Consider the following 143,094-nt stretch of genomic DNA (forward strand, 5'->3'; position numbering starts at 1 on the left):
GTAACCAAGTACATTTACTGTAAGTACTTTGCTTGAATATGACCATTTTATGATACTTTATACCTCCACTACCACTATATTTCAGGAGGGTAATATTGTACTTTTTAGTGCACTACATTTATCTGACAGATACTTGTTACTATTCAGGTTAAGATTTTACATAAAATAACATATGATAAGCTTAAAAAAACAAAACAAAACATTGGTTTAACATAAAAATTAAACCAGTGCTTCCTCACCGTCACGCGAGCCCCACCAAAAAGTGATTTCCCATCAGATGGTTTCATTTAAAAACTGTTCGAGGCCCAAAGAGGTAAAATTAGACAATATTTCAAGAAGATTAGAGTAAAGTCCAAAAAATGAATAAACACGTGTAGCAGAACTTTGTTTTTCCTTCCTCTCTAATTCACTAATCATCTCACAACCCCTGTGGCCCTTTGGAAGGACCAAACCCCTAGTTTGAGAACCACTGGACAAAACTAACTTTATATAAAGTAGTTCAAACTAACTCAATTTTAATATACATTTAATATGCTATATGTACTTTAACACAATCCACTTAAAATATGTATTGTGTTCATAAAAAAAATGGCCAAATAACATCTTATTAGCAACAGGAAGCAGGGTATTTATAATAAAATACATTTACAACACATTGTCCAAACATAAATAACTTTTTACACAATGAAATGAGCACGTAAAAATATATACTGTAGATATACACATAAAAAAAAGAAATCAGTACAAAAAGATGTCACTATGTTCCTTCACTCTGTGTCTTCAGTATTTTTGTCTCGTTCTCTTTGGTTCCCCTGGGAACGTCTTTAGTCCCGAACTGAGTGCTGCAGCTGCAGCGCCAAAACAGTCCTGAACCTTCAACTACTGTAAATAATATGGCTTCATATCTGGAATCAGCCGACCCAGCTCTGACTGAGAACAGCCCTGCCTTTGATCAGCTTCTGCATAGCTTCAACACTGTACAAACAAACAAAAAAAACCACTTTTTTAATACGTCATAAGTTTTGTGCAAGCAGCTGTAAACACACAGCTTTGCTCATAAAAAAAAAAACCCCATCAAACTATAAAACACATTCAACAGCATGTCAAACAGAAGGCAAGAGGAACAAAATAAATACAGACTTCAGAAACAGGTGAGAACAGAAGGCCTTAAAACTCAGTTTATGCAGATTTGGGGTACCATGTTGTGTCCATATCTTACTGCAGCTTTATAATGAAATAAAAGGTCAGAGGTCAGGGTCAGCCTCATCCCTGGAGCTGGTGGGATCTTCAGCATCTTACTCGAGGACCCTTCAGCTGGCCTGACACAAACCAGGCAGCTTTGGTTGAAACTACTTGTCCTTTGACTTGTTATATCCCAAACAGTTCTCAACTTCCCAGCTCACCACCTCCCTGTTCTGCTACGAAACAGTTTTTGGACAAAGTGCAGCTGAGTGGTTTCAAATTTGCAGTGCCTAAACAGACAAACACAGACATTACAAATAACGGCTGAAGATAATTCTTAGCATTCCTTCAATACACCACCATATTATCCAACACATAGTTTAAGAACTGTATGAAAATGAGTGAGGTAGTGAGGGGGGGGTGAACCTTACATTTCACTTTGTCAGAAAGCAAGGCCCTCCCTGGGGTTATCAATGTTTTCTTTAAACCTTTAAAAAGTTGTCTTTTAATTCAAACTATTTATCTATCTACATTGCAAAGTAAGGTCGACATAAAATATTAATTTAAGACGGCAAAAAAGACCCTCTCATTTGTCGGACTACCCTACCTTCAGCCAAAATAAAAATGACTATACCCACCCCCTTTTCTGGCCCCCTCTCCCCCCTTAACAATTTTCATACAGTCCCATAGATAAATAAACATTTTCCCTTTTTGCTGAAGAACTGTTGAAGCACATTTGAAGTTAATTTTCTACAGAATTAAGGTCTAGGAGTGGTTAAAATACGCAGTGCCTGACGAAATAAGTACATATGTGTACGGTAACAAATCAGGATATATATCAATCAGTGTTCCAGCTCTCATGTTACTGTCATATCTAGTGAATCCCCCTCATCATCTACCCTCATCATCTACTTAAGTAGGCTAAAACAAAGCATTTAAATATTATTACTTGACCCAGATCCCGAGCAGAGTGATGCTGCCTTCTGTATATGGTCTTAATCTCAGGTGCAGTAAATATACATCAAATCAGTGTAACTTGGATTATCTGTTGACCGACTCTTAAACTTCAATTTATAGGCTGTCTAGCTATGACATTGACCTTGTTAACTTTAACATATTTGGCTGTACTCGTTACAAAATGGTGGAAATCAATAGACACCATATTGCTAACAGATATTAAAGGGAGCTAAATGGCAGCTACTTATCAGGTTAAAATGAAATAATGAACCTACTTAATCAAATTATTGAATCGATAAGGTGGGGAAACTTTGTAGCTTTGGATAATAAATTATCACGCTGTCTAAACGCAATACACTAAATGTGTCATGCCAAGTCGCTCCCTTAGACTTCTACTCAATCTTTGGTAAAATAGGATTATGATTGTTACAAGCATTCGTGTACATTACAAATATAAAAATACAGTTTCAATATTTTATAAAAAAAAATACCTTCATAAAAAAAGAGCTGCTTCAACTTTGTAACTAATAATCAATCTAACAGTGCTCTTATAATAAAATTTTAAAAAAGTCAAGTAAATAAATTTCAGGTGCAAATTCAAAAGACAGACCAACTCCATGCCGGAGACAGTTTAGTCTAAGTGCTCACTGCTAATGCGTCTTCATCCGGTGGATTTATGAAGCGAGGAAAACGTTGAGGTCGGCGATGACAGCTGCCTGTCTTCTGGCAACAGTGCTCAACAGTCGGTGGGGAAAAGACGGAGTTCCCAGGTCCACCTGGTGAAGAACAAAATGGGTTTGTACGGACGGATCCAAGTCGAATTACTGTGGTGGTATCTCACTTGTGAGTCCGCACAGTAACATTGTGATGTATGTAAAATATTTTACGTTTTAATCAAAATGCCACTAAAATAAAGGTTATAATCTAAAAAACTAAAAATGTAGTGTAGTTTTTATAGACATCTTTTAACCTGCATATCAGTCGTCCTGCTATAGATGTGCTCTCGCTGCACGTTTCCTGGCAGAAATTCCACTTTTACAAATGTGCATCAGATATGTGTCAAAGGTTGTATTTAATCTGATTATAATACAAGAAATTGTGGATTGCAAGTTTGTAGTTCTGGGTTTAACTCCTAAACACCACTTTCACATCTACACTGTGGAGGTCGGACAGATGCGGCTTTCCCAAAGCGTGTCAGAAGCATTTTCACAAAGTGTTTTGAGACTTTCACACAGACTACCTTTATCTGTCTGCCATCTATAATCAACCCAAACATTTATGCTTTTACTGGAAGTTAAAATGAGGCAGTGTTAGTGACAACACTTACCACAACATATACCAAACGGCGGATGAGTTTATAGCAATCATATCTCACCTGCAGCAGGTAGACGACCCTGGTGACTTCCTGTCCATTACGTCTAATTGGCTGCAGGACCCAGCAACTGGGCATCATCTCCCCTCGGACGGCATCAACGCTAGGACGAGGCAGAGACTCCTCGAACACAGACTGCATTGCCAGCGTGCAGAGGCCAGCCTGAGGCGTAAATAAATAAATAAATAAATAAAAACCATCTATAAAACAGGCAGTGTAGCTTTTTGATCAGCCAAGAGGCAACTGCACACTGACACTGATAACCAGCGGCTGACAAGGTGTCTTACACACCCATTGCCTCTGGGTCAGTGTTGTTTACGTGTTGTCTCTGTGAGCATGGGTTGTGTCTAAATAGCACGCTCTATATTTTGCGGATGGAAAAACTCCATATCATAAAATTGGTCTTAATTACAAAAGACATCACTGTCCAATCCTGGTTTCTTTCCACACTAATATGACAGTAAATTGAATTTCCTCCTTCAATCTAAAGCGTGATTTTGTGTACAACTTTGCTGCAAATGCTCAGTGGACCTTACACAAGGGCGACTAGAGGTAATCATCAGGACCGGCTGGTTGATTTTGCAGCTGTGCTTACCTGTTTGGACTCAGTGCTGATGCAGCAGAAGTCCCGCGGCTGGATGAGGTGGCAGGTGGACGGATCTGTTAGTATGTAAACTAAACAGAAATACAGAGATAATCTGTCAGATACGGAAAAAAAACGCTTGGAAAAAGGAGAAAAAGTGAAAGAGCCAGAACAGAACTTCTAAACCTACAGGAAAAAATGGGTAACTTTAACATGTCTATATCAAGATATGATGATCAATTATAATAAACTCTACATCAGTGTGTGACACAAAAGGACAAAACAGAACTTGTACTCAGAGCATAGTAGATGAAGCAAGAGAGACCCAATGATGTTGCAAAGGGATTAATTGCAACATACTGCAGGTGTGAGAATGCAGTTGGTCATGCAATACAATAAGCTAGTCAGTGATGAATGGGACTGTGCATTGTACTGTGCTATACATAGCTAATGGATGCAGATGCTTTATTTGAAGCGAACACATTTGCAGGGTCCATAAACGCCTTGCAAAAATATAAACAGTCCTGCAGCAAAGACAAAAATATAAAGATTTTTCTATATTTATATTCTTGCAAAAATACAAAGAATATTTGCAAGGTAAACTCTTTCATCACATGAAGCTCACGTTGCAAATAACAAGGATTTATCAGCATTTTATAAACTGCTACTTTCCCTAGATGAGTACCTTATCTTAATGTTTCAGGTCAACTGCTGGCTGACTGTAACTATCAACTGGGATTTCAGAACATTTGCTTACAACATTTTTAACCAGTGGTGGAGAAAGTATTCAGATCCTTTGACTAAGTAAAAGTAGTTATACCACAATGTAAAAATTCTCTGTTTCAAGTAAAGTACTGCATTGAAAATGTTACCTAGATAAAAGTACATAAGTAAAACCAGCAAAATGTACTAAAAGTATCAAAAGTGAAAGTGCTCAAAGCAGAAAACTGAATAATTCCTGATCAATTAAATTAAAAAAGTAGCATTTGACTTTTGTAGTTGGTTGAAATTGAGCCAATTTGAACAATTTTATACATTAATCCTTAAATATCCATTACATTGTTAACGTAAAATTATTTAATTATTTTTAATTTAGAAAGTAACTATAACTATCAGATACAGAAGTATAGTAGTAGAAGTATTGAGTGGCATAAAATGGAAAGTACATCTACCTCAAATCTGCACTTAAGTATAGCTCTTGACTAAATGTACTTTGTTGAATTCCACCACTGGTATCTTAATGTATACAAACCATGTGAGGATATAGAATACGCAGACGTGTTGGCTCACCCAGCTGAGTGCTGTCATCTAGTGGTCGTGTCCAGACAGAACGGACTGACTGATTATACAAGTGGCTCTTGGACAGCTGGCAGATTATGTTCCACAGAATGTCCAGGGGTCTGTCCAGCTCCCCAGCCCCGAGGAAACCATGGACAGATGGGCTGGAGGAGGGCTTGTAGTAAGCCTGGATACCTCGTTCTTCTCCCTGGTGCCTACATACAGATACAAAATTAAAGATATTTGTGATTTTAAGGGACTGAAGTTAAGCCAGACAGAGAGGAAAGTCCTGATCATACGAGCAGGTAGATGATTTTTGGATGAGTTTATGAAAGGGAATGACTGAGCTCACCTCCAGCCTGCTGTGGCCTTGCCCATTAGCAGGTTGCTCAAATCCCCAGAAGAAGCTAGACGCACCTGTGGATGTACAGTCAATAATGTTTAGTCAATAACAGTGGCATTTAATGGCTGGATGTCGGATGTTTGTACTGAAATACAAAAGCAGTCTTTTTCTTTAAATCAGATCTATACTCAGGTCTGTTGTTACCTCAGCCAGAGCTCGACCAAGGAGACTTGATGTGATGTCCTGATAGGTTGTGGATATGGAAGAGGAGGAGCCAAAGGAGGCAGTGCGTTGACGTGTACATGTTGGGGGTGATGGCGATGAAGTCATCAGGGGCTCAAACGTGGTGACAGGAGGCTCAAGGCGGACATCTAACAAAACACATGGAATTTCAATACAGAGATTGTCGAGGGGGATGAAGTGCCACACCAGTGACAGACATGGACAAAACTACTCTGGAAACTATTATTATCATATACTGTATATTCGTTTCTAAATTTAAAAAGATGTCTATGATTCTTTGTATTTTAATGTTTTTATCAAAGAAAATTTGAGTGCACTTTTGATGACTGTTGTGCCCACGCCTGTTATTGTGTTTTGTGAATCACAGTCCAGTTCTCACCATGGGCAGACAGCCAGGCTCTCTGTGTCTTCACACTTTGAGGACCACATATTGGAGGACGTGTCCTGACCTTCAGCCCTTCGTCCTGGAACCCTGCGGCCTGAATAAAAACAGTAACAACGACACAATTACCCTCCATGTTGCTCACTCAAGAGCAGTATTTGTAGTATTATTTGTAGTATAACAATAATCCAAAACATCCCATTTACATTCTTTGATTTTCAGGTATAAATTCTTAAATCTCAGTAATTAAAATCGGCTGTAATGTGTAACATTAGCGTACTAACCTGTCCAGTCAAAAGCGGTCTGCTGCCATGCTGTAGCTGGGCAGTGTTGCCGCTGTTGTACCCTGATGTTGGTCCAGAGGAAAGGCTCAGACTGGATCCGGTGCACAAGGTGCTGTTACTGATTCTTGTCCGATGCCTCAGGTCATCCTGCCCCAGGGAGATGGGAGATACCAGTGAAATTATTTGCAATACTGCGGTGTCATAAATAGTCCCTAAAAATCCACTTCTAATATCTTGTATTAACCATATTTATTTATTTTAACCAAATTTACTGGCAAATGAGTTGGAATCTTTTATAATCAGAAGAAAATATGTATAAATACAAATCAAATGCTGTAATTGCTAACTTAAGAAATCCATCTAATGTAGAGCCCAAACTATCTATCAATTAGTCAATCGACAGAAAATCCACAATTTTGATAATTAACTGTTTTAAGTCATCAATCAAGAAAGAATTACAAATATTTGCTGCTTCAAACATAAAAAAAAAATCAATCATAATCATCAATCACTTATGAGGAAATTAGTTATGATAAACTGACCTTGACTTCCTGAGACAGAGCCTGCTGCTGAAGCCTCCTCTTCTCCTGCTCAGTCCGTTCTCGCAGTCGTTCTCGTGCCCTCGCAATCTCCGTCCTGGCCTCCTCCCGGGCTCGGCCGTAGTCGCGCAACAGCTGCTCGATGTCAGACGGACACTGGCCTTCTCCTCGTGGAGGATCTGGTATTCTGTCATTTAGATAATTCAGTAAGAAACCTGAAAACGAATATGGGCATTTTGTTTCGATCTCGTGAGAGGACCAGAAGTGTCTTACCTGGTGCTGTCTATCACCTCTTGGCGGAGCTGTTGCAGGTATTCTTTACGCCGACTGGGCAAGGCGGCAGACACCTTGGAGGAGAAAACAGCCTCTTGTGGAGAGGAGCGAGGATGTTTGCTGGGACTCAGACTTCGAGCTCTCCGGTAAGTCTGGAGACGTTCCTCCCTCTCCTGCCTCAAACCCTCAATACTCACACGGTGTCTGAGAGGAAATAGAAAATACACAAATGATGTTTAAAAAAGAAAAAAAAGAGACGGTTTTAGCATATTTTGCAATACATTTTGGTTATTAAGGTCAGGTTACCTCATTTAATCAGTTTTAGGGCTGAGCAACACTCAAAACCTTTTTACTTAGAACTGTCAGGTATTGAAAGCTAGCATCAAATGTGTGATCAGATTTTTCATCTAGTTTACTTAGATTAGGAAATATCAGATTAAAGGTCAAGGCTAACTGATGCATTGAGAAATTTGTCCTATTTTGTTATATCAAAAAAGGGGTTTGTAGGAACTATGTATTTATATTTCTCAAAGTTCTTGAAAAGACTCAAGCATTGTACTAGAGCCAGTACTGACATTTTTGAAACTAAACCTAGCCCTAATCAGTTTAAAACAATGATATGTTTAATTGTCGATTATATCAAAATAAGTATTTTATCCGTACCTATCATACAGCTGCTGTTTGGTTGGTGGCTCCAGCTCGTCTCTGGACCTCGGGGATAGCATCTTTAACAGTGCGTCCGTCTCACCGAGGCCGTAATGTAGCTTGGCCTCCGTCAGCTCCACAGTCAGCGGCGTCGGGTTCATGTTGAGGTTGACCGTCGCCATCACCTGCTCCCTCTCCTGTCTCAGCCTCTCAATCTCTCTCGCCCTTCTCTCGCTCTGTGCCGTGGACTCTACATTTGAGCTGTAACTCTCCATCTCGCCCCACTCAGCACTGTTCCTGCTCTTGTCGTGGTCTTTGGTAAGAAATGTGGCCGGTTTGTTAGAGCGTTTTGATTGCTGATGGCTGATGCCCGACCAGTTGGTGAACTTGTTATGTATGGGCAGGTCCTCTGGGACTATCTGGTGTTCTTGACACGAGGACACGCTGGAGACAGGTTTAATGTTCACGAGGACGTCTGTGTTGCACTCACTGGGTGCCAGTGACACCATGTCGTCCTCTTGAAGTCCTCCAGTCCTGCTGCTGCTGATCGGGGACGGATTGTAGGAATCAACACAAAAATCCACGGAATCAACTGCAGGTCTTATGCAGCTTGTTGTGTCTTCATGTCTGGCTTTGGCCTGCTGTTTGTGCACATCAGCCTGTTTTAATATGGGAGAGATGTGGTTCTGCATAGTTAAACCTTTTGTTGAAGTAGAAGTCTTCCACTGTGGAGACGTGATCTGCCATTTGGAAGCCTTGTCTTCATAGGTAACATTTATCCTGTCAGTGTCTGTATATCTATCCAGTGATGAGCTAAGGCTTATAGAGCACTTATCAGAGCCTTTAGGGCTTGAGCAACTTATATCACTCACCTTCTCAAGTGATACAGATTCTGATTTACAAGAGGAAACATCACAATCCTGTCTGGGCATTTGATCATCCTCTGACAGAGTTGTGGATGCCGATTGTTTGCTAGAAGGCACAGTAAGGCCGTCTTTCTCAGAATTATGGCATTTCATTCTATCCTGATATTTTGGAGGACATCGTACTGATTGGTGTCCTTTCTGCTTCATACGTAATCTTGCTCCCAAAGTCAGTATGGGAGATGATGCTCTGTTTGTGTATGTAGCTTGTTTCTTTACAGAAAGTGATCCGTCATGTCTTAAAGACGGACTGGGATTTTCTTGGTAGCCGTTTTTTGATGATCCGCAGGTGATTTCAGATATTGCAACACTTTTGTGGCACAGTGCCTCAGGCGTGCTTTGCTTTGAGCCTCTAGAAGAAGCAGATCTTACACGTCTTTCACCTGCAGTCTTCAAAGGAGGTGTTTTTAGAGGGCCATTTTCCAATTGTGAAGCAGACCTTTGTGCTGCAGCAGAGGTGTTAAACCTCAGGTCAGGCATGCTCTGTATCTTTTCAGCCTTACTCTTCACCACACAGTGCACATTCTTGTCTTGAGACACACTGACAACCTCAGAACCGATCACTCTGACTATCACGTTGACTTCATGAGATTTGGACCTTTCACTGGGAGTTTGATGAACAGCGACTTCCTTCATTGCTGGTGCTGAAGGCCTTTCTGTCTGGATCCCGACATCTACGGCTGTTTGAGTTGAGCAGTCTCTCTTGGTGCAGTCATTAGACTCACTATAAGAGATGCTGATATTTGACAAGTTCACGCTCCTCCTCGGACTGGACTTGCAGGATTCACCGGTTCTCATTCCCTGGACGTCCCCCAGCAGGTCTGAGGTGCTGTCGATCAGCTTTGAGAGGTGAGCAGACATGCTTTCCATACTGGCCCACGTTGGAGATTCTTTAATGTCCACTTTGGTTTTCTGTGTTGCAGGTACATCAGTGTTACTCCTTTTGTGCCGCTCTTTCCTCTTTGGAGCACTACTACTGTTACCAGTATTTACTGTCTGCAGGCCACGCTCAGTTTGAGTGCCATGTTCACATGTCCTCCTTCTTTGGGCCCGTGTTTTGTTTGCCTGGGAGTCTTGCTCAGACGAGTAAACAAACATAATTTCATCCACCTGACTGGAGTTGTTACCAAAAGCACCAGGAGCATCGTTACTTGAAGAACTTCCAGTCACTGTCAGATTGGCTAGATGATTGTGAATATCCATAGCTGCCTGTTGACAGGGCGTAAGCTGAGATGTTTTGTTCACTAGTTCCTTATAATCCTCCATACTGCTAAGTGTACTGGAGAGCCCCTTGTCGGTGGCGTAAGTGCTCAGATGGGAATTGAAAGGCGAGTTCTGCCCATTCAAACCATTGTCAACACTACAGCATCTTGTCATACGTTTCTCAGCGCTGTTCAGAAGTGGAGATTTACAGGATAGGTCAGCAGCACTTCCAAATGCTGGGTTCTTGTAACAGTGTTGGTTTGAGTCATCGCCTTGCCACTGGTGAACAAAAGGGTTGATGTCACTGGAGACAAAATGCATAGGGGAGTCCTGAGTGTTCAGTGCATGTTGTGGTTCACTTTTCCTTGCATACAGGATGATTTTTTCAACATTTGTCTTTTGTTTAATTGCTTGAGGGGGTAAAGAGTGTCTTTTTTGAGAGTAATCTCTACTAACTTTAACTTCACTTTTACCAGGAGTTCCAGTAGAACAAGTCTTCATTTTAGATTTGCTCACTGACAGAGTGGTAGAAACATCTGCATTGTTGCTTCTATCCTGTCTGACTTCTTCTTTGCCAAGCTTTACCCATTTGGATGAGAGCCGGCTGTGATGGACTCTGGTGGTTTGGTCATCTTCCTCATCTTCATCTGATGACTTAAGAGAGGACTCAGAAGAGTTGGGATGAGTTTGGATCTCAGACCTCCTGATCCTCTTAGACTTGGCCTTTTTAGCAGAATTATCACCAGATGTGTTTTTCCCAATCTGTTTGGACACCACAGATCCATAGTAACACATATTTCTGATGGCATTTCCTGGTGGTATTTTGTGTTGTGGCTGCATAGAACCAGAAATACTTGCTTCATATTTTAACTCTGCGAAGATCTTTGGAACATGCACTTCAGATTGGTGGGTCAATGTCCCTTTGTCTTTTTTCATTACACAATCTTGTTTGCTGTCAATTTGAGTATCCTTATCAACTTTGCACACTGAATTTGATGCATTTTGGCATTTGTTGTTGTAATTCATATTGACCACACAAGTCTGAGCCATGTTTTTTGAATGAGTCTGTGGACAGCTGAACTGATCCTCTGCTGAGATACAAGGTTTACCTCCTGTTGTGTTGTTCGTTTTATCATTTCCATCACGGCCAGGAGTAACAGCAAACCCTTTCATAGAGGCATTCTCATCAGCAGGTGTGTTCTGGTTGCTGTGATGTCCCTGTAGTTTGAACTGAGGACTTCTTCCATCAGATAATAATGTCATGGCTCCAGATGTGTCAGGGCTATTTTGGAAATGTTGTTGAATCATCCTCAGCGAGTTTTGTTTGTACGAATAACCGCCTTTACCTTCAAAACTGAATGTGGCTTCCATACTGACATCCTTTACATGATTACAGCCAAAGTTTTCTTTTGCATCACCCAAGGTGGAACGTGTGTCACAGGGTATTAGTTGAAATTCTGGGCAATCAGGATTCACAGCAGGGGCATCCAAACAGCTCTGGGTGCCAACTTCATCCAAGCATGTATCATTGATGATAGGATTAAGATGAGATGTTGTTTTTTGTTTACCTGAATCATTCATTTCTTGAAATAAAGCATCTTTCTCCACTGGGTTTCCTTGAGAATCTACGCATTTTCTTGCTGTAGAATTGCTCATTGGTTGCAAAGACAGTCTGCCAGAGTGCTCAGACTCCCCATGGCTGTCAAGTCTCAGATTTGATTGAATGTTGTTTTTGGCAGAGGAGTTTTGGAAATCACAATGATCGATTACTGGTTCTGATGTCATGTCAGAAGATTGACCGTGCTCATAACGTTTCTGTGTTACTTCAGTAGATTCAAGCATGTAGCTCTTGTGGCTCATTCTCAATTCATTTGTCATATCTGATGCCAGGTGCTCACTTTTGTCCACTGTGTTTTCACTTGGCATCCTTTTCGGTGAAAGGTGTTCACCAAGGATCACTCCTTGTTTGACTTGATCACTCATTTTATCTCTCAGCTCATTTTCTGTCCATCCATTGTCATCCCTATAACAGCCAAAATGGCATGCAGATGACGACAAGACATTCATGCTTTGACTCCTGCTCTTCTTGTCATCATCGCTGCCAATCAATGACAGTCTCATGTGCTCTTTCACCACTTCTGAGATTCTCAGATCAATGGCGCTACAAATAGCATCTGACTTGCATATGTGTTTTCTATTTTCTTTATGTCCTCTGGGGTTGTCAATTTGGAATTCCCCCACTTTTGTTTCTGGAGCTACTTCCTTTATTGTTACATCTCCCTTTACAACTACTTTCCTCGCCCCCACAGAGGTACCACTCTGAGAACGATTGTCACCACATTCAGAGTCCTCAAAGATCTGACAACTCTGTCCAAGTATCCTACTCATGGGATCAGAAACTGGCGATGCCACTGAAGCCACGGTGTCTTGTCTAATGCTGCCATCAACACAAACAGAATCAAATCCACGGCTGTCAGCTTCCACAGAAGACTGTTCCCCCTTTGAGTCACTGGTGTTATTGTTGTCATCAGGCCAAATATCGTCCTGGCTGCCAACTGGTGCCGAGCACAAAGTTACCAACTCTTTGCTGTTGCTCCTCTTTGGAATTTTCAAGCTGCCCATGAAAGCATCCTGTTGGTCTTTGTTCCTCTTCCTGGAATTTGTACAAGCCGATTTAACGAGCTCCTGCTGTAGTGCAATGTACTGTTCAGTGCCCTTGTTTTCAACCTTGTCTGACGTTTTGTCCCTTGTAAAAGATTTGGTATTCCCAAACTCATATTGCTGTATATTCTTCAACTTTCCTGTTGCACCATCGCGATTGCATAGTACATCATCTTCAGCGGGCGGTTTAAAGGCACTTTCAGCGTCAGACACTTTGTTCAATACTTGACCTTGGTTAGTAAGACTTGTAGAGAAATGCATTACTGACTGACAACCTGATGTACACATTTCAGTGTCAGAAGACACTGTGATGTCAGCGGCCACCATGACAGGTACATCTGTGAACACCTTAAGCAATTTTACTTGTGATGCTTGTTGTTTAGTGTGGTGGATCTCAGTGGGTGACACAAAAGCAGTTTCATCTAAGGTCGGTAGGGATGCTGGACTTGTGTTGCTGCTGTAGCCTAAAGTATCTGTAATTGCTTTCTCCACATTTTCTATTTGTCTCTCTGATTGCTCTACACAACATCCTACATCCTTCAGGGCTTCATCTGGTGTTGTTAGAATCTGAGAGTCTTGAAAATCTAATGTTTCTGATGTTCCCCTTGAAATTGTAACTCTGTGTTCCTGCACTGTCACATTTATACCTTCAGTGCTGGTGGACGTTGAGCTATAGCTTCTAGATCTGCTCTGGGAGTCTGAAAGGTTCATACTGGTTGGACTGGGATTGCTGCTGCTGCTGCTGCTCTCTACATCTATGGACATATTTTTGCTTTGGAAAGGCAGAGAATCCCTGTAAATCCTGGGACTGTCTGCTGCATCAGTGGAGGACCAGGCATCGGTGAGCGCCAGCATGTTCTCTGGCTCCCTCACACTGCAGCTGCTCAGGGAGCGTGGGCTGCTGGTCAAAGTGGTCTGCATGTTCCCAAAGTCCTCAATCAATTTGTGTACTGTGTCTCTCCTGCTAGAATCTGCTACTAATGGGTTGTGGGAAGGAGACTTAATTGTTGCACTGCAGTGTCTTGATTTTGGGGAGCCTTGCTGGCTCCAATATGCCTCTGCTGGGATTACCTGAGGTTTCTGACAGCTGTCCCAGTCTAAACTGATCCCTGCTGTTCTATTGTGCTGCATGGATGAATGGGAGCAATCTGTCACCAATGAGTAAGTTGGCACCACTGTCTGGCTAAGCCTCTCCACTGCTGAGTGTTTCCTACTGTTCTCCACAGCCAATGAATCTTTAGACATCTGACTGTCTTCGCTCTCTGCTTCACTCCGAGCTGCTTCCTCATGTCTCAGCTGCTCTGCTAGTGCTGTCGCATAAGCAGAGGACAGGGAATCAAGAGAGAAAAGGCTCTCACAGTCTGACGGTCCTGCATCCCTGTCTTCTTCTTCTTCCTCCCAACCAATCAATCCCTGTCTCTCCACCCATCTGCTGGTCTTGTTCATCAGAGCCTCGGTACTATGCCACCGCCTCAGTCTAATGTCCTCAAACAGAGTCCTTTGGTCAAGCTCCTCACACGAGACGGCTGTTTTGACAGCACATTTGCTTCGGCTCATCTTGGTATCTTTAAGGTTCCTGTGTCTTTTTTGTCTCCAGTGAAATTTGCTTGCTATCCTCCCCAGAGGTTTGGGGCCTCGTCCTCCATTCGCACCTGATGGTGGTTTCCTGAACACTTTGGACAGAGCTGTTTTTAACCTGGGCCCCACAGAACGAGAGAAAGTCTTCCTGACGGTTTCTAGTCCGTTGTTACATGCGTGGGGCTGAGTTATCTCATTCATGCAAGGGACAATCTGAGAACTAGGTTTGTGTGTTTTGGGTCCTAGTGTATTTTCTTTGCTGACTGGTTGCAAAGTAGTTCCAAGTGGTGACTTCAGAGTAACCGTTGAGTTCTGATCCGATCTGTTCTTAAAAGACAGGTCTCGGTTTGGCAGCAGAGGTTTTCTTTCTGGTCGTTCCCGGCAGGGCTGAGCTTGGGGCTCCTCTTTGGTAGTTTGTGTGATGTTTTCAGAGGAGCTTACTCTTCTCCGGCAGGCTTGACTTTGTCCTGAGAAGAGAGTACCGGAACAACTCTGGGTCCTTTCCCGAGGAAGGCACTCATCTGAAACCCACTTCCTGCTGCCAATGGAATCAGAGGTTGTGGAAGAATTTGACGTCAGTTCAATGGATCTGTTTCTCTTGAGAAAGTGTCTGTCAAGGAGAGAAAATGAAAGACCTACATTTAGGAATATATTCATATATAGGACCTACAAGCAACCACAAACATTTTGGACTGTATTAGCCCCTGTTAGCCCTTGCCCTCCATGCAATTAACTCACAGATTTAGCAACTCTGTGTGCTTACCTGAAGATAGGGGTGTTCTGTGGGTAGAGCCGGGACAGAAGATCTGCTGAAAATGAATGTCTACGAGAAACAAAAGGTCTTCCCCTGAGCTTTGAGGGGGACCCCAGCTCTGGAGACTCTGGGCTGTCAGGTCCTGGAGGCAGGGCCCTTTCCAGCCGCTGCAATTCCCTCTTAGCTTCCAACAGATGCCGCTTGCGGGCAATTCTCTCCAGCTGGTAGTGCAACCTTTTCCGACGGATGCGGCTCTCAGCCCGGCAAAGGGAGTGATGCTTTAGTAGCTCCTCCTGCACAGCCTTCTTCCTGGCCCTTACCACCCGGGACGGACGATCCACTGTGTGACCTTCCTGATCCTCAGACACCCAACTTGTCAGGCGCTCCAGGAGGGGTTCAGGGACAAGGTCTGTTTGAACTCCAGACTCCTGGGTGATTCTCTGCTCTACAGATGTTAGGCGCAGTTTCTCCTGCAAAATCCACTGCTGGACTGTTGAGTAAAGATTTACAGAAGGGAATCATAAGGGGTGGATATCTTACACCTACGCAACATTTATCAATATACTTATAATTTTATGTGGTTATTGCCCATTTGGCAATAAAACTATCTAGAATTTTGGCTTGGATTTTGAAAGTTGACAGGTATCTTCATTACCAATAACTTTTTATGTGTGTGGAAAGAGTACTTACTCTCACTGTGCTGCTGTCGGAGGTGGGCCTGCTCCCTCTCCAGCTCTCTCTCAGCCTTTCTCTGTTCAGCCTGTATCTCCTGTCGCAAACTTTCCACGTAGCGCTGCTGCACCTCCACACGCTGCCTAGCAGTAGGCTCCTCACTGGGGCAGAGACAGGCACCCAGCTGCCCTTGAAGCTTCACTTCTTCGACACTGTAAAACAGACACACAGGTCATACACACAGGGATAAAAAAAACTGATTGAAACTGTGATGGAAAAAAGCAAAGAGACAACCATAAAAAGTAAAGGAAATCATTTAATCTCACCTCAGTAAAATTTAATGTCTAGCATTGCGTAGTTTGTGGTGGCAGGTTTAAAGTAAAAGCTACTGTTGTTGGTTTTCAGTCCTGCGTCCCAGCAGTAACCAAGCAACGGCTGAGCCTGTCCTGTAAACATCTAGCTGGGATTGTTCACAAGGGTGGGGGCTAATGGAAACATATGCCACCTCCACCAACTAAATGGAAACACACATGAAGCATTGTCCTAGTTCTACAGTATGAAAACTGGTGCCCTATGTACAGTGAGTGACATATACTGTGTGTGTGTGTGTGTGTGTGTATATATATATATATATATATATATATATATATATATATATATACACACACAATATTTTTCTTTCTATATATATATATATATATATATATATATATACACACACACACACACACACACACACACACACACATTTTGTGTTGTTCTGTGAATTTCTTTTTGAAGGCAGTATTTACCTGTGGTCAGGGGTCAAGGGGCAAAGGTCAATGTAGGTGCAGGTCATGCCACCTTCACTGGCCTAAGAACAGCATAGAAAATATCAACTTTAATATTTACCGGAAATAAAAAATAAACAATAAACAATCACAACTACCACTATTCTCAGAACAGATATATCAACAGAAAATGATTATTTGAAAATGATTTAGTGTATCACTAGCATTACAGTTTATACGCCACAGCATCCCAGTCATAATAAATGTTATCATGATTGCCATCATAACCAACAGCATCATTTTCATTTTGAGCTGAGCAGCACCTACCCGTCTGCGTTCCCGGAGGACGGCTGCCTCTGCTGGGTGGTTGAAACGGAACTTATGCACTCCTCCCAAGGTGATCACCGTCCCTGGAGACAGAGAGACATGTCCTTCATCACAAGCTGTGCTCAGCCGGTAGCATTGTGTTGATGTAAGCTGAAGACAGTAGGTGTATGTGCTGCGCTGTATGGGGCAGGGTGTATGTGAGTGTGTGTGTATATAATACATATATAATTGTACATCTACCCATATATCTTATCAAATCTTAAGTATGCATCTTTAAGGGAGTGTGTGTATAATTGTATATTAACCTATATGTGATATCCAGCATAATGCAACAATCTCCAGGTCATGTGCTGCTCAGGTCTGATTTTATGTATCACTGAATGTTCGTCTACTCCGATAGCCTACGTGTGATAAACATCAAAATATTTTTCTTTCTACTATTCTTATTCTAACACAAATTTCTTACAGTATGCAGTTTTGATACTTCTTATGTTTGGCATTTAATTTACACTGATCACTTATCACTCTATATATTAGTGTGCATTGTCAGTGGCAGAGTCTGCCATTGCAGCGCAGTGATAAACATGTCATTTTGAATGAAATTCAGGGGCTTGTATTAATAAGACGTTCTTATCTACAGTTCTTAATACAATAGCAAGTAATAATAAATAACAAGTGTCACCAACAACAAGAACTGAAATCTTACGGATCATAACTTTCTCTTTCTTCTCTCACAAGTGTCGTACCTAAGCTAAGCTTCTAAAGGCATGAAAATGACAATAGCTGCCTCAGAATATTAAAATAACAATTAGTATTTATTATCAGTCAAATAAAAGAGACAGTGCCTGCATACTCACGAGGCTCGGATCAGATATTAAAAACATGCTACAACTTGCTGTTCACTTTTGACTACAAAATGTATAATCTCTGCCACATCACGTATGCAAAAAAATGCTGTGGGAACACAGACAGTCTGAACAAACTGTTTTGTTGAGGACAGGAACTGACCTTGAGCCAGTCTACAGGGCTCAGTGACCTCCCTGTCGTTGAGCAGGCAGACGCAACCCGGCAGCGGTCTGAGCGTTACCATACCTCCGTGGTTTTCAATCTCACAGCTGGCACTGCCCTGCAGAACTAGACACAGGATGCAGAAACACAATCGCACATACTGATTTAAAAAGCTGTGCTGATGCAGCTGCTGTACTGCTAAATGTATTCAGCGATCAATGCAGTATTTTATGAAAAGTGAACAGTCAATGTTAGGATATATATAACGTTTTACTATGCATTCTCATATAATAGTCACATTGTACTGTATATCTGTATCTTCTGCCATGTTACATGATTTATGACTTATGTTTTATGTAAAGCTGACAGTTTTCTGTATGTCTACTCTGCGATAGTACATGGTTGTAAGACTGTACAGTTTGAAAAGCAATATTTGCAGCTGGATGAGGAAACATGGAGACCAAATTAATAAATAATACCTATTTGTGGTTCTTCAAACTGTTCCTGAGGTCCAATGCGGGTAACTCCTTCCTGTAAGAAAAAAAACATATATTTAAAATCTACATAAACAAAAACTATTGTGCATACTTGACATTAGCTGGTTGTACTCAAGACAAGCAATAGCAGGTATAATAAGAATTTTACACAATGATCTCAGAACTATTGTCCTTTCACTTTTAATCTTCCACTTAGCTGACAGAAAAAATATCATTGTTTACTTTGAAGTCTTATCTAATGGGATTAAAGGCTTTCTTATATGGTGTCAAGACCACATGTGCTCCCAGGTGGCCTCAGCTCTTCACATGCAGGAAACAGTGTAATTGTCAGGCCTAAGGGTAGGCTTGTCATTGTCAGAATCAGGACAGCTTAAGCTCCCTTGAGTCCTAGCCTCAGAACTAAGAGCCTCTTATCCGACCAAGCTTTATGCATTGCGGAAGACACACACACACACACACACACACACACACACACACACACACACACACACACACACACACACACACACACACACACACACACACAGATGGGAGATCGACAGGACAGTTGGAGGGTAGAGAGAGAAGAAAAGACAGCAGAAACGCACCTTTTCTCAAGAGCTTTTCTAGCAGAACAGAGAAAAAAGGTAGGAGGAGGAGAGGGAAGAATCTAGTAGGAAAAAAAAGATGGTTTCAGTCAAGATAGCTGACAAATCAGTAACTTGAGAGTTGGGAAAAAAGTAGAGCGAATGCAAAGAATTTCAAGTCTGTGGGAGTTTGCATCATGTTGTTCATGCAAATGTGTATTTTTAGTGAAACAGCATGTGTGCAAATGAGTTATGTGCCTCTGGGGACAAAAAGAAACGTACAGAAGAAAGAGGCAGAGTGGAAGTACACGCTTAATAACCTCTAATACAACTGACATGTATAACACTATTCATTCTCCTAACTCCTACACTTAAACTTGTAATTCTGTTAACTAATTAACTAACATGTATGTGGATATTTACACCAAAAAACACTACACAAAATTCATAAAGAAAATACCTCAACAACAGACAGTTAAATAATATCAAAACACAACAATATTACTGTTCATGGACACAGCACATCCATTTTCCTTTTTATCATCATACCCTGAGGTGATAGAAGACGACCCCGGTGCTGAGAACGTCTCTATCGAGAGTAACCAAATGTGGTCGGAGGGAGTTAATGAGGAATCCGGCCAGGTCTCTGTTGATGTCAACACTGTACTGCTCCAGCAGCTCCTTCTTGTCTCTCCAGCTCTCCGACCAGTCCTTCGTCAGCTGCTCCACCTAAGGAGGAGACATGGACGAAGACGATGACGAAAGGTAATCCCAATACAATAGAGATGGATGGAATCTTGTTTTTGGAGCTCAATACACTGAACAATTGCATTTGAAAATATCAACAGAGATGGGGTTTTTTTTTCAAGAAACAATGTCCTAGTTACTCAAGATACTCCACAGACCTCACTGAGAACATTTTTACTATTACCTATTAAAAATGTTCCTCATTAAGTCTCTGCAGAAGTTGATAACAATGTCAAATAATCTAGTGAACAAAAGCTATCTAGATACAACAAGGAGTAAATTGAAAAAATGCTAAACGTAACTTCATGCACATTTACAAATGAATCTGCATATTCTGCACATATTTCGATCTTTCTATCGTTTCTAAAACCTTTTGACCTGACTGGAGTTTAAAATTCAATAACCGTCACTTTGAATAATGCTCGGCCGTACAGCACGCATTTGTGATGATGGACCCATCAATAGGTCAGTGAGGTTAAAGATGTCAAAGGGAGTAGTTTCTGTAAGGCTTTATGTGAGGCGCAAGACCTCCAGCCCTCTGATTATATGTTGTCCTGTATTTCTTAATAGTGAAATTTGTGTCATTAAACATTAAAACATTAGGCAGCACGCTGCCTTGATGTGACAAAGACCACTGTATCTGTCAGATGTAACCATCTGTGCTGACCCTGTGTTACCTTTAGTTCGTTCTGTAGCACGATTTCCGAAAGGTTTCCATCCCTCTCGTCGCTCAGGGATGGACTGGGATTACGCTGCTGTCAGTCAAGAGAGTAAAAAATTATTTGTCAATGTGCTGTGCAAAAGGAAAATGTCACATTGGTTACAATGAAATTCAATCTTTACCACCGAGGGAATTAAAAATGTCACAAAACACAAAGCACGGTATAAAGCCTGTGCTACAAAAACTTGTAATGGGGGAATCTCTTTTATTCAAAGCCTTCCAGTACTAAGAGGGCTTTTTGAGGGGGGTAAACCCAGCAGGGTGTGTCCCTGGGAGAGTTAGCGCTATGCTCCAACGATAAAAGGTCACCATACCATTTCAAAACTGAGCAGCATGCTCTTCAGTCTGTCAATCTCCTCTCTCAGTTCCCGGATCAGCCGAACATTGACATCCTGCACAGAAATCAAAGCACACATTAACCTACTAAAAACATTTTGATCAAACATTAAATCTTGTCATCAGACTCTAAGCAGCCGCTGACCTCATTAACCCGAGGCTTGTTGACAATATTTCTGGCATGGGCAGCATAGCGCAGGGTGCTGAGGGTCTCGTTGTAACTGTTAGCGGAGGGTGAGACCGCTGCAACACAAATACGCACAAAAAACACACAAGCAAAGAGACGCACACACAGCAATTAGCACTCACGTCACAAGAAATAAGTATGCAAGGCATAGACAAAACATTTTTATTTAATTTCCACCCTTCCAGCCAGTCATTAGGTTCATTATTGTTGTCATTTTCCATGTTTGCCTTTAGGGTTTGATGTTGATATAAAGCCGCTCATGATTGCAGCAACCAACTCTAAATATTCGGTTAAAGCTTATATAAGCATCTGCAGTTTGGTCCTTTCACAATACCGCCACCTCTTAGACTTACTTGCAATCATGATGGTCTTTGAGTTTCCGCCCAGGCTGTCTTTGAGCAGCCAGGTTAGGACCGAGTCTCTATAGGGGATGAAGCAGTGCCTCCTCCCACCTCCTCCTCCTCCTCCTCCAGAATGGGAGCTGCTGTGGCTTCCCACCGTGCTGCCGTCGCCCTCAGAGGCCATGCTGTTGATACTCTGACAGCTGCTGGACATCTGGGAGTTTTGGGCTGTGGAGGCAGCGAGAAGAAGAGGTTGAGGGATGTATGGAGAGAGTGTTATGAACAGTAGGGAATACTGTAAAGATGTGGAAGGGAAAAAAAGGAATTTGTGGAGGTCCATGCTAGATTTAATTTCAAACAAAAACTGCTCTCTTAGACTTCGTCACTTGAACTTCAAATTGAATTATCTTCATTTACCAAGAGCAGATATGACGATGCCCAAAGTGACCAGCGACTTGTTGATGTTAGATCCCTCTGTCAGTCTATCCCTGCAGTAGTGGGGGTCTGCTCGCTCACTGTCAGACACAACAAAAACACAAAATGAGGTTCATGATATTCACAATGATTAAAGACACGAATTATGGAATTAAAAAAATGTGGACTTGAGAATTTACTAAAATCTCAGGGCAGTAACCGAGATCCACTAGGGGGCAGTTTTGTCAATGACTTTCACTCAAAAGATGTTGAGAAAAAAAACACACACAAACACACACAACAGAAGGAAATAACAGTTTCACCTCCCAGCCAAGTCCACCAGGTTAATCTTGCTGACAGTTTCTGAAGGGAGGTTATTTTCTAGGATTGCCTGCGGAGAAAAAACAAGAGACAATGATAAATGTTCCACCTGAAAATAGACACTATTAACTGCACATTAGAATCCAAGGAGCAATAATGGGCAAACAATTAGAAAGAGGATCATTAGCAGATTGACTCATTAACAGATAATTGTTTCTGTATATAAAAGCTGATGATGACCTGTGTGTACTGGATGGTGAAGATGGCGTGGGATCTACTGCTGGCATCGTGGTTGTGGGTTGCCGCGGTGATTCGGTTGGCAATTCCTTCCTCCAAAAGGTCCATGGCCTGCTTACAGTCTGAGATCACATGCTGCGACAGGTCTGATTAGAGAGAAACAAACGGAGGAAGAAAATGCTGAAGAAACTGAGCAAACAGTGTGAGAGTATTTAGGTTTTATATGAACCTCAAAATGTTTAGTAATTGACCCAATTCCCACAGTGGAAAGTAACTCATATGAAACTTGGGTGGGAAAGAGTGAGAAGTAAGAGTGAGTGCAGATTGGGTGCATTGTATTGTTGGGTAGGGTTAAAAATAAACATGTTATTTTATCGAATCCTTCAAAAAACACATGTAAACGAATGAAGATCAAAAAGTAAGAAGGATATACATTTACATAGTTTGTATGGCTGCCCTAGGAATAAGGTTACACTGATAAATTGAGTAAAAGTAAAACTACACTGTTTTTGGAGGGCTTAAAATGTTTATGCAACACTGACAGTGACACTAATGACACTGCAGAAAACAAGAAAAAGACATTCTGGCGGAAAAGGAGGGATAGGGATGTGAAAAAGACACAAACAGGAAGTATGTCTCATCAATGCTCACGTTTGACCCGTAATATTTTCCAACAGCATTTAGCAACCAAAAAAAACTCTGACAATGTTCTACCTCCAGGCGTGAATCACATATCTTACATGGATGTAAAACACATGCACACACAGATTACCACAGAGCCTCATGGTGCTAACACATGTTGTTACTTTTTTTTTTTCACCTTATTTTAATATTAACATTTAATACAAATATTGAATAAAGAGTTATTTCAAAAGAGTAAGAGTGACAGTTAAACACTGTTTGATGGAGAAGTAAACGCTGGGAGTCCTAAATGTGCTCTGTGTGTGCGGTGAAGTGTTCTCCCTGGAAGCACGAGGAAATGACTTCACTTCCTCTGGTCAACTGGGATTTCTCCTGATACAGACAATGAGTGGATGTGGGCTTTAAACATAGAGAGGCAGCCGGATGAGAGGGAGAGAAAGAAAGAGGAGGAAAGGATGAGAGAGAGAGAGAGAGAGAGAGAGAGAGAGAGAGAGAGAGAGAGAGAGAGAGAGAGAAAGTAAGACAAGCTAAAAGAGGAGTCTGGATCAGAGCCAGGACGGCCGGTTCTGGACCAGATCAAAAGATTCACAACGGAACAAAATTCCACCACTGACCACGGCAGCTTATAAACTAAACTTACAAGACACGAGCATTACTCAGAATACTGCAGACCATGTTACATATCCAAGCCCATAATTTGACAAATTGATGTGTCTGAGAGTGTTGAGACAGAAGATTTAACCTTTGGTATCCACTCTCATCTTCACTCTCTTAATACCAAGAGTTTCAGATAGATTATTTTACTATGTGACCCACTGTTGAGTGTTTGTATACATTTTACAACATAATCATTGGACTCTTCTTGGAGTTCATAACCTGTGAAAGCACCTAATCATAGAGACCATAAAAGTCCTATTGTATGTCTGAGTCTGAGGTTGCTGCAAGAACGTTTAAAAGAACGTTTTTCCTGTGCAAAGATTTTAACCATGGTGAAATTATCTCAATAGGGTAATGAGAATTTGCTGCCTCTAGACCTCTAGTTAAGCATTTAATCAGTAAGACAGACAGAAAAAGAAAAAAAGCGGAAATGATTTGTTGATCTTTGAGCTCAACATTTTGTGCAATTACACCTGGAACTGTGGGGTCGTGTTGGAATATTGAATTTAAATTATAATTCATTTAATTTGTTTTACTTGCTTTGTGTTTTTAGGACTGTTTTTTGCACAAACCCTCAGCTGTAAACCTTTCCTGCACAGGTTTAGTTCATGTCTATGTGTATGTGCGTATAGGTAGGTGTATAAATATGATTGTCTCCATGTATTTATTATTTCTTTTACATTGCAAATGAAAAAAGTAAGTAAAAATAAATAAAATATAACTTAGTTTTTGAGGCAGCAAGTTGAGAATCAACATCTTATGTATTCTATTCTTGCTGAAAGAAAAAGCCTTTCAAATTTGAACTGAGTTTAGCTCTGGTAACTATACATTATATGTCTTTGCTGTCTACCACTTACAGTATAGATGCAGGTGCCCCGGACACTCACCTTGTACATAGGGTCCTTTCTCAGGGTGCTCTCTAACTCTCAGGGAGGCTCTCTTCTTCTGCTCTCCTCCTCTCAGCAGGTCTCGCACACGCTCGTTATAGATCTCCAGGAAGCTGCAGGGACAGAGGGATAAGACAACACTCTGCTATGAAGACACACACTTGATATAATGTCAGGACCGGATCACTTAATGTCAGTTTTATCCATACCATCACTGAGATGCACACCACAGGCCTACATACAGTCTATTACACATTATGCGAGTTGTTTTATGTCAGTTCATCTTCCATAACATGTTTAGCCTAACTCTAACCCCAAATATTTAAGTTTACTTTTCTGACATTTTGCCTTTATTGTAAAGTTGACAGTACAGCGAAGGAGGGGGGTGACATGTGACATTGGCTGTATTTGAACCGGGTCGTAGTCATGGTAACATGGTCTGCATTTAGACTGCTCGTCCAACCAACAGCCCAGAAACAAAGTTCACACTATGGAAATTATAATCTTTGAATCATAAAATCGCTACATCTTTGCTTGTTAATGAATGTCAGGGAGAACCCAGAAAGCATAATATCCGCTTTGTCAAGTTAACATTACCTTCAAGAAGTTGTGGAAGTTGAGGATGCCTCCAACACAGACAAGAAAATCCAGTGATTGTGATTTGCATTGTGTTGCCTGCAGCTTTGCAGCATACTTGTTTCATAGATAGAGTCAGACAATAACACAGTACCTGATCTCCACTCTGCTTGAGTTTTGCCCAAATGTGTCTTCGGACCTAAAGAGACCCTGTAAGGAACAGAGAAATGTATTTCACTTCACACTACAACACCGGATACATTATCAGTGTGCTCACTTCACTGAATTTATGTTGCATAAATTATAATCCACTGACGTACCTGACAGATCCGAGGAGTCAAGCCAATGGAGTCCTGACATCATACAGAAGAAAACAAAAAAAAACAAAAAACAGATGTGAGTTTTCAGTAGCATTGTTTTGACAGTTGCCATGTAGAATTGGGTCACAACTAAATGCTTTTCATTACAGAATGATTGTTTGCAGTGCAGCATGGTTTGGGTTTATTCTTTGTGCAACAGTTGCATTGCCTCCAATGTGCCTGGTGAGACCAGCTGAGGCCTGTAAAATATATATAATGCCATGCAGTGATTCCATTGTCCACCTCACCGGTGTCCCCATCATGGTGTACGTCTTCCCAGATCCTGTTTGGCCGTAAGCAAACAGACACACATTGTAGCCCTCAGAGGCACCGGACAGCACCGACACACCCAGGTCCTGGAACACCTGAGGAGCATTAACACACACACACACACCCTAAATCAAAAATACACAAAGAGAGAGCGACTAAGAGATGACTATAAATAAATGGGTGGAGTCACAGACCTGGTTTTCCTTATCCTATTTTTTCAAAATGTCTAGATAATTAAGAAGGGTGCCGACGAAAATCAGTTCAAATATACAAGTTAACAATGGAAGCAAACACATCTGAAAGCGAGTTTTACTGAAAAAGTAGGTGCTCTTGTGGACTGTTTACAATGTAAGCCAATGTCCTTGAACTTAATCGCATTGTGTTTTTACATGAGTGCAGATTTTCACAATCACAATGCCGTGGCACTGGGCCAGCTGTGGGGAGGTAATGTTGCTTCCTACTGAGGTGTTTGGGTAAGGAGCCGGGAGGTCAGCTAATACTCACTAAACTCACAATACTAAACAACTTTGCAGAAAGTGTATGTGAGAGAAACAAATGTGAGGGTCCAAAAAAACACTGAAAAGTGACGGGGTCAGGAAAATAAACCTCGCCTAAAAAGTGCGGTGGTGAGACGGAGGATCCGGGAGAGTCCCACTCAAAACAATCAACTGAGGCCTCTTGTTTTCCTGGAGTCCAGAGATTATTAGCACGACGCCAAATCACAACCACTTATTTTTATGAGGAGTATAACTGGTACAAAATACATGCTGAACAGTGTATGAAATGTGTGTTTTATGGCCAATCAACACATCCCCTTTGGTAAAGGCATTGTTGTTATGTTGAACTGAAGGTTGTCATAATAACTGCAATATCAGCAGCATAAGAACGAAAATAAATGTATTTGTTCTATGTGTTCTGCAAATTGAAATTTTATTTAAACATTACATTACAGGAGATGCTGTATCTGTGTGCACAGAAACTAAATGACAAACAGATTGAGATTAAAAATTGATATGTCTCCATTAAACACTGTTACAGTAACCATACAATAACCATTTTTATCATCAGAATATCACACAGCAACTCATGATGGTCATTACTTGTGGCAGCAAACATGTTCACAGAGGCATAGTTCCTTATCAGACACTTCTCTTCGTATGGGTGTCAACACATTGTCAATGTGGGTGTTTTCCACTATTAATATCATTTATTACAGGTTATCAGCAGCTCTACTAATTTCTGTGTGTGCATGTTACTGGTTAGATGCAAATGGACAAATGATTGGTCCTCTCTATTGTTATGTTTCCTTTGTTCATTACTGATAAGAAAAAGGAAACCTTATCAGAATGAGTTCCTGAGGACATGTGGCCTCATCAGCAATCCAAAAGCTCCGTCCAAAGGCAACATATGCCTTGGGGGGGGCATGCAGCAACCTGATCTAGACCAGACCTGAGACACAGCACATTCCCCCCAAGAACCATAACACACCCTGAAGATCAGTAAGGGGTACCCTTCCTTGGCCCCCGGGCTCAGGCCTGGACCACAGATACTGGTGGGTAAGTACACAGAGGAGAGAGGAGGAATGCTCACAAAGCTTCCTCGATCTCCAAGGATCAAACACAGGAATCATTTCAACATGCCTCCCATGTGTGCGACTACCAACCACTGTCAGGAGAAGTGAGAACCTGGAGCTAAGCCTGTGTATACTCTAGGCTTACAAAACGGTGGGAATAGGTTTAGGTTGGATGTGGATGAAAGCTCTTGTGAAAAGCCCGGGCCTTGTGAAAGCACCCTGAAAAGGATTCAATGGTCATCTGGTTGTTCTTAGGAGTGTGTGAATCTGTGTGTGTTAATATTCACCAGCCTTGAGTTTTCTCTGAGAAAAGTAAAATGTTCGACACTGATACGGTAGCTCACACAGAGACCAACATCTTATCTAACCACAGTGACCAACAAGTGAGTAAACCAACAGCCAAGGTTAGGACAGAGACTTTTTAAAATAAATAATACATAATACAGAGTACTGACTACCTGCTTAAAATGTTAACCAGCACCGTAAGTCACAAATGTCACGTCAACGTCAACAATTTCCCAAGTCCAGTAACCACCAGTCCAAAACCCAAATGTATTAAATTTGTTGTAATAGAAGAAATTTGATAGTATTCCTAAGCTGGAACCAGTGATTTTTGTTTTGCAGATTTTGCTTAAAAATGATCAATTATTAAAATCATTACAGAAGTTAACCTGCTTTTAACTGAGATGCAAAGTATTAGTTGGAATCATTAATGGAATCATTTTACATTTCATCTGTTCCTTCACAACCCTACCAGTGCTGAAAAAGATAGCCAGCAATTCAGTCAGAAGTTTGATAATAGATTTAGCATTTAAGACATTTTTCAAGTAAAATTATAAAACATTCTCTGGTTCCAGCTTCTCAAACGAGAGGATTTGACGTTTTCCTTTGTTTTATATAATTGAACATCTTTGTCTTGACTGTTAGCTGGACAAAACAAGACATTTGAAGATACAGTTTTGTCTCTGGAAACTTGTGACGGGTATTTTTCACTGTTTTCTGACACTTTATAGACTAAACTTTTTAATCACTAAAGACCTACACAGATAGATCAATAAAGAAAAATAACTGCTTGCTGCAGGCCTAAACTCTACAAACACCATTTTTCATTTTAAAGTATTACCCTGTTGCCTAGCCAACCATGTGCAGACAACAGCCACGTGCAACTAGTAAAAGAGCTGCCACAACGGCCGTCTTACTCAGTGACCTTATAAATCACCCAACAGGCACTGTGGTACAGACATCTAACAGACATGCATAGGAATCCATTTAAAACTTGTGAGTAAAGACGGTGTTTTGAGCCAACTAAGGGCTGTGACTAACAACAATAACATTATGGATTAATCTGCAGATTATTTTATTGCTTATTCAATTATTGTTTTGTCTAAAATACCAACCTATAAACCAACCTGATTTGACATGATATGACCAACAGATTGCTTATTTCATCACACCAACAGTTAAAAATCCAAAGATATTCCATTTATTATTATAGATGACAAAGAAAAGCATACAATCCTCACATTTGGACACGTAAAACAGTGAATGTTTGGTCTTTTTGCTTGAAAAATGACTGAAGCATTAAATCAATTATCAAAATAGTTGTTAATTTTCTGACAACCGACTAATCGTTTATCTAAGCCTAACTAAGGACCTTGAAAAGAAGCAGAAATTGTAACAGAAATGTAAGCAATATATACGGTGCGTAAACCTGAACAGAGGGAAAAAAACACCTGAATTTAAGCCAACAAAATAGAATTTATTTTTTTACCTTTATTTTATGTTAAAAAGAAAATTGAAAAGGTGAGTTCCTTATGTAACTGTTGCCCAACAAATAGTAACGTGACAACAAATGTCAAGGCGTGCAGCCCCCTGGAGTCCGGACCACCAAGTGTTGCCCCCTGCCTCTTAGCTGAATGGAGGCTTAAACATGAAGACAAAAAGCAGCGCCACCCCAGTCTTGTTCTCATTCTACTACTGAAAAACAGACACAGACACCCTCTCCTCCCTCAAACACAGAGAATCAATACAGCCCTTGTTAAAGTTGACCCTTTTAAATTCACTCTATGGGGGCTACGACAAGGCTGAGGGTCCCCCCAGGCTCAGCACAAAGATCAGGAACTTCACTTCAACCGCGAGCTCGGTCTCTCTGAACTTGACTCTCTCTTTTCTCTCTGTACACTATTTCTTTTTTTCCCTCCATTTCTACCATTTATTTTTATTAAACGTCTGCAAAAACACTTTAAATGACCTCTGAACAAAACCACAAGAGGAAGCATGAACTTATTTCAACCTCTTGAGAGAAAATATGAGTTAGTCTAGACTGGCTAGGCAACATTAAAACAATCCTGTTGTTTGTCATCACTGTCACCCCAAATTAAATCAGTAGATTGTTATTTGTGCCATTGTACTCTGCTTAAATGGCCCTCTGCCACAACCTACTTTCACAGTTTGCACCCTGCAGCATTGGGAGGTATTTTTGGATGAACAAAGCAGTGGAGGTAAGAGACAGGTTGCATTGTGGGAATGGAAATGTACTACAGGATCAAATGAAGCAGGAGAAAAACAGCCTGGAGATGAAGTGACTGGGTCAGAGCCACAGTAAGCGTGCAGGCTGGTTGGTCGCCTCAAAACACACAGGGGACAGACTAAACACCTCCATTAACAGGAAGGCGGTTGTCATCAGCAGGCTGCTGCACGTGCGTGTGTGTATGTGCATGTGTGTGCATGTCTGTGACCAGTTTAGAGGAAACAGCATCCACAACAAGGACAAAAGCCCCAGAGTTTGCTTCCCTCTCTGACAAAAAATGAACAAACAATCTAACAATGAAAGAGGAAAAGCAGAATATAGATTTCATTCTTGTATAGGAAATGCAGGACAAATTCATCAAGTCAAAACAGAGAGTTAGGAAGGAAGAATAAAACAAGGCTTTGGGGTTAGAAAAGGGGGCAAAAGGGCTCCAGATATAGCAGATGGCAAAGAAAAGGAGGGCCTGCTTTGGCTATAATTCATCACATATACTGCTGTGTATACATGAATTGCAGGTTATAATCCAAAACTTGACCTTTTGCAAAAGTCACCCACTTTCTCACATCTTTGCCTCTCTCCAATACAAACTATATGATCAAGTAGAAAAGGTAGAAAAACAGCCTCCAGGGAACAGAGGTGTCACTTCATTACATGTTACTGCTATATTTACAGTATCTTTTCATTTAGTTTTTTTGTATCAGCCAGTCACGCAGATGCATCAACTGAGATACTCGGCTGCACAATAGTCTCATCTGCAAACACCACAATCACAACACACCACTATCTCCAAATAAAATGCCTTGCCAAGCACTAGCTAAGATTCATATTTCAAGCAATGCAATGTCAGGAGATGGAAAGAGAGAGCTGGTTAGTGTACGCACAGCTTTAAATTAATACCACCACATGACACACTTGACGGCCATTTTCAAGTGGTGACATACAGAGAGATGTTATCTTGTAAAACCCTACTTTGGCAACATGTCACATGTGTCTAACTAAGTTGGACCAGACTTCCCTGAGGAAAATGAGGTCTCCTGAAAAACAAGGAACCAGCTGGGTTCCATGCCAGAGATCTGCACCATGATAAAAACTTTGTTCCATGTTGGTTTTGAAACATGGTAAACACTTTTTTTCCCAAAGAGGCAGCCTAGTTTGTGGCCTGGTAACATAGAAAAAAAGTGGAAAGGCAGCGAAGTGGGTGAGAAATGTTGACAAAGAGTGGCAATAGTGAAAGAGAAAGACAAGGTGATATAGACTGGCTGACAAGAGTGAAAAAGTAATGGTGTAATGCTTCTGTAATGAGTTAAGTCCTGTAATCACTGGCTGTGGAAAATGCCAATTGCTGGTCTGGTTTTATGTGGCCTGCTCTACACTAAACCCTGGAGAAGTATTTATGTGTTGTGGGCATGTGTGTAAGATGTCGTCAAGGGTGATGGCAAAAGGCCAGACAAGCAAAGTGAAGCACTTTGCCACATTTGAAAACTTCAGCTTCTCGTTGCTTTTGCCAGATTTGCCGCAACCAAGAAGACCAAGATTAATTTTCCCTCCACAGCTGCTCTCACTGGGAGGACGTCTCTGGGCTCAACGCAAAGACATGAGACTGCAAGTGAAAAAATAAGTGCAAAAAGAGATGCAACTTTCTCCCAAGCTCTCCATGTCCACGAATGGACAGCTGTGGAGGAGGTGAGGGTCCCTTGGATCCAGTCCCACACTTTCCAACTGGGTTACACAAACACAACAGCTGGGCCCTGAGCAAAAGCTAAAGACACAGGGGAAAAAAAGGAAACGTCACTTGTCCTGACTTCCTGCTGGGAATATGAGGGAGACAATCGGAGGTGAAAGAGGGAGAAATGTGAGGAGAGGACCACAGTGAGGGAGGGATGGAGGACACAGACAGGGAGACAGAATCACACAGAGCGAAAAAAGACAGAGAGGAAGCTGTTTGGCCGGAGTTCAACAACGCTCTCGTTTGTCACACTTGGACAGAATTTGTAGGTCAAATTAGCATGGAAGGGAGGAGAGGCTGCAAGAGAGGGAGGAGGGAGAGACAGAGATGTGCAGGCCAAACAGATAGGCTGCTCTTCATTACTCAGGCCTCCCTACACATGGAAAAGAAGGACAGTGGGGAAAAGAGGAACAGAGGACAGGAAAGTGAAAATAAAATGAAGGCAGGGGGCCTTGGGTAGCAAATTCCATTTTTCAGTGTACTCTCTTGTTGCAACTGACACTGGGGCAAAGGCTAGACTTAAAACAAATAAATAAAACCGTATCTGGAGGGTCTGGGGATTTGGTGCTCCTCCCCCAATCCTCGTTAAAGGGGCCAAAGCACAACACTGTAGAATGGAGCTGCATGTCACACTCTTTATGGCAGGCTGGAAATGCCTTCTCCAGCCTTCAGACTGGTGGGAGCCTAGTGTGATATCCATAAGGAGCACTGGTACAGTATAGGTTCCTTCACTGGGGAACAAACTACGGCAATATCACTACAGTTTGGCATGAACTCAACTACTATTCTTACACTATTTGATATAATTTGGGTGCCAGATTTGAGAATCCACACCCATAAATAATAAAACTACATGAGAAACATGTGATGTTTAACACACACATTTCAATCATATGAGATGTGATTAGACAATGACTGCAACAATTCAATGATGGGATACACATACCAAAAGTATGTGCAGCTATGAGGGGAAAATATAAAAAACGTTTTAAAATGCCCCATTGATTAGAAAATCCTTGAAAGCAATTCCAGGATATTCAGCTGATTCCAGATCAGCAGGAAAAGCTAATCACTTGCTTCTTGGCTCACTTTCCACCAATTTCTTCTGAAATCTGTGCTCAGTCATTCTGCTAACTAAGAGACAAAAAACACCAGATAGAGTTACAATGTGCAAGCTCTACTCTTCTTTGTAAGAGTTACCTGCAGCTTTAGTGTACATCCAACCACTTTCAGACTCTCTTATCTTCTGCCTTCACCAACAGAAAGCAGTAAGTCTTTACATAAATCACAGGTGCTTTTCCACTATCCATATGGCGCAGATGTCATATTTCTTTGTTAACAGCATTTTTGTTGTTGTTTGTCTGTTTGTGGTTAATTCAAACCAAGCTGAAATGGACTGGACTGTGTTGAGGGGGAGTAAATGCTTGTGTGTGTGTGTGTGTGTGTGTGTGTGTGTGTTCTTCTCATACACAGAGAAGCTATTCTTTCCCCAGTCTGCAGCACCACTGACACACAGACCTAGAAACACTGCGAGCATAATCAAATCACAAACTGCATCGACAGAGGCAGAGACAGAGAAGAAGAGGAGGAGGAGGAGAGGGAAAAACCCCAGCAAGCCGACTCCTTTTGGCAATAAAAACCAGCATTGTGCTCTGAGACGAATCCTCAGCAGTGACGTCTTTACCCTGAAATTTAACTGCAAAAAATCACTTAGTGAGGCAGCTGTGAGTTTGGCAGGCGATAGCTGGGGGCTGCAGAGGCACAGTGGACCCCTGCCCATTTCCCCTCCTGTCCTCCCCTCCTCCTCCTCCTCCTCTACCCGAGGAATTCACATTCCCACTTTCTCTTCGTCTCTAATCAGTTTCTCTTGCCATTCCCCGTCTCAGTCCTCTGCCTCTTTCACTTTCCTCTCCCATGTTTCTTACTGTCAGAAGCAATAAACAAGCTGAGGGGTTTGTGTTATTAAATGCTGGAAAGAACTATTTATTAGCTCAATATCTAGGCCCAAAACAAAGGCAGCATTTAGACATATAGTCCCAGTTCTCTCCTGCATTAACTCAACAGCTGGCTCCCATTATAGATTACAGTTCTCTTTTAAAAACCTACTACTTCTCACCTTCTCATTCCTCTTTGCTAAACCTTCTTCTAGAAACTTTTTTCACCCAAAGATACAACTTAAAAAAAATGAAAGACAGGCTTTTTTTCTTGTGGCGAGCCCTCTGCGACAAGAATTCAACCACGTCTGCACCCCAACATAAAGTTTAAGATACCACATTCTTCGGTATAACAGTGTATGAGGACGGAAACCCTCACCAGTATCTGGTGTAAACTATCAGTGATGCATGGACATGTACACTAAACGGTACAGTGCAGGAGTGGGGAGGGGGGTGCAGGGGCTGGATGGCGAGTCTCTGAGGGGCGCTGGGTGTGGTGAGATAGTGCTGCGCTGGAAAAGCAAGAGTTAAGATCCACTTTTCCCTTGTCTCATTCCACCACTGGCTCAGATTGTCTCAGTCTCATGGGGACTACAGTGCAAGACGAATTCAGAGCAAGTCCCTCTTCCTGCTCTGAAAAAAAGAAAAGCATGCTAAAATATATTTTGAAAGCAGAAACCATGAGAAAATCCAGTGCTGGCAAATTCAGCCTCAACTCATTACTGTGTAAAAATAGATGTGGTTGGATGCCAGATAAGAGAGCAGTGAATCCATACCCCCACTTGAGAGCAATTACTTAAATGTAATGGCACTAAGTGAAATGAGGCGACACAACAGTGTGTCCTAACATTGTTGTAAAATTTTGGTTGTGGATAACAAATCTGCCTACTCAACAGGCCACTTAGACTCTTCAGTGTTCTAAAAAGCAATTTGTCTGGTAAAATAGTTAAGAGTGGCTCTTGAATTATACAGTCGAGTCCACCTGCCACTGTGCTCCATTAATCTGGCTTGCTGCCCTATAACACAAACACAGCATTTTCTGCTTTTTGCATCAGGCACTGTCTTTAGATCCACCAGAGAAATGCCTCATTCAAATATTTTTCAACTGTGATGTGATCAGTGAACGGCTGACGTGGTCATCTACAAGATTCTTTGTTAAAGAGACAATTCTTCAGATTCTGGTGCAGGAAAAGAGGTCAGATTTAAATCCAGCGGCTCTGTCCTTCACTGGTGTCCTTTCGCCCACCCCGGGTCAATGGAGGAATGTCTTGTGGCAACCAGGCCACTGTGACTGGACACAATTCTGCTGAGGACAGCGGCAGCTAAAGCCAGAGAGAGGAACAAAAAAGGAGAGAGGAAGAAGTGCTGTCTGTTGCACTTCACAGTGTGTAGGCCGTCATCACAGCCACGTCTTTCTCAAACACATACAAAGGCAGCTCAGACAAGAAGAGAGATATGCACTGAGGGAGTGGCAGAGGAGAGAACCCCCGTAGAAAAGGATAGGAAAAGTGACTGTAAAACTAAGGCTGCAGCTATTGTGTTGAACATTGAAAAGTCAATGTTTTCAACAACATGACAATCTAAAAAAAGAACTCTCTATAGCAATAGGTTTTTGAGAGATTTCCTGTAATGAAATTAGGCACCACTTCCTCTTGATCTGGAGCCTGTGTCAGGTTCCAGCAACACCCTCCAATCAAAGCCAAACAAAGATATCTAATCGCCCAATCAAAGCCGGGACATGAAAAGCGAGCTGACTCTAGCCATGCCATCTCTGAGGCAAAGAGACTTCTGGGTAACAGATGGAGCTGATATCATATCCCCAGAGTGGCCATCTGTGTAAAAACATACAACACAACATACACACCCCTCTTGTTGTGGTTTGTCTACAAGGACACACGTTTCCTCTGGGCTCTTTTCTTGTACAGAGGTTGTGTTTGCCCAATGTCAACTTGTGGCCAAAACCTGATCGGCATACACTTGGTCTCCACCCAAAAGAGGACATATAACACGGTACGAAAACAAGAAGAAAAGTCTTTAAGTAGTGCTGCACAAATGGCTACTTGGCTACACTTGGATTACGAAATTGCCACTGAAACAGAACAAATATGGTGATTTTACCACCCAGGAGAACCCCCTTTGTGCTGGTTCTCCTTTCAGAATCTACTCTTGTGTACATCTGTAAGATAATCTGTCAAAATACTATTTATTTTGCAATATTTCCACTAATACAACCGCAGTAACATCAGAGAAAAATTGGGTTTGCGGCTGAATACTGGACTCTTCTACTTATTCAGGCTATGCCCCATATCATGTAAATGGGAAAATTAAGGGAATATTGTAATAGTTTAGTGAACAACCCATGTTTAAAAACCTATCATATGGAATACGGCCTCATTCAGAGTAAGGTCAATAGTTGGACATACCAGTTCATATAAACAAAGTCAGTTAGGGAGTTAGGTCATTACCTCCTCCTGCGAGGCGCAGTGAGGGTCTGTGGGGTCCACCGACCAGTAGCAGTAGTCAAAACAAAACTCCAGAAGCTTCTCCCTCGAATCTACTGCACCATCTGTACGTCCATCCAGCTTCAGGGAGGAAAACACAAGAGTACAGCTCATAAGGATTATTGTTTACACTCATTTTTATTTGATAGGAACCAATAACAGTCAACAGCATATAAGAACAAGGCAAGAAATACAATACAATTACTTAATTTGGTAAGTACAATGAATAAACAAGGATTTGTCTTACAGTACTTTATTAACAGCTAATATAGTATTACATTGCATGCTGAAATTCAAAGTGCTTAAAGTTAATTAAACATTGAGCAAAAAGAACATGAGCTGTATAAAAAACTCCCAGTGATAAAAGCCAGGTACGACGGCTTTTGTTTATGGGACTGCAATGGTGGAATTGTGAGCAGGCTGTTTCCATTCATTAGCGAAGCATTCACTCCTCCTCCAGTTCTTTAGTCGCCTCACTGCATTAACACTAAACACCTTTCTGCTTACTGCGAGTGAATCCTGAACTAAGCAAAGACAGCACAGCAGCGTTTGGACTTGTCCAAGCAGTTGCACTGCAAAAACAGTACAACATTTCTTCAAAATCACTGCATTCAACCTGGAGAAACATATTGTTCTTTTTTTCCTTGTCTTATTGTTAAACAGGGTTGTATCCACTTAACCTAAAACTTACTATTCTATATATATATAATTCTAAGTGTGTGAGTACTGGGAAGTGCATGTGATTGTGGCGAAACACCTTACTGTAAACACAACATGTATTTTCGCTGCATTGAATCTTGGTCTATTGGGGTAAATGTCAGTGGAGAAAGTGGCACCTGTATATTATATAAATTTAATTAATATAATTTATATAATGAAACATCATTCCAGTATTACAGTTACAACTGTTTGGCCGTTTTAGCCAAGTTAAACAGTTACAGTTCAATGAAACTTGGTAAACATCAAATAAGATTATCTGTGTGCACTACTTGTTTAGATGTGTATGTTCTATGTGTACAACATCAAATTATCAATGTCTGCATATAGTATAGTATTGCATATAGTTCTTGTTTAATAATGCCAAGAATTACTACTCTTAAGCCCTCTCTCTTTAATTCTGAAGACGGACAGCAAATCTTGACATTTACCATTAATTTTTGGCATATGAGATTTTGTTTTACAGACCCCATTGTTACAGCACTAGCACCTCAAACATTTTTGAGGTGACATCAGGGTATCATTATTACATTTGGTGAATATTTGGAGGTGCTAAGGGTTAAATGTCTTGCTCAAGGACACTTCAGTAGTGGTAGATTCATGCTGAGGAAAGGGTCCTTTAGTCACTGTTGTAATTCAAACCTAGCAGTCAATTATCCAAATCATTATCCAAAAGATGAATCCACTTAAACATCTATGCAAACAGCCTTTCCTTTCTCTAACTGCAGCATGAGGCAACACTAAGCTCTGACTATCAATTTTGTTCACAGCAATTGGCTCGCCTGAAAGCATGACTGTTTAACCCCTCAGCACTTTTAGGAAATTCAACAATGGCCTTGTAGTGTGAGGGATTAGCCAAGAGCAACATCGACCACAGGCAACTCTCCTGGCCAACGGAGCTTCAACCTCTGATAAAGGCTCATGTTTTATAAGTAATCAAGTGAAGGGAAACTTACGGGTTATAAAACATGACCCATCTTTTTCTTGTTTGACACTTTAATTTAGTTCAGTAAGTCTTTATAGCTTGTATTGCCTGCTGTTTGTTAGTTAGCCTTGCATTTATTGCACTTTAAAATCCACCCTTTCTTCTTTCTGTCTCAGATCCTCCAAAACTGTCCCACTTTCCATAAATAATTATTCCCATGAGACCCACAAGAGCCTTGGAGTCTTGATCCTTTTCCATGGCAGAGGGAGGCCATATGTGGTTTCTCTCTGTCACATTATTTGGAACAGATTCTGTCCTCCCCCACCCAACTACTCTCTATACGTCAGCATTGAAAAAGTCAAAATGTAAACAAAAGGGCCAATTCTGTAACTACATATTTGATCAACAAAGGTCTTCATGTATGTGAATAGGCTGTAGCTAAATGTGAGGTTTGAAATTAGTTCTGAGCTGAATTATTTTTATCTTTTTGTATCATTTCTACACATTGGAGATGGACACATTATTCTCAATAAGGCTTTTGCATCAACAAGCTATTCCTTTCAAATACACAAAGTTTTATCATCTCAACATTAGGTAATGCAATCATACACAAGGAAAAACATGTTGTAAACATGTTCCACACTGAAACTGTAGAAACAGCACCAGACTGTCCGCAGGCAATCCAGCTCAACCAATCAGACAAGTCTACTCAGCCATCTCACACAGCAGGTTTGTAACTTGGTGAAAGTATCAGTTTACGAGAGTGTGTAGCTCGCATTATAAATATTTCCAAATGTGCAGAACCTCCAAACTAATAACTAAAACGAAAGGCAAACCAGAAATTACCTTTTCGGTCAACATACAGTATAAAACAACATTGCTTGTCTTGCAAATAGGACTACTATTAATAAGGCCTGGAGCTTCCTTGTTAAAACGCCTCACTTAACACCAAACCATTTAACCACCATTTTACTTACTATAGTTTATTTTTGGAGAGGTTTTCAAGGTTCAGGTTTTCCATCAAAAAATTACTTAGAACAACTCAGGCTCTTGGAGTATCTGAAGTATGCTGTAGCTGCATTACTGTTGGTATTACAGAATGTGTTTGACAGGAAGGGTCAATCCATATATGTATATATGTGTGACTATGTGTGTATGTGTGAGCCCAACACATATAATAAACAACAGTCACATCAAGCAGGATCCAATGCTGTAAACATCCTGTTGCTGTGATAGATACCCTCTACAAGCTACTCCCAATACAGCCAGTCCTACCAACAGAAAAAACACACAAATTTAGACTCAGTACTGGATGTGCAGCAGATGTTTCCACACCAAAATACTCACCTTTACATTTCGGATCTTCACAAACTTGTCCTCCACCTGAACCGCCAGCCTTCCTCCGTCCGCACTCTCCCTGTGAGCACGAAGACAACGATTGCTTTAGTCAACTCGCTAAACATCCATATTTGGAAGTGTAAAGAAATGTGTAAACATCCATATTTGGAAGTGTAAAGAAATGTGTAAACATCCATATTTGGAAGTGTAAAGAAATGTGTAAACATCCATATTTGGAAGTGTTAAGAAATGTTTATGAGAAGTGAGAGAGATCGGATTGGAGGAAACATTAACACATGCATACAATAGAGAAGAGAAGATCTAAGGGACGCTATCAGCACTGATCAGTGTCTCCTGCTCCAAATGCAAACCGGACAGAGATTTAACAAAGGTTTCACTTTGGATTCAACACCCTACGGACAGATTCTAATAGGTTTAAAATCCTCTTTTTGCTGATGCAGATGTAATTGAGAGGGTGTCCAGATACATTTAGGCTAGTTCCACTTGACTTGAGGCCATCACATGGCAGTTAACACAATGAATCTGTGTGTGTGTGTGTGTGTGTGATCCATGAAATCGCCTCGATTTTCAGATTCAAATGAAAACAGACCCTCACACACAGATACTTCCTCTGATGAGGCAGCTTGGGCTGCCTCCACAAAGTTGAGAGCATGCACAAGTGTGTGTGTGTGTGTGTGTGTGTGTGTGTGTGTGTGTGTGTGTGTGTGTGTGTGTGTGTGTACAATGAGGACCAGTGTGTGTCTTCGCATGTGCGTAAAACAAGGTCAACTCGGCTATGTGTGCTTCAGCAGCTGGACCGAGCACATCTGATGCAACACACGCGAAACTGGAGGCAATCGCAACATGGAGCTGAGAGAAATTCGAACTCCAGGAGCGATAATGACGGCAAGCGCTGCCTGTAGTGCAAACTCTGTGTGGTGGGGTAGGGGCAGACGAGGAGGCTGTTGTAATTGTCAGCTCTCCCTGTGCTTCACCACACGGGACTCATTTTGCCAACCCCAGCAGTGGCCCAACCCAAAACCACCAGCCTTCAATCTCAGGCTCCACAACTAGCACGGAGGACAGGAGGTTGGGGGTGGAAAATGGTAAACCTCAATAAAAATGTGTTTTGATACAAACCTAAGACAAGCATTTCACAATTGGGCTGACATGTTTTTTGCACATGTGAGAGGCTGCTTGCATTGTTAGGGGGACAAATTAAATCAGTTAACTTAAACAAAGAGCAACACACTTCCATGCCCGGCCGAATGCGGAACTCCAGCTGACCAGGCTGGTGTTAATGTTATCTCTGTCACACAGCAGGACCTTATTCAAATATATAAGTAAGGAAATACATCCTTCACTTAAATAAAACAGAAAAGAGAAGAGGACAGAAAGACTGTCAGAACCGACATCAGGAAGCACAGATTTGCATGACAGTGAACATTATGTATAAGAAATCTTTTGTTATGCAAAATACAAGGAAGACTGGTTGAAAGAATCATTGTCCAGCCCTCCACAGCCTGAATAATGCTTTGTTATGGTACTGAAGTGGCCTACAGATTTAGCACCACTGCGAATCATCCTGCAGGAGTTGCAATATAATTCAGTGTACAACTATAGAATTTATATGTGCTATATCCCCTGACACTGAAGACCTATTATTCAGCATGTTGTAGCAATTTGCCTGTTAATGTAAAGGGGTGCTGCAGTGCAGCAAAGCAACTCCCTGTGTTACTTTGCTACTGCAACAGCAGATTTCACAGCACTGTGAAACAGGGAGGAAACTTTTTTTCCATAAATGCCTCTCATTAAAAGAAGGAAATAGCTTAAAGTCAAATGAGCAAATGAGAATAAAGTCTGTTCTATATAGTCAACTTTTATTTTTTACTTATAAAATAGGGCTGGCAGAGATGATTCTTTGATCATGAGAAAATAAATTAGGAAGCACACACAGACCTAAACATCGTTAGTTGACCTAATCTTGTTATGAAATTAACCTCTTAAACCACACTGTTATACCAGTGGGCTAGTCATTACAAACTTATTCTGCACTGGAAAACTTTGTTAAAGCCCAGCAGAAGTTAGTTTTAAATTTTAGTGGAGACCCCAAAAGTTTCCAAAGATACCAATGCCATGTTGAAATTTGGGTAAATGTGTATAAAATGATGCACAAGACATCTATTTCCATTTGATGGAAAGGGGCAGCCATGAAAAACATTAAGTATTTTACTGTAAACACACAGGTTTCTTCCTGAGTTAAAACACTGGTAACAAAGCTTTGGTATTTGCCATGGTTTGTTTCCATCATTTCTGTACATGATCACTTGATTGGTTTAACAACACGAATTAATACGTATTCATCACAGGGGCAGAAATAGACAGCAAATGTGTTTTAAAAACATCCCAATTCATTTCTAATTATACACCATTACCAGCCCAATGGCTGTTGTGTAAAGATAATTGGCTGCAGTTAGACACTTTAAACCTCGCCCCATTCTTTTGAATAGACACAGCAGCACACATGATGCTTAGTCAGACATTACTGACAGCCACAGTTGTCATTTTTCACCATGTGCATCAACACTGCTCAACTTTTTTTCCTAGCTGAGCAGCTAGCTAAAAAAAGAAACGTTCGTTTCTGTTATGACTTCGGTCGTGTCATAAAGCAAAACGGACAACAGTGCTAATACAACATGCAACATGAGAAGCTCAATGTTTTGGATGTAACTAGCATCAAGCAGCAGCCAAACTCTCGTGGCTGGCGACACTGGCAACAACAGTTGTGGCATGAAGTGAGCCATGGGGGCAACTGCAATGAAGTAGCTCAAATAATGTCAATTTATTAAGTCGTTTGATTAGCGTTACATTAGCTAGCAGAGGCGATTAAGCTAACATTCGAACTCACCTTGCGTTGAGAGGACGGACTCGGATGGCAACTTTAACGTTTGCCATGATGCCTTGTGAGGGTTTCACACACAACTCAGCAGTTGACTAACTCGGGAGCTGGTGTGAAATAACGTCTCCCGTGTGAGGATGTTGACTCTTCCTGCATTTTAATCCGATAGAAGTTAGAGCGGGAGGAAACGGTCCTGCCATCCGCTGCCTCAGGTCATCTCTGCCGGCTGGTCTCGGGTTCAACCGCCCGCCGCGTCTCCAAAACTCTCACCAGAAAAACTGAAACTTCCTGCTGGACAGAGAGGGAGGGGAGGGAGGGGAGATGCTGCTGGATACTCCTCCTACTACGCCATATTCAAATCTTTTTTTTTTTTTGCATGTCTGTTATTATTTAAATCCCTCCACTATTTATGGGGATTATACTGTATTATACTAACAATAATCAGATTGTTGTTTTTGTTTTTGTGATAAGTGACCTGGACTTTGTCACACCTTGATTCCAACAGGCCCATGTGTTTTTCTTTATTAAACAATGATGACCAACACACAACGCAACACCTAAATCAGAATACATCTTTATTGTTTTTGTATCATTAACTTTGTGGCAACATAAAAAAAACACTTAAGTTTAAAAGCAGCAGGGAATACAGCAGTCGTTCAACATGAACAAAAGCAATCACAAATGCAGTGTTGCATCCATGAAATAAACACTAGTAGTGGCGGTCAAAGGCAGTGTGTGAAAGTGCAGTACTAAAATTAAGACATTTATTTTCTCTGGAGGGTCTAAAAAAAAAAAAACAACAAAATCAAATTTTTAGTTCATGGCTTGTTTGATGGAACCTTACATTTAAAAATTGGTCTTTAAGATGAAACTGAAGATACTCAGTTTGAGTTCTCGGCTACAAAACCGTACAAATGCCCATTTTGATGCTGACCTCTTTGCCAATTCTCTATGGTCTTGACCGTTAAAAATGCTTGACATTACTATTATTTCCCTTCAGACACGATCATCTACCAGCTTTACTTGCAGGAAGGTTCAACAGACCTAAGGTGTGAGATGGTGCAGTACCTAGATACTTATGACTGGCAGGGCTCTCTGGTTCTCACCAGCGCCTTAGCAAAAGAGCAAAGGGATTCATTAAAGGCTGCTGTCACTTCACATGTGGAGAACAAAAGTCTGAAGCTTGCAAAGCCTGTGCAGAGGTTGACTGTGGAAGAGCTTTGATGGGCTGAACAGTGGCAACTCGAAAAATGGTCAACAAAAAGAAGTCCCCCAGAACTTTCCTTTTCTTGAACAACACACTGGTAGATGTGACATAAAACACAGTGGCGATCACACAAAAGATGCTGTGGGATACTGGGAGATATTATTGTTGTCATGTAGCTCCCTCTACTGTCTGTTGTGAGACCTGCAGCATGTCCATGCGGCTTTGCAACTCCGCCAGAGGCAACCGGGGTTTAATACTCTGTGTCTGCAGCTGGAAATTTTCTATCAGCTCCTGAAATGACACAGAAATGAGACAACAAAGTGAGCGCGAGAGAGAGAAAAACAGCCAAAGAGGTCAAATCAATAAGGAAAACATGATGAAAAGAATGCAGTGTGCCCTCACCGCCGGCAAGGCCAAGTTTGTTAGCTTCTTCCAATGAGATGTGACCTCTTCCTCGCTCAAGACTCCTCTGTCAACCAGCTTTCTAACCAGGAACAGGTAGTTGTTCCACTAAAAAAGACAAATAAATACATTACAGAAAGTTCAAAGAGAGTTAAACTACTTTCAAAGAAAGAAAAAGAGAATGGAGAATTCAGGCTAGACAGAGCTGAGCAGCAAAAAAACAAAAAAGGATGTGAAATACTGGAGCGTGCTGTTGGCTAAATGGTTCATTTCAGGCCAGGGATCTTTGTTGCATGTCATGTTTTTGTCTTTCCTTTCCTGTCTCTCTATACCATCAGCTGTCAAACTGAGGCAAAAAATTTAAAATATCTGCAGGAGAAAATAAACTAAAAATCAAAGAAAAACGAAAATAACTCATCTCAACAATCACAAAGCTCTTTCGAGCGCCATCTCGAAAACACTTGTAATCATAACTCAACGTAAAACAGGGAAAATATACAAATACAGGAGAAGAAAATTGTAAATTAAATCCAGTGCAAACATGCCGTAACTATGTCGAATTCCATATATCATGCTTTGTACACAGACGGTGGAATCATTTTAAGTGTTTTGCGTCGACATTTGCACACCTGTTGCTTTAAATCCTTGTTCTACAAAGTTTACAAGGTCCATAGACTATGCAGTGAGGTGGAATATGCTATAAACATAGAGGTATAAATGACTGTGTCAGTCGTAGCAGCAGTGGTAGACGTACCTCTGTGTCGCTGGCCTTCAGCACAGCAGTGACGGTGAGCGGGGTGAAGAGCAGGTGGAGGGGGGCGGAGGAACAGCAGTTGCCTTCCCACAGCTCAGCAAGCTGCTCCAGCAGCGCTCTGACAGGAGGTTCTGACCCTGAACCAGGACCCACAACAACCCCATCACCTCCGCTGTACCCTGACAGAGGCAGGACCGGCAGCTCTGCAGACACTGAGCGGATACACACAGGAGGCATCAGGTTGGTTACACAGTACATCAACTAGACTTTATGGTGCTTCCATTTCAGCGGTTTAAATAACAAATAGGGATAACCAGTTTATAGTTAACACATTACATGTCATGAAGACATGCTTTCCTGTAATTAACAGCCTGCACTCCCTTACCCAGTTTGCAGGCCAGTAGGACAGTAGAGTTCAGTAGCATCTGCTCCGACACCACAGTTGAGAACTAAGGGAAGAGATAAGACGAACAGAGTGTGATGAATACAGGCAAAAATCAGTAAATCCACCAATAAAACAACCAACTTGTTGTGTATCTCATGTACCTTTCTGCAGGCCAGTGTTTCTCCCACTCTCTGCAGCAGCGTTTTGACCAGAGAGCAGGTCGGCAGCTCCTCCTCGGTCCTGGGGCCGACTGCAATGCTGAGCAACTCCTATATTAAAAACCCAAATCCAATAAAATTCAACCCAAACTCATAAAGAAAAAAACTAAATTTTACCAAAAGGGCTTTATTTGCAGAACTTAACAGTGAAGTTCTGTGCAATTCCCATACATGCATTTGTAGCTCTATATTTCCTCTCATGCAGGCATACCTTCATCTCAATGAGGATGTCAGAGGGCAGTGAAGCACTGTGGCTGCACTGTGGAAGGCAGGATGTCACTCTCTCACTTCCTTGTTTCCTCTTGGGGGTGGTTGATTGCTCCTGGTTGACAAGTTCAACCGCAACCCCCTCTGCATCCCCCGAGTCTGAGGCCACTGGGCTGCCCACAGCCTTCATCACACGATCATACCTGCTCTTCCACTCTCGTCTTATAAGCGCTGATGATGAGGACACAGAAAGAAAATCTCAGATGGATGTCCTTAAATCATAGCACTGCTTTCTTTTTTCTTTTCATCTACAGCGGCAATGATGTTATATAAACCGGCAGCGCTGAGCGCTTTAAGGATCATACCAGTGTTTTTGCATGTTTTAGCACGTTCATTACATACAGTGATATGTATCCTTACATCGTTTTATAGAGACTTTGCACAATTGAATCAGTCCAGTAAAACAGGCCTGCAAGAATAAAAACTAGAAATTTAATATTTTAAGTTTAAAGTTTGGTACCAAGTTACTTGAGATAACTAAATGCTTTTTTCCTGCCTCCATGGAAGCCAGTAGCTACCATTCATTGCGGCATGTTAATCAACTTGCAGCAATTAGAATAGGGATCCTCATTGGCTCCAATATCGACCTTATTAAGCAGATCTGGTATCAGCCATGACATGACCCATTCACATTAAATAGTGGAGTGTTTTTGTCAGTGTTGTCCTAAAATTCAGTGTTTCTACTATCAGTTATATTCATTCAGTCACGGCGTCTCTGCAATCCTTGGCCTCATGTTGCCTTACATATAAATGAGTTCAAATTAAATCTGTGAAAAAGACAATATGTTTGGTTTCAAATTATATGCCAAATATTTGTGGGAAAAAATTGGAATACTAATAACAGGCAACATGGACAATGTCTCATTGGTTGAACATCTCAAGCAACTTTCACTTTCACACTGAAAGGGGTGAGTAAAAAAAACGGCTGAACAGAAGTAGAAGGTAGAGAAAACACATAAAAACTAGACTGTGCCCTGCACTGGAAAATGAAAGAATCAATTTAAAGTGTACAAATAGACCAGCATGGTGCATTAACTAGCTACCTGTGATGTTGGCAGAGAGCCAGCTGCAGGCTTTTTCTGTTGCAAGACGTGTGGTGATGTTTTCAGATGTGGCCAGGACCTGCAGATAGACAGTGAGTAGAAAACACACACACACACACACACACACACACACACACACATTTATAGTGTGTTTTTTTCTTCTCCTTCTCCTTTTTTTCATTCTTTAAAAAAATGCATGTATAGGCTAGGTTTGCTCTATTAAGTCATCTATTAAACTAGAATGTCTGTGAGAAGTGCTTTGAGATTTATTTTTTTTGACATCACATCATCATTTTTGCAAGGCAATATCTACAGGACTTACAGCTGGGGAGGTTTCATCAGGGAGCAGAATTCGTACAGCCTCAGGACTCTTCTCACAGCAAAATCTGCAAAAACAACATAAAACGGAGATTACCAAATAGAAGAAATTACCACACAGAAGGGAAACGCTAATGCTGTGATGGGGAACCAAGAAGGGGACATTTCTTTTACCTCAAAATGAAAAAAAATGTTTTCAGTTAAATCTATGGAAGACAGTTTTGCTGGCTGCTTGTACAAGAAGCTGTTGTACCTGGTGGCTCTTGCCATGGCCTCCAATCCTGCGACACACAGCTGAGCACAGATGGAGTCATTCAGTTTTGAAGGATTTGAGTTTGGCGACTCCAGTCCGTCTCTCAGCATCTTCTCACCTCGCTCCACCAACTCACTCACTAATGTGGCTCTGTTGACGATCCCCAAAGAGAAAAATCCCATACATTATGTATGGTTCCGTTTTGATTATTTTAGAAATAGATTTTTGATATACACATCTATAAAATACATCTACACAGGGTGGTGAATTCAAACCAGCCACCACCTGAGTGCAGGTAAATTTGGACTGTTGCAGTGACTAGCCTCTTAGGAAGGCAACCAACCAAAGTCGCAGGCTGATTGACTGCTATTCTGAAGGTCCTTTTCAATTCTAAAACGTAATTTGGTGGCTGGTGAAAGTAGAATAGAGAAATGTGAAAGATACAGTTGATTTAGAAATTTGTGACTTCAGACATCCATGAATGCTTATGTGCATTTCTTAGACTCTACCTCCGCACCCCCAGCTCTGTGATACTAACTTCATATGCTTGACGGCGTTGGATCCAACTCTCTCAGCTACAAACTCCACAGTGCGACGCAGCGACGGAGGCTGGTTGTGAAAGAAGGCTTGCTCGAGGTCCACCTGTCACATTTAAGTGATTGGTTTAAATACTCACAGGCACACAGGTGATTCAGTGATGTCATTCCACATTTCCCTTGACTACCTCTCCTGTTGACTCACCTGTAGTTTCTGCTGCGACCTGTTTGCAGTTGGCGTATCCCTGAGCTCAGCAGAAGTGGGAGTGATCTTGCGGATAATTCCTCCGCTCTTGGCCGTGCTTCCAGACACAAAGGCGGCTAGGAGCTTACGGAACTCACCTGGACCGATAAAAACAAGGCAGAGCATTGATCAACAGCTTAAACAAATGCATCGACTAAATGTCATCTCCGACTAAATGTCATCTCCTGATTAACAGCCTTTTACCTCTTCTATAGAGAACACTAACTATACTACTACAAAATATACATGTAACTCACCAAGAAAAGGACAGCATGTATAGAGAAGCTGCTGATCCACCAGGGGAATGCAGTCCTACAAAATAAAACCTCAGTATAAATGGAAAAAACAGCAGTGGTGACTTTATAGACAAATAGCTACTTGAATTAATGTTTCACTTACAAGCCCTGCAGCAGTCGTGCTGCTGTCCTCCAGCTTGGCCACCTCAGTTAACTCATTGGTGAAGAAAATGTCCTCAGGAATCACTGGTATCTAAAGTAAAATACACGTTCAACTACATATAATGGTTACATAAAAATAAATATGACATTCAGAAAAACACAAAAGTGTGCGACTCACTATATACAAAGTATACACAGAACACATGATATCCACAGGTCGTGTCTCACCTGGAAAAGCCAACCCAACACAGACACCATTAGTAGCTTGTTCAGGTAACACATTTCTCCACATCTGCCCAGCAGCATTCTCCTACAAGCACACAAAAGTAGTATTTAACATAATTTTCCAAGAAGGGAACAAGAGGTCAAACATCACAAAAAGACTGTTTGAATGAGGTTCTTTAGACACATGTTTCTGATTTTCTATTAGTTTTAGAAATGTTTTCAGGTTAGTATTTTCAGTGTGCAAAGCTATAATTTATATTTTCACATTTCAAGGACAAAAAACAGCCTCAGCAACAACTGGAGCTTATAAGAGAATGGCAAAATACTATTAAAGCAAAGAATATGAATAGAAAAGTATAAGTACCAGTATAAGTATCAGTGGAGTTCTTAATTGACAATGTTTGTCCCAATTTGACTAAAAAAATGTTTATGGAATAAATGAGCAGAGATGGAGACATACCTGTACACGAGGAGCAGTGTTCCCAGTGCAGTTCTATAGCAGAGCAGCAGAGGACCAATACAGTCCAGCATGGAGAGGAACTCCACCAGCCAGGGCACAGTCAGGATGGTGCGCTTCCTCTTCATACTGTTACTCAGCACCGCACACACATCCAGCACTGGAACAGTCTGAGGGACCAAGAGATTTCTTTTATCAAATTAAATGTTTGAAATCAAATATGCATTTATATCTGCACCACTTCTGGTCTGGATAAAAAAATGTTTCCTTAATGAGATACAACTCACCCATCTGGGGGAAAATAATCCTCCACAAGAACTTGTTTATGTATTTTTTTTCCTCACCTTGCTGCGCATGACTAAAGCAGTCTCCTGTATCTCCCTGGATGGTCTCTCAGATGTTTGGTAAGGCAGAAAGGAAATGAATCCCAGAAACTTAGCCAGAAGACGAGCGAGGAGCAGCACTGAGGTGAACCGCTGCTTCTCATCCTGAGGAGGTGGAATGGAGAGACAAAGGTTTATATGATAATTAACAGCATGTCGGTCAGACTAGTCTTTTCTGAATCTGGCATGTTTGTAATTTTACTGACTATCCATGCTGAAATCTGAAATCTGCCTACTGTAAAAAAGCTTGAAAAACAAAAACTGCTAAGAAACTAGCTTGATCCAAACTGACAGGATACTTGAAGCAAAAAACGGCGACACTGACATTTCAACAATATCACTTTGTTTGACTCTGATAGTATACCTGCTGCTCCATGTCTCCATCTCCCTCCTCCTCTCCCTCCCCGATGGAAGCAGGGCTCAGGATGGACACCTCATCCAGCTGGAGGAGCTGCTGACACAGGCTGTCCTGCAGGTGCTGGTTCAACTGGCAGCTGGTACACAACATGTAAGACACATTAGATCACAGAAAGACAACAGACACTGTGTTTTGCCAAGTTGTCGAGGAAAATGTTCAATTTGGTTCAAAGAGGACATCTACCAAATGAAAAACGACTGTTATGAAAGGGACATGATGAGTTATTATCAATGCAATTTTGGATAATTGATAATTAGGGTTTGAAAAAATATCTTACAACATAGCCAGACCTTACCAGCTAGCTGTCTGCAGGAAGTCCCTGAAGAACTCCTGGTGACCAGGGAAGGATGGTGGAGGGCAGGGGCCAACGACTCCATGAGGCTGAATGAGACGCTCCTCAAGACGCTTCAGACGCCCCAAGCTGTCGGCTCCCAGCATGCCAAGCAGGTCGGCATCGGGAGTATCCCCAGGAGAGCTGTTCACACGGGGGCCTTTACACATCTAAAAAAAAAAATGGCAGATTTATTGTGCCAACTGTGTGCAATCTGCCACACTTCTGTGGAGAAATGTTGTGTTGCAGAGGGGGAGACAAAATCATGAAGCTGCTGAAGTCTGTGTTTCAAAATCTTGACACTGTATATAAAAGTCCATTTGACATAAAGAAGAAGTATTTGTGTCAGATCTATAGTCCAAGTGTGAATGAGATGTCAGTCTACCTGAACAAGCTGCTTCAGGAACAGACGGGCAAAATGGGAATGGTTTCCTGCAGAGGTCAGTTGACTCATCATTCCTCTAAAAAAAAAAAAAGAAGATGGAAGAATGAAATGCATAGAGCAAAAGTAGATCAGGTAGCAACATTCTTTTAATTTATAAATTACACCTGGTTCATAAAAAAAAGTGAATTGGACTTGCCTTATCCGACTCCCGAGAGCAGAGTCAAAGTGCCACCGCGGTTCCTTGTGAAAGTCCTCCCATTCTCGTAACACCTCATAAAAAATATCTCTGAGAAAAGGGAAAAAACATCAAGTTCAAAAGTATAATTGAGCAATTTCTTAAAGTGATCAGCCTGTATTTGGCAAGTTTATAATCATGAGCTCTCCAATAAGTTTTACCTCATCTGCTACACATTTCAACTGTCATACAGGTACAGGACCCGAAGTGAGAGGGCAGCTTTACATACCTCTGTTTTTTAAAGGTGTGGAAGGCCTTGTCACTACCGAAGTTGGACCGGTTGTCAGTAGCAGGCTGGAATGAGACCGAGTGGATGAAGGTGGAAACTGAAGGAGAAAGCTGGAACAGATAAGGAGGAATAAAAACATCAATTAAAGATACAGATTATGAACATTTTTAAAGATTAATTAAAGCGAGGATTCTAAGAAATAAAAGAAGCGGCATCAATAACATATTTATCAAACATTAATAGGGCTGCAACTAACGATTATTTCTATGATCTTAATCTAATATTTGCCAATTATTTCTCAATTTATTAATTAATCCTTTGGTCTACAAAGCAAACAGTAAAAACAAAAAATGCTTGTGAATGCAGATGAAAGATTCATCTTTCGCTAATGTAACTCACGGAAAAGTAGTCAACTCTCCCATTTGAGAAGCAGGAGCAGTCAAATATTTAGTATTTTTCACTTGAAAAATTAATTGAATAATTGATTAATTGAAATAATGGCAGATTAATCAAATGTCAATCGACAAATCAACTAACAGATGTTCCAGCTCTAAACATTAATAACACAATCATATTCTATAACACGCATTTATATCTGTACGATACAGTACAAGTGTGTTACCTTGGCCGTGCTTCTGTCCTGAGCCTGAGTCAGACGGTCCCTGAGATCCGGAGAGAAAGACGCCACCCTTTCGTTCTCTGCCAGCAGACGCAAGGTACACTTGTCCAGATGAGCTACCAACCTGACAAGAATACATGGTCAGGAATCAACTCAGGGAGGCTGGAGGAGCAGCGTCATTTAATTAAGAAAACCAGCTGTGTGCTGATATATATAGTCAGTGAAGAAGGAGACAATTAAGGAAAACCGTGACACAAGATATACAACAACTCACTGAAACTGATTCTCCAGAACTTTCACTGCAAAATACACACAGTTGTGTACTTGTCTAAGGTAACATCTCTCCAGAACATCTGAAAATATATTTTAAAAAAAGGGTCTCAATCTCAATTCAAACAAAACTTGAAAAATCATAGTATTTTGATGTTATAGGACTAAAGTGACAAAAAGTAATCACACACCTGAATTCACTGCACACAAACTTTCCTGTTCATCGTCATCATGAGTGTGAGGAGACCGAGACGTTAGCAACTGCATCACAAAGAAAAGCTCCAGGAAAATGTTTGGTACCAGGTTTTCTGCAAGACATCAAGACATAACACAAACAAACTTGTTTTCTTTAAATCATCTTTAAAATCACTTCTGAAAATGATTTTCCAAAATTATTTATTTCCATGTTTTAGGTCTGACTTCTTAATTATTTATTTTGTTTTATTTATTATTTCTTTAATCTCTGAATCTTAAGATGTCATATATAAAAACATTTCTTCCTTCGTCACTGAGGACATTAACGCCACCTTGTGATATCTTACCAGAAATGCAGGTACAGTACAGTTCTGCCAGGAGATCCAGTTCCAAAGAGAAGGTGACTTTGGAAGGTTCAGGACAGGGTGTCTGCAGATCGGGTGTAACTTTAGATCCCGTCCTAAGCCCTGACTTGGTAGGGGTGCAAGGGTCCAGAGAGGACGGCAGAGGAGAGCCGATTTGCTGGGCTCGCTTTGTCCTAAAAACAAGACATTTCTGATTATGAAACAGCAGCAATACACTGAGGCTGCAGTGGAGCCAAAAACAGAAGAGGCTACATACACTAAAGAAATTAGATCTTGTGAAAGATCTGTGAAAGAATATCAGTATCATAATGGGTGTATAGAATATTAATTTTAATAATTAATTAATTTACATTTCTACAAATCCCTGTGGATTACAGCAAGGCATTAGTCATCTATAATGTAGAATGACAAACAGTAGAAGGCATGTCAAAGGTCAAAAATATTATTACCGTACGCATTACTGTCACCTTTTTTCCACTCCTCAAACTGTTACTATAAAACGTCAATTTTCGGGTCAGAATAAGTAGGATCATTCTGCATGTGCTCTTACTTTTCCCTCTTTAGTAGCTCCCTCTCTTCCTGTAGGCTCAGAGGACTGCCCACTGTCACTGACCCCTCAAGCGCCTCTACAACTAATGGGGGAGTAGAAGGTTTGCTGAATGGGGTGGAGGTGAAGCAGGTCTTTGGTTTGGAGTGTGGCCGCTCTACACCAACTGGTGTTGGGTTTATTCTTCTAGAGGGTTTGGATGCCCTGAAGATTAATGGAAACTGTTAGACAAATCTGAAAAATCAATGATGGAGTCAGTGTTGACTTTTGTTTAACTGAGAGTTGTGTGGACTCACGCAGGTGAAATCGGTGACGACCCAACAGGAGGGAAGTCCTCCAAGTTGCTGAAGTTGAGCTGCCCCACAGATGGAGGTGAAACCTGCTCACTTATCCTACTGTGCCCTCCTCCTCCTCCTCCTCCTCTACCTGATCTCCTCCCCCCACTCTCCCACCGTCCAACCTCATCACTGTGATGTCCTCCACGCCCTCCTCCATGTCTCCCTTGTACCCCCATTGACATGTTGCCACTGTTTCTCTTGCGGGCCTTCTGTGACTGGAAGTTCGGGCTGTGCTGAAGGTCAGGAGGAGAAACCATGTAGTCCCCAAGATTGATCCTCTGGCCAGAGCGGCGCTCAGAGCCTGAAGGCCTGGAGGCGGGACTCCAGCCTGTAGTAAAAGAGGGGCTGCTGAAGGCATTGACCCCACTCAGACAGCGGAACCCCGACTGTCCAGAAGCATCGGACTCATTTCCAGGTGACACAGAGGAGGCCGGAGAAAACAGCTGGACCCGGCTGGCACTCCGAGAACCAGCTCCACCACCAGCAGACCTGCAACTCTTTCTGTCATTGAAGCCCTGCGTCTGTGCAGCAGGTCTGGGGCGGCTGGGGGTCTTGGCCGGTGTGGCAGGGCCATGGGTTAGTGCTTGACTGCTCTGCTCTCTCAGGAAGTTTAAAAGAAATGGGACAAATTCCTGTTTGTGAATTGTTGTCACCCCAGGTTCACTGAATGTCAGCCTCTCACAATCCTGTTGAAAAGAGACATAACTGTTGGAAAGTTGGACTGTGACAAATACAGCATTCATAAAGATAAAAGGGCACAGATGATCAACGCTAATTAATCCATGATGGAGCCATGGTAACGAGTAATAAGGTCAATAAATGTTTAGCTGGAGGGATTCTGGACATTTCTGCAGAAAATAGCCTGTTGACCTAGCTAACAATGCGCTCACTAATATACTAATATGCTAAAATGCACAGCCCTCTTCACATAGTAATAATAATAACAGTACCAAGCAGCTATGGTTTAGCTAAGTTATGATCCGTTTTAACAGTAAATTTTCTCTTGACTGGAAGGGAAGTTGACAACGTAGCCCTGAGTCCATCCCATCCAGGCTACAGCTAACCTAGCTCGCTAGCGCTCCAGCTAAAAGTTTTGTTTACAATCAGTTGTGAGCTATGTCATCTCATAAAACACGCTGTACAAGAGCAAGCGCGTATGAGATGCCTCAGTCGTGTGGCTCTTAATCATTTCGGACCAACCTCAACATTCTTTAGCCAGTCCAAGACCGTATTAATATCCGCTTTCTTCAGCAGAAGAGATTCCAAAAGAGCCGCCATTCTGGTCGGGCGCTGCGCGGCTAAAGGACTGAGGGGAAGGGGGCGGGGTCAGCGTGTACGCACACGCGTAAACGTATGACGTATGCCAACCACGTGTGCAGTTGACAGAAAGAAGCTGACAGTTCTTGCCATGATCCTTTGACTGACGTCTTAGAAAGACTTTGAGCAGTGGTCTCAAACTCAAAACATGGGGCCAGGTTGTTTTCTCCTACGGGGGGGGGGGGGTTCTACCTCTTGACTACAAAAATACTAAAAAATAATTGTTTTTTTTTGTCAACAATAAATTTCATCTATGAATCAAACACCTGTCTCTCCCTCTCCTCTCCCTCTTACCTCATGTTGCTTTGCATGTTTAGTAGAGTAATGCCCCTGAGGTTGTATTCTTGAAGAATGGTTGGAAAGGATGAGACAGGCAGCAGTCACATTAAACTCCATGAAAAAATAATAAGCAGGTTCTTTGGTGTCAGGCTCATGGCACTAAATCAGAGTAGTGTTTATATTGAAGAGTTGCAGTTTGGTGCAGCTTGTTTAATATATAAATTAAATTTTGTGCTTGCTTAATGATCTATAAAATAAAAAGTGGGGATAAGAAAGAAATTGATTTGCAGGCCTAACTATGTAATAAATAATGTAATAAAACAATAACATTTGGTGACCTTATGAAATTGTCTCCATCCTCCTCCCTAGGCCGGCAGTTTTGAGACCCCTGATAGGAATAGTTAGGTGATTTAGATTATTGCATGGGATTACGTTGCAAATGTTTTTTACTTTGATTGTAATCTTCCCTCCAAAATTATGATTAATTTGATCAAATTTGGGGGAAAATTGAACATACATTTGTAAATTTTAATATGAATCATCTCATTATGAATCCTTAAAAGTAGAAACAACCAAAAAGGGTCAGGAGAGTCTGAAAGGCATGCAAATTGTACTGGAAAACATCACAAAACGTTTCTGTAGCTTTTTATTTTATTGTATAAATGTACTTTGTTATTATATTTACTTTTATTGTCATGTTTTGTGGTAATTTGGTTTGGTATTTAATTACCTTTTGTTCAATCTGTGATGTCTGATTGTTACAATTTGGCAATCCAGTAAATTAATAAAAAACTCTTGCCTATTATAACCTTTGTGTCCAGTGCCCGAACATTTCCAGATTAAAAACAGAAACCTTTCACAAGATTCTGCATGCCGAATGAGTATTTTATTTATAACCAGTTTATAAAAATAAAATACAAAATAATTTTAAAACAAAAAAGAAAAAAACACTGTACAAGGCATTGATATGATACAAATGATAGAATAAACATAAATAATTACAGTTATATACAATGCAAAACTCCCACTTGTTACATTCTTTCCTTGCGACTGTACAGTTACATTTCAAAACCATGACATACATTACAACACAAAAATATCAACCATTAAAAAATCTCAAGTCAAAATGATGGATGGGCAAATTAGCAAATGTTACAATAAATCATTTCTGTCAAGTATTTATAAGTTACTAACAAGTAATCCGATGTTATGACATGAGAAGTGTACCAGTGCACACCAAAGCTTTCATTAGTTTCCATCTCACTTTTCAAAATAAAATAAAACAGCTGGGTTTGTTCTGTTGGCCTATGGGTATCTGTCACCACAAATACCGGCAAGCTACTATAAATATGACACCTTTCTAAGAGCAGGCCACTTTAAAAAAGTGACAAAGAAAATCTCATCTGGAAGGTATCACTAGTACTACAACTACACACCACTTATGTGCAATAATAATTTAAAAAAACACGAGAAGAAATCTGATTATCCTTTAAAACCAGCAGCACTGTTTAGTGTCTGTTCCTCCCTTCCACTGAAGCCTGTTAGCATATAAGTTATGGTTTTACAATAATTATTTTATTTAAATAATTACTTTGAATATTTTACAGGTATATATTAAAAGTCTGCACAACAGCGTTCTGAATTTTGAAAGCTTGAAATATCTTGAAATCTGTGAGCGTCGAAGGAGGGAGAATTCAGACATTGATTGCTGGCGACGTGTAGAAGATGCACGTCAGTTGTTTGAGAGCATACAGTTATCACACTAACAGACACACCTTGAACACTGCACCCTGAAATTTTTACCACCAGTCAATCAGTAAAAGGCCCACGCACTCTCACAGAAAAACAGGGAGCTCTCCGGTAGAAGCACAGCTTTGTAAGCACAGGAGTCTGACAGCACTGATTTCAGTGGTGATATATTGACCACGCTGACGGGCATGGTAGCACATGCCATTCACAGATGGGAGATAAGTGACGGGAAGGCTCGGCTCGGCCTAATAGTGGAATGATCTCCAACACAGACAAGGCTCAGTCATCCCTCGCTACGCACAGAGGGGCAGAGAAGAGACATTAAGGCGACTGACTGACTGAACGCTGTCTGCCTTCAGGATGAGTCATCATAGCTGCTCTGTGAGGCTAGCGTAGGTTTCTGCAAGATCTGCATGAGTCAAACAGCACATTTCATATCTACAAAGCAATGCGCCCATTCAATCTCTATACACTCCCGTATTTATCAAGTCAAACCACATCTGCAAAATGTATCAAAATATTTGGCAATGTGATTTTTTTGTGCAGTCATCTCCTACAGAGGCTGCCATTAATCCTTCAACTCGTGTTGTTTCCTGTGACACCAGTGCTTAAAATACAGCAAAGTCTATTCTCCTTTTTCTTTATTTTTCTGGTAATTCTTTTGTGCATCACGTCAGCTAGTGGCACTGATAAAAAATACAGTCTATCATATTCCAGCAACACAATCATCCCAAGTCAGTGCAGGAAGCGCAGAAAACTAGTCATACATCGGGCGGGAAGAGGAATAGTGAGAGATGGGTCCGAGAAAATACGCAGAAATTAAAGCTGCTCACCCAACAGGTAATGAAGTCACTGCTGGGTTTAAATCTTCACGACATAGATGCTGTGTGATGGGAAGTGGTATGCAGCTTTTTACTTGGTTGATTCAGATTTTCTTTTCTCTGTTGAGCATGCAAAGAGTAGCACTGGGAGGAAGCTGGAGTTATTTTACAGTATCTTACAAGCAGAGGAGTGGGAGGAGGCTGTGGAGGAGAGTCTCAGTGAGGAATCCTAACTAATTAAACACAAACAAATACTCTGATTCCGTCGCCGTGTTCACAAACATACTGCGTGTCATTATATAAAAAGACAATCTCCGGCGCAGGAGGAACAAACAATAAAAAAAATAAAACAGTGCACATGGAAGCATGGAACATCATTTTGGTGTGAGAAATATATGTACATATGGCCTCCATTTTCAATAACATTTGACAAAATGTTGTTTGAGGTCTGAAATTCACATTTATAACGTTTTATCTCCAACACTGACCTGGTATATATACAGGACAGTTAAGTCGGGTTTCCTTTTTGTCATTACAAATAATAGCTACTCTGTCATCAAGTAAACTGTTGCTCAAATTGTGTTGCTACCTTTTCTACATAAAAGAATACTGGTGAAAAGGGTCGTCTTATAACGGCTGGCACAAGTTTGTTTTTTGGCTCCTTTTTATTCCTAATTACAAATAAACCAAAAGTGAATCCTCGAGCTGCCCAAAGTGCCAAGGCACACGCTGAGACAAACATCTGTGTCTGAACATTACTCATCGGTAATGTACCTTGTGTTGTTTAAGCTTACTACTGCTACTACGACTACCATAACTGGAAACACGTGTTCCATCAACGCCTTTGGATCTAAAAGGAGTTTCACAACTCTCACTTGTAACCCCTTCTTTCAGTGTGACACTTACATTCCCTCTTAGCAACACAGTAGGCACAAAAAGGTGTGTGTCCTCACGCTCTTTACATGATTGATTGTATAAAAGGGTCACTTTGGAGTAATCCCTTTCGATTAAACATTTAACAACTTATGTGAGTGTCACAAAACCATACATCCACTATCACACAGAAGAGGGTAGGAGTCGTAAGCATCGCTAAGCATCAAAATAAATATCTCAATAAATACAACTGTACACAAATTCTGGCTTTATGCATTCACATATAGCATAAAGTAAATATTATACCCTGCCTGCAATCTCCAAATACACAGGAGATAACTGAGTCAACCCCAGGCCAATATTTAATTAAGTTGTGAACAGCTATACTGATATTCCATCAGTATAATCCAAGTGCATCAATACTGGGGATAAATAAGTTACACTATATTGTGGTGCAGGATGGATCAAGATGAATAACCAGGAAGCTGATTTATTTATGTGCCCACTGGTCCAACTAACTATTGATTATGTATTATAGTACTATCTGCATTAGGAAATTGCTGTTTAATTTTGCAGCTGTATTATTTTTACTCTACAACATGATAATATAAATAAAATGAGGACCCTGACATGTCAACATAGCTAGTTTGATAAGTTATCATGAAGGGGCACCCCACCGATTTTACACATTAAGTTCAGTTTATTCGCCCGCAAACTGGAGGTGTGGGGGTTGAAAGAAGTGGGCACTTATGAGACGGAGGGGCTGTGACGAAAGACGCTAGTTTGTTGCCTAATGGGAAATGTAGGAACCAGCATTTTTGGAGGTTAACAGACTAAAAGTCAGGATATCCTGGCTTTTGCTGCACAGATTTTGACCATCGCTTATTAAATCTGTCTCTAACAAGTCCAACATCGTTATGGAAGTGCAATACTAAATGGCTGGAGTACCCCTGTAAAGCCGGGCACATAAATAAATGACAAACCCTGTGTGCAAATAGAAGGAGTGAAGAGAACAGTGGGAGACGACGAGACAAGTGTAAAACAGGGAAACAAGATTATTTTCTAATTATACAGGAAGACTCAGGCTTTTATCCTGACTGCGGTCTACCCTATCATAAACGGAGTCTTCCCATCCTCTGCTGTGGCAGCGCGACCTGGTGGGAAACTATCTGCTCAGCTTGCTGGAGCACTTGCCCTCTCGGCTGCAGCCTTTTCCCCTGGACAGGTGGAATGGGCCCGTGCGGGCCTGACGGCTGCAGCAAGTCTCCTGATGGTGAGGGTAGAAGCGGCGGGGAGGTGGAGAGCCAGAGAAGCTGGGAGGTGAGCGGCTGCGGCCCAGGCAACCCCCTCCCCCGCCGCCACGGTGCTCGTGGCGGGAGGGCGAGGAGCTGACGGAGCGCTGCAGGGAGGAGGAGCTGCGTGGGGATGCGCTAGAGCTGCGGTGGTGGTGCGGAGAGCTCGTCAGGCTGCAGATGCCCATCCTGGAGCCCCCGTGCTGGGTTGAGGAGCGGTGGTGAAGCGGGGAGCCTCGGGAACCATGCATCAGCTGAGCAAGGCATGTCAGAAGGTCTGAGTCACTGTTGCTGCCAGCTCGAATGCGGTAACGCCTAAGCCTATGTGGGTACAAAAAGCATGTAGGTTATGAATAACAGCCAAGTCATATATATATGTATATATGTATATTTCAAAGCACACCAGGAGACAGGGTGATGAACCAAAATTTCTTGAGTTAGATGAGAGGATCAGTATCACTCTCCAATGCTAAGCTAGTCAGCATGGTTAGCTTAGCTTAGCATAAAGACTGGAAGCAAGAGCAAATAGCTAGCCTGGCTGTGTCCAAAGCCCAAAAAATGCCTCTAAACGCTTTAAATGTCTTTTTTTTAATCTGTACACAAACAGGGAAGTTACTGTGTAAGATACAAACCATAAACAAGACGTTTTGATTTAAAGGTGCTGGTAGCCAGATTTCTTTTAGCTTAGGACAGAGCCAGGCTAGCTGTTTCCCACTACTTTCAGTTTGTATGCTAAGCTAAGCTAATCACCTGCTGGCTCTTGCTTCATATTTAGCATACTTTTTTTCCATTCATTCATTTTTGTTCCAGGAAAGTAAAATATGCAGATCAACACATTACCTGCCCTCCACTGTGGGGCGGCAAGGTGGCTTTCCAGGAGGAGGGCGTGGCAGGAATTGGGCAGCCAGCTGCTCAGCGGAAGAAGCTGAATGAACGGGACGAGGGATCCTGCTCTTGCGGGACAGAGGGCTGGAGGAGGAGGAGAGGGAAGGAGCATCATCTGCCTGGCGGTCCGAACGGGAGCCCATAAGAGAGTCCTCGTCCTGAGAGCGGTCAGAGGCGGAGGACAGCGGGTCCCTAGCAAGGGAAGCCGCCATGGGGCCACGCCTATCAGAGAGGGATGGTGAGGCAGTGGGAGAGGGGACCGGGCCCTGGTGGTTAGCTTTCTTCTGCAGGAGTTTCTCCTTAGCAGACCCTGGAGGAGGGAGCTCCAGCAGACTGGAGGGCTCCAGGACTGGGATACGACTTTGCCTCCGGCTGGGGTCCTTACGAGGGGCAGCCGGGGAGGAGGAGACTGGGCCACTGGTCTGATCTGGGGCCTGGTTCACTTCTCTGCTCTCCTCCCGCCTTAGCTGAGGCTCTGTGGCACAGGGAGCGTGGCCATAATCATTCTCGGGGTCTTTCAGCTTGGGAAATGCTCCATTACTTATATCCCTTTGGCCGGTAACAGGAGGGGAGAGGTGGCCATTGGCAAACACAGGGCTGTGAGGGGAGCGTGGAGAGCGTGGGGAGGAAGGCGAACGTGAAGGAGGTGAGTGTGGAGAACGTGTGGAGCGTGGGGAAGACATGCGGCTTGGCACAGGGCTTTGAGCTTTGGTGTGGGTGTTTCCATTGACCAGCATCTCAGCCAGGGGGTCTGTGGGTGTCCCTGGATGGGTGGTTACACGGTCCTGGGGGGAGCTGATGTCTGCTGTGCGCTCCTGGACCTGCTGAGCCTCAGCTTCAGCTTCACCCCGCCTCTCCAGCAGGAGGCACTGCGGGGCACTGTCTGATCCTGACTGGGAGGACAACCCAGAGGGGCGCTGAGCTGTCAACTGGAGGGGAGGGGGAGGTAGAGACATGGGAGGGAAGAGAAAGACACACAGGTGTTATTTAAAAAATAAATCACACTAAAAGTGGGAATAATATTCGAATTGTCAAAGGCCTGTTGCTGATAGACTACAACATGTCGAGTTGTGCTGTAGTTCTGTAGCAAGAGCCTGATGCACATGTGTGAAAAGAGAAGAATTGTGTAATATGGGGTAATAAATGGTGATTAGTTTGGCAACAGCATGCAATACCATAGCTACCATTATCAGACCGAAACACACAAAGTGCTATGGCAGTGTCAGTCAAGCTGTGAGTACTAAACCAGCAAGTAGGACAGGAAACGTTCACGCAACTTCGCAGGGGGCTTCAGCGAAGAGAGGGTGAGGAACAAATACAGGGAGAGAGAGAGAAAGAGAAAGATAGAGAGGACAAAGACGATCTGAAACAAAAGAGACCATGCAACCTGTAGTCATGACTCGACATTCCAAACACACATGCCACAATCAGACAAACACACACCCCTATTCAGATCACAAGAACACATGTCCAGACACAAGGACACATCTGACCCATGCTCTGTCTGGCCTGCACAATGCCCCTCATGGTTTCTGGAGAGAGCTGCCTGACAACAACACAAAAAGCAAGCCAACTGAACAAAGAAGCCAAAATAAGCAACTTAAACAAAAAAAAAAAAAAAAAAGGAAAGAACGAACAGAAATGTTGACAGCCGTTGTATGGCTACTGATGTGGAGGAAGCTGAATGGAGGTCTGCTTTTTCTACGGGATCGTGATGGGCTCATCACCTGCTGAAGCTGGGCACGTGTGATGCGTATGACAGAGGGAAACTTGGTGTTGGCAGCACCCGCCGGGATGGCTGGCAGTTTCCTGCGACTGGGCGAGCGGGTGCCAGGGGCAGGTTTTGGTGGTAGGGAGGCGTGGCAGGAAGAGGAAGAGGAGGGGCGCTCCTGCTGCTGTTGGTCGACGGACTGGCTGCGCCTCATGCCCAGTGGCTGGCGCTGGTGCAGCGGGTCCGACAAGGTGGTGAGAAGGGTGTGAGGGCTGGGAGAACGCAGAGGGATGGGGCTGGATGTCCGGATCGCAACCTCCTCAGGCAGGGACGGAGGAGAGGTGGGGAGCTAAGAGACGGGAAGGAGAGAAGTGGGAGGTGGAGAGAGGAGGGGTTGTGAGATTGGTGAGGGAGTGAGAAGATGGAGGAAGTATGGTGGAAGTACTGTGAGGTAGGACAAGCCGGTTGCACCGGTGGGGAGCACGACGTCGAGTAGTTTTGAATGGGTAAAGCGACGAGGGGATTATAAAGATATGGGGACGATTTTAGGCTAGGGAAGGAAGAAAGAGGCGAGGCAGGTGGATTTTGGGAAGGCAGTGTACATTTGCAACTTGGAGGCAGTTGTTCTGGTTGTAGGAGAGAGTGAGGGGACAGTTATTCCTCTTGTAGAGAAAAAAGCTGCTCTACAATTTGAGCAAAAGCGTTTTATGTTGAACTCGTAGATTGAGCAGGCTGGGCTGGTTGAAGGTTATAAATAGCAAAGTAGCAAAAAAGTAATTTCAACTAAGCAAACAAAAGCATATTTTGGAAATAAATAATTTAATTTGTGAGGTAAATAAAACCAACTGAACAGAGTGCAAATGTCTGAAATTAAGATAAAATTATGCATAAAATCTAACGCAAATCAAAATGCATTTCAAAGCCATAAGCTCTCTTTTTCCCCATGCTGTGATCTGATAAAAAGCTCTGCAGTGGTGACACAAATATCTTTCTAACAAATAAACACAAGCGAAGAAGCAAAGCAGTAACATTTAGCTTCACACTACAGCAAGATGCAGCTGGTGGAACTCTGACTGTTGTATGATATTAGCATTGAGGTTCTATAGCTAGAACACTAGAAAATGCTGACTACAGTCAGTATCATGTATGCCATGTTGGGAGATGGTCTTCAAGTGAAAGCGCTTACCTGAGTGAGAACTCCCTCAGCCAGAGCTTCAGCTGGGCTGGTTGGGGTGATGGGGGGCAGAGCCCCTACAGGGCCCACGCTAAGCTCCAACTTGTCCACTTTTGTACTTCCCTTGGAGGAAGCCATGCTTTCTTGTTTAGCTTTGCCAGAGCTAGGGCTTGGGCTGCCCTTTTCCCATCCAGGAGACTGTTCCCCTGGCTGGAGCACTTCCGGCTCCTCATCCTCCTCTGAGGGGCTGGTGGTAGCCTTGGCTCCTGGAGAGCCACCGGGCCGCTCCACCATTACCCACTCCCTTGAGTCAATGTCCTGCCTGCCAGAGCTCAGATTGAGGGCCACAAAGCCCCCGCTACTGGCTGCCCCCTCTCCCTGCTCCAAAGATCCACAAGATGCTGGCTTAGGAGAACCACCACCAGACCGGAACTCCTCGTCATAGTGCCAGACCCTATCAGGACGCTCCCCAGCAGGTACAGCTTGACCCTGAGTTACTGGGATGATTGCAGGTCTGTCAGCCTCCTTCTCCTGGTGCTGAGTGCCAGGCTGCTGTTTCGGTGAGCTAAAACAGACACAAGACAGACGCAAACAATCAACTCTGTACTCTGTCCTGAAGTCCTTAACATAGATGGATCGGTTCCTTGACAGACATACCAGGCCTCCAGGAAGCGCTCTGAGCTGGGCTTGGACTCTAGGCCAAGCCTCCTCTCCAGCTCAAAACTATGAATGTTGCGGAGCTTCCTCAGCAGAGGGCCATCACGGTCTGAAGCCACCACCTCAGGGTGCAGTTTGACTGGGGATCCCAGGCTTGGCCCAGCATAGGGGCTCTGGTGTCCTTGGTTACCCTGGTTGTTGCTGTGTTCCTCCTCAGTTGCCGCCTATGGAAACCAGTTTTGTCAGTCAGTTTTGTTTAAGTGTAGTGATTAACTAAAAATAGGGGTGGATTTCAACTGAGGTATCAAGAGTGCTTGAGGTGATAAAACTATACTGTAGTTTACCTTCCAGACTGCCGTCCTGATGCGGTTACGGTTGCGATCCAGCTCCTCCCAGACGTCAGCCTCCTGGTTGCGGTGTGGGTGGAGGGGAGAGCCCGGCAGGCGCTCCGGAGCAGGGTTGTTCTCCACGTCACTGAGCTGCTCGTCCTGCAGAACCTCGTCTGTGTTTTCCCTCTGCAGGTCACCAGGGATCAGGGAGGCATTCGCCATACTGGGGCAACAAAAGGTACAAGCATTACTTCATGTTTGAGGCTATAAAAAGACAGTACAGGTAACCAGTGTACAATATAAACTATAAAAAACATCTATGGTGTTTAATAAAAAAGAACTCCTGAATGAACTGAAAATGTATTTATTTGAATCAAACGTACCCCATGTGTGCCGGAGTGAGGCGGGTGTGATGTTGCGGTGTTGTGGCAGTGGCACTGATTGTCAAAGTGCCATCTGTACCGGTCCGCTCCCAGTCATAAGGGTCATTCTCCACGACATTGTAGGTTTTCATGCTGTTGTCAAACACCGACATCAGCAGCTATAACAACACAAAAATGCAAAATAAACCTTTTTGTGAGTTTTTAATTCAGTGAGAAAATGAACACTTGTGGTGCTTAAAGACACAAAGGCACATAACATTAAAACTTGAGCAGACCATGCATCAGTAAAACCATCACTCTTTATTAAATCGAAATTAGACCCCCGTGTCACCTGGTAGTCAGGCTTAGTGAAGTAGTCAAGGGTGGAGATGTGTTCCAAGAAAACACCAAACTCTGCCGGCAGGTGTTTGAGCATCAGGCGATGGTCATAAGTGTCCTTCAGCTTCCCCACATGTTCCTAGAAATGAACAAACACACACACACACACACACCTGTCACATCTCATCACTTACAGCTACCTGGACAGGGCTGTTTAGTTTCCAGGAAGGACAATAATTATTGGTCGCCCTTACTTTGTCCTTGATCTTCCTCCATGGCAGCTGACCGACCAGAAACTCCACCAGCATGTAGAAGAGAGACCACAGGTCATCATGACGGCCCATCTCCTGCAGATTTACACCACGGTCGAGTTAACATTAAGATGTACATGAATACACACGTGTGGGACAGCATCACAGATTACAGAAACAGCTCTAGCGCAGGGTAGATAGATACTGACCTTATTCTTGTGTGCATTGACAGACGCATAGCGGACTGTGCCCCTGAACCCTGCCACTGGACGGGGCTGACAAACAAAGACAGAAACAGCTATTAAATGCTAATATAAATGTAATCTAATGCTAATATAAAAGTATGGATTTTCAGACAAAAACACAAAAAATGAAAATAAATTACTTATATTTTCACAAATATTTTTAATCTAAACATTATTCAGTCACATTAAACCTGCATTCATTCACTTATTGGCCACTTGCTGACAGCTCAACAAATACCACCACTTTTTACATTACACATACTAAATTTGATCCATTGTTAATATAGAAATATTGTTAAGTGCAGCTTTAAGCTCAGTGTGTACTCAGTAACAGAGGAGGGCACTTACAGGTCGGACCTCCTGGCAAGAGTTGGTGAACTGGCGAGCTAAACCAAAGTCCAGCATGTAGCAGGTTCGACAGGTACTCGGAAAGCGGCCCATCGCGAAATTGGACTGAAGCAGAAAAACAGGAGGCAATGGTTAAAAGAATAATAAAATCAATTGTGTGTGAATGCAATCATATTAAAATTTAACGTCTATTTATATTCATGTAGCCTCGGGGGAATAAATACGTTCCTGTGGTGGAATATAATTAATACAGCAGCTTAAAAGACAGAAGATATTTACATTCTGCTGCATTTTGCTCATAGTGAGCCAACTTACTGTAATTGCAACAGTCAAAAGAGCAAAATACTGAATCAGCAACAATGCTGGCAGCCAACAATAAAAAGTGCAAGAGTCACAAACACTACCCAGACAATAGAAATAAAAATATTCTCCTATGTCGGGAATATATAGAAGGAATATAGTGCGGGGAAATGAAATGAGAACCAGGCAGAAAATGTCCTCTGCTGCACCCGGTGACTCACCGGTTTGATGTCACGATGCAGGAAGCCGACAGAGTGGATGCTCTCTATGGCCTCCAGGATCTGGCGCCCCAGACGCAGGGTGGTGCTGATGCTGAAGGTTCCCCGGGTCATACTCCTCCTCAGGTCAGCCAGGTTACGACCCTGAGGGAGCACATGTACGAGATCAGTTAGCGCAGAGGGAAACTGAAGTCTGATAAATTCCCCCTTCAACAACACAGCAGGGCCTCTGTCTGTCATAACAAAACAAATGTTTGACAGCGGTGACGGCCAAATATATTGCGGACAGAAAACAAGCCAACAGTGAGAAAAATATAAATTCAGCTGCACCGATCATCTATAACTAAACACATGGTGTGGTTGGGAGTCAGCGGAGTACACAACACACGCTAGCGCCACCATGAGTGAAATCTCTCAACAACTATTGGATGGATTTCCATGAAATTTGGCACAGACAGCTTGTTTTGTGCAAAGTCCCAGAAATATTCCATTTCCAATTATATAAAGCAGAGAAAAGCAGGACATCTTCAGTATAGAAACCAGAAAATGTATTTTTGCTTAATAAATTCCTTAAACAATTAATGGATTATCAAATTTGTTGATTTTTTTAATTTATTTGTCAATCTACTAATTGACTAATTGCTTCAGCACAATTTTGATGCGTCACCCTGGGCGGACAATTAGCAAAAAATGAATGGTTATGAGGCATTAGACCAACCTGAAGCTCCATCACCACGTAGTTAAAGCGGTCGTTGCGGCCACATCCCACGAAGCGACAAACGTGGTCTTTACCTAAAAGTTTAAAAGGAGGACAAGAGAGTTGCAGATTAGTTTTGGAGGAGAAGCTAAGGTCATTTCACAGTCACCTGACGTCAGCTGGTCGTAAGATGCGGCACGCTGTGTGAATCATGATGATGTGTATGTTCATATTTCCCTGCCCTTCCCGCTCCAGTCACTGCAGCTCAATTCCCTCTTGTCGCTAGCTTCCCTGTAAGACTACCCTGCTGATTTATAGGCTATAGCACACAACACACAACACAGAGTCTACACATGTGCATGAATGCCTTGTGTGTTTGTGCATGTGAGTGTGTGTGAGCAAGTGTGAGTGTGCTCTGGTCTCAAAGGACATTGCTGCACTGGCAGCTTGACTGCGGCCACACCCCAGTGCAGTGAAACCAAACAGTTACTAACAAAACCTCCCAATTAATAACACTACTTTTTAGATCACTTAGTTTCACCAAATTCTTACATAGTAAATCAAAATAATCCAATTAAAGGATCCAAATCAAATTAGGTCGACATGACCCATTAGTCTTCTTATAAGGCCCGTGGGTTGATGTTTACTCTTTACAGCTGAGCTGGTCAGCAATGTTTTGGGGGGCTGGAGTTCAGCCTATCTCAAATTACACGCTGGTTCCCTCAGGAAGCAACAGACCCATGATGCCCCAGGCCGCAGTCATTAGACAGCAAACATGATCCCAGCCCATTGATTTTCCTCTCAAGAGGGGAGAAAGGAAAAAGGCATTGAGGTTAAAAGGCAGGAAGGAAGAGGGGAGGGAGAAGACACGGTTAAAAAAAAAAGGAGAAAAAGGAGTAAAACTACACGTACTTCCTCTCGTACTAGTACTCTGTCACTTCTGTGACTGTCATCTGAAACTTTCACATTAAAACCCCCAAAAGCTTAAACCATGATTACAACATGAGATGTGAAATGCCGAATGATTTATCTGCTGTTACTGTTGAATGACGGTGTGTTTTGCACTGCAGAGACTGAAGCAAACTGAGCTGAACCCTGGGCCAAACTGCGTTTTCAGATGAGTCAGATGATCTATATCTGGTCTCAGAGGGAGAGATTATTATACGCTGCTGTCGATGCACAAAGGCTATCCCTGCATCTTCTACTAGCAACATTTCCCAGATTGCTTCTTCAAATGGTTTTTTGTTTGTTTGTTCAATCCAGTAGCTTGGCTTGTTTTTCAGCCAAGAATGCTAATGATACACACAGCATACTCTTTTGGGGCGAATCAATAGGTCACAGTACCAGGGAGGATCAATCAATTCCAGAAATGTAACCAAATCCACCGAATCCATTTCAACTCACCCTGGAGCTTCTTGAGCACGGCGACCTCCATCTTGAGCACCTGTTTGGGCTGCTGGGCCGACTCCACCTTCAAGGCCACGCTGACCCGCGTCAGCAGGTCCACCGCCTCGTAGATCTCCCCAAACCCGCCACCCCCAATCTTCTTCACCTGGAGGAAGATGATGAAACACTGCGTAAGAACTTCATATGAAAAAATACTACATTTGCAGTCTGTTGTGCATGAGCAGTGAGACGTACATTTATAAAAGTAATAAAAGATAAAAGATTTTTTGCTCTGTCATCGGGAAGGTCAGGGGTCAAGGTCAGCAACACAACATCCTCCATAACGTTTGTGGGGTCTTGCTCAAAGGCACTTCAGCAGGGGAGAATGCTTGTCATGTAAAGGCTTCATCTCACAGTCAAGTTTGGTGTTTATTTTTATTTTTCCTGCTAAGCTCCTCATTGAACTGTTGAATATGAACATGTGATATATGTACTGACAGATCAGACGCCCTGTTATGAAAGTGATCCGAGTACAACACACAAGAGATTAAACATAACAAAAATATAGTGTGCATTTCATTTTGTGACGTCAGTATTCGTAAACCTTCCTTCTTTGGTTACCTGACAGTAGTACTTCCACAAATGATTTTCATTATTCTCAATGATAAAATGTTCACTTGTTTTGTCCCACTAACAGAAACCCCCAAAATATGCAGTTTACTATCACAAATGAGAAAGAGATGAAAATCCTCACATTTGAGACGCTGAAACAATGAAGACTTTGACATTTTGGCTTGAAAGATTAATTATCAAATAAATAATCTAAATAGTTGCTGATCATTTTTCTGTCGACTAAATCACTTCAGTTTTACCTCACAGGAATGAATGACTAAGTAATTAGCTCACCGCTGATAGCATTTGCTCTAATGAAGGCAAAAATGGTTGCACACTTTAGTCAATAAACATGACACCAAGAGGTATGTGATTAATTTAACTATTCTTTCTTCTTTATTTCACTCTTTCAAACTGCCTCCACCAGTTCGAACATTTCACTCTCACCTCTCAGTGCTAGTAGCTTTAATTTCTCTTAAGTTCCCATGTGTCCTTCACTGTCCTCCATGCACACACACACACACACACACACACACACACACACACACACACACACACACACAAACAGAGTCTTGTGTCGCACAAGGAGCTAAAGTCGTGGGATTAGCTGCAGCATTCTTATGTAACTCTGCTCCTTAAAAGACAGGAAGTGGTGCCAGGCTGCCAGTAAGGAGTAACAGCCTCACATGGCACCCAGGCTGGTACAGCAGTGAGAGACATGGGCCCTCGGGGAACACTGCTGCTGCCTATAGCACACTGCACTGCCATAAATAGCTATACACGCTATTTTTGGATCTCCCATACTGCAGCAGCCCTACCTGGACAGAAAGACTCGACCCCAAACTGTCCAAGCCACAGGTGAGATATTTTAGAAGAAAGCAGAAGGACTCATAAGCAGGGGGAAGCATTTTTTCATGAACAAAGAGTTGTTGTTTGTGGGACAGAGGGTGAGCTAGGGACAGGCAGTGATGGGGCTGGACAAACACACTGCCTATTGTCGCTGAATAACACACCACTTACCACTTTCCATCGTTCCTTGACCAGGGAGAGCACGCTTAGGATGTCAGCTTGCTCCGCTCCCCCACTCATCCCGGCTATGGACCAGGGACGCTGTCCTCACTGCTTCCCCCCTTGACCAGCTGCCTCAGACGGGGCGGGGCATTTGGGCCTTGATAGAGAACCCTACGGAAGCCCAGGAGACACAAAACTGTCAGAAGCAGAGGAATAAATCCCAAGAAAATCAGTTGAAATCTGGTTATTTATGCTAATCTGCACAAACTTCAGCATCCTGTGCTAATGTTTTTTCTGTAGGTCTGGTTGAACTACATATGAAAGTTCAAAAGTCTCCCCAGTTGAGAGACAGAGTTAAACCCCTGGCTTAATGGCTGCAGCTTTCTGACACTCGACCATCTTTGCAGCTGCCACACCTGCTGCCAGCAGCTGTCTTTCTAGACTCACCCCACCAACTCACAGGCAAAAGTCCTGCGTCTTAAATTACAAAAAGGCTTCATCTTGGTATCATTTTTCCCAGCCATGTATCTTCTGTGTATCACAGCCAAGGAGCACGTCTTATGAACAAAGTAAGTAAGTCTTGTCGGATGGAATGAGAACATTTAATATGCCTAATTTTGCATTAGGATGATCAGATCTGGCTGTGTGAAATAAAACACTATCTAATCACATTCGGCAGCACACATTCTGTATAAATACATTGATGTTCATCATATTGATCTGAATAAAGTCTAAAGTATTTTGCTTTGGTTAGGGAGACTTTTTCTTGTATTCTTAACTGAAGGCTACAGAAACATGTATCACAATAACTTTGGTTCATCACAATAGGATGCCGTCTTTCAAGTGAGGTTTATACCAGATTTTTGTGCAACCCAAAGTCAAAATTCATACAAATACTGTCCTGGACCATGTCCTTAAATGTATCTGATGCCTAAAGATGAACTGGTACCACTTTCGGATAAGTCGCCCCTTATAAAACGTTTGTAAATTGGCTTAAAAACGAATGCCTTTTTCAATAGTTACAAAATAATTTACTAAAGACAAAAGCAATGTTTGGGTTGCCAGATTTTTATTTGGTAGAAATAGATTGTTATTACATTAATAAATACTTGAAGGTTACACGTTTTCTATGAAGCCAATAAGTCTGCACCTATACATGTTGATAATAAAATAATAATTAATGAATAATTAATAAAAATCATTTTGGTCCAGATTCTCTGCAGGTTTTTCTAGAAGGTGAATTAATTAAAGAGCTAAAAAGGCAAATGTCCTGCAGGATTCATTTGCAACCCAGAAGATGTTCTCATTTATGGCTTATAATTGATTTATAAAGCATTAGTAAAGTATTCATTAATAAAGCCATTAGTTAGAACTTACAATCCCTTAATAAAGGGTGACATATTAGAAAGTGGTGCCAATAAATATATTGCTATATACCACAAGCTTTCTTTAAACTAAGCAGGCTGTCTGTACAATAACAATCAAATAGGAGTTTCCCCTGGACAAGCTGTCTATATACTCCTGTATTATACAACAACCATAAGCATTTCTCAGGTGAGCACACGCTGGTAACTTCCTTTAGTCTGGCTTCAAACAGTTGAAGCAAACCCAGCAAACTCGACTTCGATTCATCATTCTGCACACAGCGCGCAGGCATCTACGGTTACGCAACGAGCCTTCAAAACACTATTTGGTTACAGGGCATGACATCCCGACATCAAGGAGGCAATCAATCCCATCATGCAGCAGGATGAGGTTGGGAGATGGAAGAGGGCAAAACGTGGTTTGACTAGATAACTGTGAAATGACAAGCATGACATGTGACACAGGGTTAAGACTCAGGTGTACTTGGTGCAGCAGCTCGAACACTAGTGGACGAGGATTATAGCGTCTCAGGATTATAAATCTCTGTTTAAGACAGACCTTTACTCCAATAGCCTTTGAACAGTATCATTTTAGTATGTAGTTACTATTTATTACCATTGCCTATAATAATGTCTGGATTTATGTGATTTACTATGAACACTGACAGTCCAAGATTCTGATTAAATTTGTATATCATCTTAATATATTTATATATCTGTATAACATACCATCTATATTTTTATTTTCATGAAAGTGAAACGCTTTGTTACTTTATTCAGAAAAAGCACTATAAGGTGAATCAAGGTTATTATAATTAAGGTTCAGATGAGACCCTGAGAACAGGAAGCCTTTTATTAATCAGTATACCATTATGAAAGTTACACTAATTAAAAATGAACAATACTACTGGGGTCTACAGCCATGCTAGCTCTGGCAGGCTACTTAGGCACAGCGTGAGCTAAATGCTAATTTCAGCATGCTAACATGCTCAAAATAACAATGCCAATATGTTGATGTTTAGCAGGTAGGACTTGCATGTTAGCATGCTATCAGCACAGTTGACGCTGATGGGAATGTCATTAGTTTTGCAGGTATTTGGCATATAAACCAAAGTACTGGGGAAAAAATTGCAATTTTGACGTGATGGCGGCGCTAGATGACGTCAGGGGAGCACCAAAGTGATTACAATTCATTCTCTGGGGATCACAAATGTCTGTTCAAACTGTCATGGCCACCCATCAAATAGTATTTGAGATTCATTCTGGGCCAAAGTGGTGGACCAACATTGCCGTCCCCAGAGGAAACAGGTGGAACAGACGTTGAAAACAATCAAGCTTCTGACCATGTCTTTGTGCCAAACACCTCTCTTTAAAGCCATACTGGCCGAAGCTGAACCAAACTCCTATAAAGGTCTCTTTTTGGCAACAACTTATGTCAATGTCAAGCACTACAATATCTAGTATTTCTCCTCATGTGTAGCATCTGAGGGTCTGCAAGACTTTGAAGACAGAGAGAAAGCAAGTGAGAGCAGTCTTGTACAAACATCACTGGAATTCTTGATATTATGCTAATTGGTAGCGATGCAAAAACATGGAGTACGCCATCAAAACCACAGGAGAAACATGGTGTACAAAACCCTTTTTAACCCAGAGGGGATGAGAGAAAGTCACTGTAAACACTGATTAGATAACCTCTGCTGTTAGTCCTGTGTCACAACTTCAAGGTCACCCCATGTTCTGGTGTTTCCCTTCTCTGACGGGAAGAAATACTTCTTCTTTCACATCTGAGCTATCGTGCATGAGACATCCTTTCTTTGCAAGTAGGTAATTTGTTCAAAATTCATCAAAGGAGAGACGGCTGCTGTTTGCCACATTCAACTTCTACCGATCTGTGAATGTGAGAAAAACACAAGCTTCTGACAGGAAACTGGAAGATACAGAAGAAAGGATGGATGTTTTGGGAGGTCTCTGTTCCCTAACTTAACCTATACTTTTACGTCAAGAGTCTGGATTAGTCGAAGACATTTTGTACCTTTTTCATCCCTAAAAAAACAGCCCAAGTGAGTCAGAATAGCAGCAAAGATGCTGGGATGCTACCTGCCAGTCAGAACACACACTGCATATAACAAGCTTAAGCCACTTCTACAACACACATGCCCTCAAACACAAGCTCGTACATATATTACATAAGTGCACACACACACCTATGCACAAGCCAAGGCTGCCTCACGCTGTGACTAATCTCACACCTCACAGAGAGGCACGGCTCTGCTCTTCCTCCTCCTCCTCCTCCATATGAAACAACCATCAATGAAGAAAAAAAAGCCCAGGAGGAGCAGACCTTGGACCAAAAATTAACCAATCTATGATAGCTAGATCCTGTCTCATCATGAATCACGCTTCCTGACCTCCTGCATCTCCATGGCGACGATGGTGCAGTGCCATTTTCATTTGCTGACTGCAGCTTGTCGTCGCCTCTGCCCTTTTGGTCTGCTAGAAGCTGCAAGTTTACAGCTACGTGAAGCATCATGAGATGTCAATGAGTGATTCCACCCCAGAGGATTCCTCCTGCTCCTCCACTTAAAGCTAAATGCTGGAGTTGTTTTCTTAGGAAATATTGACAACAAGCAAACACGCTCTGACCCTAAAGGCCATCCATGCATGCATATGCAATAACACATGGCTCAAGGTGGGATAAACTTGACTGAAAATCAAACGTATGCTTTTTTTCTGATCCGAGTGCGTTGTGGCACAGCAGCAAAACAGGGGGACTTGTTTGAGCTGCTGCTGCATGAAATTAGTGTCTGGTCTCACAACTTTGTGTGCAGGACAAGGCCCCGAGAGGAGCCAGCATGGGGAGGCCCTCCACACTCCGGTTCCTTTCAAGTCACAGCATGGATGCAACTGATCCAGTGCGAAGAAACAGTGAATGATGAGAGTGTGTGTTTATATGGCATAGCGGCTCCACTGAAGGCTTTACTATTAAAAATGCATTCTGAGCAGTACATGGTTTGAGTAATAACTTCAGATAAACAGTGCCTCAAATCCGTCATTTTAACAGCCATTTGTACAAAATAGTTTGACAAATGCAAAAAGACAAACACAAATACCTCCGGTTAGTTGTTTTCAATGGGATGCGAAAGGTAGAAAAGCTGCAGCAATGACAGGATACATTTTCCATGCTGGTCTGCGAAATTAAACCAGCTATCCTGCCTGCAGCAGCGGACCGACGGGCTTTGCCGTGGAGAGCTGTTGCATAGCGAGTTGGTTGCCACAGCAGATTTACTCAGGCGCGTCCACGCACACTGGCCGTCACACAGGCCACGCAACCTCATCCCGCCTGGCGTGTAGGAGGTTATACTGACAACATGCAGGACAACAAGCTCAATGCATGCAGCTGCAAGCTAGACAGAAGGGGTGTTTAGGGTTTTAGAAAGAGGCGAAACCGAAATGGGGGGCACAGCACGGCCCGCTATGGATCCTTACCTCGGGTCTTTCACTGCCAATCCTTGATCCAAAGAAGAGCCGGGTGTGGTTACAAAAAATCCTCTACGTTTGGAGGCGGCGGGGACGACATCGAGCGGAATCCCATAGCGAGCGAACCGTCCATAGGAAGAGGTGGAGGCTGTAGCGTCGGCGGTTAGAAATAAACGAGCGGAGGGGAAATATGTCTGCGTGTGGTCGTCCCTTTTCTCTTTCTGCCTGTCACCTCAGCATCTCTATCGGTCGCTGCGGACCCGTGATGTGACGACTCTGTGATGATCATCAGCCTTCCTGCGCGCGCGGGCTCGATTCGATCGCCCCTCGCAACAGCTCGGTCGCGCGCAACGGGGTCCTTTAAAAGCTCGTTCGCGGCTCAACAGTCGACGCGCGCGCTGCACGCAGTCAAAAGACCAGCGTTTGTTCTTACGGCTGTATTATTTAGTCGAATATTATCATATGTACACGTCGCAGGATGAAAAATACAAATGTTTAGATATCAAATGATGCTAAAAACGAAGTAATCTCTGCAGTGTTTGAGGATACAATCTAATTTGTTTGGAACGCGGCCACAGGAAAAAAAAAAAACTTTTTCGCAAAGACCACTGGGAGGCGGTATTAAGCCAAAGATTGTGTATATAACTGACGGTGTACACAGCGATTAAAAGAAAATCCTCCACTTTGCAAAGTCGACATTTTCTCTTCCTCGGTGCTGTTTTTGCACTGAACCATAGAAAAAGCATTTAAACCATTTAACAGCCCTGAAAATAAAGTTGCCTCAAAAGCAAAACAAAGTAATAGATCTTGGATTTTTAATCAACATACATACATCATGCGTACACTCATTATCAAGCCATATATTTTTAGTCAAATTCTATCTCTAAAAACAAGTTAATGTAATGTAATGTTTACCTTTTTATCTTTTGTTTATCACCACATACATATTTTATGTACATTCTATTTTAATATATACAAATTCAATCCAGTACCTTACTGTAATACACAATATTACAGTGTATTGCAGTGGTACTATCATTGTATATCCAATACATATTATATATATAATATATTATATATGAGGATATATTATTTCCATGCACCACATATCTTGAACATCTAATAATAATATTGTGTATTACAGTAAGGTGCTGGATTGAGTTTTCATAGATTAAAATAGACTGTACATGAAATGTATGTGATGATAAACAAAGGACAAAAAGATAAACATTACACTACATAAACATGTCACATAAACATCTATGCATCTATCTATAGATTTTATTTGTTTGCTATGTCAAGTAATACATAAATAATATATATATTGAAATAATATAATAATTTATTCAAAAATCGAATTATTCTTCAAAAAAACAACAACTACTTATTAGTAGCAGCAAATTACTTAAAGCCCAGGTAATTCCCGAAACTCCTCGCGATAGCAGGTGCACAAGGATTGCGTTCGATTGCAGTACCCGGAAAACAATGTCGGAGTGAGAGCTCTTCACCACACACTTCCCTTTCATCTGTTGTGACGTTTCCCGATCCAACCGGCCAGTGTGCTGTGTTGGTAGCTGGTAGGTAGCTAGCTGCTAGCTAACCTGCTGAGCTACCTCCTCCGCCTCTGAAGGCAGCTGAACGGAGCCGTGAATGAACCCCGCACCTCAATGCATCTCCTGTGGCCGCGATGGCAGCGACAGAAACGGTCTGAGTCTGAGATCTTAGCCATGTAGCTAAATGGTTCACTGTATTTGTAGCTTAGTGTGATTCGTGCCCTTAGCTATTTCCACCAGTAGCTAGCTTTTTTCTGTTCGGGACAGACGGCGGCAGCTAGCCCCCTCTCTCGCCACTACAGGAGGATGCTGAAGCTGTTCGGTGCACTGGTTATCCTCGGACTGGCCCTGGCGTGCATCACCTCTTGGGTGCTGGACAGCTATGACACGGCTTGGCACCCTAAACGGAGCGTTCAGCACCCGACTGTCGGCGATGGAGATGAATCTAAGAGGAGTTCTCCACCATTTCCCGGCGGCGAGTTGAACAATATATTCTGGTTTATACAGGTGGGCTTTATTCCGTCTTGCTTGCTAGCTTTGTTTGGTCTTGCAAGCCGTAACCGTAAACGGAATGCTGTTTTCTAAGTTCAACCAGTATTTAAAGTTTCATGTATATAGCCTTACATTTAAAGTGAATTAGAATATCTACATTTGGCTTGGCAGTGTTGTTATAGGAAGCTAGCTATGGTAGTTCACCCACTGAACTCTCTCCGAATGATTGACAGAAAGGGGTCACTGACCACAGAAGTGTGTCATTGTCAGGCAAAAAGGTGGTTCAGCAACACAGGAAGTTGTAGTCAGACTTTGCACCGTTTGTGTTTTCCAGCTGTCATACTGCTGTGTTTAAAAAAAGGCTAGAAAAAACCCCAGATCTAATACTATTTTTAAATTTTTTTTTTATCCCTGATTCTGTTCAAGGTGTCCGACATTCACATTAGTCGATTTCATGACCCAAGACGGATTCCAGATTTTGAAAAGTTCTGCACTGACACAATTGAAGTCATCAAGCCAGCTCTAGTGCTTGCAACAGGTACAGTAACCCCCCCTCTTTAACTAGTTTAAGATACTCGGAAAGTCTTAGCATTGTAATGAGGCTGACTGGGTGTGGCCCTCATGTCCAAAAAGAAAAATGCTGCTTCCCAGATGCCATGTTGTTTTTCAGCTGTATCTTCTTCCACTCCACAGGGGATCTGACAGATGCTAAAACAGAGAGTAAGGTGGGTTCCCTCCAGCATGAGGTGGAGTGGCAGGCTTACCACAACATCCTGAAGAGGTCCCGTGTGATGGAGCGCACTCGGTGGATAGACATCCGTGGAAATCATGGTGATTAACCGCAGCACTTTAATGTTCTCTTTAAACTCACTGGGTAGAGTAGGGATTCAAGATTCAAGATCTGTATTTGACACAGTGTACAATAAAGATTTTCTCAAGAATCCATTAACTGTGGTGCATTTTAGCATCACACAGGAAGTCATCCTACTCCTCCTCTTCAATGCTGCTTCTCCCCTCTGTTATTGGATCTCATGCTATTAAATGTGAAACAAGATATCCTTACTTTGTAACTGTCAAAAAAAGAAAGCTAGTTATTGGATCTGGAGTTTCTCTGACATTTCGCTGGCTATTCTGTTATTGATCACAGTTGTTGGTGTGTGTCAGTTTATCTGTTAGTGGGTTATAACAACAGATTTTGTTCGATATTTTGCTGTAAGATGAGGAAGTCTGATTCCTGGATTAAATATGTGTCACTCTGTGGGGAATTTCATCATTAGACATTCTGGTCCTTAGCAGTAAATCTTAAGGCTGTCGTCTTGTCAATTACCTCTTTTATAGTTTATGTTCTGCTGAATCTCACCATTATTTCATTTCTTCTGACAGATGCCTTCAATATTATTTCACTGGACAGCATCAACAATTATTACGGGTCAGTATGAAATGGTCAATGATACAGTAAATGCTCAATTTTAGATCCAGTCAGAGTCTACTGCTGCATGTCTTAATGCAGCAACCTGAGTGTGAAGTCGATCACAGCGCATAGTAACTTCAATGCCTCTGAAACATGAGTAGTTGCAGACCTATTTATTGACAATAAGCCAAGCTGTCTGAGCTCCCTGAGGACCAAAATAGAAGCAGAATCTACATGAGCAGACCGACTCTGTTGTCTTATGACACAAATTATGTTTTATGTGACATTGCTGCTTCTGTTAATGCTGATTGATCTTTTATCTCCCTAATATTGTTAATGTTGTGGTCATCCTCTGCCAGACAAAGTCTGTCTCTTATACAAGCCTAATTAATTTTTTTAAAATGCATTAAATTATCTCTGGTAGGATTGGAACTGCTGGCTCCATCCCAGAACACAGTATCTTGACTTTTTTCAATTGTCTCTAGGAAATACTCGGCTAATCAGAAAGTAGGCTCTTTCCACTACGTTCACAAGACTCCCTTTGGCAACTACTCCTTTGTCTGTGCGGATGCCACTCTGACTCCAGGACCCAAGAGGCCGTACAATTTCTTTGGTATTCTCAACCAGGTACAGCTGTCTCTCACCTTCTCATGACAGAAGATAAACATTCGCTGAATTTATGACAAACTTCAGAAGGCAGAGAAACTTTGAAAACTGCGATCACTGGTTCTTTCATTACAGTTGGATTTGTTAAAGATTAGAGGAGACTTAAATGATTTAAGGTCGTAATCCTAAATCCTAAAATGTTGCCATTGAATCGTAAACAGAAAAGAAAATGTGGTTTGTTTAAGAAATAAGCAAATAGAAGGTTGTACTAACACATACAACTGACAGTTACAGCACAAAACGTCCAGTATCCTCTTACTTTAAATGGTAAGCGGTGCTGTAAATGTGAATCTTCTGAAATGAAAATATTCACTCTGTCTTCAAAGGAATAAATATAACACTTATACACTGTAGATAATGGATGTAATGGAACATGTAGTTATTATAGTGTTTTTTTATGACAGACTCAAATGGACTTGCTGGACACGTTCAGAGCTGAGAGTCTGAAAAGCAACCAGTCGATCTGGTTTGGCCACTACACCACCTCCACTGTCGTCTCACCTTCTCCAGGAGTGCGGGACATGATGAGGTAAAGAAACACCAGATGTTAGACACTAAACCAGTTTCTTTTTAAATATTGGGTGTGTAAATACATATTTAAATTATGTCGCATTATGTTACAACAGTTCTTACATTTGGACTTCTTGTGTTTAGATCTGCAGTTGCGTATCTGTGTGGCCACCTGCACACACTGGGTGGCCTGATGCCCGTCCTCCACAGCCGACATCCCCAAGGCACCCTGGAGCTGGAGCTGGGCGATTGGATGGACAACCGCAGGTACTGAAAACAACAGGATCACAACATATTTCTGTGTTTTTTTTACTCCTCTTGTTATTACTTTGTTTTTATATATTTTTTTTAATAATTTGATTCATTATATCATTAGCAATTGTTGTTATATACTGTTGGGAAGTACTGAAAAAAGTGTGTCATCATGCTAAATCATTTTAGGCCATATCGTCCCTGTTTGTATTTTCATACTGTGGTGTATCAGTGTGATCGTGAAACAGTTGTGAATTGCATTCTCTGTGATATTTTAAAAAAAAGTCTTAAAAAGGTCTTAAATTTAAGTTTGAGAACCCTCCAGAAACCCTGTCTCACATCTGTCTCCAGGTACAGGGTTCTGGCCTTAGACCATGACCTGCTGAGTTTCTCTGACCTGAAGTTTGAGCAGTGGCCTGCAGTGCTCATCACCAACCCCAAGGACGCTCAGTACCTGCATCCCGGAGTGGAGCCGCTGGGTCGAATACGGAGATCGACACACATCAGGTGCGTTCTGTTTGTTGGACCATGAACCTTCACTGGCTTCACTATACGTGCTTCCACAGCACTTGGTTTCTCCAATTTCCTTCACACACATTTCTTCAGAGCACCTCTAATCTCGTAATACATCACTGTTAAATAAACTTACCTCTGCCCAGGAGGTCATGTGTTTGGTTTTGTGTGTTTGATTACTACTAGCAGAGCTGTATATCACGAAAAGTTAGTAACAGTTTAGAAGAAAGTTAGGTCACGTCCCACAGACCATGTAAGTTAGTTAGATCTGGATCCAGGAGTCTTTCAAAGGGCTTGTTAACATTAGGAGACAAGGCATTTGTAAACATTTTGGCAGAATTCTTCATGAATAAATGAAAATAACAAGCATATATTCCCTGTAATTAGATAAACATTTCACATTTTTAAGTAACAAATGTTTGCATCCTTGGCAGAGGTTCATCAAAGTGTTTCTCACTGGGCAACGAGTAAGCATGATGACACCGCCTTTTATCTAATTTTCAATATTAAAACATTAATTTTGTTGGTTCTCAACAGGATCTTGGCCTTCTCAGAGGCTCCAATCACAGCGGTGCATGTGAGTGTAGATGGGGAACCTCTGGGGAAAGGCCACTCTGCTGGAGGTCCTCTCTATGTTCTGCTGTGGGATCCGTCTCTCTACCTCACTGGACTGCACACCATCAGAGTTAAAGTGGAGGTCTGCGCAGCATTCATTATCTTCCACTTCTGAGACTTTTAAATATTTCATAGGTCTTGATTCAATTTGGTAGGGTTGTTTGCTTGAGTTGAATTATGTGGGCACTGCGGCTTAGATACACTACTTAATATTGATCGCTTTCAATGATGGCAATTCTACTATTGTGCAGATTTTATTGTGCTCTTTCTTAAATTTGTAGACTTGACAATTCCTTATCTTTTTGTGTGTTTGTGTGTGGGTCAGGACTCGGCAGGCCGGTCGTCAGTGCGGGAGCAGCACTTTACTCTGGAGGACGACCTGACTCCCAGCTTTGGCTTCGTGCAGTCCTTCATCCTCCTCACAGACCACTACATCCTGGGCAGAGTGGCCTTCATATTTATGATGCTGCTGAATGTTGGTGTGCTGCTGGCCTTCAGGCTCCTGCGTGTACCTTCTGGGAGAGGTGAGCTGTCACTGACCGCCCCTTCAAATGAACTAATTAATCATCATAATTTGATTTTAATTACTGGCAACTGAAGCGCAATTAACTGATGTAAAAGTCTGATTGTGCACTGAAGCAAAATAAATGATTACATTTTTGTTTTGTCTATCATCTGCAGGATTGACCTCTCAAGTGTGTATGTCGCTTCATCTGGTCAGTACAATGGACACCTTCTACTACTCTCTGCTGCTGTTCAACCTGTGTACAGCCTTAGGTGGGTCAGCTGCTCTGTCTTATTCCCTGTGTTTTCTGCTTCTACTTTCAGAGGTTTTGGAAAATGGAAAATCTACACAATATCATTGAATTAAAGACTCAAATCTACTACATAATATAGTTTGTGGTTGTCACATTCTCCCTCTCGTCCTTCAGGTCCGTGGTTCATAGGCGAGCTGATAGATGGCCATAATGGTGCCTGCTTCGCCTTTGGGGTGTTCATCGATGGACACTTCCTGGAGGGCAGTCTCACTTATGTTGTTGGAGTTGTTCAGGTAAGAACATTTACTTTATTCAACACATCTCAGTATCAGTGTCTGTACATGAGCAACACCTTCTGCTGATATGCTTTGTGTGGCTCATATTTGCATGCATAGGCTATAACTTCACATGTTTTCACGTTATGCTTTTCAATAACTTAAAGCAGCTGAAATGTTTTTTATTATCAAAAAGTCACATGACTACTTGCATGTGAAAGTAGTCACTCCTTGTGATGAACCCACAGATAATTATTACCCAACTCGGTTACCTTCAGCTCTGCAGAGCTTTATAGCAACTTTCAGCTCATTGTTTTGGTTTTCCGGCCCACAACTTTACTGACTTGGTTCACTCTCACCACTCTCAAAGCGGTGGAGACCATCCTGAGGTGGCCAGAAATACAATCCCAAATTAGTGTTAATGTTCGCCATATAAACTTGATGGTAATATGTCAGTGTTGTGTTGACAGCTTGTGTGGCCAAAAAATAAGTTATTGCAGGTATGACTTTGTTGTCCCCTTACTGTGTGAATATTGTCTTGTGAAACAACCCATAGCGATCGAGGCTATCGAGGCTTCATCTTATTTTAAAGTCTAATCTCAACATTTAACTGGACTCATTTCCTCTCTGCCAGCTGCTGTTCTTCAACATGCCCCTCACCTCTTACCTGTGCTGGAGCCTCCACCACCGTTGCCGCGGCAACACCTTCCGATCCCACTTCCTGCGGCCGGGCTGCCGCTGGCGGACTCTGGCGGTTCACGTCTTCATGCTGCTGCTGCTCACCTGGCAGGCCCACTCCTGCTACTTTCTCCTGGAGACCTACGGCCTCATGGCCTTTTTCCTGTCTCCTGTCCGCACGTGGGCGCTAGGGCTCAGTCTGCTATTGGTGTACCGCGCCTGGACAGGCCCCGCCCCTCTCATTCGTGACAACAGCAAGAGCGTCTCTCCCTCTTGACAGTAATTGCACTGTACCACCACGGTTTTCCCTTGAGCCTGACTCACAGATATATTTTGCTGTCTCTATCCACCCTGGAAGCCTCAATATCCCCCACACAGCAGCCCCCCTCCCCCCTTTTTTCTTTCTGTCCTACTTTCAAAGCCACTTCACAGTACATCACTCACTCTCCTGTTTCTAGATAGTATTGTTTACTTAATATGCATGTTATTGTAAAGCACCAGTGAGCACATTTCTGGCCATATTCATAGCAATGTGTACAGTGTAAAAAAGACAAAACACCTTGGATACATGAAGGGTTAAATGGCCTATTTGAGCTATGTGAGGACGAGTGTGTGCCGCAGTTGACAGTATACTGTATGAGCTGTATTCTTCTGTGGTTTAAGCTGACTCATTTACTTGAGCTTTAGCACTTTTTGGAAGTGTTGCCTTGGCCGAATGCCACTTCGCCACTGCCAAAGGATGAATAAGAAAGATTTCACCTTTTATTCCTCCCTCTGAAAACCATTTTCATTCACTAATGAAGGCTGGACGTGCCAAACCGATCCTCGTGTTTACCTTACGACACACAAATCATGTGGATAAGACAGGTGTACGCATCATTTTGTATACTGTAAGCTTTTTCCTAACTTCCCATGGCTGACCGAGCGTGGTAACTTTGAAGATGACACAGGTAATTCAACCTAGACGATCATATTTTCATGTTTATTCTACACATAATTACAGGAAATCAAAGGAAGGATATTACAAATCAATCACATACTGTAGTTGAGCTGTGTACAAGTAGTTCATGATTGAAAGTGTTTTTAAATAAAATTAATTCCATTGCACACAACTGCCACTAAAAACTTCTCAATATTTGCATTTAATAGTCATATCAAAGACGTCAATGCCAGTTTTCACCAAAACACAAAAACAAGCCGGCCCGACTCTACGTGCTCCTTCAAACGTGACTACAGGAAGCAGCTGTTTGTTTCTCAGGAATGCGAGCACTTGAACAATAGGCTGGTCCCAGTAGTATTTCAGGACAATGTTTTATACTCCATAGTAGCTCAGTGAACTAAAACCATGTCAAACAATCGAGATGTGTGGTGGCTTAAAAAAAAAACCCAGAATGTGTTTATAGATGTGATGATATGAGATGAACCAGTACTATGCTGTTTTTTTTTTATTTTTTTTATTAATTCTGATTGTATTGAGTGACCCCCCCCCCTTTCATGTTATATATCTGCACTGGAAATGGGTACTTTTCCCTCATGGTCAGTGGTGGTTAGGATAAGATAAAAGAGCATTCCCTGCGTTGGAAGTTAATTTGACATGTTTGTCTGTGTTGCTCAGAATGTGAATTCCTTTTTTCTTTTTTGTGAAGGTGTGAGAGCGGGTAACTGTCTGTTGCACTCAAATTCAATCCTTTCTAGTCAGTAGTAGCAGGTGCTGGATTCCACAAGAACAAACTGATCTAAAAAAAAGAGACATAAATAGGGTGAAGACCACATTTATCAAGTCTTTTAATAGAAGCAATGTTCCAACAGAGTAAGATCCTTCCTTTTCTTTTTTTTCAAACCATACCCAGCGTGACTCGTGAGTGCAGAATAATTGCTCGGCGCTGTGGTAAGACATGCAGTTTAATATTAGAACAGCTGCAAGACATTGAGAAAATTGAATTATGTGCACTCTTGCTGGCAATGGTTTAATAACTTTTTTTTCCCTCCTATCTGCATAGACAAGTCATCAGTTATCATTTCATATGGGAGTATTACCAAGTGTGTAGATCCAGCATAAAGACATATATTTAAATTTTTTGTTTTTGTTCTTTTCTAATGCCGCTCGTTACCTCTCATAAACTATGTAATCTTGTAATCTGTCCACAAGGAGGCAGTATTGAATCGATTTTGAGGGTAAAGAGAGATGACTATATTTCACTTCCACCTCCAAATTATGCATGGGACTGTTTTTCTTTCTTTATTTTTTTGCAGAAAAGCACCAAAACCTAGTTTCGATGGTTAATTGATGCTCACTGATTATGTTTAACTAAGAATCTGGTGTTCTGTACACTGATCTGACTGTTCACAAGAAAAACACACATCGACTCCACCACCATCACCAAGGAATATACTGTAAGTCATGTACTGGTGTTCACTTGACTTATTCTGCATCCCTTCCTTTGTTCGAACACTGAAGTATATGAATGAATAGACGATTTTACACCTGACACATATTTTTCTCGTGACAACTGAAATTAGAGCCAACCACAATTTTATTTTATTAATGGTTTATAGTGCTGTGGAATAAAATGTTCATTACAGTAAATCATATACTTTGTGTGTGTCTTCACGTCATTGTCACATAATGTGACACGAGTGAACAAGACACTGACAAAAGTGAGTCAAAAATGCAACAGATTATGTCTATATACTCTTATACTGTTAGTTATATCATTACATTTTTTTCCTATACATTAATTTTACTTTTCAAGTCCTTACTTTCCCATTTGATTGGTCTTGTACACATTTAATCATTTGTCTACTGCCCACTAGCGCTTCTTAAAACAAAACCAGTGCATGTAATATTTATCATCATATGCGGCTGACTGCTGTAACATCACTCTCTGTAGTCACAAAAGCACTTTAGCTAGAAAGCTAAAATTAGCAAGCAAATGCTACTTGAAAATCTTTAGATAAACATTATGAGAAAGTGGGGTTAAATTACATTTACACAATGTCAAGGATGAAACAAAGTCCAAAGGCAAGGGACATGTAGTTGAAGATGATAATGTTACAAAGAAAGTGTCTGAACTTCCAAGTAGTGTTAGCTAGCTAACTTTAGCTATTGTTAGCTTGCCAGCCTTTTGCTACTAATACAGGGATGCAAAAGCAATATGCAGTACATTATATAGATGATTAACATTACATTCACTGGCTGGAGTAGTTTTATCAAAGATCATTTTTCTAAACTGTCTCTGGTTTTCTGAAGTTAGTTAGCTTCGTCTAGGTAGCTAGCTGAGAAGGTTGGTGCTTTGTGTGATAAGCTAGCAGTGTTTTCAGTTAAGCTAGCTAGGAGATTGCTCCACTGATGATAGTTATTTTACTTCCAATCAGTAAAAAAAAAAACCCAGTAACAGTATTATGTCTGAGTAGTTTGTCAAAGTTTGAAATCTAAAACCATAAGTATTAAAATCCATGGCGTCTTCCGATCACTCTTTACATTTCAGTTTATTTGTCTCAAGAACACAATTTCAAAAAACATTGTGTGATTTTTCATTTATGGTTCATAATTATAATAAATTGGCATCCGCTAAGCAATGCAATATCTTACTGGAGTTCATTAAGTTAGTGTTAATGGCAGTGATAGGAAGGCAGCTGTTGGTTGATTTCCCTAGGCGTCTGGTGAGAGCAGTCTCTGCTGGCAGCCACAGTGATTTTCTTCACGCTGATATCTTTATAATTTGCTTGCCAATGTTTCCCCCTTTCATCATAGAGCAAAATGCATCTGCAAGAAAAGGAAAGAATGATTCCTCCTGCCAAGTTAATTTTAAAGTCATACAATAAAGAACTAGAATCACTAGAGATATCGCGTTCACAGGGGACGGATGTGAGGTCACAGTCACCTCATGGGAATGGAACGTACATACAACCCGCAGGTATAAATATGCTAGAATTAAAAGCCACATACCTCCCATATTTTCAATGCCATTCACCACAGTTTCCAGCACCTGCAGGATAGAAGCACAATCACAACTAAATTATACGAAAGACAGGGAAGAGGCATGCGGAAGAGGCATGCATTTTGCAAACAAACAAGGACTCCCACACAGTCAACCACACATCATCATCATCTCCTCCTTACCTTGATTTGGCCTGATTTAACCCACTGGCTGAGCTCACAGAGGGCAGCGTCAGCTTTGTTCATGTAGTTAAGCACCATAAATCGCTCCCGGCTGATGTTCTTACTTCGCAAGGTCTCCTGTATCTCCTCGCTCAGGGGCGGAGGATACGGCACATCCTTGTTGTACTGTGAGATCTGCCCACACAGGATCACGTGGCCGCCGTTGTTCATCTGGAGGTAAGAAGAGAGTTGGAGGTCAATGTGTGAGATTTCCACCTTTTATAATTTTGCAAATGTTGGCAGTACAATTAGGGAAAGAAAAGCCAATTGACACCTCAGAATTCACACATCCTCCGGCCAAATAAACAACAAATACCATCTGGTAGATTATGCTCTGCACACACAGACGCAACTCAAGCAGTACCTGAGTGATTACAGTATCACTGATGGCACCTCCCACATTGTCAAAGTAAACATCTATCCCATCAGGGCAGCACTCCTTGAGCCTTGTAGGGACGTCCTCTTGGTGATAGTTGATGGCTGCAGAAAATCCCAGGTCTTCCACTAAAGCGCTGCACTTGTCATTAGAACCGCAAATCCCAACCACTCTTACACAACCATCCAGCCTGCCAATCTGGAAAAATGAAAGCAGGGTGAAATGATACATTATTTCACTTCCTTTTCTTTGTACTCTAATCTTTGTTTATTCTGAGCATCTGTGCTTAGCTAGATTAGATCTGCTACCCTGTGTGTGTGTGTGTGGCTTCTGAAATATAACAATTATAGTTACCAACAAAAATCTTGCCATTATCCTTCTTACTTTTAAACCCACTGAATTTTTTTTTAATTCACTCCAATTATCTACTTGCATTTTCATAAATTACAAGATAACAGAAAACTCAGTGTATAGGAGAGTAAACATGCAGAAAACCTACAATTTTAAGAATGCTGCTTCCATGCATTTTGCCAGTATCTCAGATATCTACAGCTGTATATAAGACATCAAAGGCTTTATAGTCCAAAATCTGAAATTGTCTGTATTTACCTGTCCAGCTATGGAGCCACAGGCCCCAGCCGCGCCACTCACCGCCATGGTCTGACTGGCCCCTTTGGTCACATTACCCTTCTCTCTTACTCCCAACAGTGCAGTGAGGCCTGTTATGCCAATTGCACCCAAAAAGTAAGACAAGTGCCCATTAACCAACTGTGGATCAACCTGCAATAAACAGAAGGTAATATCACAACTGCTAATATTAAGTAATGTTAGTGTTCGTAGCAGGATTTCTTGTCACATGCATGCATTTTAAAAGGCATTCTCCTTTCTGCAAGAGGAAATGTGACCAAATCCACCTACAATGACATAGTATATCCCAATATTGACATATGCCCCACCTTCTGTAAGACACCTCCTTTCATAACAGCATAGGTCTGCCAAGTCCAGTTGAATGAAGTGACCACATCTCCCTCAGTGCAAGTGCTGCAGCGGCTGGACTCAACCACACCTACCCCTCCGCCATCCACACACTCAGACAGCTGCCATGGAGTCAAGTAATCAGCACCGGTGTCTTCATTCATTCTGCATCTCTGAAGACAGAAAGACAAGTCGGAGGGATGGAGATGGGGAAGCTTTTCCTGTGGTTTCGTGCTAGAGTCTTGGACATTGGCTGCCATAGGTGGACTGGTTGCCTGTATGATATAAATTTGGTTGTCTAATTGCAGTGACAAGAAGAAGCTTGAGTCCTTGTTTCTTCACTGAACTACAACTTTAATGCATATTATGAACTTAAACCCTTTTGTCCATTCTGATTGTCTCAATACCATGTAAGGGTCGACTGAGAGGTAAAGCGTCCGAACAAGGACCTCCCCATCTTCCAGGTCAGTTGCTAAAGTCGACTCCTCCAGGCAGAAATTTTCAGGAACTGGCACCCCGCTTTTACCTGTAAGTAAATAAGTAGTTTGAGTAAACGTTGGCCACGCGAGAGTAATGTTGCAGCACAGGACACCGTTTCCTACCTGGTCGTGAGTTGAGAACGACTCTCTGCACCTGCATCATTGAAAAGTAACGGTAGCCTTGATATCTAAGCTAAGTGGTACCTGACTTGATAAACAGACCTGGCAACAAACCTCTTATGTGCGCTAAGGTCACGGTGTTACAGAGTGTTTTACATTAAATGGCAACAAGAGAAAATGGCAAACTAATTACAAAACCTATTCCAAACACAGTGTTGATATTGTGTGAACTACTTCCTTCTGTTCTGGTTTCCTCTTCTTCTTCTCCGATTTAATGGCGGATCGCAAACCAACGTTTATAGGTGCATACCGCCACCTGCTGTCTTCTGTTCTGTCTGAACGCCAGCTGAAAGTCAACAGACCACTCTTTCAGCGTAAAGTGAGAGGCTTCCCTGTTACCAACTTCCGTCTTCGCTTAAATTCCGTTAGACAGTTAGGACCGTTTTTTTTTTTTTAGCTGGGAGTCAATCAGCATGTCACATTTGATTTCGCATCTATTTTTTAAACACACTTAATGAAACAGTTAGTGACAGTGACAGCCCTGTGTGACACTCACAGTCGATATGTCTTATAATTATTTTTTAATGTTTAGCAGGAAGCCGGTTCATTTTGCGCATGCCTAATAAGACATGTCGAATTAATGTATTAGCTAACTATTTATCTATTTATTTATTTTAATAATCTAAATGCTAATGTGAGGTCGTTATACGAAAGTGCGACATTATTTCCCCATTGTTCCGGTGTACTGGATGAGTACTATCTTGCCAGTCATAGGTGGTCTTTTCCTATGTGCAGTTGAACCGTTAAGGCAGCTACGGCAAATCAGAAACGGAACGCGCCCTCAACAATCTATTTTATTATTTCCAGTTCATCAACAATGCAGCTATTGAACATAATCAGCAGTGACTTTAACTACATTTGCCATTACAGTCGACGTTGCCAATGCAATCGGTCCGTTTGTCATCAAAGATTATAAACGCGGGTAGGTCCCACAGACAGATTGCAGTATCGATTGCTAGCTAAAAGTGTTTCAAAGTGGAACTGGGAAGTGACGCCTTGTGGAGGAATCTGAAAAAAATAAAAAAAAACTTTATGGGGTTTCAGTAGTTAGTCGCTGCCGTTACACTAGCTTACCGTCAACTTTAGCTGCAGCAGGGCACCGTCAAAACGGGGAAATGAAGACGTATGTGCCATGGAGGGGCAGAGTTTAATGTAAGTACTGTAAGTTATGCATGCCAACTGGTGCTATGTGTTTGTTTATGGGTAAACTGATGGTTTAGTACGCTGTCATTAGCCCCATTAATGTGTTGTTTATAAACAGCTAGCAGCAAGGAGCGGTTGTGAATATAGCTAGCTTTACCTGACCTGACCCCCCCTTCATCCCACCACACACACACACACACACACACACACACACGAAATGTCAAAATCCCAAAAGGTCCCAGAGGAAAGACACCCAGTGTGCCATTCATATTATATCACTTGAAGCGAAAGTTTGTATATAAAAACGGTGTGAGCAACATGATCAGCAGAATATATTGCTATGTATGCTAAATTTGACAATGTCAGATTATTATTTTACTGCTAGTCAATATAGTAGCAGTGACATTTAATTCCCTCAAAATTGCTCTTGATATTTCATAAAGGCATCACAATAAGAGTGGGGAAAACACGGGATATTGGTATCTTGGGTTGCAACTATTGATTCTTTTCATTCATCATTAATCATTAATTTCTCGATTAAGGGTTTGGACTACAAAATGTCTCTCACCATTTCCTTCAAATTGCTTGTTTTGTCTGACCAACAGTCAGAAACCCAAAGATAATCTCTTGACAATGAAATAAAACAGAGAAAAGTTGCAGATCTTCACCTTCAAGGGGCTGCAACCATCAAATATTTAGCATTTTTGGTTGAAAAATAACTTCTGATCTAATTATATCTAATTAGTTAATCGACTAATGGTTTCAGCCTTACTGCTGTCAGCTTCATGTTGAGAAAAATTTGACACAAACACACACACACACACAGTCACACCACAGTCCCCAGTGCAGTGACAGTGTCATCGCAGGGAGGCATGTCAGTCTGACTCGACTTTTTGTCGACTGCATCTGTGAATGTTTTCAGGCTTTGCACGTTATTTTAAGGGCCAGAGAGAGAGAGAGAGAGAGACTGCAGCCCTGCAGCGTCTGGCTGGCACATGCCTGCTCTGCCATGATATTGCAACATGTCCAACATCGCTGACCAGCAGGCAGTTTGACCTCCCATTACAACTGCCCCTTTTTCACAGCAGACACTTTGACTTGTCATATTGTGTCACGAATTTTTTTAAGTGTCCCAGTAGGCTGTGACAGTGAGCCAGCTTGCACAACAGCTAAATGGAATTCAGTCATCATTAATGTTATTACTCACGCATGTGCTTTCCCTTTTGTGACACGTCAAAATGCAGACTAGTGATGGACACCTATATGTACAGTAGTTGCAGATTCATTTTCGGCCCTAGAATAAATTATCAATATTGATTAATTTTCGGCTGGTTTGAGTAATTAATGAATCTGCAAATTGTTTCAGGACTGCTTTATACAGATGGGTGTTTGCCTCATGGTGATCCGGATCACTTTTTATTGTATCCTTTCATTTGTTTGACATTACATCACTGAGTAGGCCACAGATCGCCTTGCAACATTTGGTTAAGGATTCATTATTCATTCACTGGGTATTATTTCATCCTGATATGAAACTCACATGAACACACTGATGCTGAACAACTGACACTGATCTTAATGATACAGCACATCGCTGTCAATGGCAGCTCACAGCAACGGCTAGCTAATCTATTCTTTTTATCTTGAAATAGGCATTTTCATGGCAGACTATGTCATTCAACATAGCAAGAAGAGGTACATGTGTAACTACTAACATTAATGATTGCTCTATCGGGTGTCCCAGTAAGCTCCAGCTCCCTGGACCCTGGCACACTTGAATGACATACAGCCGCTATTAACATTATTTATTACAGCTGTGCTTTTCCTGCTTTGAGATGTCAAAAATATCTGCTGTGACAAATGCCAATTTGGCCAGTTAAACATTAACATAATACTGTTTTTAACTCATTAAAACACAAATGAGACTTTATGTCTTTCTACTTGTAAGTTGTATTTTGATAACCACAGCAGAAATGCCTGACATGCTCTGGTTCAATTTGAGGATTTTATCATTTTAAGTTGAATATCTTTGAAATTTACATACTACTGTATGTAACATTGCTATACCATATGTTCTTTTACTATACTATGTTATATTTGCTGCACTATACTATATATATTATACCATATCACTTAATTTCACCTTATACTATATCGCATACCATACTATCTCATTATATTATACTTATACTTATATTACATTCTCTATATTAATACAGACAAACTAGGTTCCATTACTTAATTGTATCATGTATTAGTTTTCTGTTTACATAGACATGTTGTTGCTTTACCTTGTAATCTTTGTCTCCAAATGCTTATGTGTAGTTTCTATTTTGCATTCTTTTTTTTTCTAGTTTTTATATACTCTGTTATTTATTTTATTTTTACCTCTATACATATCTGTACTTATTGCTGTCATTGTGCTGCTGCAACAACCGAATTTCAATAAAGGTTTATCTTATCTTAAATGTAAGAATATCAGTCGAACAAATACCAACATTTGAAGACGCCACCGTGGGCTCTGGAAAGTTGATGATAAATCGAGAAAATAATCCGCAGATAAATCGATAATGAAAATAATTGTTTGTTGCAGCCCCAATGTATTCTTTGTGTTAGTCATTTATTCAGTAACAATACCAAACTGGCTCCCTCCTTACAAACACAGTTTCTTTTTCTTTCTACATTAATTACTGAAAACATGACCAGCAGCTCCAATATACACAAAAATGTATTGTCATATTTATTTTCTCCCGCACTCTCTGAGGCTTTTCTGCAGCTTCCATAAATAAGACTTTCTGTGTGTCGTGTGGAAACACCACGCATGCATTTTTAAGAAGAATTTCGTCAGCAAAACCTTAACGAATAAAAGCGAAGAGCGACTTGAAAAGTGAATGTAAGCGTGGTGTGCCCTCCCTCCTCATCCCCGCGGTCCTCCCTGTGTGTTGGAATTTCCCGCATGGACTGAGAGGGATCTTGCTCCGTAAATTACAGCGCCTTGACTGTCGGAGGAAGGCCTTATATGGGCATGGAAGTAGGTGTGGCCAGCGAGCTGGCTGCTGGGGAGGGGAGAGGAGGGGGGTCACAAGACAAGCAGAGACACGGAGAGATTCGGTGTACAGCAAAAGGCCGCATTGCCAGCGTGAGTTTTTTTGTGCAATCTTAGTGCAATAATGTGCAACAGACAGCGGCGGCAGTGCGCCCGCGTTTCTGCAGATAGCGCTCCGTTTCCGACCGGGAAGAACTCTGTTTACGCACCGACGTCGACCCCCTTTTCCTCTTGACTTCATAGCGGGAGGGGTGGTGGCGGTGGTGAGGGAAAAAGTACCCGTGAGTGAGGTCAGCAGCATAGCATGAGTCAACCTTGGGGATGTATGCAGTCATCATCGCAGGTCTGTATTGTGCGGGCCTGCTGGCCGCGCAGAGCTGCGAGTGTGCGATCCTGCGGGCTGAGCTGCCGCTAGTAGCAGCTTTCATGACAAACACAGTAAGTATCGGGACGGACAGAGGGGCTGGAGCCGCGGTGTCGATGACTGTGGCGGTGTTGTTGTTGTGGCCGACAGTGCATGTTATTGTGGCCACAGCTTCCTGACAAAGTTTTGTTTACCTCGCGGAGAGACAAACTGCTGCTGATCAATCGCTCGTCTGTAGGATCTCTTTTCTTTTTTTATTTAAATGTCGGATTGGCTGCACAGAGACAGACATGTGACGTATTAACCTTGTTGACAAGTTGAATCGATCCGTGGTTGTTTGTTTATCAGCTATGCCGCCACACTTTGGTCATACGGGCTGCATTGTTGGCTCGGTTTGTTGTAACGGGGCATGGCTTTAGTGACTGGATAATCTGTTTCCTGCAACAAAGGGGTTCCCGTAAATAGCGCTGAGCTGGCTGGCCACAGAAAGTGATGTGAAGGGAGGGGGGGTCCTGTCGTGGAAGGACTCGGCATGTTTTTCTTCTTATGTCTTTATTTGTCGTCTCTTGCACGCTGCAGGCCTCGCATGCTCGCTGCTGTGCGAGCCGTGTCACACTGGCCGATTTAAATTAGGACCCAGCGGTGGATTAGGGCGGCTAATGGTGCTTGACATTTATTTTAAGCCAATTTAACGTGTTACTTTGTTTATTGGGCTAAACCCCGGGCTTGTGTAAGGTTGCACTTGTGATGCGTCACGATGATCCCTCACCTCAGATGGAGTGTGCGTTTGTTTAACGCACAGAGACACGCAGCGTGGTCGCTCAGCGAACATCAGCAGTTATGTTTCTGCTCCACATCACGGCCACTCTGCAAGGAAATTGTGATTTATTGATGTGCACCTTTTTTTTTTTTCATAAAGTGGGTCTCACAGGATTTGATAACATGGCTTATAGTGTAACATCACGTGGTCTCGCTGATGCGCGCACACACACACACACACACACACACACTGTTTGTTAGCCACATTGCACGGTCATTCAGTTTCCTCAGTCAGTGGTGCCCCTGAGCCAGTGCAGGATCTGAACAGCTGCAGCTGCCTATTTTAAGAAACTGTGTTTTACTAGGCCACCAGAGTAAAAGGTGACGATTGCAAGTCACTTCCTAGGTTGTGAAAGATGGCCTTGGCCAAGACCACATTGTAGAAATTCTAGTATTAATTTATGTAAACAGCTTGATGAATTGTTGAATTGTTGTTTTTTTTAGAAAGTTGACTTCTGCACAAGAGTGACAAGATTTTTTTATTGCATACAGATGGAGCAAGGATTGAAATTTTAACAGAAACAGTCGGGGAACTGTGTGCATCTTGAAATTTGGCAGATTGCACGGTGTCAAAATCTGCTCCCAAACCTTGCCATCGGATAATATTTTTGATAATCATCACAGGTTTCCATGGCGATTGTCAAAATCCCCTACAAGCTATCAAAGCTCATGCAAGGCCATTTTTACTTTTTCCCTGCTCTCTTTTTCCCTCGCATAGATCGTGTCATCATGACTCATGCCTGCTCACTTTCAGTTGCCCTTCCTTTTTTCGAATTTGCAGCCACGGTTCAAAGGGCACAGGTTCCCCCCCTTTTTTTTCTCTCTCACCTCTGATGAGTCACACAGTTGTAAAAAGAGTGGTTTATGTCACATTCAACTTGCTGTCTGTTCTGGTAGTTTGGTGGGAAAGAGAGCTTTCTTTCTGTTCCAGGTCAGTGGAGCCATGAGGGGTTTGTGTTGTAAGTGAGCTTCAGTGATGAACATTTTTCAGTGCTTGTTTGTCCTCCAGCGCTGGTGTCAGTGCCCATCATTAAACGTGATGCAGTTACATCCTGTAATGAAATTTCCAGGAACTATTGATTCAGCTATCAACTAGCTTCCAAAGGTTCCAGTAGTATATGCAGGGCAGGTGTACGTGTTCGCCTGCATGCAGGACCTTATCCCCATGTCATGTGAGCTTAGTGAATAATGACACAGTTTAGACCCCCTCCCCTCCTCTATTCTCACACCCGATACCTTTCAGTGGAGGTCTATTGTTGAAAAAGCAAACAGCAGGTTTTTACATTGCTGAGGCGGGGATGATAATGAGACTCCCCTGTGGGGACCCCTTTAGTCTAATGGCTCAATGCTTGACCTCTCTCTCATTTTCTCTATACAGGGTGTTGCCCATGAATGAAAAAGACACGCAGACTTCTTCTGATCTCTTCACCCCAGGCCGGCAACCTCTGAGTGGGTCACGAAGAACTTCAGAGGGGAAGAGAAGATTATCTTGGTCGACCTCGCTACGGCTCACACTGATGTCAATGTAGTTTTAAACATTTATTTTACTGTGGGCACCCTTTTGATTTTCGGATTGATATATTCAGGTGACTCCCAGTGGAGAATTGATAGCTGGTTTGGTTGAAAATATTCACCTGGCTCGGCTTATTCATGCCCGTCATGAGTGTACCAGCCCAGCAGAAACCCAGCGCCAAAAGAACAGGCAAACGCATCACGTTTTTTAACGAACAAAGCGTAGCAATGAAGGAGGCTTCTCAGCACCCTGAGGGGTCCTACTATGTCCCAGGAGGCACTGCCTCAGACCCTGGACAGAGCGAGGCTGCAAGTACCGTGACCTCCAATCCACAGGGCACTCACATGTACCTCAACTCTGTCATCTTCAGCCCAGATAAGGGTGACCAGAGCCGAGGTCATTATCAACAGACTGTGCCTATGAAGTGGCCCCACCAGGAACCCAGTCAGCAGCAGCCGTCACTGTCCCAGCAGCAGAGAGCTGCCTCCTGGAATACCATGACTAACTGGGGACAAAACATTGCGAATTACATCGGAGGAGTTAACGTAACAGATTCAAGGACCCAGAATGCATTCGTAAAGTCGATGCATGAGACTTCTGGCTTACAGCCACATCAACAGCCCCCTAACAGAGCTGCAGACAAGCAGCCTCTGGGGCCTAACCCTGCAGTTGAAGCATACAGGGATGCAGTTCAGGCTCGGGGAATGGACTGGGAGCAACAGCAGCAGTCCCAGGCCTTTCAGGAGACCTTGAAACCTGGGGCATTGAACACCCAGCAGCACAGCACATCCCATCCAGGAGGAAGCTCAGTCTTGCAGCCCTTCCAGTTGGCCTTTGGTCAGCCCAAGCAGCACCTACCAGCCTACTACCAGAGCTTTCAAGGCAACAGGACCACCCTACCCAATCCACCTATCTACTCAACTCAAGCAAAACCCCCACACCAGTTGCAGCAGCTGCAGAAGCAAGAGCAAATACAACGCCAGCAACAACAACATCACATAATCCAGCAGCAAATTCAGCAGCAGCACCATCAACAAATGCAGCAGCAACAAATCATTCAGCATCAACAACATGTACAGCAACAGCTACAGCAGCAGCAACAAATACAGCACGAGCAGCAGCAACAAAAGATACAGCAGCAGCAACAACAGCAGCAGCAACAACAGCAGCAGCAGCAGCAGCAGCAGCAGCAACAGCTCCAAATTCAGCAGCAAATGCAACATCAGCAGTTGCAACAACAAAACCCTCATGTGCTTGACTATTACCCCGGTGCTCAAAATGCACACCCTCATCAACAGCCACAGCCTGTGGTGGTACACTCCCAGGAGTCCTCTGCTCCAGCTCCCCCAAAGATCCAGGAACCAATTATCCAGGATATCACCCCAGAACCCCAACAGCCTTCAGATCCGCTGCAGCCCCCTCTCCAGTCTGAGCCCCTGTCCCATTCCCAACCCCAGACACAACTCCAATCCCAAACGCAGCTTCGCAGATCACGACGGCTTTCAAAGGAAGGCGGGGCGCCATCCGACAACCCCTTTCTCTCCTGCTCTTTGGATCAGGCTGCTCCAGGGCCACAGGGCTCCCAGAACGGGGCCCGTGACATCCAAGCAGCCCCGACGGGCGTCATCCAGAGCACGCGCAGGAAACGCAGGGTGTCGCAGGAGGTCAACTTGGAGACCCTTGCTCAGAAGGCCTCAGAAATGGAGTCTCTACCATCACATGTAGTAAAAGTAAGTGCCCCGTTTGCTTTTTTTCCTAACTGTTTGACCAACCTTTTCTTCATCTTGCTTCCTTTTGACTTTTTTCTCTCCCGTGCCTTTCCTTTTCTGTGTGTTTTTGTTTACCTTGTTCTTTTGCTCCCTCATCTGTTTCTCAGCTGTTTCCTCTCAAGCAAAAGAACCACAGAAATAAGCTTGAACAGAAAAGGACTGAATGTTCTGAATCCCAATGATTGCATTGCAGTTTATATCTAAACTCGTCGCTGCAAGCTGTGTTATCCCAAGGTATAATTGCAGTGGGACTTTAGCTCCCCGAACAAGAGCGGGAACTGGAACAAACGGCCTAAAGCAACTGCCAGGAAAACTGAGCCAAAACTTGTGTTGTTTGTGATTAACGTGTTGCTGGAAGAGATGCTGAATGTAATCAACGCCCAACGAAGTATACACCATAGAACTGAGCTGCTCAGCTCTGCCTTGTGAGAAAGATCTGTAGCTAAAAGAAGACTTTGCATTGTGAATGTTGTCACACGGTAAATATATACTTCACAGACAGCTTCATATGTGACTTTCAAACCTGACAAATGACCCTGACTAACATGTGAAGTCATACACTTATCTTTGTCTATGTGCTGAATGTCTTGATTGTGCAACAAGTTCTGTTGCCAAACAGCACTGAGTCAGTATGTCTGTAGTTCAGCATGGCTTTGCCCTGGATCATACAGACAGTGTGTTTGGTTACATGCCTGCACACCTCCCCCCATCCCATCAAAGGAGAGAAACTCCAGCCTGGCCTCGCCTGCCCTCCCCCTCTCCCTCTGTACAGGGAGGGGTGCAGGGTTGCCCTGCCTGCAGTGCTCAGCAGAATATCTCTCCACCGCTCTGGTGTAGGGGCTGGAGTTTTCCACCAGCAATAATGAGCACAGATCCAGCGTAGCCACATTGCTGCATGCCTCCCTGCCCATGAAGATGCAGTGTGCAGTGACAGAAAGCATCTGTCTTCAACGGGCCTATGATGTGGTGGTTTAGATGACTTTGAAGTTGCTTCAGAGTTGATAGTTGCTCTAAAGCACACAGGCCCCACTCATTATGGTTTCTAAAAGAAAGAAATGTGAAGAATGCTTTTGGCGACTGTCACTGAAGTACTGGTGCAAGGTGCAGATGTACAAAACGCTTTCACTGAACCATCCAATCCATCATAATTTAAATTAAATCAATGCTTATTTTTCACAGCTTAATTGTTTGTGTCACATAGGAATACACCTCAGGCTTGAGGGCTTGACTGTATTGTGTTCTGTGATGTAAGTAAAAAAGTTTTAGGGATAGCTCCCGCCAAATCTCTACTGGTGGACAGATTTCTACCATCGCGTGATATATACCGTCATATTGCCCAATGCTACCTGTTACAAAGTGCACTGTATCAGCTACACAAGTAGATTTTTACTAGTTCCTTTATTTGAAAAGGTGTCACCTGAAAGTATAAAGTGATGAGCTTGTGAGCTGCAGTTTCGCATCTATAACAAGCAACAACAGGATGAAGCTGTCACATTGCTGCATGCAATAGAATAGCATGGAGCAGCAAATATTTTTTGATTAAAAATTGACTTTAACAAGTAAGCAGTTTGTTTGCCCATGCTCTTGACGTTTTATGTTACAGAGAAATCAATTTATAAGTAGCATTGTAACGCCTCATCCACGTCTTCATTAGGAGCCCCACAGGCCGTGGAGTCCCACTGACTCAGAGGGTCTGAACACCAAGCGGCATCGAGACGACAGCCTCCTTCCGCTTGTCATCCCCGTGTCTGTTCCAGTGCGAAGGCAGGAACCCTCCTCTCCCGACAGAGATGAATCAGCCCCGGCCTCCAACTGGCCCTCCAGGCCTTCAAACCCCCAAGACCTCGGCCGCGCCGACCACAAGCCCTCGGTCATCGTCACCCGGAGACGCTCACTCAGGAACTCCTTGTCGGAGAGCTCAGAGCAGGTGGGCACACGTTAATTCCTTGCTGCTTTTTATTTCGTTTTTTTCAGTCTGTGTACTTTGATGCCATTTTTGAATTGGCCCGTTTATATGATTTTACACATATTATTTGTTAAACAATCACAATTAATTTACAAAGAAAAGGGAGGTAGTAGGGTGGCGTTCAACCGTCTTGCTCCATCTGTTTTCAGTCTGTCTAAACTCCAGCTATTAAATCTCATTTGTGCCACAACGCCCGGCCAACACACACTCCCTTCCCCCCACCATGCTCCACGTCTCCCCTGCCCCCATTTCAGTCGTCCACACTTTTCTTCCTTTCCCTGTTTCATTTGGGGGGGATTTGGTGAACTGGTTGCCCTGTCCCAGATCAGGCAGATTATCAGGGTTTAGCACTGCCATACTGTACATTATGTACCATACATTAGAGGGTTGGGGTGCCTTGTTCTTTCTCTCCAGGATTTCTCTGGATTAATACACAAAAAGCCGACTGTATGAGCATGCATATCTATTGTTGAGTTTTTTGTGTGTGTTTTTACATTAAATAAAAAAATTATGTATCACAGCGCACACAGAGACTCCTGTGATAAATGTACCTCTTAAAATAATTTTTCCTCAGCAGAATGGAGGAACTGAAGGAGAGAAAGACGATGACGGCAAAAAGTCCAAACGGCGCCCTCGGCCCGAACCTCTTTTCATCCCGCCGCCTAAACCTGGTTTATTCATCGCCCCTCCTGTCTACTCCAGCATCACACCCTACCAGAGCCACCTACGTTCCCCCGTTCGCCTTGCCGACAACCCCCTCACCATGCCCCCCTACACGCCTCCACCAATCCTCAGCCCTGTTCGTGAGGGCTCTGGCCTCTACTTCTCCACCTTCCTGTCCTCTGCTGCAGCCAGCGCCCAGGGCCTGCCGCCTCCTGCAACGCCCAAGTCGGCAACACGCAGCCTGTTGCGCTCCAGTAAGTTAAAAAAATAAAGTTCAGAAAGATAAGACCTCCCTGAATTATCCACAGCACATCTAAACTGTGGGAATTCAAACATGAAGTTCTGGACACTTGTAATGAGCATCTGGCAGTAATTCTCAATAAATAATATAATATCTGTCTTTATGTATAATTCCTAGGTAATGAATGTTAGAATTAAGCCTGACTGAATGACCCTCTGTGCATTAAATATTCTTGTTTTTAACCAACAAGACAAGAGAATTATTTTCTTAGCTCTTGTACTATATATCCAAATACTAAATACTCTTGTGATCACGACAGAGACCTTTTTGATAATATCACTGAGTGGATTTTGTGTTGCTGCTCTTCTTCAGACAGCTGCGACATCACACCACCAGTTCTGTCTGCTATGAGCGAGGCCACTCCAGTCAGCATAGAGCCGTGAGTATTTCCCTCCCAACATCCCCAAATCATCTTCTCCCACCGTGGAGAGGGCGGGTTTGGGGTTTGTGTGTCATTTTCAGAGAAATTAATGTGGGTACTCAGAAGCGTACATTATCATAGCTGGAGTAGTAGCTCTGCAATCAATTATTCAGACCATAACACTGGGCTGAATCATGAAATGTCTTGAAAGGGAACGCAGACTTCTTGAAATTCAAAACCCATCCTTTTAAAGCGGCCTTCCTCTCCGCCACTGTTACCACTGGAATCCTTTACCCTGTCATCCACAGTTAGCATAAGTGCCAGCATTCGCCTTCTGATCTAACTTTGCAGTCTGATGTCTCTCGATAAAAGTGCATCCTGTCATAACAACTCCATATTAACTGTCAAATGAAAGCCTTAAAGCCATTTGAAAACTAATGGCAGTAAGTACATCAGAGGCCTGTGTCTGTGCTCTTGAACGTACATGCACAGACAATGTAGTTTTCTGGAGTCTCCTGAAGTGATCTGGTGTCAGTGTGATATGCTTTGTTAGCCAACATTGGAAATAGGCAGATTTCTGGAGTTAAACAATATACCATATGTGGCTTTTGTTGATATTAGAGTTGTGATCTTTAAGATTTCTGTCCTGGTTGGGTTGGTGTGGGGGGGGGGGGGGGGGGGGGGGGGGCTGTTTACTGAAATAGCAAACACTCGTTGAGCAGCTACTACTACAGAAATACAACAGAAGTTTAACTGGTGTATCTGTTTACAGTGCAGCCAAACAGACTCGCATTGTTTTAGTAAAGAAGTAAGTCAATAAAAACTGTAACAGTGATATATAATATAATAAGTGTTACCTTGCTGAGGATTTAAAGTCTCTTGTCAAAAAAATGCTCTTTGTCTTTGTTTTAAAGACACATTTTTGATAACCAATCGTGGTTTGCGCTAACCTTGATGACAAATAAACTGCGTTTCCTGTGCCTTCTCCACAATAAAAGCCAGGGGCAGGGGCGTTTCACAAGGTGAACACGTTACATGTGAAGCAGTGGCAGCAGAATGTTCTGTTAGCATCAGCAGTAACTTAATCCAGCTCAGTGTAAAGAGAGTGAACAGTGTGGCTGATATCTATGAGATAACATTACACTGGATTACATGCTGCATGGTCTCCTGTGAATCCATCATACTTAGGTAGGCAATCTGAATCCAGTGCAGAAATGGCGGACTCCGCCACTAATAATAAAAAGGACTATATAGAGAGATAATTACTCAATGTAAATACATCGAATGGCTGTTAAAAAAATAAAAAATACATAACATAAATAATATCAGAAATGGGGTTTGATTTCATGACAATCTTAAGGATTATAACTTTAAACATATTCTTATGTAAACTCAAGTGCAGTGTGATCAACAGTGCATGTTAACAATTTGAATCAAATAAGACCTTCAGTAGAACATGGCCAACAGCCAAGTTACTCCATAAATGTAAACACAGCCACCGATAAGCTTGGATGTTTTTGAAAATTAGAGCAACAGAGGAAGGGGAGCTTTAAGGACACTTAGACTCCATTTAGTTTGACCCTTCAACTGTTCGTCAAGGATGCTTTTCTGTAGTTGCAGTTCATGGGGGTGCATTGTGCAAGCTGTTCAGCAGTTAGTCAGGGGCGAGCCAGTGAAGCTTCCCATAAATCATGCTTTCAGCTTGGCCTGGTGAACTCCCAAACACACAAGAGCCATCGCAGTTGAACTTTTAGCAGCCCACCTTCCCTGGGGGAGGCTGCCAGAATACACACACACACACACACACACACACACACACACACACACACACACACACACACACACACACACACACACACAAACACACAAACACGCACGCACACACACACTTAGCTGGAAATACTGCAGGCCCACTGGAAATGCAGGGGAGGGAGGGGGCATGCTTGAACTGGATTGTCGGTGTTAGTGTAACACAGCATGATTTTCCCATCTATAGCAGTTAGGTGTCTGGTTTCAGTTGACATGTAAGCCTATAGAGATGCATGCATTTGTTTGCTAATGAGCCCTTTTTCCTACTTGAACTTGACCTTTGTCCCACACCAGGATGAGGATGATCAATTTACTTTCGGTTCAGTGAATATAAGAAGTGCACTCTGTTTTTGAAATACAACTATTTGAAAGGAATCTGGATTTTATTCATTATTCTGAGAGCACAAGAGAGCTGTATAACAAGCTTGACTTCAAAACAGTGCGAGAATTGTGGTGCTCCGTGCCTGAGTGCCTCGACAATCTTCCTGTAACTATTTAAAGATCATGGCCGAATGAAAAGCCAAGAAATCAAAATATGATCTCAGAAATAAAACAAGATGGATACACGATGTCTTGACTCAAGAGCTCACGCTGATGTCCTGTTCCCAGACGGATAAACATTGGGTCGCGGTACCAGGCGGAGGTGCCAGAGCTGAGGCAGAGGTCGGCTGTCGAGCTGGATCATCATCGAGCGGAGCTGGTCTGGGCTCCGCTGAGTGAACAGGAGGAGAAACCTGACTTCCAGGAGAAAGGTAAAAAAAAAAAAAGGACCAAATACAGTATTTCACATGTGTTACATCACCTGAAACTGAAAGCATAAATACTGGCAGACAAGAGATTGTTGGTGCAGGAGCAGGATTTCTTCTGCAGGATTTGTTGACTTACATGAGGTGGGAAGTACATTCCCATTATTTACTGTAAAGCTGGCATTCTGTTCCTAGAATTAATTTTCTAATGATGGTTTTTGTATATAAATCGCAAGAAAAAGACAGACTTTTCTTAAAACTTGAGTCTGTCATTTCCGTGTTTGTGAAATACAGACGTGACGTTCTGTTGCTGGCACTTTGAGTGCTTTCAATAGTTTCAATAGTTCAAGCTTTTGCAATTTTTGCAAATTATTTCTTAATTCATCCTTGGCTGGAGACATCCGTCCGCCCCATTTTTGTAAGCGTGATATCTCAGGAACGCCTCTCAAATTTGGCACAAATGTCCAAGTAGGAACGAGGAGGATTAGAATTTGGTGGTCAAAGGTCAAATGTCACTGTGACCTCATAAAACACGATTTTGGCCATAAATCAAAACAGCACAACACGTTTAACATTTTAATCAATTATCGTGTAATTACAGGTTTTCTCCCTACAAGCTTTAATATTATATGGCATTTAAATATTGTCACCCCTGTATGAAATATAACAATAAAAAAAGTGTAGTTTTTCTCTGTTGCTCACAATCACTGCCTCTTGTTTCTTGCAGTGGAAGACCTCATGCACCTGGCCTGCTCCAGTGTTTTCAGTGGAGGAGGCACCAACCAGGAGTTAGCCCACCATTGTCTGTACGAGTGCAAAGGGGACATAATGGTGAGCACCACAGAGCGATCCATATTGACTGACAAGGCAGGGTTTTCCATGATTTAATAGAAAAACGAGCTGCGTTCTACCCTGTGCAAACTCGAGTCTGGTTTTCTTTTAACCCACACATGCACACCGACCTGTTTTCCCCTTTTAAAGATTTCCTTGACACATAAAAAGTGCAAAACCTGTTTTCCTATAAAAATATCTGGTGTCACACGGAATATTTTAATAGATTTTGAGATATCTTCCATTTAAAATGTTCATTCTCTCTAAAGCATTAGCTTTCTTGTCTTGAATAAAGGAAAATGTAGAGCCCCATGCACAGTCCACACATAATTATATTACTTATGTCCCTGAGAGCATTAATGGAATTTATGACTAGCTTTTGTTACTGCACAGAAGCAGATTACAGCAGTGTATATACTGTTAACTACCTGGGCATTTTGCACTAACTGGATTTCTTCAGGTTTGTCATGAGGGTTTTTACATATATGCAAGTTCTCCAGCGTGGTGGTGTTGTATTATTCAAAGCGGTGCGTCCTTGTATCCAAAATAATTAAATCCAAAGTCCAACCAGGACAAAAACATGTCAAAGTGTAGCTTCACATCTCCCTAATACAATGAAAGTATGCCAGGCTTATTTAAAAAAAACATAGCAGGTAGGAGAGTAAAAATCTGATTACTGACCAGTTGCATGCAAACGCAAGGTTTAAAGTAATCAGGTTTGTTGCAGTGCACGTACACATGTCCGACTTCCTGCGTTAACCTGATACCCTCCGCTAACCTGGTTTCTTGTGTGCATGTGAATGTAGTGATTGAATGTCTTCATCTGAGCTCTCAATGATTACTGAACGGAAGTGACTGATCCGTAGACTCTCAGGATGCTATGCACTGAAACTCTGTGGTGGCCTGAGATGACTAAGATAGTAAAACCGTTTGGTTATTTAGCCAGAGGCTGAGTAACGCTGCTGTGTAGAGCAGAAGGGCTGCAGGGATGTGTGATGCAAAGGGGTAACTGTAGAATTGAAACGATTTGGCTAACTAATTTGATAATCGATTAATAGTCATTTTTCAAGCAAAAATGCCATAAAGTCTCTAGTTCCAGCCTCTCAGTTGTGAGCATTTACTGCTTTTCTTTGTCTTATGTGAATAAACTGAATATCTTTTCGTTTTTGGGGCTGATTGTCAGACAAAACAAGACCTTGAAAGCCTCGTGCTTTGGGAAACTGATGGGAATTTCTTGTAGACCAAAAGATTCATTGATAATGGAAGTAATCGTTAGTTGCATCCGTAGTTGAGCGGAGACATGTTCCACCTTGGAGTTTTGTCCTGAGATATTTGCAGATACAGAAAGCAAAGGTCAGGGCTTCACTCAGCATGATGAGGGGGAAAAGATTTCTGCCTTCAGGATGCCTGCTGAGATGTACAGCATTATACAGTAAAGTACCCTGGCTTACACATATTCCTTAGCCGTACTTGAAAGCAACCAGCCAAAACATCTAATGCATGAATATGCCAGAGGAAGGTCATGAATGCTTACTAGCTCACAAATGTCACCAAGAAATCTGATTGGTCGGATGGGTGCCCCACCTATACTGCAGCAGTGATGCATCCTGTGTCTCATACCTACTGCATCACCGTCAGACCAGTAATTACATCAGAGCTCATTATCAGGGCAAGTCTAGCTTTCAGTGCAGATATCCAAGGTTGTATTCCTTCAAGCGCAACTGGAGCTCATCTTTGACCACTGTGTAAAACGAGCGCTCATATAAAACGGCCCGTATAATAATGATAAATACACCGTGTCACTGATGTAAAATGTAACAAAAAACAAAAGGAACAATGCGCTGGTTGTGGTAATGAGGCCAAACAGCGGTTACTGTTAAACGCTATGAGGCAGCATCTCAAGTGGCTCTTTCCTGGTCACGTCACCCCCATTGAAATACCAGTCGAGGACAGTCACATTTATTATTGAATTAAACAGGAATGGGAATATAATAATAATAATAATAATAATAATAATAATAACAATAATCATAATCAGTCTGCCAGTTATTTTCTCCGAAATATTATTAAACAAAAAAGACCTCATGGAGCCCAATGAGATATCTTCAAATATCCAACCAACAGTCCAAATTTTTGATTTATTAATGTTAAGACAAGAAAAAGCAGCACATTCTCACATTTTAAGAAGCATTTTTGCAGAAAAGAATGACTTGAACGAGTAATTCTTAATGTAAATGGATTCTATCGATCGACTAATCGGTTCATTGACTATCATTGCAGCTCTAATAATAATAATAAACTTTATTTATAGAGCACTTTTCTTACGAAGTTTACAAAGTTCTTTACAACATAAAAGCAAATGGCTATATAAAGCAATATTGGAACAAAAGTTATTTTACATAGGTTTTTAAGTCACATTTTTAACTATTTTTAGTCTATTTGTCTTGTGTGAAGAAGACCTGTTTCATAACAATTAATTTCAGTTGATCTAATTACAGATGAATTATGTGACACTGATCAAGAGAGAAAGACATTACATACGTTGCATTGTCTTCACGGTGACTTAAGCATTGATCCTAAATCAATACTTCCATTATTGACGATGTGCAAGCTGGAGTTGACTGGCAGCCTGATGCAGAGCCAGTGTGCTTTGTGGAAGTACTGGTGAAGCTTTCAGGCCCTAGCGACCAGCACTGGTCCAACGTTGTCAAGGAAACTACAAGGGGGGGGGGGGGTGTCAAAGCGCCCACTCTCTGCAGCAGTCCGGCTCAAACTGCCGTCTTTCAACATTCATGCATGAGTCTGACGGTTTCTTTTCAAAGAGCTCAAAGTTAATTCTTATTTTGACAGTGGCAGAGGAGTATAATCACGATATAATAAACTCAGGTACCTGATACATGCAGGAAAAAAAGAGAGCGATGTTTATCTCCCTGCCTGGTTACCTGTAAGCAACGCTGTTTGGCTCGGTGTGTTTTTTACGTGTTTATGAAGCTCAGTTGGAGCGCCTGACAGAACAGGAGTCCGCTTGCTTGGCAGGAGTGGACCTGCGGTATAAAAGCTCATAACAATGTGTGCCGTGCAGCTAATGTTGCCACGTTTGTTCACTTTAAAGTAATGTTGCCATGTTGTTTGTTTCTCAGGCTGCGCTGTCCCTCCTGATGCTGAAGAATCCAATTTTCCCCAAATCTCAACATCTGGTGAACTACCACTACTCAGGTAAGTCTCATAAAGATAGCATTTAATAGAATTTCCACTTTTACCTACCAAAATAAATGAATGTGATTTACTTAGTTTTATTAGTTGATCGACAGAAAGTCAACTATTTTGATAATTGATTAATCGTTTGTCATCCATCCCAACTTTCAGCTTCTTAGTTGTGAGGATTTGTTGTTTTTCTTGTATTGTGTGACATTGAATTGATCGTTTAGAGGCAGGGGGGTTTTTAGCAGACAAAAGAAACTATTTGAAGGTATCAACTTTTAGGTTTAGGTAACAGTCATTTGTCACTATTTTATGACATTTTCTGGACCAAACAGTTATCCAGTTAATCGAGAAAATAGTAGGCAGGGCAATTGATAATTAGCATCAATTGCAGCCCTAGATTTACTGCACCAACATGGTTCTGTGACAGTGACAAGTCAATTATCAGTCACAGAAGAAGTTGAACCCAATTGGTCTGAAATAATTCCCCTAATCTGGCATCCATTTTTGCCTCATCTGATAAACCCCACCCAGCTGATGCCCCAAAACAAACGCTCACAATTAGTTGAAAATCCTGATTTCACCCATTTTTCTTCCCCTACTTTCTTTTCTTTCTTTTTTTTTACCATCCAACAGTGACTTTCTAGTCTCAAAGCAGTCGCAGCTGCAGTAGTGAGAGTGTCAGGGTGGTGGTGGAGGGGGGTAGTGGGTGACTGTGGAGGATTGTCAGGGTCAACGGGACGAGGGGAGTAGGGAGGGGGTTTTACAGCATGTGGTTAATCCCAAGCAGAAGACAGGAGAGCCATTGTTTATCAAGTGATTTGAGCGTGTGTGTGTGGTTCTAAGGATGGGGGTGGGATTGAACTTGTCTGCGTTTCTTCACATTCAGAATATAGTCTGGAGGCAGCAATTTATTGAGTATTAAACTTGCCATTAACATGCTGCATCTCTTTAAATGTCTCTCTCTCTCTCTCTCTCTCTCTCTGTCTCTCTCTCTCTCTCCTTCTATCTTCGTCTGTCTCTCTCTCTGCTGGCCCCACCCCCCCTCCTCCCCCTCAGGATCAGACAGCTGGACTGCAGCTGAGAGACGCCAGTTCAACAAAGGCATCACTGCATACAAGAAGGACTTCTTCATGGTGCAGAAACAGGTATGTTGTGGTTTCAAACATAAGAACAGGAAAATAGAAACTCTAAATCCTGGTAGCTCTAGGAGTGCTGATAAGATTTCCTCCAGTTTACAAAAAAAGCAGTGAGCACACAATATTTCCCTGACAGTGGGTGGGCGAGGAAAGGGAAACACAGTCATTCTGGAACAATGTTTCCTTCTTGTTTAATTATTTGCAGTGTCGCAGTCAATTATTGCTTTTCCACAAGACTGCAACACTATTTAATTTTCTTGTCTTAACCACTTCAGCGATCAAGGGATGAGGCCAAATTATCAGTTTCAGAGTTTTACAATGTTCATTGGCCAAGCCACCAGATTAAAGGCATTTAAAATGTGATTTATGAGTGTGCTTCAGGCCTTTTGTTGTTGTTGAGATGGTTGTTGCAGTGAGTAGCCGCAATGAAGCCTCTCAAAACAAATCAAATTTTATTTTATTATCTGAAGAAGGACGTTTATTCATCAGGGTTACCAATAATACAGAAAACAACACAAAATCTACTGAATAAAAACAGACATTGCATGGAAATGAATGAATGAAATGCTGCACTTCATCTGAGGTTGCTCTGTCTTGTATATTCCCTCTCAATAATATTTGCTTTTCAGCAGCATAAGACTGTGGTTGTATCTACTTAGCAGCTCCAAAGTGACCTGACATGTGACCTTCTGTGCTCAATATAATGCAGTGACATTTAAAAAAGAGAGATTAAAACTCCATTAAAAGTGTGTGTGTTTCACAGGTGATCACTAAGTCAGTGGCGCAGTGTGTGGAGTTTTACTACACCTACAAGAAACACGTCAAGATCGGCCGCAACGGGACGCTGACCTATGGCGAGGCAGAGCCTCTGGAGAGCAGGACCACTGAGGAGGAGATGGACCACAAGGTCAGTTACATGCCATGTTTAATATCTGTACTGCAGAAACAGCTGGTAATTTTAGTGAAATAAGCCTCCACAGGGAGAATCAAGACCCTGTTACAAACATCTGTGTCCCAGAAACAACCGCAGGATACAAAATATTGATTTTAAATTGATTTTATAGGAAGCTAAAACTGTTTGCAAGCTTCTGCAAAAATGCTCCAGGAGCGTTGTGTCAAGTGAACGGGGATCTAATGGACCGATCTGGTTAGAAATCAACAGAATGGACGTGGCGGTTTTGACTGCAGGGTGACATCATGAAACGGCAGAGTTTTAATTAGATGTGAAACTGCAGAGTGTCAGCTCAGAAATAACACAGCTCAGAATATCTTCATTGACCACTTGAGTCTTAAAATGGAGTGTGTGAACTGCTGCAGCTCTCTCTGTCACCATATTTTCCTCAGTATTACATGTAGACTCAGATTTATTTTATCCACGGAAACATTGCAGGTACAGTCGTGGTGGTTGTTATGGTAACGGTGCAAAGAAATCTGCTCAAAAGATGCAGTTTGAAAGTTATCATGTACACACTCCACTACAGGGAAGCTAGTTAGCGTCTGGCTGCAAATGTCTATACTAGCGGCTTGTGTCTTACACGTACACTCTTCTTCTTCTTCTTCTTGGGTCAGCAGGGCTCTCACAGATTGGAGCCGCAGCGGGAGGAGGACAGCAGGAAGTGGGAAGGGTCAGTCGACAGGAAACAGGATGTCGGCCCCGCCAGGGTGACACACACGCTGCAGTCCACCGAGAACGTGAGTGTGAAATTGATCATCGGCTCTGCATGGGAAAGGAACCCATGACTGAACGAATAAATAAAATGAGTAGATAAGGGAACATTTTGTTTATGCGTCACATGAAGGAACCTTTTGCCCTCAAGATATGAAAAATATGATTTCATTCTGTAACCTGTAACATCGCTGTTCTGTACTTTCCAACATTAACTAACTCCCAGTGTGGAACCACTGCCACAGGAGGAGATATCCATTTTTGGAGTTAGAACCGTATCCATAACCATTTTAAGTTGGTTGTTTTTGTATGTGATCAGTTTGCTCTGAGCCCTCTTTTTTTCCTACTAGGAAGTGTCTCTTCTTTAGTTGTTTTTTTGATTATAACCATATTGAAATGTCACCATGTTTACTGAGGTTACCGAATGTAAGATGACTCCCTCTTTTTTGGAAAATGTCTTTTTTGAAGATACACACAAGTTTCCCTGAGATACTGATAGTTTAAGGATAAGATAGTCCTCATCCTTGAAGCCTTTTCTCTCGTAATCGTACAAAAAGTGAAACATGAAATACATATGCACATTTGTGTATCTTATCCAAGTATATTTTCAGGGTGCAGGTAATGCTTCATCTTCTTTATGAGTCACATACTCGCACACTCTCCTGTCAGGCTCTTGGAGGTGATTCTCACTCTGTTAGCATTTTTCAAACAGTCGTTTTGAGCTCCTCATCACGACGCTCAGTGACCTCGCTAATTCTTGGCAGCTTGACAGGTTCGGTCATTTGGTTCCTGATCTGTTTGTGCAACAAAGATGTCGGGAGTTGCTTTGGATTAGTTGTCCCACGTCAAGAATTTATTTCCTCTGTGGCAGCAAAACACGTCACACTAGCTATGAGAAACTCATCGCCTTAATTGGGCTTCATAAACACTTTTAGGACTGACTCACTAATAACGGACTCAACGAAACTTGCTAGCCTAGCACCATTATGGCTACAAACGACCCATAATGCAACACTCCCTCTTCTTTCTTTTTCAAATGTAGTTTACAGATACTTATGTTATTAATGTAATGTATAGTTAATAAAAAATACAACCATGCAAAAAGTAGATTAGTCTTTCAGAAGGAAACATCATGATTATTGTCATTGTTGTATGTGTTATTAATACTGTGATACTTTGTTTATAGGAGTTATCATTTTTGTCTAATATTCTTTATTATTATTTGTTTGTTTGCACATTAAGAGTTCTCCTTAAAAACTCAAGGCAAGATAAACAGGATTACATTAAATAAACATTATTTTGGATTAAATATCCCCATGTTCCTGGTTAGAAACCTCACTTGGCCTCATCAGCCTTGACATGTTTGTCCTTTTGAACTCTGCCCACTTGCTCCTTTTTATGTGGATGGTTGTTGGATTTGCTGCCCCCTGCTGGACATTTTAAAGGAAAGATAACTTGGCCTCTCTGGATTGTGTAACCACATTATGTCTGTCAGCAAAACAATGACTCGACAAGAAGTCTTTATCGTCGTTATTTGTATTGCATTTAGCACAGTGTGTCCATGTCTTTGTTAACTGGCACGTTTGCATGCCTTTGTAATACTCTCCGACATAAAAGGTGCTCATAAAGTAGGTTAAGGCTCATTGTTTATTTCATTAATGGACCCCAGTGGCTGTGTTAAACGTCTCTCATGTTAACTGTACCTCTCACTTTTATTGTGTGTGCAGCCTTCCGTCCTGATCATGAAAGGCCCGGAGGACATGGGGAGGGACCGGCCGCTGTCCCGGGTCATCCACCCGCCTCACCCACCCCCTCCCAGCTCCAAAACGCGCTACGACGGCAACGCACGCAAGACCAGCCCTTCGACAGGCAACAAAGGCACAGCTGGTCAGGAGGGCGAGTTCCCCTGCAAGAAATGTGGCAGGTCAGTGGTCAGAAATGTCACTGCTGTTGTGTTGGAGACGTTGGCATGGCTCTGTTTACTTATGCAAAGCTGACAGCAGCAGTCCAGTTGAGTTACATAAGTGGCCTTAGTCTGAACTAGCCAGATATAAAATGCCGAATTTCTGCAGGAAATATTGCTACTGCTATTGCCCACTTGGAATATGTATCGGTAAATAGAGGCAAATGTCTCACGGTGTTTGAAAGAACCAAACCATCCTGTCATGCTTTGATTAAATAACAGCCCGTCCTCTGGCAACACCGGGCCTGTTATTGCCAACTGTGTCCTAGCAACTGAAACACAGAGTAGATACGGCACATCGCGCCTCTCGTCAATGCAACTCTACCCAGTGATTTGACAAGAGCTTCACTCACCCTTTTAAATACTTACCCTGCTCAAAGTGTGCTCATTACAGATTAGCCACCACTACACAGTCTGATACTACATGTTACAGGAAATGCAACCAAGGGGTATTGGTGTAATTACAGCATTACAGCCACTGAAAGGTTTGCAAAAGTTTCAGTTCCAGTGCACACGGCTGCACATTTGATGCAGCTACAGATCCACTGCTGTGTCACATGCTGTGATATTCATTGTTCTGTTAACCACCCTTAATTTCCATGCATCATCCTGAACTGTGACCACAGTGAAGGGAGACTGAGAGAGTAAAAACTATTATAAAAGTACTGACTTCCAAACAGGAAATGTGTAAGAACCCTCTACATGCAGTGCTGAACATTGAGCACATTTTGCCTGTTTTAGCACCCAATTAAGCCCTCCAGTATTATTGCAATATATCATAAATAAACATGATGTGGGGGCTCCCAGTTAGTATCTTTCTGACATTTATTTTTGTGCTTTCTATACACTCCAAATTAGAATCGCCTTTTTTGCATTCACGGTTCCCATTTCAGACTTCTGCTCACGTTGAAGTTGCGTTTTGGTATTCTGGGAATTTGCAGAAGGTCACCAAACTTCCATGAACTAACAAGAATTTTGTTTTTGATTTTTTTTTTTCTCCTCAAGTGCCTTTTTGTTTTTCCTACACTGCTGTTTTCCCTGTCAGACATGCACCTCTTCACATAAATGTCTTTATGTAGTCTGACTTTAATACTGTCACATTAAATCCACAGCTGCACAAGGTGTTAAATATACTGTGAGATTAAACATATCCTCCTTCTTAAGAGCAGTGTAATAAATGTATGACTCAATTGTCATCTCCTTAACACTAATACAATAAAATCAGTCTAATATGCTGACTGTGGACAAGTAGAAGTAGAAATATATATATATATATATTTTCCCCTTGGTGCAGAAAAAACAAATTCATACGACCCCAATAATAATTAGAACAGCTGTCTTCCTCTTAATATTTTTAATTTTCATTCTACATGGAATAAATTGATATCCAATAAAATGCAACTTGTGAGCAAATGAGAATAATATGAGTCACAACTTAACACTTAACTGTCATTTGCATTGTTGGACATTTTACAAAAAGCAGCAGAATTCTCCATCTAACACATTATTAAATTGATAAGAGTGTCGAAGGGGATTCACAAGTGAGAAGCGGGGCAAGCTTCCCAGTGGTCATCAATTAATTATTCATTTCCAACGGCTTTAAGATCAGTTTCGTCTGTCGTTGCTGCAGCCTGTGAGAGAACAGAGAACACTTTTCATCCTTGATGTTACTTTCCAACTCAGCAGAGGCGCCACTGCCAGGTGACAGATCTAGTGTGAGCAGTGTGGCTCTTTATAAAGGTCCTGTCTGCATCAGACTGTAAGGAAAACAAATGTAATGCACACATTTATCTGAATGACAGAAAGCCATGACATCAGCAGTTTGATGCAGTTCAACGTCTGAAAAGGGATTTATTTAGCATTAAGCTTTTCCCTCTTTCCTGCAGGATTTTCTACAAGGTGAAGAGCCGCAGCGCCCACATGAAGAGCCACGCCGAGCAGGAGAAGAAGGCCGCAGCGCTGCGCCAGAAGGAGGCCGAGGCAAAAGCAGCCGCAGAAGCCGCCGCCCTCCTCGCCGCGCGGCAGCAGAACGGGACGCGACAGGTGGGCGGGGACAGCACCAACGACGACTCGTCGGACGGGGAGGACGAGGACGACGAAGACTGGCAGTAAGAGGAAGGCCGCAACACAGTGACTGCTCCGTGCAGCGTGGCTTTACTCTCTGAGATGGGAGGAGGAAAGTTTGGGGAAAAAAAGAAGAATCCCTCCTGTGAACTTTGTGTATATTTTGTGTAACAAGAAGACTTCCGTTGCTTGGCACATTCAGGGACAGATTTACTCCCATGTATGTGTTTGTGAATGTGTGGACTGAGTGTGTGTGTGTGTGTGTGTAATAATGGGTTTATATGTGCTTTTCAAAACTCACCAACTCCCCTTTACTCTGCTTGAAAAGCTTTTCAAGAGTTACCTCTCTTGGTCACAGGGCTCGGTCAAATCAAAGCCATGCCGCCTCTCTCGGCGCTGTCCTGCTCTCCACGCCAGGCCGCGGCCTTCCTCAGCACTTCGAGTCTCTCCCTGCGTCGTGACGGGCGTGGAACTTCTTAGACCCCCCCCCTCCCCTCCTCTCAACGAGCCGCAGCACGCGCTTGCTTAAGCTGCATCCCAACTGGATGAAGTTCTGGCAATATGAACACTGAAATCTGTCAGCTGGGGGAGCGAGGCGAACGAACGGAGGGCTGTGTTGTTAGTTTCTCTGCTCTAAGACGGACAGATGGATGGATGGACGGATGATGGATGGATGGACGGACGGACGGATGGATGGATGGCATGTGCAAACTGTTGCCTTTGTTTCGCTCAAGGCTGCCAAAAGCTTTCTCAGACGCATGATGTGCACCAAATGGGTTCCCTCTCTCTGTGAGTGTTGTTCATTTGGGCTTTAGTTCTGTGAACCCCCCCTCCCCCCCAGCCCTCGTCACTTTTTATAGTTCCTCCCAGTTTGTTCCTCACTGTTGATGCCTTGGATGTTTTGATGCTTTTTATCTTGAAATGACAATCAATTTTACACTGTTGTTTTATTTGTTGTTGTTTTTTTTTATAAATATATATATACAGGTAAACGTTACTTTTTCTGCCTGTGTAGCTATATATGGTTATTGTTGTTTTTGTGAATTTTATTGTTGATGATTATTATTATTATTATTATTATTATTATTATATCCTTGTTTCGGCTGCAATTTAACTGAGCGCTTTTCCGTACTTGTCCTTTTTTTTTTTTTATTTAAACAAAAAACTTAAATAATGCTACTTGCTGCCTGTTTAGAACTGTGAGATTTTTTGGAAGCCAGAAATGAAGAAAAGGCAGAAATGTATGTGCAATAGAACAAGTTGACCCCCTGTTACCTGAGCATCCAAGCCCTCCCTCCTCCTCCCTGTGTCATGCTTACAACTGGCTGCTCTGGATGCCTCGCTGTCAACCCTGTAACTGATAGGAGTTACTGACTCGGACTGTTGAAACCGCAGGTCTCTATAGATACACATAACAAAGGGGGAAAGACAACAAACAGCACAAACTGATTCAAGACACGTTTTGGAAACTGATATAAATGTTTATGACAGTTCCTCTTTATAATATTGAACAATTGGCTGATACGAACAGGCCTTTAAAGAAGCAAAAGCATTCTTTACTGTAAACCAAACTTAACCCAGATTTTGCAGGTTTTAAAAGGAGATTTTGAATGTCGTCAGTTTAGATATCAACATCTATAATATATGTTCTCTACTCAGACATTTCTCAGACAGTTTACTTTTTTACCCTTCCCACAGACTGTAAACACAAAAAATATTATTACTGTCATCAACAAGAAGGCATAAAGAGAGGTAGAAGTATTCTTTTCTGCAAACCAAACTTAACTAAAATGTTGCAGGTTTTTATAAGGGATTCTGAATGTGGTAATGACGCTTATATTTTCACACTAAAGTCCCTGTATATATGTCCCAGATATAATAAAAATTAAATGCAGATTTGACTGTGTGAGTGTTGGTTAGGAAAGAATTCATAACATCTGAGGTGGACAAACTGTTATTAAAGGCCCAGCTCGATATTTTCATCTGTCTAACACCAACATGTGTATCTATGGTTGACCTTTTTTTCCTGTTTACCCTGTTGCTGATATCAGGCACTGAATTGGACTATGGAAACGGCATGTTGTGATCCGTCTATCTCTACATATCTCTATGTTAAGCCCTTCGGCCCGGAGCCAGCTTCTGTTGCCGTAGCAACAAATGGGTTAAAGGGTTATTTTCCAACCACAGTGGGGAGTTTGGGGGAGCAACAGGGCAAAACGGCTCCAATTACCAGTTACTCCACAAGTTAAACCTGGGTCTATGCACAGACTGTGTGTGTGTGTGTGTGTGTGTGTGTGTGTGTGTGTGTGTGTGGACATACTGTTAAAAGTGTGTGCGCGTGCGTGTGAGAGTGCTTTGAGGTCAAATGTTAAACTGTATGCCAGTCGGAAAAAAAAGAAAAAAGTTTTGCAGACTGTTCACGTTTGTTATGTTAATTTATATTTCCCTTTTATTTGGGCTTGTCTTGAGGTTCTCACGGGGGGAAATTGTTGTTGTTGTTTTAAAGAAGAATTGGAGATGAAATCGAGGCCACGACACAAACACACAGCTGTAAACTTTCCTCATTTCATCCAGTTGGTTAAGGGAATTTTAAAGGGGACAAAAGGTTTATTTAGCTAAAGATTAGAAAATATATATGAATGAAATTCTATGTTTGCATACTTTCTATGCTATTTTCATATGGGGTTCACACTAATGATGAAAAACGGAAGGGAATCTCAAGTGCTTTTTACTACAGTGTAACTTATTTGTTTTCGATTTGATTTTTACCACCTGTGTTTTTAGTAATGATTTATGAAGCACTGTATATTAAAGTTTTAAAATATTCATGAAGCCTTCGAGTGTGTCATTTTTATTTCTCTCCATTACCTACTGCTGCACCAAGAAGCCCTTTCCAAACATCAAAGTGATGGTGGTGGTGTTGATGGTGCCATTTCCGAGAAGAAGCTGCACAAGGGGGCAGCAGTGTTGCAGCAGTTCATGCACTAAAGTACCTGCAAAGAGCAGAGGAGGGCGCTGTTGTAACACCAGCTGAGTGCCAAGCTGTGCTTTAATGAATAGATTCCACTCTTTACAATAGCCATTCATCTGTTTCATTACATTTAATTTTCTTAATTAGAAGAACAAGGCACAACAATCAACACTTAATTGTTAATGTTCCAGTGTTAGCCAGCCCTCTGATTTTGTTTTGCTGTGCTCACCTTGTATCTAAGATTTGAACTTAAATTGCACCATCATATCGGCTTAAATATCAATGTTATTATATCATGTTATTATTGAACAAAATTCTGTTGCCCAAATTAATTATTCAAAGCAAATTTTAGGAGCTTTTATTGACGTTTTGAGTGGACATAAACAAATCATTGCACTGAACACCAAGTTGATTATTTAATGAGTTTTTGCATATTTCTTTTGCCATACAGTGTTGTTTATAAATGTTGAAAACACTTCCCTGCCTACCGAAAGGGAGATATCTAAACTTAATGCCACACATTTTGTCTCTGTTCACAACTTGGCATCCTTTAAAGCAATCATTAGATATCTTGCTCAGTCAAAAAAGACATGCAGTGTGCATGTATGTGCTGCATTCTTACTGTAAGATTATTCAGTTTATTGCTACTGTTGTCTTTTTATTTAGATCAGTCACAGTCAACAGCAGTTTTAGTGTGGAGAATGTAAAAATTGGGGCTTCCATAGCTTCCATGGATGGTTAGGAGATAACTGTAGGATCTGACAGAGGAGATAAAATGATGAGGGGGACTGCCAACTCCCACTAGCACCAGGGCGAGCAGCAGGGCAATCTGGGAAAGGCAAACAAGAACAGCATGCGGCTCAGATGTGTCCTTGCGTAGCCTTTTTGCCTGTTCCAAACCGTGGGAGGAGGAGGAGGAGGAGGAAGACAAATAGGAGGGATGGGAGTCAAGCAAGGGAGGAGAGGAATCCTGAGTGCAAGAACACAACTTTATCTGACTATCTTACAGCTGGAGGAAGTTAGAGATCAGAGCGAAGTCTCAGAGCATTTCAATGGAAAACAGTGAATCACAAAATAGGCTCATTCGCATACATCTCTCAGTGTCATTTGAGTTTGAAAAATTGCTCTCATCTTTTACATTTAAAGACACACTTCTGAGAAATCCCTCCGACTTAAATGATAACTTATATTTGCACTGGTATTGCAGAGCATCCATCACTGGGACGCAAGAGAGACCACAGGTTATTTATCATAGCCCACATACAATCAAACTGTCTCCAAATTCCCTCGAGGGGCTCAGACAACATGTGTCAATAGAAAACCCTGCGAGCGTGGCCAGGTGCTCTCCCTGTGTGTGACTGTGTAGGAGTAAGACAGAGGAAATGAATGTGGGGATTTTTTCATGCCCTCACTCTCTTTTACACATGCTAAAACACTCATCGTCTCTGTCATTATGCTCAACCTCGATATGATACTCTACATGCCTGAGCCCAACAGAAGGTGTGATGTGAGGACTCTCAGCCTCACAGGCCAAGATCCTGCCAAATCCTGGAGGTATCTGCCACAAAGGCGTTTAGTCGAGAAAATGTCAAACAATACACATGACAATTTCCCAGACCACAAGCTGAAGTCTTTTTTTTTGTGTTTGTTTTGTCCTGCTAACAGTCAAAAAACAAAGTATTCAATTTAAAATGATATGAAACAGAGAAAAGCAGAAAATCCTCACATTTGAGAAGCTAAAAAATGGTAAAGTTTAGCATTTTGCCAATGTCGGACAGCTGGTCGATCCACTAATTTGGTCCAGATAGATATATTGTATGGATTGCAGTGAGATTTGCTTAGCAATCAGCATGTTAGCATTGTTATTGTGACACATACATTATGCAGAGATCAGGCTATTTGTTCTATCTAATATTATTAACTTATCTAATCAACCACTGATTTCACCTCATGATTTAAAACAGAAAGAATGGAATGAACGAATCAATTTATTTAACATTAAAATAGATGTCTATTAGATTTCTGTCGCTCCACCAATCCCTTCAGAGCTGGTTCCAGCTCAGAAACAGGTTTATTATAGACACAGAGAGACGAGGGTGCAAACTAATGTTGGTGTCCAAGGTTTAATTGCTCTCTAATAGGGAGACTCTTGTTACTGAGGCTGCTGGATGCCTAATTGGAGCAAATGAGTGTTTGCCAGACTTTTCCCCTTTTGCTTAAACAGGGGGGGAAAAAACATGATTGATGCACCAAGATGTTTTTGGGAGATCCAGGCCTTGGCTCAGAGGCCTGGCCCCCTCATTATCTACCCCAGCGCAGAGGCTTCCTCCTGGGCTTGGAGTCGCTGATGAATCCCCCTCTCTGTGTGCGTTTTAGGGGGAGCTGGCCTCCACACAAATGTTCATGGCACCAGCTCCTCTTTTTCTGCACACACACACACACTGGATCCTTATTAGCAATTACAACACCAGAGGGCCTATTTATACACATCTGCTGAGACGGGCCGCTGCAGTGGGAGCAGACACATCCAGCAGCACTAATCAACTGCAGCCCAGTCCCCGTAAATGAGATGGGAGGGAGGAGACAATACAAAAGCAAAGGAGGTGGAGGGAAAAGGAGGAATTAGAAAGGGATTGAAGGAAGGGTAAGAAGGAGGGAATTGTGTGTGTGTGTGTGTGTGGGGGGGGGGGGCATGCATATTCAGTCACAGAAATGAGGACCAGATTCTGCTCAGTAACCACCAAGACTCTCATCCCTCCGACGCCTGACTGGTCATCTGTGCACGAATGAAACTCTGCTGGAGCCTCTGGATTGATACGTTCAGCCAGACTCTCAACGGGGGGCTTCACAGGGCTGAGTTACCATTTCTCAAGATAAGAGGTTGTGTAGGTCATGCTTCCGAATTTCACACTCTGAATTTTATTTGGCCGGAGAGGGGACTAGTGATGGTGTTAGGAGGTAGGAGGAATGTGTTACAGAGGAGTAAAACATGATCAGTTTTGTCTCCATTGTTACCTTCATGTAAGATGAAATCAAATATTGTCACAGTGTTCGATAGATAACCTGTGTCCTGATAACACTTTTTTTTACGGACTGGATAAGGAATCGTTTTGGGATATTTACTTATTTGCTTCCTCAGCAAGAGTTAGATGAAATGATCGATACCACTCTCATGTCTGTACTGTGAATATGAAGCTTCAACCAGCAGCCAGTTAGCTTAGCTTAGCATAAAGACTGGAAACAGGGGGCAACAGCTAGCCTGGCTCTGTCTGAACGTAACAAAATCTGTGTTCATTAGTGAGCCTCAGAGGTGTTGGTAGGTGGATTATTATTGCCATTGCACAGAGCCAGGCTTACCTTTTCCAGTCTTTATGCTAAGCTAAGCTAACTGGGTGCTGACTATATTTATTGGACAGATATGAGAGAGGTATCAATCTTCTCATATAACTCTTGGCCAGAAGGCAAATAAGCGTATTTCCCAAATATGATGAACCTACATTTTTGGCTCGTGTCCCCTTCAAACAAAACAATAAACTCCCAGATTTAATATTTCTATGAGTCATAAGAAGTTTAACCAAGATGAATATCCCATTGCAAAATTATTTTTAGAGGCCTAAAAAGCTGAAAGTATATATTATAGGAATTATTAGAGGAAAATATTTTTTAGATAAACATAATTTCATGTAGAAAATATGTTTTTGGTTCTCTCCTATCCCATAAATCATTTTGTGGCCCCTTCAATTTATATTGCGACCTCTTTAAGGGATCCTGACACCCAGATTGGGAACCCATGGTTTAAGCAGCATTAAAGGGGGACCACTTGTCTTTTCTGTAATTCATCAACAGATTAAACAACAAGAACGTCTCAGTTTTAACCGTCAATGCAATTTTGATTCAACAACTCAACAACCTCGTTGAAAATTGGCTTGAATTACTGCCATCAAAGCAAAAAATCCTTCACACTAATGGGAAAAACTCCTCTGACATTTGTAATAATGATTTCTGAGTAATTTTAAGGATACTCTTTTAAGTGAGTGAAAAGTATACGGTTGATTTCTTTTACGCTCTTAAATCACATTAACAGGTTTGGGAGTGGAAACTCTGAGTGGAGCGCAGCCTGGTTTATTTTCACAAATAAACTTTATTATTTTTAAGCGGTCTACTTTAAAAAGTTGAGTCTTGTAGGAAAGACAGATGTTCTGAATAATAATCGCATGTTGGCAGAGGCATGTGTGTTCACTGGTTTCACACAGCTGATACAGTTTAAAGTCTTGTGATGCTCGAGGATATGAAGGTGTTCCTCCTATTCTCCATTTTGTGTTCTCTTACTTATCGTCTGTTATAAACAAAAGCAGGAAGACCAGACGTGCTCTTATAGATCTTCTTTTACAAGACTTACAGCGAGTTTAGGGGTAGAATACACACTTATTCATTTATGACCAACAATAAAAACAAGTAAATAACTTTTTCGTCTGATCTGCAGACTGTATTTCCAGATTTGAACACAAATGTGCAGGTTGAGGTTCTGGATAATTAGGATGGCATTTCATCTTGCGTTTTACAAATCAAACAATAAAGAGATTAATCAAGAAAATCACCAGCAGATTCGTCCATAATGAAAATAATCATTATCTGCAGCCCCAATATAAAACAGTTAAGGTTATCTTCTTCTTCTTCACTTATAATGGAGTATTTTTACAGTGTGTCATTAGCACTTTTACTTTAGTATCTGAATACTTCCTGTATTTACTGACCACCACTGGTTTTATGTTTTTCTTTTATAGTTAAGTTATAGTTAATTAGATAATTATTTTATTGGTTTGTTGGATCATTTATGGTGACTTGCCGCTCTTTACTCTCTTTACATCAAGTACTAAACTAAACTGAACTTGTCCACACCCTTAGTGTCCACGTTTCAATTAATCAGCTTCTTAGGCTGCCTTGAGGAAATCAAGGCCACCCACTGCTCCATGTATGCATGAGTTATGATAGCCGTGAGACACTTCCTCACTCATTTTCCAGCCTTTAATATGAGAGTCTAATTTTTACAGCTTCATGACTGAGGGCCTCTGATTCATGCTGACACAGCAGGTCTTCGTTGGCAAATTACTCCGTCTACCCTCCTCGACAGAAAAAAAAAGCTTTGCTTTAAGTGTAGCGTAAGTCAACATAAGTGCTTTATAAATGTATTTACTGCCTGCACGATGCTTTCATTATGATCATGTCAGGAAATTATCCTCACTTTGATACATTAGCCCTCACCATCATGAATCAAGTATGTGCTGTGAGACTACAAGGAGCCAGGGATATATATACTTGGTACAAACTGTGATTTTGACTAAAGCTGCAGGTTTCACACAAACATCCGGATGTGTCACCATGACAACCAAGATGTTGGTATGTCTTGTGCACTAACAAGACAACACTGAGCGAGAGAGAGAGAGATATGTGCATCCTCAATATGAGGGCTGTTATTATCAGAGGAGGAATCTAAACACACTCCACCAGACCATGTCAAAACAACGAAACTCTACACTTCAGAGAGTATTCAGACAGGGAGCGTTAACCCTCGCAGGCTTTATATTTTGACCCATCACAAGGACATTTTCCAATTTATTATATCCTTCTCCCATGTGTCCACTACAATAGACGATTAAGACGGTGAATGTCTTGAAAAATTACTACATTATTACATGAGTACTGGGTCGGACCACACCCAAGTGGGGGGCCAATGGCCTCTTCCATACTTCCTACCCCCGTCTTCAGACCACGCCCATCTTCGAACTAGGCCTTCATTTTGATCTCAACTACACACCTGTAAAGTTTCATGATTGCGTCTTGCATGGTTGTGATCACGTTGGCAAAAATCTGCCCACAGATAAACATGTAAACACCTGGCAAAGGACTCAAAACTCACTAATGTAGGTGTCTCCATGATGATCCACACACAGACTCACGAGCTGAAAACTATACCAGCTACATGCTATTGTGGCTGGTAAAAATGCAGGACAATTTAAAACTGAGTTCTTAAACAGCCACAAAATCAGGAGTCAAAAACATATGATAGCAATTGCTCATAATGCCCACCCTTCTCACAACACAACATTTACAAAATGTATGAACAAGCAACATTTGTATTTAATTTCTGCTGAAAAATGCTTCACTGCCAAACATCCTCTGCATGTTTTCATCAGTTGCCTCAGTGTCCGTGGCCTTGGTCGGGATTTTCCTGTGACAGTGAGCATCTTTGTTGCAGAGAAAAAGGGTGACAGCCAGACGGACGGGCACACTGGCTGTCTGTTGGGTCCTGTTTGTGTCTGTTGCCATAGCAACTGTCACGCTGCAACGGCAGAGGCACGGTGGAGGTGGTGGCTGCTGCGTGATTCATGGACAGTGAGGGCGGCCGCGCAGAGCAAAAAAAAAGTTTGGCAATGGAGCCCAAAGGAACCAAAGAGGAAGCATCTGGTGGATCTGCAAAGACTCAGGCCCGGCCGCAGCTGCTACCCACAATGCACCAGCATGAGCAGGGTTGACGTTTTGACTCCTCGAAACCTATGCAGTGCTGAGAAAGTTGATGTCTGAGCTAAAAATAGTTGGCAAAACAATTTCACCAGAAGACGAAGTCCATTTAGAAGCTGTTCAGATTGATTTAATCTGTATTGATGTGGCTATTTATGTTTACACTGATACAGTTTTAGTTTTAAGATTCTGTTGTTCGGTCTCATATTGTATGTTTTGTTTGTCTGTAACATCTTGGCATCATATTGAAAAAAAAGGATTCTCACTTTAACATGTTATCCTGTGGATTGGTGTGTTTTTGTTGATTCATAGATAAATAAAATAAAATAATTGTGTTTCCTGTCTCTCAAAACTCTTACCTCGTACGAAAATAAAATATAATTATATTTTTAGGCATTTTACACCTTTATTGATAGCCAACATCCGCAAGACAAGAAAAAAATAATAAAGGGGGGACCCTTATACCTCTTACACTCACCTCACTTTTCAGTTCAAGTTACAATTTCAAAGTTATGGCCATCCTGGATGAAAAATTGGAAATGTTAACATCACATTTCCATGACTAATGGGCAAACTCCACCTGCTGAGGAAGATCATGTGACACAACTGAAAGCTCGGTGAGATTGTTTTGCCAACTACGCTATGTTGCTTAAGGTAAGGTGGAAATCATGTGACTTTTATTGTCCTATAAGTTAAAAAGGTTTCATGGTTGTTGAGCTCTTTTCAAAACTGCAACAAAATACATGATGGTCACATATAAATGATGCAGTTTTGACCCAGCAAAGTCTATATGTTGTCCATAGTAACTTGACAATGCCTCAGTAAATTACCATCCTTAAAAGCATTCAATCTAATGTGATAAAGTATGAAGGATCATGTAACCAGGCAACATAAAGCTCAACGGTTTAAGGGTCTAAAAACTTCATATCAGTCATATTAACTCATATGTGTTTTAGATATTCCCATATGTCGTGGGTTTAAATGGATTAGGAAATGTAGATTCAATTACACAAACTGACCAGGCACGTTGGCACTAAATGCAATTTCATATCTCTGTATGAAACACCCTTGAATTACACTTACACTTCTCTGCAGAGAAAATAAAACATAAGAATGACACAAATTTAAAAAGTGTTTAATCAGAATGTCCACCTTAATAAGAGGAAGAGACTAGAGGACAACCACTTCATCACTACATCACAGGAATACACAACCATGTTCAGAGAAACAGAGATCAAAAACATAAAATAAAAACACATGCACACAAAATGTTTCTTCTGAGTGAGAACACAGTTTGTTTGCTGATTTTTATTGGGACTTTTGAGCATGCTGGCGTCTTCGAACTACTTTCCAGGCAACATTTTTCTTTTTTTTACTGCAGGGCCGGAAGCTGAACCTGAAGCAGAGAAAACGCACATCAGGCAAAGTGCAAAGTACAAGGATGGATTTGCTCAGAGTCAATGTCTCTGTTAACAAATAGCATGAGAATGTGCGAGATAAACAAATGTAAGCAAATTATTTGGTGAATGAGTGATGAATGTGTGCTTGCTACCTGTCTATTTATAAGTGTGGCTCTCGGATCCACCACGTCCAAATCCTGAGAGGAAAGAGACAGGAAGCATTACTTCAGTGAACTAACACTGACATTAATGGAAATGAAAGCCGTGACATGGAACAGGATGGAAGACTTTTACTTTGGAGATCTGAGAGAGAATTTCAACTACCTCTTTCACTCAAGGTGGTACCGGTTATGTAATGACTGGTTTATTGAGAGTGTGATATCAGGTGACCGTGTGTGCTTTAATAGCACCGTTTACAGCACAATCACATACAAAGCATCATCCTCACACAGGGCGAGCAAAGGTGACTGAGCCTTCGCCGTCATGGCTGCCAGGGGCTCTCGCGACATCTCGCAATGTTATTTTTAGTTAGACATTATGAAAGAGGTGTAAGAAGGTCAGAGTGAGCTCATTCATTGTGTAAAAAAAGGTTATTTGAGGAGAACGTGCTTACCTTTAGGTCCAAACATTGAACTGTAGCAGGGGTTGTTACAGTATGGCTTGCCGTCATGCTGTAAGAGGCAGGGTTGTATTAGCACTGGTATATTGAAAATATCAAAACATATGATGTATGATCAAAAAGTTTAATTCTTTGTCAAAACTGTAGCATTAACTGTTGATTTAAAGACAGAGAAATAAAGAAATGCTTTTTTAAAGTTCTAATGCTGTATCTCTGTGTTAATTGTTTATCTCTTTGGTTTATATGTTAAATATATGTTCAAATAAAAAGTATTTCATATCAAAGTTCCTTTCTTTTTCTCTTCCTGTAAGAATTTATAATATTTTTGGTTCATCTTGAACTTGAGGGTGTATACGTACATTTACCCACTCAAATATGACATAATCCAATTAGCGACAAGCTAACCCCTCCCATTTTGTAAAACGTCCCTTGACCGTTAGCTTGTGGGTCGTGAAAGCTAGCAGAGGGATATCATAGTAGGAAGTGCTGTAAAACCATATAATATTTTTTTATTCTTAAACTCGGGAGTATACATAAATGTATCTGATCAAATATGATTTGAGGCGACAAGCTAACCTCTCCCATCATATAAAATTGCCCTCGACTGTTAGCTTGTGGGTGGTTGTAGCTAGCAGAGTGATATCATAGTAGGAGGTGCTGTAAATTATTGATGACTCATTTTGAACTCAGGGGCGTATACTGTGCATACATTTATCTAATCAAATTTGATTCAGGGTGACAAGGTAACCGCTCCCATTTCAGAAAACTGTCCTTGACCGTTAGCTTGTGGGTCGTACTAGCTAGCAGAGCAATATTATAGTAGAAAGTGCTGTAAAACCGTGTAATATTTTTGATGAATCATCTTGAACTCGGGTGTATACATAAATGTATCTAATCAACTTTGATTCAGGGTGACAAGCGAACCGCACCCATTTTAGAAAACTGTCCTTGACCGTTAGCTTGTGGGTCATACTAGCTAGCAGAGCAATATCATAGTAGGTGGATCTGCGATCTGGCTCCATTTTCAGTGCAAGTCTAACAAATCTTTTGCAAAGCAAGTGCCCATACAGTACACTTTGGTGTATTTTTTTATTATGTATTAGCCCATATAATATTCTTTATCAGTAACTGTCCATTTGAGTGTGCATTTGTGGGTATTTTTTCTGTTTTAAAATTCGAATTACAAATGCATTTTTTTTTAAATCTTTCCTCATTTAGGTCGTCATTAGCTAAGTAACAAACATATAAACTATTAACTATAAGTTTGAGTTCCTTGAATGTGAGTCGTTCAGGTTTACCTCTGCATGTGAGCCTGCTGACAGCGTCTTGTTGCACTTCTCACACTTCAGACAGGGCCTGTGCCAGTCCTTCCCCAGTGATGTCACCCTCTCAGCTGCCAAACACACCAAAAGGCAAAATTAATAACCACAGCCTTGAACTTCCACAACAAAGAGAGATACTGTAGTCTGCAGAGGAGATGTCAGTGTCACAAGGGTCACACATGGATCAGGTCTGCGGGTCAGTTCATGAGTCTCAGACCAAAGTATGAGCTCATGTTGCTGTGATTTCTGGCCCAATATCAGTTTTAAACCAACAAGATCATGTCTTTGCAGATAACTTTGAGAGCACTGGGCGTGGTGCTTGAGTGTAAATGAGGACTGAGTGTCCCCAGAGGAATCTGCCCTCCTCCCGCCTCATAAACTCTGATAAAGAATGTCTTTATCTGCAGGGCTGATCTGCACAAACACCCATCAGGAGGACTGTAAAAGTCGGAAGGAACCCGACCCAATAGTCTTAAGTTTCAGACCTTTAATGGAGGAGATGGACATGAGTTAAGATGACTTTTGAGACTCGTCACACAATTACAAGCGAGAATCTGGCCAAGAATCTACATGCAAAGTCAAAAAACTCTTGTGAGTGAATATATAGGGTCAGAGAGGGCAAGCACAGGAAATTCAGAAAATGGAGAAGTGTTGTCATGAAATGAGGCTGTTTCTAACAAACATATCGTAACTGAAGAGCACAAAACTTGATTGACATCTGCAGATTTTATAAAAACATAAAAGAAAGTCAGGAGGGACAGCAGATGTATGAACGAATGCTGATTTTCAGGTGAAGCTACTGGTCTCCAAGCCTTCTCACAATATTAGGATGACATATTTCCTCCCTAAAAATAACCTGATGTGGCATGAGATTATGCAACAGGCAGCGGAAACAGGGAAAGTTCTCCAGGGCGAGGTCAGCCTCTCAGGCCTCTGGCAAGAAAACATTTCAGAAAAATGTGGCGGGGCTTGGAATGAAAGTCTGACCCGAAATAATTACTGTACTTGAAATAACAAACTAGTGAATGAGAAAACAGTGCCTGTCCAAGCAGTAAAGGAGGGGAGTCTCACAATTAAGTAGAGCACAAAGTTAACCCTGATCAGTTGCACCCTTATATTTTGTTTTACTCTTTTGTATATGGATCTGATAAAGCTTACTTTTGTGCACGGGCAATTTATTTTACCTGACGATATGACAAGAAATGGAGCGTGACAGACAGAGGAATAATGCGATCTGCGATCTGCATCAACTAGCGCTGACTGGAGCATTATGGAGCCAGTCCAATATACACAAACAGAAATCTGAATGGAAAAACACACTATCAGGGAGGCTGTTCAACTATTCGCTTCATTCCATCCCAAAAAAGATTCATGGAGAGGTTGTATAACACTTTGTGAGGCTAAAAAAAAAAAAAAAAAGACTGAATGACCTTAAATACAGTAACAGTCTTGAAAGTCTGAATATTTTAGTTTTAAGTTTTAAAGAAAATTGTTAGAAATTTATGGAAATATTCTCTTTCTGGCCAAGAGTGAGATGAGAAGATTGATATCACTCTTGTGATTTTACCCTAAATATGGAGCTACAGCCAGAAGCCAGTTAGCTTAGCTTTGCATAAAGACTGGAGACAGGGGGAAACAGCTAGCTTGGCTCTGTTCAAAAGTAACAAAATTTGTCTACCAGCACCTCTAAAGCTCACTAATGAACATGTTAGATCTCTCTCTTTTTTTTTTGTCCTCACCCCCTCACAATAGTAGATGGATTTTGTTACCTTTTGGACACACTAGCTAGGACTAACCAGGCTAGCTGTATCCCCGTTTCCAGTCTTTGTGCTATGCTAAGCTAACCAGCTGCATTTAAAGGAATACTTTGACATTTCATGGAACATAAGCTTATTTTCTTTCTTACTGAAAGTAAAATAAGAAGATTGATATCACTTCCATGTCTGTCAGTAAGTATGTAAATATTAAGCTACTAAGAGCAGCCTGTTAGCTTTGCTTAGCATGAGCAGAGGGAAACAGCTAGCCCGGCTCTATCCAAAGGTCACAAAATCTGCGTATCGAAACCTCTAAATCTCACTAATTAAAGGAATATTTGACATTTTGGGAAATAAGCTACTTATTCGCTTTCTTGTGGAGTGTTGATACCACTCTCATGTCTGTACGCCAAATAAGAAGCTACAGCCAGGAGATGATTAGCTTAGCTTAGCATAAAGACTGGAAACCTATGAGATCACATGAAAGAGCCTGATTGTGGTTTCTCCATCGTTTTCTTCATCCAATGTTGCCTTCATGCACAATCTTGGCACAAACAAAGTAAGACAAAACCTACACTACGTGTTAGTTTCTTTGGCGTATATGAAATCAGTGTTCCTGCAGTTTCAAACAACAGCAGTGTATAACATTTTTTTTTGTCTTCTGCTGTTCGTATAACTGAAACTGGACCCAGCCCCCCCCCCTCCACCTCTCATCATTCAGTGAGGCAGCGGTAGCCTGATTGTTTCCATCTGAGAAAGCTTAGAAACATTAAGACAGATGATGCTGGAGTGGAGCAGTGAGGTGAGATGGAGACGATCACAGACTGCAGAGTGAAAGAATGAGACATGCAGCGAGTTTATAGAGGAGGTTTTTTGGTTGGAAAGTTCAGGTGAATGGTGAGACTGCGCATCAACATAAAGAATACAAAGCTTTGTTTCAGGCTACTTTTCCCTCAGCTATATTTTAGAAAAGGGCTATTTTTTTTCTCTTCCTGCATGGAAAAGGAAAAAATTGGTCGGCTTGTTCTGGCCAAAACAGCAATTAGTTTGCTTGTTTTGGCCAGAAGGGGAAAGTTTATCCATGAAAAGGAAGAATGGGAAGCATGGCTCCCCAGTCTCACGGTCAATTCATCTGACAGTCCAAAGGCTTGGCTTTGGTATTCTGTATTGGCTTCGGCCTCTGTGCGCCTCTACGGAGAAGATTTACTGCGTTGCACGACTGAGCAGCAGAGACAATGTGGTAAATGGATTAAGACACGAATAAAATGGAGCTGTCCCTTTCCTCCCCTGAATGCAGTAATTGCTCCATGCTTTGATGGTATCCTCATGAGACAGACCTACAAGATCGCTCTGGAGGGATGGAGCTGTGTTTCAGGACAGAAGGAACCTGCTTCCTCCGCTCAATGGAGTCATTGTTCATGTAGCTCCTCGGTCATCAAGAAAGACAATTCAATTTCCGCAAGGAGCTCACATCTTAAACGCCAAAGTAACTTGATAACAAGAAAACTTACAGAGGGCAGTGACCTTTTAAAACTACTGGGCATTAATCTGCAAATATGGGTACATATACTGCAGGCAGACATAAAAAATACACAGGTAAGCGGGTAGACAGACCGCTAAAGAGGGTGAGCAAGTTAGCAAACAAAATTCTAGTGATGGAAAGTAACTAAGTACATTTACTCAAGTACTATTCTTTACTTGAGTATTTCCATTTCCTGCTGCTTCCTACTTGTATTTCAGAGAGGAAATATGGTACTTTTTGTTCTACAGATTAAGATTTAACATCCAGAACTGCAGTTTCCAAAATTATGATGCATTACAGATTGCACTAGTACCCAAACGTACATAAAGCAGTTATAGTTAGCTCTACCTCAACCAACAACATTTAAATACTACTTATTTGTTAATGCATCAGTGGGGGAAGAAGCATTCAGATCATTTACATATGTAAAAGCAGCAGCACCACAATGCAATAAAATCCTGCATTCAAAGTATTGGTGACAAAATGTACTTCACAAGTTTCAAAAATAAAAGTACTCATTGTGCAGAATGACCTCTGTCACTGTCATATTGTTATATTTTTGGATCATTATTCTCAGTGGTGGAAAGTAACCAAGTACATTTGCTTAAGTACTGTACTTGAGCACAAGATACTTTACTTGGGTTGTCAAATTTCTGCTGCTTTGTACTTATACTACTCTCAATTTCAGAGGGAAATATTTCACAAAAATTGTTACTGATTACTTTGCAAATTATGATTTTACATACAACATATGTATATACGTATGTGATGTCATGATTAATCATTTATTAAACTACTCACAAGTACATAAAGCTGTGAAAATTAGCTCCACTTTGACCAACTACAACATAAAGTACTAGTTACATGTTACTGCATCAATAATAATGATCAATAATATAACCAATCTGCACAACAAGCTAATTTTCTGCACATTTTTTACTTATTTGTGTATATTTACACAGTGATACTGCGACTTTTACACAAGTAAATGATCTGAATACTTCCTCCACCACTGTAAAACTCTACAAATATACAATAAAATATATTTTCTAAGGTCGCTAACAGGTTAGTTGATTTTATTCGTACAATATATACATTTAAAACGCTGCTTGCAGTCATGTGCTCGTCACCTTGTCAGTCTGTTGATTACACTCAGCTTCCTGTTTCCTCATTTGTGCAGAAAAGCAGCCACTTTTCATCAACCAGGAAAAGCAAAACGAATTGGACGAAAATTAAAATCAAGACAATCAATCTTACCGAAGTAAACCTCCTTCTGGCACTTTGGGCACTTTGGCATTTTGTCGCAGCTGTGTGTGTTAGTCTAGAAAACACGGTAGGTATCCTGCGGATGAAGTGTGACTGCAGCTGTGCTGACGGGCCCACCTGTTCGCGCTGACTGACCACGCCTCGCTGTGAAGTGCAGATGTGCGCTCCGTCCTGTATTTATAGCACCGAGGAAATAGTTCGAGCGAAACTTTTCTTTTTTTCCCCCTCTAACAGTGGGAGAGGCTTGTGTTGAGTCTGAGCGAGTGAACGTGCAGAAAACACTGAAATTAAAGAATGCTGCAATTTTTTGGCAAGTTTGTAAGTCATTAATCAGTGATGATAATACACAGACTTTCAGCTTTTTTCTTTTGCTTTATTAAAGTGCTAATTTTAATATCATTTTATTTCCATTAAATGTTAATGGATCTATCTTTTTTACAGCCACCTGATGAATGAGGTACATGATAATAGAATCAGGATGATCATTACAGTAAAAGCACATCGTTTCCAAAGATGTTAATATGATTTTAAAGCCCCCCTCAAAACTCAAAAATGTGTTGTTATTAAACATGCCAGTCTGGTTATACTGATTGTAAAATATTATAAATATGTGGTGGATCGTTTATATTTACTTGCTTCTTGAGACTTTCACAATGTTTTTTTTTATTAAAGTCCCCCTCCACTCAAAAATATGTTATGTTTGTTTGTTTTCACATTCATCTGCTGAGGGTAGAGGGAAAGTTTTGTGGTCCAGTATGCAACTTACACAGGTGTGATGAGGAAACTTAAAACCACACAATCAGATTGGACTCTACTGTGAAGTAGGAGTTGTCTCGTGTCCAACTTTTGAATTCAACAATATTTGCATATTCATAGATTCTGGATTTTTCCATGAGGGAGGAGGAGTGTGACTATTTTAAGTGTGTTTGTGAATCATTTGTTGAACTTAATTTACATCAAAAAAAATATATCAGACAAATTATTATCCAAAGCAAAGTGATTTAATTATAATCTTATAACATGTCCGGAGCGGATCTTTAATGTAAGAATACTGCACAATAACATAAACATAAAAATACAATGATGTCTGGTATTTATAAGTCATGTTTTATCACTTGTGCAGAGTCTGCATGTCAACAGCTGGACCTCGTGAGTAATCAGGTAATCACTGGGTTGCATTTCATACTGTAGTCTACTAATTAATCTTCACAACTCCTGCAGAATGCCTCTGTGGAATAAACAATAAATTATTAATACTAATAGTACAAAAGCTTTTCTGTTGTTCAGTTTCCTTTTGGTAACTTTATTTCACACCTTCCCAGAGTTCAACAGAGAGAGCTGCTGCAGAGCTGAGATATATGATTCATCTTGAGGGTTTTGCCCTTGAATTTTGAAATTAAATATGGCTAAAAATCCAAACGCTCAAAGTATAAATGTTCAAGGTTCATTTGATTAATCTCTTAGATTATATATATTACAGTGCTCCCATCCGACCCACCCAATGCTGGCGACATAACAAAATATCCATGATCTAAAAACATAGATTAAAGCAACATAAAACTACCAAACCACAAAAAAACTGCCAAAGTGAAGTTGTTAAACTGCCTCAATTCTTTACTTTCTGTGTGTGTCTGTGTCGTGAGTAAATGGACCTCCCTGCTGCTCGGTCATAATCTACTTGACGTGTGACTCCACCAATCTATTCGCTGCTGAATGGCAAGATAACCCACTTGATGAATAATCCAAGTCGAGGTGAGGCAACAAAGCTGGCAGCGACTGAAGACAAACACACGCACACCTTTGGTCTGCTATGCAAGTCTTCTCTCTATGAGGTTGTAACTCTATACGTATATTTATACGTATAGAGTTACAATAGAAGTGATACACCAGTGACTCCCGAACAAGGGGGTACTTGAACTTCAGTTACCAGGTGTTACATGGAAAGATTGTGGGGTAGCTCAACTAATATGAAAAAATAGAAATTACATTTAGATTTTATAATATATCCACAGCCAAAAGTAATGAATTAGCAGTTCAAATAGTAAGTAATGGATAAATAGTTAGCTAGCTTAAAGGTGGAAGGTAAAAGTGGGTTTAAACGTTTAGCTAAAAGTAACAAATGAATGGTTGAAACATCCAATTTCCTCCACTCTGAGTGGTAGTGGTACAAATGCCAACGTGACCAAACCAAACATTGACAGTTCAATTGTACAAAAAACGTATATTTATGGAGCTAAACTTGTCAAATATTCTTCAGTTAAAATGACCACATTTGAATCATGCCAGGGTGTCTGACTAAATCCAGCAGACTAGTAGCCACACAGCTGCTAGCCTGTTGTTTTTTTGGTAACACAGTAAAGAAAGTTGGCTTGTGATTGCACCATGACGATGATGATGCTACACGTCTCTCTGGCTCAGACCCTGTTTTGACTTTGACTTCACAGATTTCTGGGTGTAGCAGATCACACCCAACTCCAGGGCAACTTTTTACCTGATCAGTGGGGCTGAAAAGATGTCACATTATAATCTGTATCTGTGTGTGTGTGTGTGTATGTATGTGTCACTTTTATGTGGTGTATTATACTCATGCTGCAGAGGCGCACCTTCAGGGTGGTGAAGCATGTTTCTGCCAATGACCTCTAAAAGATAGCAAACCCTCTGAGGATCTCTTTAATTAAATCACCATGGCAACCAAACAAATAGCTGATCTTGTCAGACAGACCGTTTACAGTAACACAGACCTTTGGTGCTTTCTTTTCTTGCTCCCTTGGGGTATTCTGAGGTTGACTGATTAAGCTAATCAAGATGACAGTTTCATTTTTCTAGTCTCTCTTTATCTTTTACGGAGGTTGGACGAAGATTGAATCACAATAAACGCACACAGTTCATCATATTTCCATGTAATTTCCATGTAATGAAAACTTTCTAAACATCTGGTGCCAGGCAGAAAACATGGAGGGATTTACTTTTCTAGCAGAGTACAGGTTTCTGGCACAACTTCACCTACTTCCAATGTGCATGGAGAAGGAAAAAAGTCTGAAGAGGTCTAAACTCCAGCGGCACATGGAACAACTTTATTGTTATACTGATATCAGCCAATAGGGCATATGGTCACATTCCCAGACTGGCAGAGAGGCAAAGGGATTAACTTTCCTGGCATCAGTCAACTGTCTTATTTGGAAGAAGAAATGTTTCGTAACATGAACAGAAGTAGCCAACATGCCCAAGCAAAGAAAGAAGAGAAAAACACTCTAACTTGTTGTCATTTGGTTGGTCTATAGCATGCTAACATGCTACACCAACACGCCGAACATGGTAAACATTAACTGCTAAACATCAACATGATTCATTGTGAGCATGTTGGCTCAGCACTGGAAATTTTGATTGAACATAATTATATATCCGAAAATCCTTTTCAGATCTGGTTTACAGTGACAGATTTACCTGCAGGTTTTGCTGATTGGGGAGAATCTCCAAAGTCCTTGGGATGAGAGGATCGCCTTGTAATTTTCTTCGTGGGATGGTTTCTATTAAATCTGGAATGCCAGACAGAAGCTCTGCCCCCTGCAGATTAATCAGAAAGCTAATTTCTCCCTGCCACCCAGGTAGCCGAGGGTCACGCCTCAGCAGCCCGCACTCTGCTCCTGGGTCGGCTGGGCTCTCAACCAGCCAGCGAGGTTGGCCCCTCGTGTGTCTCTGTTACTGCCTTGTAATTACATATCGCAGTGATCAGCCCTCCTCCATCAGACAAGATTAACATGGAGGTTTCATGTTCTACATCACTAATCAAGTGCAGAGAACATGAAGACATTAATGTGCAGGGTCTACAGTGGAGACACTCGGTGAGCTGTACAGGTAGAAGCATCAATTCAAAATTGTGCACAGGTAGAGCTGCGTTTGGTGGCAGAAGCTGTTGGTCAAACCAGGGCACCAGATACTAGCGAGGAGAGGATACATTCAACACTTCAAATCATTTTGTAGGCTGATTCCACGTTTTTTTAGACACATTTTGGCCAGTAAATAAAGGGTTAAGTCTTTGAAACATCTTTTAGTTTTGTTTTTTTACTGAAAGTATGAACTGAACAGTTAAGTTAAAGTGGCTATAATCAATATTTCTATTTCAACTATGGATCTTATGACTATGTGTAATGTGAATGGCATCACTTGTAGATATGAACCCACAGATATTTATCACAGTCTGCTGCAGTTTGTTTACACGTTCGCCATGACAACGTAAAAGGTGACGATACGTCAGTGTTGTGTTTACAGCCGCCTTCAGGGCAGATTTAAATAAAATATGGAGAGAAAAAAAAACCCATCTAGCCAAGGCCCTTTGCAATGCATTTTAGCTTCACAGCCATCAGAATCAAAGAGCTACACACTGGGATCTTGTAAAGCAGTCAGTTTAAAAGGTTAATAATTTTACGGCTGAAAATGGGGGCTGGGTCTGGCACCCAATTTTGGGACTGAAAAATTATGTCATGTTTTCCTCTAAGATGTTAGTCGCACTACTTTTTTCTGTGTTCCATTTACATCATTCAAACACATTCATTCAGACTGTGCGGCGACCAGCGAATTCATATGATCTAAAAGCGCCCGACCAAGAGAGTCGTGTGATTAATGTGATTAAATTTCCCTAAACACAGGGGAGCTACTGTGAGCTACCGTCAGATAAAGTATGTTTTACTGTTGGGAGCCATAAATTCTGTAGCATGACATCATAGCCTGTTACATCCGTATTTGTTGGGAGGAAATCTGCTCGCTGTGAAAGAAGTTCATCATCAAGAAAAAAACATTTTTATTTGACGTTTAAATAGCATGAGCATTAATCAGAAAATTAGGAGAAAATTGGAGAGGCCTCTCAAGTCCGAAATTACTTGCAGAGCAGCAAAATGAGCTCAATATATTTAATCTCAAAGTGAAATCCCCTGCTCGGCTTGTTTTAATTGTACCAACATCCAACATGGCATCTGTAATTATACACGGTGATGGATCAGGGTCCATGCAGAGCACAACACAATCTGTTTTTAGGAAATCAGGGAGTAAAAGCAAAACAAGCCAAAACAAGGTGTCGGCCATCACTCCTCCAGATCTGTCAGATGGAGACCCAGAGGAGGGGGGCGAGGCTGGGAAGAAGACGAAGCCAGGGAGCAGCCTGTTAGAGGAGGACACTGTGTCCATTCAGGGAAGCGCATGCTCTCGGAGCGGCTGAGTCACAGAGGGAAGTGCTTTGAAACCAAAAAGTACTCATGTATGTTTATTGTAGATGTATTCAGTTTCACATGCATCACTGCACATGCATGCAAATACTGTGCATTCAGAGAAGTTGGTGACATCTGCAGCAGATTATACAGATGAAACTGAAAGTAACCAAAATGCACATAAAGTGGCTATAATCAAAATATTTATATTAACAATGGCTCACATGATTACTTCTGTGTGAAAAGGTATTGTAGTGATGAACCCACATAGTTTTTGTTTTATGGCCCACAACTTTACTGTTTTGGTTCACTCTGTTCTAGCTCGTGAACTTAATAACCAGATATTTCTCTCGGGAGTTGGTGGAGACCAAACCAGAGATAAAAGGAGAGAACCAGAAGCACTGAGACTCTAAATCAGTGTTAATGTTGCCCACATCTCTGCCTCTGAATATGTAAATAAGTTCAAGTTCAAGTTTTCCTGCCCCGCCACAACACTACACTTTTACTGAGCTGTATTTGCACTTTTATAAATGTTACACACAAAGTGACTCACACAATATTGCTAATATTCAGGTTCAAAGTTCACTTTTGATATTGAACACAGCAGCTGACACTTCAAGCCCTTAGCGGTTCTGGAGCTTTCAATCATTTCACATGATCTAGTGTAGAAGCCGACGGAGTTTGAATTGTTTCATTTGGAGCACATGGACGAATGCAAATGTCAGAAAAATGGGAATTTGAACATCTTCAACCACATGACAACTGGACAAATGATCTACAACAGAGGATCATGTGATATGAACAGTATGAACTAAATGGACCTTGAAGTGAGATTGTTTTGTCATTTGCTAATATCGTCGTTTCCCTTTCTTTTCTTCCCTCTGTCCTCTCTTCATTCCTTATTGTTTTCATTCTTCCATCCTTCTTTTGCTTCTTACTTCCCACTTTCTTCTCTCCCTTCCTTCCTTATTTACGTATTTCTTTCGTCCTTTCCTCCCTGTATTTCTTTAACTGATTGAAACTATTTGTTTTACTTTGGATACTTGAGTGCATTTATTTGCTAATTCTTCAAATCTGAATGCAGGACCTCTACATGTAATTGAGTATTTTCCACTGTGGTATTGATATTTCTACTTGGTAAAAGCAGCAATACCACAGTGGACTCCTTTCACTGAAGGATTCAAAGTACTTCCTCCAGCAGGGTCACACAGATTCTCACGTTGTTTCTCTCTCAGACACACTCCAGGTTTTTTCCAAGGTCACTGTCTGCACTCTTATCTCCGCTCGCCTTTGATGCTCTCATTACCTCACGGTCCACAAAGATTTCCTGTGATTTGGGTTGAACAGTGAAACACTGCAGCATCTGCACTTTGTTGTGGTTGCTGGGGCGATTAGTCATCTTTGGATTGATTACTTATGCCCACATTAGAGGTAAAAGACTTGATTGTAGGCAACAGTTGTCAGTGCGGACTGTAATGATATGTTTATAATCAAAGGGAGAAAAGCCTCTTCCCGAAAGGCTTGATGATCCATGCCAGGACATAACTCCATTTTTAGAGGATATGACATATACATTACAAACTGCATGTGTAATATTGATAATGTTCATGCCGCAATACTGTACGCTTTCATAAAGATTTTCCTTAATTGCCCTTAAACGTCACCCTCACTGACATGTTTGTGGAGTCATTTATCTTCCATCACATCATCTCGGAGGCGTCCCTTCTCTTTCATCATGTTGTTCGCCCTCTGCTGAGTTATACTTAGCTTGTTTGAACACGCTTCACCCGCTACCGCTGCTGCAGGCCTTGCAAACAGATCCCTTTTTGGCTTCTTGCAGGATCCTGACTGGACGAGATCAGTGAATGCTGCAAGTGTTGTGATGTTGAGTGAATCCCGGTGTTGTGACGACCACAGGGAAGATATTGTTGACGCTGTAGAAATGCTGTGATGTGTGGCCACAATCTCCTGCTGAACGGCTCTGTTAGAGCAGTAAGTTGTGCTGCTTGAACAACTGTAATGTTGTCTTTATAGCTCTAACTCCAATGTAGGTATATTGGTGGAGTGATTTAGAGCCAAATTACATTTACATACAGCTGCAGCTGTACATTATGAACTGTCCAGACCTCTCAGATGATCTGGGACAGGTGTGCTTTCTTTCCTGGAGAAGCTGCACTCAGTTTTCACATTATGCACATCTGGAACAAACGCCCAGCACACTTGAGGTGTACTCCAATTCTCACTTCTCTTAAATCACAGTTCAAAACTCTTCTGTTCTCCCAAGCGTTTTTATTCAATTCATTTTGGGACTATTCATTCACTTCTTTCACTGTAACTCCACTGTACGTTTTATTCTTCTGTGTGCGGTTTAATACTACAGCAAACGCCTACTTTCTCAGAAATACAACAGAAGAGCAACTGGTGTATCTGTTTACAGCGAAGCTAAACAAACTCATATTATCTTAATGAATAAGCCAGTCAATATGGAAACCACAATCTGATTTCACTGTGGAGAAGTTGGGGGTGAGCAGCCAGTTCATCTAACTGACTCACTGTGGCTGCTTCTTCTTGTTCCATTACTCCCTTGCAAAAATTAAAAACGAGCCGCTGACGAAAAAATGCAGAAGTTACATTCTTGATCCACCACTAACAATGAAAACTAGTATAAAGAAAGATAATTACAGAAAGTAAGTACATTGAATGGCCATACATTGTCAAAAACAAAGAGTTTGATTTCATAAAAATATCAAGCATGATAACTTTAATGTTTTTCATGTCTTATGTAAAACACAAGGCTGAATTGCCTTGTTGTTGAAAGGTGCTGTACAAATAGATGTGCCCCTACTTGTCTTGCCTTGTACACAGTTCTAAAGAGAGGAGAGACCATGTCCCAGATTTGAACCGGCAACCCTCTAGTCATTAGTTTATGCCCAGGTTTTGTGTACTTTGAGACTCCTTTTCTTCCCATGCTTGCAAAGTGTCACCTAACTGACCTAAGCCTCTGTGCAAGAAGTCAGAGATGGCAGTGTTTGACTTGGATGCCTTTCAGTTGTGGCCTCTCAATCAAAACAAATACACTCATGTACATGCACACACACATTTTCACAGATGCATGTACAAACACTGCTGGTCCGGGTAAGAACAGGTCAAGCATTTGGATATTCATGGGAACTGTCATGGGAGGAAAGCCCAAATTGGGCACCATTAAGAGGAAAAAAATGTCGTTCTTGATAAAAAAAAATTAAAAAAAGATCCCATGAAAACCAGTCAGATTGTACGAATTCAAAACAGCCGTTTAAACCCACTGTGCTACGATAAACCATTGTCATTAAGGCTCATTTACTGCTGGGACCTGGCACGAGCTCAACTATTTAGAAGGAAAAGAAAGGTCAAACAAATAAACACTGCGGTAAGCTGCAATTTCCTTAGCAACTGGTAATTGTTTGTCAGGGAGGTTGTGTCCGCTGCTATGGCAACAGTGAGTTCCTCCATAACAGGAAATGAAGAGGCTGCATGTTACTGCAGATATTTATGTGATCATATCCTTTTAAAGACATGAAAGAAAAGTCCCCTCCGAATCACTTCAAATCAGATGTTCAAGTAAGTTGTAAAGAAAACAGATATTGATTAAATCAGAAAGAACGTAACATATAAATATATTTTTTTACACAGTCGCCTCTCATTCATTCATCAGAGTACATATTAGTGTATATTAATGAGGGCAACATGAGGATTTCCAATTGAAATTTTCAAGAATATAACGATCATAATGAATATAATATAATAATAATAACTTTTTGTAAGTAATGGATTAAAAAGTGTAAGCTAACGTAAGTTGCAAACGTTAGCATGTCTGGCTAATGACCACCTACAGTAACCTAACCCAACGTTACTTCTGAGGAGCATTTTATAGATATTTTGTGGGGTTTACATGTAAAAAAAAAAAAAAAAAAAAGGTCAGTTCATTGCTGTCTGTGTAGTATTTCCCCACTGTCTGGAAGCTGGTCCTGGATGCTACTAGATCAGGGTTCAAGCTAACGTTAGCGTCTCTGTTGCTAACCTTTTATACTGGATTTGGGGAACACTGAACTTCTAAAACCCCAGCTAACATGACCTAAGATAACGTTATGTTTGCCAAATACATCGCTTAGTCCTCATCCTAAAAGTCTTCTCCCTCGTAACATTAAACATAGAAACACACCGTTGAAAGAATAGTGCATAAATCTAGCCTCTGTATTGCTAAGTAAGTCAGCTAAGTAGCTAAGCAGGGTTACTTTACAATAAATGAAGAGTCTTTTTCTTATGACTTACTGGCGCTACACTGCAATACAAGAACAATGCTGTTTTTTTATTTACATGTCTGCTCCATGGATTATGACTGGTTAGGATGCTAATGTTTCCAACCAACTCATGGAGCTAACGTTGATTAGCTAGCTACAGCCGATAAATTCTGCTTCAGTTGTCATTTCAGAGGGCAAAATTAAAGGTTGTGGACTATAAGAAACCTGCTCTATGTATGTAAAAAACAAATATAGAGTGGTAAATTTAATATAAACTATGTACTGGTCAATCAATTTATAAACACCAAATCCAGACTCTCGTTATTCCAGAAGTAGTTGCACTTAGGAAATATTGTCTACCATAAATTTGTGAATTAAAAATTGGACGTGTGCTCAAATAAAACAAGTAGCTTGCTGCTTGGATGCTTTAGATAATATATTTTACCCAGGAGTGCCTGTATATCATCAACATCTGGTGTTGTCACTGCAGTATTTAGCCTCACTGCTTCCCCATGAGTCCCATTTTGTGCCTTAAGATTTGTTGCACATACTTGCCGATTCATTGCACTGTAACCTGCTTCATATTATTTGTTTTCTGACTGAGAGAGAAACATCATATTTCACTCTTTACTGCTTTCTGGTTCGCAGCAGCAGCAGCTCCATGTTTAGATCTCTCTCACACAGTCTTGATATTTTGCTTGTTGACAGAAAGAGCGCGGTGATACTCAGCCTTTATCCTCTCTGTCAACATACTCCAAACCTGTTTCCTGGCTTTGTTTTAGAACCACAGTATTACAATATCACCTTTAAATTTACTGTCAAAAGCCGCTTTGCTGGAACTCATTAGCTGAACGGTAACCAGCAGAGAGGCATGCTGGATCAAATTTAGGGGGTGTTTAATTCTAAAGAGCATGACTCCAATTTTCCACAATCAGACAATTGCTTCATATAAATTTCAGAGGGGCTGAAGGTGGGATATTGTTTTGAATGAAAGCACGGCAGAGATTAGTTTAGGCAGAGCAAGACTGTGAAGCAATACCACATGTTTTAATGGCTTTTAGTGGTATTCTTGTTTTTGCAGCACTGAGTGTTTCCTGCTGAATTCTGCAAACTGGCTTCTTCTCTCTCCACGGTTTTCTCAATCAAGAGGTATTTGGCTGTTGCGAGATTGTCACTGTACATAATGATTAGTTCTTAAAGCTGCTCTAATCAATATTTCATATTAACAATGGATCAAATGAAAGTGTAAGGGCTCGTAATGACAAACCCACGGAAAATGATGGACGCGGGTTGTCTCACTGTCTTTCAACAGGTTGTTTGGCTTGGAATTGGTTTCCTCCCCAACCTCAATAAGTGATCAAACGACACAATCCCCTCTTTGTTCACAGGCCTCCACAACTTCTGCTGTGTACAGTCAGTAAATCAAATTTCTCCTCTCTGCAGCCTCGAAGGCGTCTCCCATTCGCTGAAACCAGCCTTCTTCCATAAACCTCCATCCTCACCGTAGATCAAACCACTTTTCACTGAAAGGTGTCAAATATCTCTTGACCACGGCCCTTTAATTTAACACCTGTTGACAGTCTCTCGATCATTCATGACTTTCCGTCTGGTACCTCCGAAACTCGTGCGCACTGAAGATTTCTGCTCATTAGAGCCTAATTTTGGTTGGGATGCCAACTCGCGCTGCTTTATTTCAGCACCATTGGGCCTATTAAAGGTAAGAGAAGGTCTGCAGAGAGCATTATATTTTTTGGACCATAAATGGCAACACGTTAATGCAAACATGGGATTTGCAGTTACTAGATCAAGACTCATTTGTCAGTTTTTAGGAACTCAGTGGGTCTTGCCTCACCTCATTGTAGACTTGGCACGTAGTCAGAACAATCACAAGTCTAAAAGCATTTCCCACTGAGCAGCTACAGGCCTGCTTTCTTTTCTATTTCTTGGCCTTTTTAAAGTTTACAGTAGGTGGACACATGGTGGACTGCTTCATCAGCTTTTGACTTGGACAAAAGATGGCTCATAAATCAGTCTTGTGCAACCTTGACGACAACTTCTATGTCCAAGATCTGTTTACGGTTCCAAGCTGGGCTTTGAGGCTGGACTTCAGGACCAGACTCCATGGAGAATACTCTTCTTTTTCACGCGTCTGCCATGGTGACCAAAATGTTTCTGGCTTCTGTTTGAATGGCTGCTATTTTTGTGGTATCTTCCTTTGTCTTTTAAGTTTGAGTAAAAGACTGTGTGTCAGTACTGTCTTCGGCCAACTGTGGAATATCTTTGTTATAACGCATCTTTCCTATAAAAGATAAGTTTGACATATTTGGAAAATCTTTTGCTGAATTATTTTCTTTCTTGCCGAGAATTAGATGAGAAGATTGACA

General features: G+C 41.7%; 7 protein-coding genes across 11 annotated transcripts; 2 read left to right on the forward strand and 5 right to left on the reverse strand.

Annotated features, from left to right (window-relative positions):
* Positions 1 to 2,675: 2,675 nt before the first annotated feature.
* On the reverse strand, positions 2,676 to 41,934 carry stard9 (StAR-related lipid transfer (START) domain containing 9). The gene is made up of 35 exons (XM_070920741.1): positions 41,888 to 41,934; positions 38,977 to 39,058; positions 35,964 to 36,080; positions 25,714 to 25,830; positions 25,427 to 25,459; positions 25,261 to 25,316; positions 24,531 to 24,643; positions 22,348 to 22,490; positions 22,110 to 22,177; positions 21,790 to 21,887; positions 21,385 to 21,600; positions 20,990 to 21,087; positions 20,823 to 20,900; positions 20,465 to 20,542; positions 19,590 to 19,769; positions 18,457 to 18,508; positions 17,978 to 18,103; positions 16,970 to 17,052; positions 16,664 to 16,725; positions 15,891 to 16,084; positions 15,210 to 15,690; positions 13,622 to 14,984; positions 10,793 to 10,969; positions 9,444 to 10,537; positions 8,100 to 8,879; positions 7,437 to 7,640; positions 7,167 to 7,350; positions 6,625 to 6,771; positions 6,338 to 6,437; positions 5,920 to 6,086; positions 5,725 to 5,789; positions 5,385 to 5,587; positions 4,107 to 4,186; positions 3,515 to 3,673; positions 2,676 to 2,915 (listed from the first exon to the last, which is right to left on the reverse strand). Exons 1-35 carry the CDS (start codon positions 41,932 to 41,934, stop codon positions 2,814 to 2,816), a joined length of 7,347 nt encoding a protein of 2,448 aa, XP_070776842.1. The 3' UTR covers positions 2,676 to 2,813.
* A 550-nt stretch (positions 41,935 to 42,484) lies between these two features.
* On the reverse strand, positions 42,485 to 54,178 carry cdan1 (codanin 1). The gene is made up of 28 exons (XM_070920360.1): positions 54,101 to 54,178; positions 52,859 to 53,586; positions 52,566 to 52,766; positions 51,998 to 52,188; positions 51,647 to 51,763; positions 51,460 to 51,538; positions 51,189 to 51,309; positions 50,567 to 50,676; positions 50,299 to 50,388; positions 50,103 to 50,178; positions 49,682 to 49,887; positions 49,333 to 49,462; positions 48,930 to 49,073; positions 48,589 to 48,755; positions 48,132 to 48,213; positions 47,905 to 47,994; positions 47,763 to 47,817; positions 47,467 to 47,603; positions 47,264 to 47,367; positions 46,726 to 46,875; positions 46,477 to 46,540; positions 46,155 to 46,233; positions 45,056 to 45,282; positions 44,788 to 44,895; positions 44,627 to 44,690; positions 44,242 to 44,453; positions 43,488 to 43,595; positions 42,485 to 43,376 (listed from the first exon to the last, which is right to left on the reverse strand). Exons 1-28 carry the CDS (start codon positions 54,176 to 54,178, stop codon positions 43,254 to 43,256), a joined length of 4,041 nt encoding a protein of 1,346 aa, XP_070776461.1. The 3' UTR covers positions 42,485 to 43,253.
* A 4,926-nt stretch (positions 54,179 to 59,104) lies between these two features.
* On the reverse strand, positions 59,105 to 69,834 carry ttbk2a (tau tubulin kinase 2a). Its single transcript, XM_070920569.1, has 15 exons — positions 69,766 to 69,834; positions 68,152 to 68,299; positions 66,769 to 66,842; positions 66,054 to 66,194; positions 65,533 to 65,637; positions 65,149 to 65,214; positions 64,943 to 65,035; positions 64,702 to 64,827; positions 64,371 to 64,528; positions 64,003 to 64,210; positions 63,659 to 63,882; positions 63,014 to 63,566; positions 61,844 to 62,176; positions 60,072 to 61,045; positions 59,105 to 59,552 (listed from the first exon to the last, which is right to left on the reverse strand). The coding sequence occupies exons 1-15, from the start codon at positions 69,832 to 69,834 to the stop codon at positions 59,105 to 59,107; spliced, it is 3,720 nt and encodes a 1,239-aa protein (XP_070776670.1).
* Positions 69,835 to 76,264: 6,430 nt separating this feature from the next.
* Positions 76,265 to 82,597, forward strand: tmem62 (transmembrane protein 62). Of its 3 annotated transcripts, none has more exons than XM_070920522.1 (14): positions 76,265 to 76,302; positions 76,453 to 76,657; positions 77,069 to 77,180; positions 77,336 to 77,473; positions 78,026 to 78,071; positions 78,539 to 78,680; positions 79,124 to 79,248; positions 79,374 to 79,496; positions 79,833 to 79,988; positions 80,532 to 80,691; positions 80,935 to 81,133; positions 81,291 to 81,386; positions 81,542 to 81,660; positions 82,277 to 82,597. In XM_070920522.1, the coding sequence occupies exons 1-14, from the start codon at positions 76,265 to 76,267 to the stop codon at positions 82,595 to 82,597; spliced, it is 1,980 nt and encodes a 659-aa protein (XP_070776623.1). The 3 variants fall into 3 exon arrangements, with proteins under 3 accessions (XP_070776623.1, XP_070776622.1, XP_070776624.1); XM_070920521.1 differs by having other exon boundaries at positions 76,285 to 76,302; positions 76,418 to 76,657; XM_070920523.1 differs by lacking the exon at positions 76,265 to 76,302 and having other exon boundaries at positions 76,457 to 76,657; positions 81,282 to 81,386.
* A 3,116-nt stretch (positions 82,598 to 85,713) lies between these two features.
* ptgr2 (prostaglandin reductase 2) lies at positions 85,714 to 88,563 on the reverse strand. Of its 3 annotated transcripts, XM_070920251.1 has the most exons (8): positions 88,436 to 88,563; positions 88,241 to 88,359; positions 87,815 to 88,006; positions 87,468 to 87,638; positions 86,847 to 87,056; positions 86,444 to 86,653; positions 86,270 to 86,309; positions 85,714 to 86,086 (listed from the first exon to the last, which is right to left on the reverse strand). In XM_070920251.1, exons 1-8 carry the CDS (start codon positions 88,473 to 88,475, stop codon positions 86,022 to 86,024), a joined length of 1,047 nt encoding a protein of 348 aa, XP_070776352.1. In that variant the 5' UTR covers positions 88,476 to 88,563; the 3' UTR covers positions 85,714 to 86,021. The 3 variants fall into 3 exon arrangements, with proteins under 3 accessions (XP_070776352.1, XP_070776354.1, XP_070776353.1); XM_070920253.1 differs by lacking the exon at positions 86,847 to 87,056; XM_070920252.1 differs by lacking the exon at positions 87,468 to 87,638 and having other exon boundaries at positions 86,847 to 87,048; positions 87,804 to 88,006.
* Positions 88,564 to 95,514: 6,951 nt separating this feature from the next.
* On the forward strand, positions 95,515 to 114,747 carry mideasb (mitotic deacetylase associated SANT domain protein b). The gene is made up of 12 exons (XM_070920335.1): positions 95,515 to 97,107; positions 98,801 to 99,073; positions 99,687 to 100,029; positions 100,389 to 100,455; positions 102,856 to 102,998; positions 103,720 to 103,823; positions 106,964 to 107,039; positions 108,084 to 108,172; positions 108,927 to 109,070; positions 109,733 to 109,855; positions 111,557 to 111,753; positions 113,679 to 114,747. The coding sequence occupies exons 1-12, from the start codon at positions 95,515 to 95,517 to the stop codon at positions 113,902 to 113,904; spliced, it is 3,378 nt and encodes a 1,125-aa protein (XP_070776436.1). The 3' UTR covers positions 113,905 to 114,747.
* Positions 114,748 to 124,465: 9,718 nt separating this feature from the next.
* Positions 124,466 to 131,368, reverse strand: crip1 (cysteine-rich protein 1). The gene is made up of 5 exons (XM_070919984.1): positions 131,221 to 131,368; positions 126,664 to 126,758; positions 125,360 to 125,417; positions 124,899 to 124,943; positions 124,466 to 124,742 (listed from the first exon to the last, which is right to left on the reverse strand). The coding sequence occupies exons 1-4, from the start codon at positions 131,258 to 131,260 to the stop codon at positions 124,903 to 124,905; spliced, it is 234 nt and encodes a 77-aa protein (XP_070776085.1). The 5' UTR covers positions 131,261 to 131,368; the 3' UTR covers positions 124,466 to 124,742; positions 124,899 to 124,902.
* Positions 131,369 to 143,094: the final 11,726 nt, after the last annotated feature.

This window comes from Enoplosus armatus, chromosome 15, assembly GCF_043641665.1.
Source record: "Enoplosus armatus isolate fEnoArm2 chromosome 15, fEnoArm2.hap1, whole genome shotgun sequence".
In the NCBI taxonomy this organism is placed as follows: Eukaryota; Metazoa; Chordata; class Actinopteri; order Centrarchiformes; family Enoplosidae; genus Enoplosus; species Enoplosus armatus.

What these genes read in the sequence shown, in the direction of transcription:
- stard9 (XM_070920741.1), bottom strand. Translation starts at nt 41,934, where the DNA reads ATGGCAAACGTTAAAGTTGCCATCCGAGTCCGTCCTCTCAACGCAAG. An exon ending in ACTGCGCCTCGCAGGAGGAG is followed by an intron (nt 25,831 to 35,963) that starts GTAATGACCTAA and finishes AATGCTCCTCAG; the next exon opens with GTGTTCCAGGACCTGGGTGT. An exon ending in ACACCATGATGGGGACACCG is followed by an intron (nt 25,460 to 25,713) that starts GTGAGGTGGACA and finishes GTATGATGTCAG; the next exon opens with GACTCCATTGGCTTGACTCC.
- cdan1 (XM_070920360.1), bottom strand. Translation starts at nt 54,178, where the DNA reads ATGGCGGCTCTTTTGGAATCTCTTCTGCTGAAGAAAGCGGATATTAAT. An exon ending in TTTGTGTGCAGTGAATTCAG is followed by an intron (nt 51,539 to 51,646) that starts GTGTGTGATTAC and finishes ATATATTTTCAG; the next exon opens with ATGTTCTGGAGAGATGTTAC. An exon ending in TACATGCTGTCCTTTTCTTG is followed by an intron (nt 47,604 to 47,762) that starts GTGAGTTACATG and finishes TTATCGGTCCAG; the next exon opens with GTGAGTTCCGTAAGCTCCTA.
- ttbk2a (XM_070920569.1), bottom strand. Translation starts at nt 69,834, where the DNA reads ATGAGTGGGGGAGCGGAGCAAGCTGACATCCTAAGCGTGCTCTCCCTG. An exon ending in TCAAGGAACGATGGAAAGTG is followed by an intron (nt 68,300 to 69,765) that starts GTAAGTGGTGTG and finishes ATCTTCCTCCAG; the next exon opens with GTGAAGAAGATTGGGGGTGG. An exon ending in TCAATGCACACAAGAATAAG is followed by an intron (nt 65,036 to 65,148) that starts GTCAGTATCTAT and finishes GTAAATCTGCAG; the next exon opens with GAGATGGGCCGTCATGATGA.
- tmem62 (XM_070920521.1), top strand. An exon ending in ATATATTCTGGTTTATACAG is followed by an intron (nt 76,658 to 77,068) that starts GTGGGCTTTATT and finishes ATTCTGTTCAAG; the next exon opens with GTGTCCGACATTCACATTAG. An exon ending in GGAGTGCGGGACATGATGAG is followed by an intron (nt 79,249 to 79,373) that starts GTAAAGAAACAC and finishes TCTTGTGTTTAG; the next exon opens with ATCTGCAGTTGCGTATCTGT.
- ptgr2 (XM_070920251.1), bottom strand. Translation starts at nt 88,475, where the DNA reads ATGATGCAGGTGCAGAGAGTCGTTCTCAACTCACGACCAG. An exon ending in TCTCAGTCGACCCTTACATG is followed by an intron (nt 88,007 to 88,240) that starts GTATTGAGACAA and finishes TTCTGTCTTCAG; the next exon opens with AGATGCAGAATGAATGAAGA. An exon ending in GTGATACTGTAATCACTCAG is followed by an intron (nt 86,654 to 86,846) that starts GTACTGCTTGAG and finishes TCTTACCTCCAG; the next exon opens with ATGAACAACGGCGGCCACGT.
- mideasb (XM_070920335.1), top strand. Translation starts at nt 95,515, where the DNA reads ATGCCCGTCATGAGTGTACCAGCCCAGCAGAAACCCAGCGCCAAAAGA. An exon ending in TCTTCATGGTGCAGAAACAG is followed by an intron (nt 108,173 to 108,926) that starts GTATGTTGTGGT and finishes TGTGTTTCACAG; the next exon opens with GTGATCACTAAGTCAGTGGC. An exon ending in CCCTGCAAGAAATGTGGCAG is followed by an intron (nt 111,754 to 113,678) that starts GTCAGTGGTCAG and finishes TCTTTCCTGCAG; the next exon opens with GATTTTCTACAAGGTGAAGA.
- crip1 (XM_070919984.1), bottom strand. Translation starts at nt 131,260, where the DNA reads ATGCCAAAGTGCCCAAAGTGCCAGAAGGAGGTTTACTTCG. An exon ending in CCAGAAGGAGGTTTACTTCG is followed by an intron (nt 126,759 to 131,220) that starts GTAAGATTGATT and finishes TGTGTTTGGCAG; the next exon opens with CTGAGAGGGTGACATCACTG. An exon ending in CAGCAGGCTCACATGCAGAG is followed by an intron (nt 125,418 to 126,663) that starts GTAAACCTGAAC and finishes TGCCTCTTACAG; the next exon opens with CATGACGGCAAGCCATACTG.